Below are 134,924 nucleotides of genomic sequence, written 5' to 3' on the forward strand. Positions count from 1 at the left end.
TTATTCTGCTGGGGGACTTCAACGCCCACGTGGGGAATGACAGTGACACCTGGAGAGGCGTGATCGGGAGGAATGGCCTCCCCGATCTGAATCCGAGTGGTGTTTTGTTATTGGACTTCTGTGCTAGTCACGGATTGTCCATAACGAACACCATGTTCAAACATAAGGGTGTCCATCAGTGCACTTGGCACCAGGACACCCTAGGCAGGAGGTCGATGATCGACTTTGTTGTCGTATCATCAGACCTTCGGCCGTATGTTTTGGACACTCGGGTGAAGAGAGGGGCTGAGCTGTCCACTGATCACCACCTGGTGGTGAGTTGGATCCGCTGGAGGAGGAGAAAGCTGGACAGACTCGGCAGGCCCAAGCGCATAGTGAGGGTCTGCTGGGAACGCCTGGCGGAGCCCTCGGCCAGGGATGTATTCAACTCCCACCTCCGGGAGAGCTTCGACCAGATCCCGGGGGATGTTGGAGACATAGAGTCCGAGTGGACCATGTTCTCTGCATCTATTGTCGATGCTGCTGCCCATAGCTGCGGCCGTAAGGTCTGCGGTGCCTGTCGTGGCGGCAATCCCAGAACCCGGTGGTGGACACCGGCAGTAAGGGATGCTGTTAAGCTGAAGAAGGAGTCCTATCGGCTGTGGTTGGCTTGTGGGACTCCTGAGGCGGCTGACGGGTACCGTGAGGCCAAGCGTGCTGCGGCCCAGGCTGTGGCAGAGGCAAAAACTTGGGCCTGGGAAGAGTTCGGTGAGGCCATGGAGAAGGACTACCAGTTGGCCTCGAAGCGATTCTGGCAAACCGTCCGGCGCCTCAGGAGGGGGAAGCAGTGCTTTGCCAACACTGTTTATAGTGGGGGCGGGAGACTGCTGACCTCGACTGAGGACATTATCGGGCGGTGGAAGGAGTACTTCGAGGATCTCCTCAATCCTGCCATCACGCATTCCGTGGTGGAAACAGAGGCTGGGGACTCGGGGTTGGACTCTTTCATCTCCCAGGCTGAAGTCACCGAGGTGGTTAAAAAGCTCCGCGGTGGCAAGGCTTCGGGGGTGGATGAGATCCGCCCTGAGTACCTCAAGTGTCTGGATGTTGTAGGGCTGTCATGGTTGACACGCCTCTTCAACATTGCGTGGCGGTCGGGGACAGTGCCTCTGGACTGGCAGACTGGGGTGGTGGTCCCCCTTTATAAGAAGGGGGACCGGAGGGTGTGTTCCAACTACAGGGGGATCACACTCCTCAGCCTCCCTGGTAAGGCCTACGCCAGGGTATTGGAGAGGAGAGTCCGACCGATAGTCGAACCTCGGCTTCAGGAGGAACAGTGTGGTTTTCGTCCCAGCCGTGGAACACTGGACCAGCTCTATACCCTCTACAGGGTGCTCGAGGGTTCATGGGAGTTTGCCCAACCGGTTCACATGTGTTTTGTGGACCTGGAGAAGGCATTCGACTGTGTCCCTCGTGATGCCCTGTGGGGGGTGCTCCAGGAGTATGGAATCGGGGGCCCTTTATTAGGGGCCATCCGGTCCCTGTACGAGCGGAGCAGGAGTTTGGTCCGCATTGCCGGCACTAAGTCGGACCTGTTCCCAGTGCATGTTGGACTCCGGCAGGGCTGCCCTTTGTCGCCGGTCCTGTTCATAACTTTTATGGATAGGATTTCTAGACGCAGCCAAGGGCCGGAGGGGGTCTGGTTTGGGGACCAGTGGATTTCGTCTCTTCTTTTTGCGGATGACGTGGTCCTGCTGGCCCCCTCTAGCCAAGACCTACAGCATGCGCTGTGGCGGTTCGCAGCCGAGTGTGAAGCGGCTGGGATGAGGATCAGCTCCTCCAAGTCCGAGGCCATGGTACTCGACCGGAAAAGGGTGGCTTGTCCTCTTCAGGTTGGAGGGGAGTTCCTGCCTCAAGTGGAGGAGTTTAAGTATCTCGGGGTCTTGTTCACGAGTGAGGGAAGAATGGAGCGGGAGATCGACAGATGGATCGGTGCAGCTGCCACAGTAATGGGGGCACTGTGCCGGTCCATTGTGGTGAAGAGAGAGCTGAGCCGAAAAGCAAAGCTCTCAATTTACCGGTTGGTCTACGTTCCTACCCTCACCTATGGCCATGAACTTTGGGTCATGACCGAAAGAATGAGATCACGGATACAAGCGGCTGAAATGAGCTTCCTCCGTAGGGTGGCCGGGCACTCCCTTAGAGATAGGGTGAGGAGCTCGGCCATCCGGGAGGAGCTCGGAGTAGAGCCGCTGCTCCTCCACATTGAGAGGAGCCAGTTGAGGTGGCTCGGGCATCTATACCGGATGCCTCCTGGACGCCTTCCTCGGGAGGTGTTCCAGGCACGTCCCACCGGGAGGAGGCCCAGGGGACGGCCCAGGACACGCTGGAGGGACTATGTCTCTCGGCTGGCCTGGGAACGCCTTGGGCTCCCCCTGGAGGAGCTGGAGCAGGTGTCTGGAGAGAGGGACGTCTGGGCGTCTCTGCTGAGTCTGCTGCCCCCGCGACCCGGTCCTGGATAAGCGGAAGACGACGAACGAACGAACGAACACAGAATCGAAATTATATAGATATGCTTAAACATATTATACACCCCCTATAATATTTAGGTCTACACTTATTGTTACCTATCAAGCTGTTCAGGAAGGAGACAGATTATTGGGCCTAAACATAAACAAGTTGGTTCTAAATGTGCATATCAGCCCTAGAACAAAAGCACAAGACCTTGTGCAGATGGTGGCTAGGCTTGTGAGGAAGTCACAGTGAAATGAATCCTGTACTGACATGGGCTGAATGGCCACTCCAAGATATTACTTAAAATGCAAGATAAAAGGCCAGATTAGGGATAAAGAAGCAACATTTTTTGGAGACAAGTACCATGGAGGACTGATCTGGCCAAAATTAAGAATAAATACAGAATTAAATAAATGAGTCGATAAAATAATTTCAAATTAATTTACTTGAAATCGTTTCTTAGGAAACCATTTCTCAAGACCTGAGATGGTCCTCACACATAGACAATGTTCAGAAGAAGGCCCAGCAGAGACTGTACTTCCTGAGGCAACTCAAGAAGTACAACCTTCCTCAGAACCTGTTGGTCATCTTCTACACTGCCATCATTCAGTCTGTCCTGTCTTCGTCCATCTCAGTGTGGTTTGGTTCATCTACAAAACAGGACAGGTCCAGACAGCAACGAACAATCAGGTCTGCAGAGAGAATCATCAGGGCTGACCCTCCCTCTCTCCAGGACTTATACAGGTCTTGTTGGGGTGCGACATGTTTGACGTTGCTTGTGGTTTTGTGTTTGGTCACTTTTCGTCTAAATGTTTATATTTTGGGTTTTGTAGTCATGTTGGTTTATTTCCTTTTGCCCCCTGTTAGTTTTGTTCTCTCTACCGCCTCCTAGTGTTTGTTGCTTTCTCTCCTCTCATTCTTATTTTCTTAGTGGTTGTTTACTTATTACTTTGTATACTTTTCTTCTTATTATTGTTATTATTATTATAGTTCTTTGTCTTCCTTGGATTCTTTAGTTTAGTTTCTCATTCAGTATCTCTGTGTTTATTTATTTTAGGTATTTGTTCTCTCTCCTAGTTTACTTCCTCGGTTTAGTTTCTATAGTTCCAGCCTCACTTCTAGCTTAGCTTTAGTTATTGTTTACTTTTGGTTTGCACATATTCTAGTTGTCACATTCTCTGCTTCCTTTCCAGTTGCTTCAGTCAGTGTTTGTTTAGGTTGTGTTTATTTAACGGTCAAGGTTTTCTTTATGGGTTCTTTGTTAATTATTAGGTTGTGGTGTTTCTTCTATTTCCTCTAGTTCTCAGTTTACTTTAGTTAATGATTATTCTAGGTTCTTATGGTTCTTTTGGTTATTTATCTTTGTCCACAGTTTTCACTTAGATCTGTTTCCCTGAGTTTTGTTATTCAGTCCCTTACTCATAGTTTTGTTTTTGTAGTCAGTTTCCCTTTGGTTATGTTATAGTCTAGCTCTTATGTTCCCTTCGTCCTTCAGTCTGGTCACCATAGCAACTATTCATATTCCCTCAGTTCTCTGCAGCCTGGTTCACACCTGATTCATGTCTCCTCTGATTTCCTGTCTCATTGGTCCATACTCCACGTCCCTCTGTTTATAAGCTCTCTGGTTTTCATTGTTCTTCGCTGGTTCCGCCCGTTCACTACCCTTGATTAAGTTCTGATTTTACCATGTTCCTGCAGAGTCACCTTTTGCAAGTTTTTTTGGATTTCGACTTATGTTTGTACCTGCAGTGTTTTTGCTTCGTCTCTTTGGAAAACGTTTGGAATAAAAGCTGAAGACTTTCTACAACAGGCTGCTGCCCAGCTCTTGTCTGCGCTTTGGTCAACTAAAACCCCGGATTGTGACAGATCTAGGTTCAGGAAATGGGCAGTTAAAATCTCTGCAGACCCCACACACCCTGCACACAAACTGTTTAGGGTTTTACCTTCAGGTTGGCGCTACAGAGCACTGTCTGCTAAAACCAGCTACCACAGACAGTTTCTCCCCCCAGGCTGTTTCACTGCTGAACATTTGATAGTCAAAGTTCCAGAACAACACCATGCATAATTGGACTAATCTCACATTATCTTCTATTTTATTTGTGTATATATGTACATTTAAAGGGATTTTAAGCCATTCTTCTTGCAGGATAGTGGCCAGGTCACTACGTGATACTAGTGAAGGAAAATGTTTCCTCTAAAACACCCCAAAGTAGCTCAATAATATTTAGATCTGGTGACTGTGCAGGCCATGGGAGATGTTCAACTTCACTTTCATGTTCATCAAACCGATCTTTTACCAGTCTTGCTGTGTGTATTGGTGCATTGTCATCCTGATACACGGCACCGCCTTCAGGATACAATGTTTGAATCATTGGTTGCACATGGTCCTCAAGAATGGTTCGGTAGTCCTTAGCAGTGACGCCTAGCACAAGTATTGGGCCAAGGGAATGCCATGATATGGCAGCCCAAACCATCACTGATCCACCCCCATGCTTCACTCTGGGCATGCAACAGTCTGGGTGGTACGCTTCTTTGGGGCTTCTCCACACCGTAACTCTCTCGGATGTGGGGAAAACAGTAAAGGTGGACTCATCAGAGAACAATACATGTTTCACATTGTCCACAGCCCAAGATTTGCGTTCCTTGCACCATTGAAACCGACGTTTGGCATTGGTATGAGTGACCAAAGGTTTGGCTATAGCAGCCCGGCCGTGTATTTTGACCCCGTGGAGCTCCCGACGGACAGTTCTGGTGGAAACAGGAGAGTTGAGGTGCACATTTAATTCTGCTGTGATTTGGGCAGCCGTGGTTTTATGTTTTTTGGATACAATCCAGGTTAGCACCCGAACATCCCTTTCAGACAGCTTCCTCTTGCGTCCACAGTTAGTCCTGTTGGATGTGGTTTATCCTTCTTGGTGGTATGCTGACATTACCCTGGATACCGTGGCTCTTGATACATCACAAAGATTTGCTGTCTTGGTCACAGATGCGCCAGCAAGACATGCACCAACAATTTGTCCTCTTTTGAACTCTGGTATGTCACCCATAATGTTGTGTGCATTTCAATATTTTGAGCAAAACTGTGCTCTTACCCTGCTAATTGAACCTTCACACTCTGCTCTTACTGGTGCAATGTGCAATCAATGAAGACTGGCTACCAGGCTGGTCTAATTTAGCCATGAAACCTCCCACACTAAAATGACAGGTGTTTCAGTTTCATTGTCCAACCCCTGTATGTTATATTTCATTGTGGATTGTATTATGGTGAGCTGGGCAGGTCCTGCTGCAGGGAAAGCATTCGCAAACCATGACCCTTCCACCCCTATGCGCACATTTAGTTTGAGGGTTTTTTTTTCTTCAAATGCTGTATTCTTTTTATGCCAAACATATTTTTTGATCTTGTGTTCAAACTATTAAATTTTTGACTCATCTGTTCAAAAAACATTATTCCAGAGATCCTGGTCTTTTTCTGGAAAATTCTTAGTTTGGCCTTTGTGTTTTTAGAGCAAACGTTTCCTTCTTGCAGACCTTTCATGAAACGCACACTTCTGTTGTCTCTTTTTGATTGTACAGGCCTATCCACAGCCTTCTGACATCATTATGACATTTTAGGAGTTTTGAAGACCTATTTTGGCCTCTTGCATTCTACCTTTATGGTGAACTTGGTTGGAGGGTCAGACATTGGAATGTTTGTTTTTAAGGTCCTAATCTTCTAGACTACTTTTCATTAAATGGAATGATTGATGTCATATTCTTTTGAGGACTTTTTAAATACCTTACCTAGTTAATAACCTGCTACAATCTTCTTTTTTTTATTTTATTTTTTTTGTGTCCTGTCCGACAGAGTATCGCTCAGAATTGTTGTCTGAGTGCCAAGAAATTGCCCAACAGATTTACTTTCACAAGCGGAGCATCACAGCTAATGCTTTAAAGCTCTGCTCGATATTTATAGAAGAAACTTTATTATAAACTTCTTTGGGAATATTTCAAATGTTACGGACACAGAGACTGAAATGAAAAGGAAAAATGAAGCTCAAAAAAGAGAGAGATGGGGAAAAAGGGGAGAAAAGGAGGAAAGAGTGGAGGAGAGAAAGAAGGATAAAGAGAATACAAGATTACACCCTGCTTGCTTATACACCTAGATCTGTTTTTTTTTTTTTTAACAAAATATTACACAGTAATTCTGAATGTAAAATGTACTTAGTGAGAGGTGCAGCCCAAAATAGAACATCTGTGTATCTGTCAACACTTGAAGCTTAACACCTGTGAGTTTAAGTGTGGACACGCTTTTGTATACAAGGTTTCTCCACAAAAATATGCAATAGCGAGTGTGAAGACCCACAGGCCTGCCCCATGGTCCCTGGACGGACACTGAGGAGATCTGAGTCACAGACATCTAAAGGCCCCCCAAAGCACAAGAACCCCAGGAGAACCACCGCCGGGACTACCACAACCCCCCCAGAGAAGAGCAGTGGACAGTCCCAGGGGAACCACCCAGCAGCGACAGTGCAGAAGCCCCAGGGAGCCGCAGCAACGAGTCCACAGGCCCCGCCGGCAGCTGTCCACGCCCGAGCAGATCCAGCCATGGACCCAAAGGCCCAAGACCCCGGGACACACCTCCCCCCAAGCAGAGGCCCAACAAAGCTCAGGGGGCCAGGCCCCGGCAAGCAGCCACCGGGAGTGAGCCAGCCCACACCAAAGCACCCGGCCGCGGACACCAAGAACCACAAGTACACCAGTGGGCAGAGACTCCAACCACCAGCAGGCGGTGTGGCGGGGAGGAAGCTGATCCAGGAGAGGGAGCAGTTCAAGACCCAACCTGTTGCAAAAAACAAAAAAAACAGGCACACACAGTCACAATCACCCACTCCCACCCTCAGGCATACACATAAAATCACTCACACCCAACATAAGGATAACAACAATGGATGTCATACACTCACTCACACTCCCCATGCATACTCTATACTCCCAGGTCCAGGCGCCTGTACCCGCTCAGGGCAACCAGCCGCCGGACCCAGGAGGTAGTCCCCTTCCCTCCTGGGGCAGAGGAAGGCAGACAGCGCCGGTACTGCCCGGACCCGGGTGACCCCGGCCCAGCTACCGCCCTCCTGCCCCGAACCCAGTCCCCAACAACCCCCATCCACCTCCAGAGAGGGGGCTATGTACAAAAGAGGGGTCCAAATGGCCCAAAGCAACCCGCCAACCGAAGCCGCCCCAGGACGGAGCAGTCCCGACCCCCCAACGAGCCCTGATCTCAACCCCATGAGTCTCCCATCACCAGTGAACCCCAACAAGAACAAGAATCTCCCCACAGGGCCACCCCCAACAGTCAGTCATTTCAACAGTCAGGAGCACATCGAGCTATGTCAGATGGTTAAACAGAGCAGATCTCCCACTAAACCATGAGAAAAGCTCTTCTCAAAGTGCACATGATGTAATACATCTGTGTATGATTTTAGCCATTGGAAGTAATAGTTGGGGTTGTCATAATTTATTTCTTACCAGAAATTAAATTGTTTTGTACATTTTAGATAATATTTGAAATCTTATTTTAAAGTTGTTTAATACAAATTGTTTATTTGTGTTACTTGGATTTTATTTTACATTTTCAAAATTGACATTAAATATGCAAATCTGTAATTAGAAAAACACTCAGGCTTTCATAGGGTGTCCTCATTTTTTCTTACACTACTATCTAATTTTCTAAACTACATTAGACAATACATCTGAAGCACATCCTTTTTACAAAATCAATGAATCACTCAATCAATCAATCAATCAATCAATCAATCAATCAATCAATCAATCAATCAATCAATCAAAACAATGAATGAATGAATCAATCAATCAATCAATTTTTATTTGTCAACTCACCATTTATGCGGGCATACAGATAAATAGAAATACAAAAACGGCACCATGTAATGTGGTCCTACCAAACAAGAACTTGCCCAAGTAAGTCAGTCTGAATTTGATTTATTATTCATATCAGTATGCCCACATTTCTAAAATAATGCCACCATGTCTGGTTGAAAATGTAATTGCAGTCAAAGAAACAAAACAAAACAACAAAAAAACACCAACTGTATTTCCACTCTGTGTTTTTGTGCACATATTTTAGGTGTATATTTGCATGTTTGTGTGATTTCTGTGAAACAGTAAGAAAATAAAATTTACCCTTTTGGTTGGTAGCTAAGTGATAAACAGATCCATAAATAAAGAACGATGAAGCACCAAGTCACATCAGCTTTCACCAACCAACAAAAATCAAATTGTCAATAACACTTACTCACTCTTTCACACACAGTCAGGTACACACAAACACACATACACACAATACCAAAGCAATGTGCCTAAATCCTGAAACTAGCTTTTCTTAATCACAGGAGAAAATGCTCCCACACTGTAAATATCAAGTAATCGCCCTCAGACAATGTAGGCTTTTGTATAATGTAAAAGCATGTCAATATACACTGTGAACACTGTGAAGTAAATACAGTGATGACGCATACCATCACATGCCTCATAAACCCTAATGTCACCACTCCAGTATCTCCTTAGGTTTCAGGCCAAGCAGAGACAGGAGGGAAGGGGGAAGAGCGCGTGATGATGAATTGATTGATGAATGCAAATGAAGATGAATGCATGTGGCAAATACAGATAACAAGAGGAATATGAAAAGCACAGCAGCTGGTTTCACCGTTTCACTGTGGCAGAAAATATGAATAGCTGATGTGTATCTGGCCCATTAATACCACTGCAGTAACAGCAAACACATCACTAAACCAGATACGGCTCCCTTATCATAAATCATTTGACACGGGAACAGCGTGCTGCCAGTCTCTCTGTACCACCTGGAACTTACTCACTGGGCTGGGGCCGGCGGATCGGCACCAACACTGTAGATCCTACCTTTTGTTGCCATATGGACTGAGTCCTAAAAATGACCATAGATCAGTGCACAAGCAGAGTAACGAGCAGTCGTTTATGTTTGTTCCTGAGGCACCATCACTCCACAAAACATTCAGATTGGTAATAACCAGGTGGAAAAACAGTGTTTGTGTGTGTGTATGGGTGTGTGTACGTGTGACTGTTTAGGAACAAGACGCTTGTAATTAATCATAAGGATTTTATAAATAAAATATTCCAACTGTTTTTCTTTTTAATCAATCTTTTATGTTCCATTCTGCACGACCACCCTAATTAATAATCTGTTTTAGAATAAGGATAAGACAAAATAAACATTTAATATAATAAGTAATTTAATGTTATTGTGAAAAACCTTCTCATTCCACACCTGTGCAATGCACACACACTCACACACAAACACACACACACACACACACACACACATACACACACACACACACACACACACACACACACACACACACACACACACAAATGTGACCTTTCACCTACAAGAGATCTCTTTTTTCAGATTACTTTGAATGGTTTCATTAGACATCAAATTTAACCAAAGTCCCATTATCGACGTTAGAGAGAGATGTTTCTTTGCTTGTTCTTCCTCTCTGTTCTTGATTTTGGTTTTATTGTGCCATGCTGAGATCATTAGTGGTCCCCATATGGCCACCCCTTGGTGCCTCAGGTGGTTCTGGTGCTGAATTATGACAGATTAGGGGGGTTCCAGTTCTTGGTTTTACTTCCCTTTTTACTGTGCCCTCTAAGACTGAAGGAGGTATTAGAAGAGAGACTAATTCTTAACTGCCATAGTAAATATGTGTATTTTTTGTCTTCGATTTTAAGTTGATTATTCATTTATGTGAACATTGACTTTGGGGATTACTTTTGGTTTATTTTACAATTTTAATTAAAGTGTCAAAACATATTTGCATTGATTAAAATCATGAGAAATATACTGACACACCCCCAATCCATCTGCTCATCTCCGTTTTCATCCTACCATCACACATGAACAAGAGATGAAGATATGAAAAGTCCTCCACTTGAGGCAGAGACTGACCCCCAACCCAGAGGGGGTAGTTCACCTTTTTCTGGTGGAACTAAGAGGAGCTGACTCTCATCCTGGCTGCTTCACACTCAGTAGTGAACCGCTCCAGTGCACGCTGGATGGCATGGCCTGAAGAAGCCAACAGAACCACATCATCAGCGAAAACGAGATCCTGAGATTCCACTCTGTCCACTGTTCTTTCTCAATTTGAAGGCTGGAGTGCTCGGACAACTTAGATATCCAAAAGCCCACAATTATCTCCTTGTTCTTGGCTGCATTTGAGTCCTGGTTGTTGTTGTCACACCATCGTCTCAGATGTTGGACCTCCTCCTTGTAGGCTGATTCGTTATCTTTAATCAGTCCTACAATGGAGGTGTCATTAGCAGATTATATGATGCTGTTGCTGGTGTGAATAGGAGAGCAGTCATGAGTGAAAAGGAAGTAGAGGAGGGTGCTGAGGACAGGTAAGGCACTGCTGTGCATTAGCAAATCCGGATGCCATGACTAATATGTGGAATAAATCCTGAAACGATGGTAGGGAAGTAGTGGAAAATTGCCACCCACTGGCCAGTTGCTGATTACCATGGAAACTGAATGCAAGCTAATGTACAGACTTTGTTGACTGGGAAATCATACGTTTTTCTTAAACAGGTTGCCCTGCTGTTGAGCATCGGGTGATGTGACAGCTGCTGTTCCATCTCCTACATATGAAGACTGTACTGATTTCTTCTAGAGAAAATAAATTCAATTGTGATTTTGTTCTTTTATAAATATAGTATATATATATATATATATATATATATATATATATATATATATATATATATATATATATATATATATATATATATATATATATATATATATATATATATATATATATATGGCTGCACGGTGGCGCAGTTGGTAGCACTGTTGCCTTGCAGCAAGAAGGTCCTGGGTTTGATTCCCGACCGGGGGTCTTTCTGCATGGAGTTTGCATGTTCTCCCCGTGCATGTGTGGGTTCTCCCCGGGTACTCTGCGTTCCTCCCACAGTCCAAAGACATGCCTGTTAGGTTAATTGGTAACTCTAAATTGCCCTTAGGTGTATGAATGAGTGTGTGCATGGTTGTTTGTGTGTTGCCCTGCGATGGACTGGCGACTTGTCCAAGGTGTACCCTGCCTCTCGCCCATAGACTGCTGGAGATAGGCACCAGCTCCCCCGTGACCCACTATGGAATAAGTGGTAGAAAATTACTGACTGACCTGACCTTGATATATATATATATATATATATATATATATATATTCATTCATTCATCTTCTATACCGCTTATACTGCACTGCGATGGACTGGCGATCTGTCCAGGGTGTACCCTGCCTCTCACCTGCAGACTGCTGGAGATAGTCACCAGCTTCCCCGTGACCCACTATGGAATAAGTGAGATATTGATATTTTTCACTAGGAAAATTATTTTTAAAAGACCAAGAGCCAAAGCATATTTTCTTCTATTTTTTGCTGTAATTTGTTTCTGTTTCCTGCAAACACATTCCAGCTGTGTGAAACGGTTTTGCATGAAACTTTATCTATTTGCTTAGATATTAGGTTTTTGCCTCTTGAGGCAGTACACTTTAGGTAAATTTTGCTCTGAGGCTACAGATGGGCTTTTTCTTCTTCTGACAGGTACTGCCACTGCCACACAGTAAAACACTGCACCACAACTTGACTGTTAAATGTGCTAAATCTTGCTGACAGTTTTTTACAGTTAAATTGGGGTTTGGATTTGCATTTAAAACAATCCTCCTGGCAGTTTATTTATTTTTTGTTCTTGTAAACTGCAGTATCAGCTACCCTGGCAAGCTGTGCAATGCATCTTTCTGCTTGTTGGTCATTATCTAATTAGCAGAATGCTAAGCATTATATTAGAGAAGCCCATGGCTGCTGAATGTTGGCACAGTTTTAGTTTTTATAGCTTTAAAATTTGATTCACTGTATCTTTCCTAATAATTCTAAACAACCAATAGTCTTAAGTTAATAAAGGCCTGATCTTAATGGGTAGCCAAACTTTCTAAATACTTTTTCTTTCCCTTTTTATCTAACTTCAAAACTAGAGAATGCAAAAAAATACCCTGATTGTGCTTGAAATGTTGCCTTATCAGCTCATCTTTAAAAGCTGGTGCTAATTGTCTTGGAATATTTACACAGCAATCAGATAAATCATGAAATTCCCTGGGTACCTGAATTTTGAGCCATTAATATTCAGCTGGTTACAAGAAACCACAGATTTTACATGCACTCTAAAATTGCTGGGTGAAAAACTACCCAATTTGTTAACTTAGTCCTGGGTGAAATATTAAGGCTATGAAAAACTTGACTGGAAAGTATAACCCGTAACCTGGATTTGTAAACAAGCATGAATGATCCTTCTGTTAAATCTATGCATGTGAGCCTTGCTGGGATGCAGGTTTGCATGTACTGTGGGAGACAATAAAAGTACCCACAGATAACCTAAATATACACAAAGAGATCATGCAAACTCTACACAGAGACCCAGCTAGGATTTGAACCAAGCACCTTTTTGATGTGGGGCAACAGTGCTAACAACTGCCTCACTTTGCCTGTCTATAATAACTTTAAACAAAGTGTGAATGCTAAAAGTAGATCGCACTAGTTTGCACTAATTACTTAGCATGTATAAGGCTAATGTGATATTTATTAAATAAACTTGTTCTCTATTGTGAGTGTGAGGGATTAACACAACCCAATGGCATAACATTACTATACTGTAGCATTTTACCATCTTAGTCATTCTTAATTGTGTATTTATTGTGTTACATACATATTACAAAACAAAGTATTCAAAACTTAAATGACATTATACAAAAAAACAATGATCAACCCCTCCCAATTACCTCTCAGTGACTGGTAGTATTCTTGCACATTGTGCCAGTTTCTTTAATCATCTGACAAACCCTATTTAACTAGTGGCACCGACTTTGCAAGATGTGAGCCATTCTAAGGAGACAAAAACTCTCCGCCAGCATGTTGTCCAGCTGAAGGCCAAAGGGATGACCCTATCAACCATAGCAAGGCAACTGGTTGTTTCAAATCATTGATTTATTGAATGCTTTTTCTTTGTAACATCACATCACATAACTCATTCAAGGATCTCCAAAATGTTGAATGTCCATAGAAAACAAATTCAAAGCAGGACAGGGTAATGTTGGGCATCTAATTAAGTCAACACTGTAGATGGAATTGTTGACCAGTTCAGCATTGAACAGGGTAATGATCCCTCTCCTCACACAGTGTCTTGGCATTTAAGAGCATATAGACTTAAAGTTCCCACTGCAGTGTCCAACCCTCACATTATCAAAAAGAATTAAAAGGCAAGACTAACCTATGCTGAGGAACATGTTGATTGGACAGCGAACTGCTCCAAAGTTCATGTCAGTGAGGAGAGCCAGTTTGATTTATTTTATCAAGGAGAGGGAGCTGCCCAAGACCCAATCTGACAAAAAAACAGACGCACGCAGTCACAATCACACATTCCCACCCTCATGCGTATACCTAAAAACACACAACCACACATCCAACATAAAGACACACAACAATAGAGGTTGTACACTCACTCACACTCCCCATACATACTGTATACTCCCAGGTCCAGGTACCGATACCCCAGAGAGGGCAACCAGCCCCCAAATCAAGGAGGTGGTCCCCATTATTCTGGTGGAGACAGGCAGACTGCCCTAGCACCAGTCAAGAGTAGTGCCGGCATCACTCGAACCAGAACAACCCTAGCCCAGACCCCAACCCCCCGACTCCAACCCCAACTACCCCCATCCCGATCTGGAGTGGGGGCCACGAACAAAAGAGGGGTCCACCTGCCCCAAAATAGCCTGTCAACCAAAACCGTCCCAGGATGAAACAGTCCCAAACTCCCAACAAATTCAGATCTCAACCCCATGAGCCCCCCACCCCCCATGAACCCCAACATGAATTTCACCACAGGGCCACCCACATCCAAGACACAGATATCGAACACATGCCCCTGAACCCAAACGCCATGAATCCCCTCCCCACAGGGGCACACCCCCACAGATGAGCTCTACCCTGAAAAGCCGATGAGGACACATCCACACAGCACAAGCTCCTCACACAGCCCCACTGCAAACACCTCCGCCGCACACTGCCTTCTATCACACAGTGCGGCACAACGGCAAGACAAGGGCCCTGCGCAACACCACCCCAGCCTCTGGCCACAAGCGCAACAGAACATACACCACTGAGCACCATACTCACAACGGACCCCCCGACCTCACACCAAGACAAAACAAACTCACCTGGCAAGTAGTCCCCAGCTGGTGGCACGCACACGGGGCTGACAGCCCCACCATGCCACAGCAACCACACACACACCTCAAACAATGAAAGGTAATATTCTGTTCCTATGTTCCTGCACAGTGTTGTCCTTACGAGCTTCAATTGTTAAAATACTTAATGCAATGGAAAGGGCAGAAAAGAGCTATTTCACTTATTTGAGTAGCAAATTGGATGGAATCAGATGCTCACTTCAGGTTCTTGTTTGCACTTTAAACAATTGTGAACTTTTTTTTATGAAATCTTTTTAATTTATGAGGTGGATGGTTGTTAAACAGTATTTCCTCTGTCATAGGAGCCAATTTTGAATACTTGCCAGGTTGAAAACAACATGTAAGAAATGATGTCTAAAACCTCAAAAATGTGTATTTACACCAGATTAGACTTGTTGTTCAGTTTATAGCATCTAGGTGCCATAAGAACCAAGACTTTATATTGTTTTTAGGTTAAATATTAATTCATGTGGGCTTTTTAATGTGAACAAAGCCAGTGTCTACAGTTTGTATTAATTTCTGTCATCTGATCTTTTTTATTGGTTGAGCAGATGTTTCTGGTTGATATTTGAGCTTTTATCTTTGGTCATGAGCTTCAATGAGGTTGGAAGGCCCCCTTGCCATCACCCTAATCTTTAGCTCAATGGACAGATTATATATTAGATTAGAGACAGACCTCTAACTGGAACACTCCAAAAATTATTCTTCTAGTCCAACGTAATATGTTGGTAACGATAATTGTAAATTATTATTGTAAATCTAAATCTGCCAGGGGTATGAATACATTTGGGCTTAACTGTACCTTGCAACTGTACCTTAATGCAAAAATGTGCTCTGAGAACCATTGATGCAAATGAATAAAAGTTACCACATCCCAGACCAAACACTCTCTCTTGCACTTCTCCCTCTGGCAGAGACTCTTGGATGAAAAGAAGCAAAAATACACCCCAAGCAATGCATCTCCTGTTGCATTTCTCTAACAGACGAGAAAAGTTATGTCAAATTTATTTTACACTCTGCACCCGAAACACCGACATTAAGAATCTGAACTGCAGCACTAAAACACCGCATGTTTCCTGCACTGACTGCAAACTGCGCCTGCATGGCACGCATACATGCTCCTTCAGTCATCCATCCACATGCACACACGCACACAAGGAAGGCTATGAAGCTGCGGCTGTCCATGCTAAGACGCACCAGGCAGCTGCCTGGGTGACACTCACATGTGGATCCACAGCCGCTCGTGTGGCGCCTCCGTTTTGCTTGGAGAAGCAGAAAGAGGCGATAGGAGGCAGCAGTAAAAAAAGAGGGGGGTAAAAAAGCAGGACGTCGAGGGACGGAGGGAGGGAGCTGGTGATGGGTGGATGGATGGATAGATAGATAGATGATGGAGGGAGGGAACGAGGGGGAAATGCGGAGCGACGCAAAGGGAAGGGGGCATGAGAGGGCTGAGTGGTTCTAGTAAATATTTATATTGTATTATAATACGTGGAAGGAGACTGAGAAATGAGGGGAGATAGAGAGAGCGTCCCATTCCTTTATTAATTTTATTCCGGACCGCTAAGTTTAGCATTCAACACGTGTCGCCTGAGATGGAGAGAGGCAGGGAGGGTGGAAGGGGGAGGAGGAGAGAGATGCAGGGGGAGAGAGGGAGGTTGACGGTTGCTAGGTGACGGGGCGCATATACTGAATTTTAACAAAAGAAGAGGGAAAGAGGGAGAGCTGGAGAGAGTGCGTGTGAGAGAGGAGAGAGGGAGCGAGAGAGGTGAAGAGAGAGATCGGGAGAAATTGAATACATGTAGAACATATATATTTATACAGATATATATTTTCACAACGTGCGTGTCTGTGTGCGTGTGCGCGCGTGTGTGGCGGCGGCGGCAGTGGAGGTGGTGGTGGTGGTGGAGAGGGACACCCGCAAAACGGATACCTCAAAAAGCAAGGATGTGAAAAAGGATGGAGGGACGCAGGAAGAGAGGGGGGAAAGGCTGGTAAAATTCAGTAAGTACATGTTTGTTTGATATGGTTCATATTTGCTGTGCGCATTTTTTGCTCCAAACACGCACACAGACTCTCTGCTGCTGTTACTGCTGCTGCTTTAGATTAATTGCGGCTCGGGCAGTGAGAGGATGCTGCGCGTCTTTGAGAAATGGAATAGATGAGCAGTCGGATGTCGGCATCCGTATGTAGGGACGCTTGTGATGGAGAGATGGAGGTTGGAAGCGGCCGGCGCGCCGGGCTTTGACCCCTCTGTCATTGCTGCGCCCGAAAAACTCACAGACGCAGATGGGATAGACGCTCACGCACACAGTTTACCGGCAGTTCAATTAATCATGCACACCAAAGAACATTGAGGCTGCACCGATCCAGTCTTTCTGGAAATGTTTGGTGATAAAGACAGAGTTTCAGTTAAGGAGAAAAACTGGCAACAGTTTTCATGTTTCACTTTGCTGCGGATGTTTTAATTGATGCTCATTTTCTCCACATGCCAGCTTAGTGTTTGGTGCGTGAATGTATGCTTCATTTTAAAAAGCCACTGCAAGATTGCCAATCAGTTTTCCCCCCTCTTGATCTATTTATATCCCGATACGCTGAATATTTGGGCGTATGGCGGCCCACGGTAATCCCCTCTGTTGCCACCGAAGAATCTTCAGACAGCTGGAACCGACGCTTTGTTATTTATTTTATTTTTTTCCAAAGGAGTGTGTGTGTATGTGTGTGTTTGAGAGACATTTTTACTCAATTTGGTTGTCCAGAGTAAGTTTTTCTTGCCAATAAGGCGTGATTCTGTTTAATTTTCTAATATAAAAAAAGGAGGAGGTGGGGTCTTGGACTGTAAAGACCACCAAGGGAGAACATAATGATGTTGACCTGTAAAATGGAGAGGCACAGTGTTTGCTACTCTCACGGATTTACTGCAGTGCTTGAGAGTGACAATGTCAAATTTATAGGCCTGCACTAGGAAGCTATTGGATGCACAATTGAAACTAATGTTTTTATTTCCTTCGTTTCCCTCCCAGATGATCTGTTCAGTTCATCATTTTCCCTCACAGGCCCCCCTTTTTGAAATTGTACACACATGCAGGCATACTGCAGCAGTGTACTGCATGCACTGCTGCCCCTGAAGTGTTGCCTTCAGTGTCCCCTTCTCTGCTGAACAGTCGCCCAGAGATCTGTACTGTACCAGCTGTTGTAATGGGGGGAGGGGGGGTTAAAGAATCAGTCAGAAGGTGTGACAAGAACGAGGACGTGGATAGAAGGCATGAGGAGGGGGGTCAAAGTAAAGCTGAATGGAATTGGGTCTCAAAGTGGGTGGAAGTTGTTGGAGAGATGTGAGGAACAGAGTCAACATTTGTGAGCTTGTTTTGTCCAACTCCACGCTCCTCATCAATTTCATCCCATTGATTCTTTGACTTGAGCTCAGAAAAGCCTGGAGCTTATGGCTCAATCCTCCCCCCACTCACTCTCCTTCCCCTCATTTGCTTGTTTTTCTTCTGCCAATACCCCAGCTTCTTCTTTTCCATTCTCTTTCACCCCTGCAACCTATGACTTCCTTTGCACTGGTTTGGTCTACTGCCTCCCCCTCCTTTCATAGTGGGTGCGATGTGGGTTGTTTCCTCGATCCTGCAGCCCACCTAAACCCCCACATTTGTTTTCTCACCCTCTCTACACGTGCCACCCAGTGTTCTTTTAATACCACTAATTAAGGTAAAGCTCGTTAACATAGAACATCAATTAGCCTTTAACGAGATCAGAGGCGGCTGTTTTGGAGCGATTACTGTACTTTCTTCTCCCAGGGTGCATCTCTGGACTCCTCTGCAGACTATTGGAACTATGGAGTTCGTAGTGAGGAGTTGTGTGACAAGAATGTATTTCAGCAATTATTTCCCTGCAGTTTGCTTGGAAGACACAGCAACAGATGTCAAACTCTTTAACTACAAATCTTCTATTTCCTCTGATACCATCTCTCACTTGAACTCATTAAATAAATCCGCATCATTTTGGAAAAGACTCCCCTCCTTTGAAAGCAGCTGGGGACACAGATTGGCAGACTGTTATCCACGACCAAAGTCTTAATTGCAGATAGCATTTTAAGGTTTTATTGCCCAAACTCGCTCTAAGTGTCCAGTTTAGCCATAAAATGATGCATCCAACAGTCAATGCAACTTTTTTCCATATGTAAAAATTAAAAGTTGAAGAGCTGGCAGTTAAAAGACCAAGGCAGAAAGCCTTCTGAGGAAGAACCGTGTGTGCAGTCGTGCAGTTAAAGCTGAGATAATTAGTTTGCCAGATAGCCACAGTTCTGCAGCATCTTTCATGTCAGGTCTTTCCTGGTTCATCATTTCTACAGCACCACAAACTGAATGTCTGGTTATTAAAAACAAATCAAATTCAGTCACCATTATTTATCTGTTGTAAAAACCAGTGGCAGAAACGATTAAAATGATTAAATTGTTCAAATGATAGAAGCAAAGAATGGCACAACAGAGTAAAAACGAACTCACAAATCTTAATAAAAATCTCAACAATATTAAAGGAAATGAGTAAATACAATGAACATTTGTCAGGCTTTTATATTACCAATAGACTTCATAACGGTGAGCTATCAAATTCAGAACTAGAAGCAATAGAATGAAGGTGTTTTTACGCATTTTAATATTTGTATTAATAGAAGAGTAATCATTCAAACAAAGACATTTGCAAGATGTCATGCTTGACTCTGTGAAGTTGTGATGACATTTTTCTGACTACACTGAACATTTTGCAGTTAAAGTTATTTATCATCTCTACATTGAACAGAATTTGACAAGCTTGTTGCAGCATTATAGTACAAAGGAATAATCTCCCATTTTGCCTCTAGAACTAGGAGGTTTCTTACAAACTATGTCTTAAGGTGTCCTTACACGGCAGAGGGAATTGTTGGTTTGGGTGTCCGAGGGTTTATTTCCCACAAATGCCACAAGACATCTTAGATTGATATCTTGGGAGTTCAGAAGCTAAGTGTGCTTCTCATCCTCTGTGTTTTGTTTTCGAGTCACTGCTGAGAGGCATGAGGTGGTATGAAATTCTCACATGATAGTGAATACTATGATTTCATAGCATTTACTGAACACTTTTTAATGAAATTTTATAACATGATATATTGATTTTATCTAAAGCAGAAAAATAATAAATTCTCCTACTGCAGTTAGATATTTGTCATTATAAGAACATTATCTATAACCAAGACAACAGCTGCTTTACAACAGCTGCTTTTGAGGGCAAAGGTTTGAAGTCACGAATATATTGGTCTATATCATGGTTATTTAATATGACAACTTGTTTGGGTTTGGACATTGTATTTTTTGCACTTAAAGAGCAATGTAACAGTATACTTTTATTTTTTAATATTCTTTTTTTTTTTTGTTGCATTGTTTTGAGATAATTTGGAGCCAAATTGTAAATTCAAATTCAAACTTGATAATTCTAAAGCCCTAAATGACACCGGGACTTTTAATGTAACAAGATGAAGTGTTACTAACCTATTAGTGATCATAATATTGTGATGATTATTATTTATATAGTGAATGTAGATCCTTACGCTAAAAGGATACCATTTTCAAATCCAGCATGTTCCATGACGGACAGAGGTGGAAATCCCAAAATAATGAAGACAGTAACTTTCCTTTTCTATGTTCAGTCTTCCTATTATCTGCTGAAGGTCTTGCTCTCTTGCAGCTTAAATTTGTTGTCTAAAATAGTTTCCTTTGAAATATCTCAAACAACTCACTGATCCTAAAAACAGGCAATTTTTGAGTATTATTTCTTCACTATAAAAAATTCACACTTAAGGTTGTTATCGATCAGTGTGACCTGTCAGAGCTTAAATATGGTGTTTATTGATGGGAAAAAAAAATCTGATTTCTGACTTTCAAATGAGACAGTTACCAGTAAGGGCTAATCCAGATGAAAATAATCCTATTCTGATCTAATGGCAAGTCTCAGTGCATCTCTGATTATCAAGTATTTTATGATGACGAGCAATAGAAAAAACCCTTTAAGGACCAAGTAGGTAGGTTACCTGCACTAATTTACTGAAACAGTTTCAAGTTTCATGTCACTTTTCCTGCAGAATGTGTGAAACAATACCACAATTATTAGATATTAAAGTTTATGGCAATTAGAGCATTGGCTAAAACAAAGAAATCCAAACACAAACTAATATAAAATACAGGATGTCTCTTAACAAACGGGTGGAGATAGGCATAGATACTTAATTGGACACTCCGATAGACTGGATAGGTAGAATGATAAACAAAATCACACACAAAGGTACAATCAAACACAACACCAAGGGACCGTTTAGCAAGCAGTTCTTACCCACACTCACAATCAAACAGGTGCGCGCACACACACACACACACACACACACACGCACACACATGCTCACGCACAAACCTGAGCCATAGCCCTGCGGCGTGTTTTGGGAATAAGCAGCTAGAAGGCACACAGCTTCACATGGCTGCATGCAACAGACAGTCACACAACTCATAGAAAGTATATTCAAGGGAGAGCCCCATGGGTATTTATACAGGCACAAGCACTAACACAACAAGAGCAAGATATGCACAAACAATGACTGCTTCACAGAAACAAACACAAGTCACCATTTTGGATGAGAGAGGACCTTGGGACTGTCCCCATGGGACGCACACTCACACACTGTATGTACTGTTTACATTCACACTGCAATGACACTGACACATGCACGCACAAAGGGGAAACAGAATTAAGATAAATAATGGAAGAGGATGAAAAGATGTACAAGAATGTTTTGTGGAGCATGGCGTTTTGCATGGCATTTGTGGTCACTCATGATGATGGATGGGACAGGAAATGACACCATAAGTAGTTTTTAAAAAGAGGAATTGGGGGCAGTTTTAAGAACTGTGTTAGGTAGTGCCTGCAGCCCATGTCACATGTCAAAAAGAGCTGGGGTGTCATGAATCCTGTGCATCTGTGGGACTTGCCTGTGCTGCATGCTGGGCCATCTTTGTTAACCCTACATCAGTCTTAAAGAACTTCAAGGCTGGTTTTGATCTGCAGTGAATGTGCTGGAATCACATTGCCTTCCAAAATTATTTATACCTCTTAAACTATTTTACATTTTGTCACATCACACGAAAAACTTCTATGAATTTTTGCTGGATTTTATATGATACACCATACATTGTAAAGCAGAAGTAAAATGATACATGACTTTAAACTTTTTTTTTTACAAATAAAACTGGATTTTACTCAAATTCTTCTACATGAAGTCAGGTGCAACCAATTGTCTTCAGAACTCACCTAACTAGTAAACACTGTCCATCTCTTTGCAAACTAATGTCAATATAAATCAAACTGTTCTTTGAAGGCCTCAGTAGTTTGTTAAAGAACATTGGTAAACACACATCATTATGAATATCAAGAAACAGCAGACAGGTAAGGGATAAGAAATGTAAGGCAAGGTTACAGGATTGTAACATCTCACAGAGCACTGTTCAGTTCATAATCCGAAAATGGAAAGAGTTTGGCAAGACAATGCTATTAACAGGCCACACAAGGAGCCCATTAGGAGAGAAAACCAGCCAAGAGGCCCGTGGTGACTCTGCAGGAGCCGCAAAGAACCACAACTCAGGTATAAAAATCTGTTGACACAAATCTGGCCTTTATAGAAGAGCGACCCTGAAACCACGATAGCAATTTTAACCTGAATGCAAAATGCTATGTGTAACAGAAGATCCTGAACACACCAGACCCTCTGTGGAATGTGGTAGAGGCAGCATTATGCTGTGGGGATACTTTTCTTAGCAGAGACAAGGAAGTTGGTCAGTATACATTAAAAGATGGGTGGACCTAAATAGAGGGTATCACTGTAAAAAACAAATAACCCTGCTAAGCTACCAAAGACCTAAGGCTGGGGTGCAGAATTACCTTTCAGTAGGACAATAACCCTAAACATATAGTCAGTAGTACAATGGAATAATTTAGATTAAAACAAATTCAATATTTAGCATGTCTAATGCAAATCTAATGTTGTAACACTTAAAAATTTCTGTCTACAGACATTGACTGTGCTTAAGTTCTTTTGCAAAGAAGAATTGGCAAAAAAATACTATTTCTTCATGTGTAAAGCAAAAGATTTGGAGCTATAGTTGCAGCAAAAGGTGGTTCTGCAAAGTTTTGACTCAGGAGGCCTAATACAAATACACAGCATACGTTTTCAGTATTGTATCTGTAAGCGTATTATTTTCCTTCCACTTATTTGCGTTGGTTTGTTTCATAAAATCCCCTATAAAATAAACTAATGTTTTTATTGTAATGTGATCAAATGTAAAAGGCATGAATACTTTTGTATGGCCCTGTATAACGTTCAGGTACCAGGTGCAAAATTACACACAAAAATAAAAATTTTTGTTTGTGCTCCATCTCTGTGTGTAAATCACCTTCTAAAACTAGCCCTGTGAGTACTGACAACCTTTATGACACAGACAATAACAATAGGCTGATATGCTGATTGTAATTTATTTCTTCAAGATTTGTTTGAGCGACTTCTTTTTCACATTGAAACATTTTTCTTGTTACTATTGTAAGTATTGGCAAGAAAGCTCACTTTAAAATTTTGTCATTACAGTTCCATAGTGATGTCTTCAAATGAGCCGAGAAATAATCTTGACCTTAATCCGGGGCTAATCATACTCATCAGGCTGATTGTGATGTAATCTACTCAGAGTTAGCCGTCACATACTTTTTGTTATAGGAGGAAGCTCTTGGTACTTACTTTGGGAAACAGAGGCACTCATTCACACATTTTGCACTGAGCAATGATGGGAAATAGCACGGAAAACAGCTGTTGGCACAGGATGTTCTGTCTCATCTTTATTCAAATATTAACTTCGCAGTTTACAGCTCTGTCAATTTACAGTGCTTTAGAAAAGTATTCATAACCTTTAAGATTTTCCAAATTTTGTTATGTCACAACCACAAACGTAAAATTTGTTTTTTATTTTTTTTCTATTTAACAGACCATCACAAAGTAGCACATAGTTGTTAAGTAAAATGAAAAGGACAAATGTTTTACAAACAAATATCAGTCTTTATAGTATGTCTCTTTCAGCTTTACATATCCAGAGACTGAAAGTTCTGCCATTTTCCATTTGGAAAACAGATCAAGCATTTTCAGATTGGATGGATAGCGTCTGTAAATATAAATTTTCACCTCTTGCAAAGGATTTTCAATTGTATTTAGATCTAGATTTTGACCGGGCCATTCTAAACACATGGATATGCTTTGAATTAAACCATCCATTTTAGTTCTGGGTGGAAGCTTAGGCTCAATGTCCTGGTGAATCTCCACCCCAGTCACCAACAGGTTTTAACAGGGTTTTGTCGAGCATAGCCCTGTATTTAGCTGCATACTACTTTCTATCAAATCTGACCAACTTCCCTGTGTTAGTTCTAAAGAACCAACCTCATTGCATGAGGCAGCCACCACCATGTTTTATTTTGGGATTGGTGTATTCAGGCCTATGTGCACTGTTGGTTTACCACCACATACAGCACTTGGCCTGTAGGCCAAATCATGTACGTTTGACCATCATCTGACCATAACATCTTCCTCCACCTGTTTTCTGTGTCCCCTACATGGCTTATGGTTTGGGACTTTTAATGACTTCCCATTGATTGGCATGGTTCTGCTAATCCAGTAAAAACTAATAGCAGAACAATTTTTTTGTTTAACGGATTAGCAATTTTGCTTACTTTGGAAACCGTTAGTGGACCATAAAGCTTCAGCTAAATTATGTTTCACCAACTTCAAGTCCGCTAACAAAATTCACAAGTTTGAAAAAGTTTATTTCTGTTGTGAGCAGGTGTCCAAGAGGCTGTCAGGCACGCTATTCGCTTACTATGTGTATGCCTGACAAGACATCATTGTGGGACGTGGCAGCAACTAGCTGAAAGCAGTTTTCAATTGCAGTTACAAAGAGTCTAGTTATTCTTGAAGTTATAGAAGGAGACTTAGTGACAGTAGTCTTAGTGGGTAGCAGTTAGCTTCCGCTACTTTATTTATCTGTTTAGCGGTTTAGCATTAGCAAAGCTAATATTTTAGTTAGTGGAATATGGGCTAGCAAAGCTAACTTTTTGGTTAGCTGTGTCCACCAGTGACTTTCTTTCAAAAATGGCTTTTTTTGCCACTCTTGCATAAAAAACAGATTTGTGAAGTGCACAACATATAATCCACCTGAGCTGTTTATATCTGCAGCTCCTCCAGAGTTGCCATGGGCCTCTTTACTGCTTCTCTGATTAATGCTCTCCTTACCAAGCATGTCTTGAAAAGTGTCCAGCTGCGCCAGACTGGATTGATTATCACTACATACTGTAAACATCCCCGCACCTTTGTCAAAGTCTTCATGTTACATTTTGTTTCTAATGTTCTCTAGCAAACCACTGAGGTCTTACATAATTTTAATTAAGATTAAATTACACACGGGAAGTGCTAGCAGTTGTTCACACTGGATTTCATTTAGTCGTATCATGCATGCAACACTTTTTATATATTACTATAAGGTGTGTTGTGAAACATGTTCCAATTTCCTTCCACTGAATGCACTTCCTTGCATTGGTCTGTGGCACAAAATTCAAATAAGGTACAGTGACTTTTGTGGTTTTAATGGGGCAAAATTGAAAAGTTTGAGGACTATGAATGCCTTTTAAAGGATTATTAAGTTTCTATTTGTCAGAGCATACTGTGTATGAGCAGTCATGTTTCATCCTCAAGAGTGATGTTGGCCTTTGTTTAATTTCAGCAGCTTTTTAATGTTGAGTCATCATTCATGCCTTGGTTAACCACTAATGCTGTCCAGATGAATTGCATTAGACCTAATCATTTATCATTTATTGATTTAGTAAACATACAAATTAGATGCCGACAAACAGTGAATGGTTTGCTTTTAATAACCTGAATCAGTTGTTTGCATGGATTATTAATTTGATGTAACTGTCAACAGCGGTGCTGCTATTTGTGCTGTTGTTTTCTCTAAAAAAGCAAAATCATAGCTGTTAAAAATATCTCATATTTCTTTCCCTGCTTTCCATGATTTAAGTTCTGCATGGTATCAGCGTAAAAAGTTGTGGCTGTCACTTGCTGCCCAGCGGCTGTCTGATGAGACGCTGCAGCTCAATGTGTCAAGTCTATAAAAAGTAGAGGAAGAAAAAGGCAGATATTTAATATTCATTGCTTTGAAACAAACATCACAAGATTAACGAGCTAATTGATTTGGTGATGTGAGGATGATTCAGAGAGGATCTGACATCCCTCCCTTTACCTACCCCTCACCAGCTCATATGCTAGACAATTATCTGAGGCTTCGAAAAAAATCTTCACTGGTCTGAGTCCTCAGCATCTTCTCCCCCTGTTGGGATCCTGTCAGTTTGGAAGTAGACTGTGCCAAAGTTATCCGCCAGTGTTTATAGGACAGGCTGACAGAAGTGTCACTAACACCTTTGGTTATCATTCAGGGCTGAGCCAGATGTGCTGCGAATGCAGCGCAGAAATCCCCTTATTATTGTTACTCATCATAGTTAGAACTGAGCTTTTCTGCTAAAATGTGTCAATTCCTACTAAAAAAGTGAGCTAATTTTATTGGTATAAATAAAGTTTTTTTATTCAAGCAAAGTCTTCACTATCCTTGAATGCCAACTTGTTTGTGAATGCACCTGGATGCACAAAAATACAATAGTTATCAGCTGAGGTTTAATCTGTTTATCCCCTGAATAAGACTGCAAATCATTACTATGCAGAGCTTGCTGGGAGAGTCTTAAGCAGCTTCGTTTTGAGTTGTTACGAAATGTTTCACCTTATAGGTCCTGAAGGGCTGCACCGTCGGCTGCTTTTCATCTCGCTCTTTTAATTAGTGACTGATTTAGATCTGGCTAGGTGATCCCAGTGTCTAGCCAATCAATGAGGGAATGAATGGAAGCTGTGGTGCAAACAGAGCATAGAAGCAACAGCAACTTTGCTGCTACAGGTTCAGCATAGAAAGGGGGGAACTGAGTATTTTTTTCAGTACTTTAATATGATTCCAATAAATTCTTATTACTCCGAGATGTACTTCCTCTGGCTCATCAGATCTGCTGAGAAATTTCATCTAATTTGTTTTTGCTTTCAATCTCAGGGCTTGTTAAATCAGCCAAGCATTTGATTCATGGCTGCACTGTATGTTATGTAAATGGAAATTGTGGTTCATTCCTATATAAGCTTCATTGATAGTGATTCGATACAGAGGCTGTTTTCCTTGTACCAAAATCCACAACAGTTTCTGGATGTCTGTAAAAGGTTGAGCAGGAATTTATAATAATTCATCTTAAAAAATAAACCCAATAGCATAATCCCTCAGGCTGTGCATTGTGAGAAAACTTCGACAGAGCATTGGGGAAAACAAACTACTGAAAATAATTTACATTGAGTAGACAATTTGTTGCAATTTTCAGTCTGGAAGCATAGGAGACGGTCTGTGAGAGGTGCTGCAGACTCCACTGTACAACATGTCGGGTGTCAAAGTGAGAAAATTAAATATTCTTGCTCCTTGGCCACCTTCATAGCAGCATTTATTCTAGAATTGGCAGTGTGCATGCAAACTGTATAGCCTCCTTACAGAGCTCTTTTCATTTACTCACGTCAAATTAGTACAGGCCGACTGAAATAAACCCATATACTTGTTATATCAATCCCACCTGCATGATTCCCAGACTGACCTTTCCACATGAAAGCTTGACCTTACTGATATTTATGTGAGAACATTCATGAAGGTAGTAAACCATTTGTAGTAGACGTCGACTGAATAGATGTGTTTACGTGTCTGTGGGTGTGAGAGAGGGGAGAGAAGATAAAGTAGAAGCAACAGGGAAATATTTCTGTGCATCATTCATATACAAATTTATTTTATTCATGCAGTCTGTGTGCGTGCACGCTACCAATGTCCTGGGGATTAAATGTGTGATAGAGGCTTGGAGGACAATGCATGCACACAGCTGTATGTATTTGTAAAATGGTTCAAGAGGTCTGAGCTGTAGATCAAGGAAGAGGGAAACAACTGACAGGGCTTTATTTCTAATGGGTAATTTTTCTAAACACATCAGACAAGTTCATTCTTGAGCGTTACTGCAATTACTGGACAGTGCAGAGTTATAATGGTGCAAAATTAAACTTTCTCATCTCCACTTGTGTAATTATAGTCCGTGTTGGATGCCTTGAGTTAGAAAGACAAGTTATGGATAATGTCAAATACTTAAGTAATAATCATCAGTAAAGGGTATCTCAATGCATTTTGTGTCTTGCATGCTAGAAAGCTTCCGAGTGACATCATGATTTATTTTTGAGAAAAAAAAGCTATTTTAGTCTTATATTGTGTGCAAGGCTAAGTGTTTCGCTTCAATTAATTTCAATCAATCCAAAGAAAAGAGAGAGAAATGTGAGTACTCATCTTAATGTGTATAAGTGAAGCCCAATTAATTGGCATTGTCTCTTGCCTTAATACTGTAATCCAGAATAAATAAAAAAAAAGATACTCTGAACATTCAAAGATTGGGACCATTTTGAATGACCAGAGGGAAGTAAAAGGGGCTTGAAATGTCAGTATAAAATGCTGGTTTGCTGTGAAGAAACACCAAAGTGAGATGTCACAGTGACTGTTTCATTTTGTTCCGGCAGATGGTTTGCAAAACTGGAGACTACCTCCTGAAAACAAGTTTCTGCTTTTGGCTTTTTCAAGTTACAGTGCATATTCAAACAATCATGTCAAGTGTGCCTTGCAGGCTTGTAAGAAAAGCGCTTTTAAAACAATGTTACTTTACTAGGTTTAATCAAAAAGAAGACAAGTGGAAGTGTTCTCAGAGTAAGGGTGCTGTCTCAGTAGACAAAAATCACTACCAACTTAGGAATTCGCAATCCTAGAACCCTGAAATTAGAAATAAATAAAATGGACATTGGTAAGAATAAGTTAGGATGTTGCAATGAATTGATGCTGTTGTTAAAGTAAATTTGAACAACACAGATTTGACTACATTTGAAAGGATACATGTGATTAGCACTTTAGGACAGATGTAATACAGGGATATCCTAAATGACATGAGGAACAAGGAAGATACATTAAGATGTCATAAAGAAGCATTAGATGGATTGGTTGGAATATTAAGGTTCTTAAATAGTAATAAAGAAAGAAAGGTGCAGTCAAAACAAAGAATGAGGACATGGGTGAGATGAGGAAGGGCTGTAAAAAATAGTATAACTGGATAAAAATGATCATAAAGACCGATGGGAGAGAAAAGTGGGATGACAAAGGGTTTTAAAGAAGGATGAGGAGAGTGAGTGGGATAATTGTCATTTCTATGGTCTGGGAGAAGGCATCAGAAGAAATAGAGGTATGGGGAGAGGTCGTAAAGAGACATGAAGGACATAGGTGGGATAAAGAGACATAAAGAAGGCTGAGAAGAAAGAGAGGAATGTAGAAGGCTTGCAAAGAGAGATCAGGAAAGGAGTTGGATGAAAAGGTGAAGAAAGGGGGCAGGAAAATGGGAAAAAGAGGGTCCTTTAGAAGGATAAAAAGAAGGAAATGTGGGATGAAGAGGTGTAGTAAAGAGGGATTAGAAGGGTGAAAAAAAGAGATTATAAACATGGACGAGGGGGAAGAGAGGAATGAAGAGGGTCCTTAAGGAGGTATGAGGAGATAGAATGGGATGACAATGGGTTGGAAAGAGAGATGAGGAGGAAGAATGGAAAGTAGACAGGTCATATTGATGAAGAATATGAACAGGATGATGAGGGGCCATAAAAAAGATGATGGGGGTGAATGGGATGAAGAGTGATTGTAAAGAAGGATATAGAGAATGTATGAAATGAAATTAGGATGAGAAAATGAGACAAGGTGCTTGAGTCAGATCACAAAACAGTTAATTGGTCACAAAAGAAGAAGTAATCTCTATCTGGTCATTCATAAATCACTAATTGAACCAGGAGTACCACACACACATGAGCTTTCAAATATCAAGATGACATTATGAAACCAAGGAAAGCATGGGGTGGAAATGAGTGTGTATGTGTGATGCCTTTCTGGTTCTGGCCTATTTTCAAGTGTCATCACTACTTAAAAAACTACTGTTGGCTGAAGTCCTATTACGTCTCAGTGCACTTCAATGCAATCCTTCCACGATATGTTTATGGTCAGAAATAATGTACCTCCAAAGCGCACTTCACATCTAGGTGCGTATTGGACGCAAATCCATTTATGTGTTTTCACCTGAAATCCCTTGCTGTTTTTACAAAACCCATGGAGATGGTGAAAAGGCATCAAACACTTTGTTAACAAAGTACCCTTAAAATGTGAGGCAGTTTGTCTTTAACAAACTCTATGAAAAAAAGTTTATATTGCAAAACCATAAGACTCTAATCTGATTATCAGCCTGTGGCATGTGTAATTTGAAAATATTGTGCATTTTCTTTCCCCCCCTGGTCTGAGTGCCACTTGCTTTGATAGATGGTTTCATCATTTGTCATTTAAATGGCTTATGATGGCCACAGCCATCAAGTCCAGGGGATGTGGTGGCGGCTGCGGCGGCAAGCTTTACTACTGGTATTTACAGCCATGCAGCAGAAGCACACAGAGCCAAGAACTGCCTGTCGCACGCTGTGCTGCTTGCCGATCACTTTGCACAATGGGAACAAGAGCCGCTCGCCTGCCTGGTGGCTCTTCTACTCAACAGGGATCAAAGAGGGAGAAGGAGCACGATAGGGAGGGAGAAATGAAAGAGGGAATGTAAGTTGGGGAGGGAATGAAGGATGGGAGGAAGTCAGGAGTGAAAGAGGCACAGGACAAAGACTTGTGTGGAAGGAGTAAATGAAGAGGGCAAGAAGGAAAACACGGGAGGAGATGTGAGGCTGAGATGCTGCAGGACGACGTGATACAGTGACTGATTGAATGAATGAATGAATGAATGAACGATGGGAAAAATACACAAATCGAACTCAAACGAGTGAGGGAGCGTGCCCACCAGTGTGTTCATGTGTGTGTGTGTGTGTGTGCAGGAAGGAAGAGTGGATGAACAAGTGTAGCATGACAGAGAGGGAGAAAGAGGATCTGTTCCGTCAGAGAGGACACACTCCAGTGGTTGTGATTGAAGTATGCGCCAATTAACACGAGGAGCATTGAGCTCCAGCTGCACTCTTCTGTTCATTCCTCACTCCCATACACTGCCATCTTACTTCGCATGTCACACACTAACGGCTATTCACTTGCTCATCTGTGCACAACAAGCACCACACAGTGCTGGCACTTCCTCTTACCTTTTAGTGTGTTGAAGGTGTCTTTTTTTACATTTTGTAGCACTAGTGGCCTTTATTTTGTAAGTTGCCTGACAGGAAATGGGGAGGTGAGAGGGGAAGAGATGCAGCAAAGGTCAACAGACCAGGATTCGAAACCGTGTTAAGGACTGTAGCCACCGTACGTGGATTGCAAGTTTTACCCCTGCGCCACAGCCACACCCGTGTTGAATGTGTTAATAGCAGTTTTATCAAACTTGCTGTAGTCATAAACATGGACAAATAAAGAGAAAAGTCCACTCTATGATGTTATGGTGCTGTAATTTCTTCTAATGGTTTAAAGTAAACCACATTTTAAAATGCGTGATTTTTCAGTGGTTTTGTGTTGTGTAAAGCTGCCCGGACTGATTCAGTGCTGCTTGTGCCACAGGCAGCAGGGAACAGGTCCATTACTCTGCACGACAGCATGGGATGAATCAGCAGAGCCTAGACAGGGGCTAAACACAATGCTGAACACTGCACCTATGCAACACCACATCCTTCAAACAGCACAAACCCCTTTCCCCAGTCACGTTTCCTCAGCAGACTCTGTTGCTCTGCCTCCATTGGAGCTCAGTGTAAAGGGTGCTCAGACAACCATGCAACTGATTTCTACCCAAGCGGTCTTCTTGTTCAGCCTTTTGGGATTTGCTCCATCTCAGTCGCCGTAGGTCCTCATTGTGCTCAAGCATGTACAGCAAAGCAGGTACAGGTGATGTGATTGTTTTTCCTAACATCACACTGCCAGCAAGAATCAATTTCATTTTGTCCTTAGTGGCTATACTTTGGTTTGGGGTCTCCTTGGTGGTTCCTATAATAACATTGGCCTTAGTGTTTCAGAGCTTGAAGCGAGGACAGTTTTGTTTTTCAGGAATTAAGAGAAAGGAGTTGAAGAACATTCACATTAACCAACAACAAAAAACAGAACATGTTTATTGATGTGTCATTTGCATGACTCATTCCTGATGATGATTGAACATAATTGGATGTCTGCAAACAAAGCACAATTGAAAGGCAGCGGCGTAGGTTTTGTTTGAAAATCTGAGTGACACATAAAGTGTGGGACTACAGCTCCTCCCCAAACAGTCTTTAAATGCCAAACATTTTTTCACAGCGATCAGATGATCTTTAGGGGGAGCTGAATTTTGCAGTTTCATGTGAAAAAAAGTTAATTTTCCAGAAGCAATAGCTTCTGGAAATGTTTTTATTGAATGTTTTTATTTTCATATAGAGTGCTTTGAAAAAGTTTTGGCCCTGTCAGATTTATTTTGTTTTTGCATTTTCCCCATAAATATTTCCGATCACATGAAACCTGAGTAAATACAAAAAGAGGTTTTACATATTATGATTTTATTTATTAGGAGAAACTAACCGGCCTTATGTAAAAAAGTAATTGATCCTTCAACATTACAGCGGCTGCTGTTGAGTGTTGACAACACATCTTTTACATCGCTGCAGAGGATCTTGGCTCTGCAGTGTGAGCCAAGACTTTAATTTAGCATTTTCATCCCAAAGCAGCCTGTGTAAAGGCTGGACACGACAGCTCAATCCTTTGACCAGGCCAATCCAAAGCCTTCATTTTTCTTATCCATTTACAGTTGGGTTTGCTGGTGTTCTTTGAATCGTGGTTTGGCTAAATAACTCAAGCAGGCATGGGCTTAAGGTCAAAAACTGATAGCTGGACTTTCTCCGTCAGGAATTTCTGATAGAGACCAGAATTTATGGCTACATTAATTGCAGCAAGTCGTGCAGGGTCTGAAGTGGCAAAGAAGTCCCAGACCGTCAAACAACCTCCACCATATTTGACTGATGGTATGAAGATCTTTTTTATAAAATGCTGTACTTACACCAGATGCATTTGGATACACACCTTCAAAAAAGCTACATTGTTTTTCGTCAGTCCACAGAAGATTTTCCAAAAGTCTTTGGGAACATCAAGATATTTTTGGCAAATGTGAGATGGTGCTTTGTTTTTGTTTTGGCCAGCAGTGGTTTTCAACATTGAACTCTACCATGGGTACCATTTTTGTCCTGTCTTTTTCTTATTGTTCAATCATAAACACTGACCTTAAATTAGGCAAGTGAGGCATGCAGTGCTTTATATGTCATTTTGGGTTCTTTTGTGACCTCCTGGGTAATTTATCAATCACTTCTTGGAACTATTATGTTAGGCTGGTTCCATGTTTTCTCCATTTGTGTAAATTGGCTCTAAATGTGGATCCCTGGAATCCCAAAGCTTTGCAAACCTTTGTAAACTGATAGATGTCAATACCGTTGATCTGTTTTTTAATGTCTTAAGATGGGGCCTGATGTTTTGCTATATGAGATCTATTAGCTTACCCAGTGTCTGAGTATTGCTAGAGAAAAAGAAAAAGGGGGCTTGGTTTAGATAGACTGTTTCCCCTGAAATCAGTATTTTAAAACTGTATTTTTCATATTTACTCAAATTATCTTTGATATTAATATTTGTTTGATGATCTAAAATGTTTAGGTATGAACAAAGATAAAGATAAAAAAACTGAAGAAATTTGTTGGAGGCAAATATTGTTTTACTGCCCTCAGCTATTCTCATGTAATTTAATTGTTTTTCAGTTAATATACAATACAAAATACACAAGTTTATTGTCCTGGGAAAGCAAGTAATTCAGTTTTTCAATTCCACTTTATCTCACTTTTCTCTTTTACTTTTCATGTATTTCATAAATTGTAGAGCAAATTACTTTTGCATAAGAAACAAGGATATTATCAGTCAAAACTACTAGACTGATTAAATAACAAAAAACTAATGATAAAATATTATTAATAATATAACTAGAATAGAATGTCATAAAATAAAGAACTGAGGAAATACAGTCACAGCTGCGAGCGTGGATACACCAGAAATAGATATAAATACATCTGGGATTTTAAAACACTGAAAAAACTGAATTAACCATGACAGAAATAAGTAAAGATAAAACATAAAAAAGTGCTAAAAACTACGTAAAAATACATTCATAATATTAGGGGCATTAGAATCAAATACAAATGCAATAGAACAAAACTAAATTTGGTTTTTATTTGATAAACAGATAATGTAAATAAAATAAGAATAAATGAAATATAATAAGTATTAAAATATATAGAAAGAAATCAAACTGAATAACAAAACATTGACACCAGGCCGCTGAAAGGCTGTTCCAAATGCCAGGGCCACAGTAATTGAATAACACGTCATTTATTTTTTAATTGTAGCCACCAAAAACTTTATTGTGGCCATTTTTAATGCCAATAAAAAACACATCCAGTTAACTTCATTCTAAACATCTTGGACATGTCCATCCAAACACTGTCATTAAAGGGATTTCAGTTTTTTAGCTAAGTAATAAAAAATTGCTTTAACATTGTTAAGCAGTGTCTCATGTCTTACAACTGACATGAAAAAACCCTTCCAAAGTCTGAACAGTGTCAAATTAAAGGAAGGGAAGCTTTGCTGCTACTTTCTGAGGGTTCCGTTTTCCATCTGCTGTTGATGTTAAGATGAAAAGATTTAAGTGTTTTATTTTTTTAAAGCAGCATTCTCACATTAACACATTAACTTGGAAATCTCCAAAGTTGTACAGTTGATCTCTGTCTGTAATTTTTTTTTAAAGGAAATAAACTTATAGGTATAAATCAATATGCTTTGGCAATCCCCCCCACCACAGGATTAAGATCACTCTGTAGTCTGCAGGTCTACTTTTACTCCTCTCTCCATAGCTCTAAATAAAATGCCAGGATTTCTCTGAGCTGCAGACCGATAAACATCACAACTTTCTACGTTCACTCAGCAACACTCCTGTTGGGTATGTGCGATTTGGAGGAGTGTGTAGTTCTATCCACAGGTAGGATACACTCTCTGTGAATATGGTATAAGCATAGCACTTGTTGATGTGAAAATGTAGATTGTTTGTCTCTGTTGATTAGTTAAATCCTTGTAGTAGCAGCCAGAGCAGAAGCAGGACAGAATGCAAATAAAAGCAATGTTGGCAAAAGCCTTATAATAAATTCCTTAAAGCACTGCCAGCCCGGTGTGGATGTGATGAGGTTGTAGCCTTGGCGCGAGGCCAGTCATGCTTCAAATTGTCTGATGAGCAATATATGACGCTGTGTGCAGGCCACATATCATGTATGAGCTGACACTGCTGCCGCCAGGCTCCACCATGCTGCACCCAGGACCAAAATACTGCATGATGCTACTACAACAACGAACCAACACAATGTTCTTGATGCACACCAGATGCACACCAGCTCTTGGACAAGAATTGTTGTTTATCCAACATGTCATGAATCCACTGCTGCCAGGTTGTGTAGCAACAAGCATTTCCTTTGAAACATGTGGCCAAACATTGTTCCTCTCATTGTTCTCATATGGCAAAAACAATGTTTAATCAAAAGTAGACTTACAACAAAATAATCTAACTCAAATCAAACAAGTTCTGCTCCTTTATCAGGAAACAGTGCAGCAGCTCCTCAGTAAGTTCATGAAAGGGAAAAGTCTACACATCACAGCACTGCATGTTTGTGTGTGCTAGACAGCAATAATTAATTACCAAGAAAGATTGTGTTGTTGAATGATAAGATATTAAAGAAACCGATGAAACATTAAACACAAGAACATTAAACGGATGTTTGCAAATCCCACTTTTAGTTTTATGGTTGAAACAAATGTAATATTTAAACAGCTTATAATCAGATGGAAATCTGTCTTTTTTAGGCCAAAGGCTTTAACATGTTTGGCATTGTTTGGTAAATGCAAAGCTTTGTAACACCTGTTTGTACCAGTAGGTAAGGTGTGCACAAAATTAGTGTTCAGATCAACTTCCAGACATTGTGGAATATTAAGAGCTAGCTGTTATTGACTTAAACTAATGAAATTCCAGTGAGAGTACCATGTTTGTTTTGTTTCTCTGCATCAGTCTCACAGCTGGCTAAGCACTATGTTGCTGTAACTTTACTTTTATAGTACCTAAATATATTATCTTACTAACAAGACAGTCCAAGGTTGTATATGGTATCATGTCATGAGTGGAATAAGCAAGAAATGCAAGAAATAAGGCATTGCTCAAGCAATCAAGATTACTTTATTTAAATTGAATTAAGAAGTATTACCAAAACATGGTAAATGGCCTGAACTTGTACAGCGCTTTATCAGTCCCCAGAGACCCCAAAGCGCTTTACACTACAGTACAATCAGTCGTCCACTCATTCATTCACCCATTCACACACTGACAATGGTAAGCTAGCATTATAGCCACAGCTGCTCTAAGGCTGACTGATAGAAGCGAGCTGCCATACAATCGGCGCCACCGGGCCTTTTGTCCACCAGCTGCAGGCAATGTGGTTGAAGTGTCTTGCCCAAGGACACAGTGACTGAGACAGACGGGGGGGGCTAACTGCACCCTCCCTGCACAACAATGGCTCCATATGGGAGTTTAACCCTCCTTATGCCTCCCATATGTTATGGTTTGGGAAAGGATGATCGGGGTGACATGCAAATAAATTGGACTCTATGCTCTTGCAGAACAAACGACAAACATACCCATCTGACACATGAAGTATTTTGTACCTTCATGGCTGAGGTGTCCTTCATAATCAATGTTAGACCCTTAGTTTCCATCTCAACAGACCCTTCATCATCATTTCTGCTTTGTCCCACAATGCTCCTGACCCAAAATCAACACGTGCCTCTTCCACCAGAAGACTTCACTGCTACAAATCTTGTAAAGAACCAGTGGAAGCAGGTGCAGGCACTTGCAAACGAATTCTGGTGCCACTGGAGAAATGAATATCTCAACACCCTTTAGTCAAGGCGCAAGTGGCACAAAACACACCGCAACCTTCAACTAGGCGACATCGTGCTGCTGAAACAAAGTCAGGTACCTAGGAATAAATGGACAATGGCCATGTCTACCTTTCCAAGTAGTGATGGGAAAGTCAGGAAAGTCGAAGTGAGGACATCATGTCAAGGTGTCTCAAAGACTTATCTGCGTCCATTCTCGGATATTATTGTTCTCTTAGAAAATGATCAAAAGGGGTCTGATTAGAAATTGGTAGTGGCATCATTAGTAATGGCAGGCGGGCAGTGCTCTGTCCTCAGTAACATATATTTGATAAAAAGATTCATAATAATTTTGTGATAAATACTTCATAATCCATTGGTTGCAATTCATGTTAAAAGAATGAGTTAAAAGCAATTATTCAGCCAGTATTGGTTTATCTGAATTTTTTTGTAAGGCATAGTTGATGGTTTTAATGTATTGTGGGTAGCAGAAGCTCCACCTCTAGAGAATGTTTTGTCAGTAAGCCTGTCTACTCAAGTTGTCCTTTTGTCTTACATCCCACCCAAACCTTCATACATCTTCTGCAAAACATTCACACAAACATATTGTGGCCTTCTGCAAAACATCGCCCAACAGTATTCTATGGCCATATTTGATAATGACTAACTTTAAGTTATGTCCAGGCTGTACATAAATCACAGCGGAATATAGCAAATAAGGTTTGCTCAGTAGTATCTTAAGCTTTTGTACAAAAATAAATAAATCAATGTATGCATAGATATTTTCTGGCCATTTTCGCCAGCCTTGGATAATTCACTTATTGTATTTCCCACCACTCAAGAGGATTGGTATCACTGTCCACCTCAGGGATCATTAGGTAGCTCTTTAGCTCATTTAGCCATGACAGTGGCTAGTGACTCTCCTTTTATTTATGTCATGTTTTTTGAAGTAACATATCAAATAATTGTTTTGGCCTTTTTGGTTGGCTCCCTGGTGTCCTCAACCCTTGCTGCATCCTCTGCTGTGGTGCCCTGAGCTGTTGAGGTTGTGGGGCCTGAGGAAACATCGTCTTCCTCTGTTGCCATGGCTAGCAGCTCAATGGTTGTTTAATGAAACTGCTTCAACCTGGTCATCATCATTGTAATGGTTTTTGAAGCAGAGGTCAAGTGTAGATGCCAAACTTAAGAGGTCACTGTCATCTCTGTATTTTGTGTTCAGGTAGCCCATAATGGTTTCTTTGATTGTTTTTGTCAGGTCTTTGTCCTCAGTTAACTGCCAGGACCTCAGGGTTGGACAATGACAGGACAGGTTTGAGGTAGGACACTATGACAACTTTCTCACCTGAAAGTGCATAGGTAATCTCTAACAGAGGACCAGGGGCTTTTCACTGATTCTAGCACCTCAAGATCCTGCCAGGTTGGAGATGACAGCGCTTTCTGTCAGCACCCAGCAAATGACGGATGGCCTTCTCGTGTTCAACAAATCGCTCAATCATGTGCTGTCTGGAGCCCCATCTTGTAGGTGATTCAGTGATTAGTTTGTGGCCAGGAAGCTCCAGTTGTTCTTGAGCATCACTCAGGGTTTTTTTGTATTTTCCAGCTGTTGGAGAAAGCTGCTACCAGCTTCTTACAAACTCCAATGGCACGGTCCACTCTTGGATCACGCATGTTCCTCTCTGAAAAACAAAATGCATATAAAAACACACTGCATAATAATAAGCTACTCCTACTACTACCACTACTGCTGCTGTTCCTACAACTAGCCTACTACTAGCACTAATAATAATGGTGATGATAATGTTAATAATAATGATGATAAACAATATGTAAAAAGCAAGCCTCTTATTTTACATACACACATTATACATATATATATATATATATACACCGTAATTTCCGGACTACGGAGTGCACCTGATTAAAAGCTGAATGCTCTAATTTTAGAAAGAATATCAATTTTGTACTTGTACAGGCCGCAACGGATGTTAAGCCGCGGGTGTCCCACGCTGTAATATGATTTACACAAAAAGATTTTACACGTGAGGAATTTTTTACTTTTAACTTAATCCGTATGGTAATATAGACAAATGCATATTGCAAATGCCTTTTTTCGAACAGTGGCTAACACGGCTAACTATAAATATACGTACGTTATCAGTAACACACAAATTATGTTGCTTATGCTTTTTTACTGAACAGTGCCCGAACAACATTCTAATATCTCCTAACTGATATATACTGCAGCCTACCAGGTCAAAAGTCACCGATCGCCTTCTTCATCTTCTTCCTGCGCACTGAAACCATCAAAGTCCTCTTCTTCAGGGACCGAATTGAACAGCCTCAGGATCTCTTCACTCACTTCAGCCTCTTCGTTGACGCTCTCACTTGAGCGTCCCCTTAATCATGCAGCAGTCCAGCCTTTCGAAACCTGTTGGTGATTTTCCATGTTGATGAGGGTGAATATAAATGTCTGATTTACAATACCGGTAATTGAATTGTGAAAGTGCTCTTGATTTATCGCACAAGTTCATTGGACCTCTTTGAACTACTCATCAACTTGATTGGTCTACTGTTACCAGGCAAAATGTTTTTGGTGGCATGAAAAAAAACATGGATTAGCCGCACCGTTGTATAGGCCACAGTGTTCAAAGTGTGGGAAAAAAGTAGCGGTTTATAATCCGGAATTTACAGTATATATAGATCTTAAGTGTGTGTGTTGTGCAAAACAGCTATGAAGGTAACTTAGCGATTGCAATATGAAGCCGGTGCCCAAAGCATGGCAGCCTGGTCCAGCTGTTGATCCGGAGTGCAACGATAACGTTTGCACCACACCTCACCAGGCAGGTATTCATTAAACAATAACTGACAGAGACTGTTATTAATTCCTGATAATCAGGCGGTGCCCTGACATGTCAAATAACTATACATTAGCATTTGATTTAACATAAATATATTTCAGGTTTTCTTTGAGCGAGAACTATAAAAGTCCCAATAACAATTAACAATTATAACAAAATCAATCTTCTAATTCTCTGAGCTATATGTTAGAGACTGAAAGAGAAATATTGAGACACATCAGCATCCTGCTACTGGTATCTACAGGCAGTTTTAGCTCTGAACAATTAACAATGGTGGCTCTGGTTCTAAAGTGGAACCTCTGGATACAAATTAATGTTGTTCCAACAAGCAGTTTTTATGTTAAATATTTGTATTTAGAGACATACACTATATTGCCAAAAGTATTGGGTCATCAACCAGATCAATGGACATTGGGATGAATTAGAGCAGAGCTTGCAATTCTGGTTTTCTCATCTAGCTATGAACAAACCTTGTGGAAGATGTTTACAGAATAGTTAAAGTTGCTATTGCTGGCAACGGTGGGTCCTCATTGATTAATGAATAGGATGTCATCATAGTTTATGTACATGTAAAAGTAGACAGACTAATACTTTTGGCAATATAATGTATTTCCCTATTAAAAATAATGGAAATTAAAATAATTTGTTCCAACACCTACAAAAGAATGCTCAGGTCTCTAAATCATAGTCGGTTTTGACATAATAGAGTAATTAATTATTATTAGAACATTACCAGAAGCATGGTGTGATGAAAATAATGATGAAACATAAATAACAAGGACAAATAACAATTTCTCTTGGAGATCCACCTCTATGACATGATGTTTTTTATTAGTCATATTTCCTGTTTTTGTACAGAACTTCTAATATAATTTAAGGAAAGTCATTGCCTTACCTTCTCCATCCTTGAGTATTTTGGACTTTGCCCAAAACCCAATGCAACAATGAGAAATGTAGTATGACATTTGGAATCTAATGCCTTATACTATATCTGGCACTTAATGCCACAGAGGCTGGATATACTTTGGACAGATCGCTAGTTCAACAGGGCCAACACAGACAGGACAGAAAGCCATGCATACATACAGTGGAGGTCTTTAGATCCTTCAGTTAATGCATGTTTTTTGGATTGTTGGAGAAAAAGAGCCTAGAGTAAATACAGTTTGCCTGAGGAGAACAACTGATAAAAACAACTGATAAAACTTGCTGCCCATGTTTCGCTCTAATTACAGACTCTTAAAAAATACTTTGTGAGAAACAATTATTGCATATTCATTGTTACATGTCCAAACACTTCTTTATTTGGGAATGTATTCTGATCGGTGAAGAGTGAAGATATTGACCCATTGCCACGTGATGCTTCATTGATTTGCGCTTTTTTTAAAAGATTTGTTTTGTGGCACTATTGGCCTTTATCTAGTCATTTTTTCTTTGAAAGTAGGCAGACAGAAAATGTGGCGAAAAGTAGGGGAGACAGACAGCACAGGTCACCGTGGCCGGGACTCGATCCAGGTGAGAGCCGTAAAGGCAAAAGCTACACATGGGCTGCCTGCTCTACCACTGCGCCAGCACTGCACCCTGTTTTGTGCTTTTTTAAGCAAAGGCTGTGCTCTCAATATCTTCTCAGAGTCAATAGTGCAGAGTGTATGGATATTAGATGATGACTAAGCTCCATCACTAAACCTTCACTTGTGTTCCACTCAGATTCTAGTTTAACATGTTGACAAGTGACTTTTACGTTTACATGAGGGAAACATTACCTTCTCTCACTATTAGATTAGTATTACTGTAAATACTGCAGGAACATTGTGTTATGTAACACATTCCAAGGATAAAGATCTGGAGAAGTTTACCATAAAACATAGATTTGGCAGCATCATGCTGTGGGGAAGCTGTTCTTCAGCAACACCAGAGGAGCTGGTCAGACTTAATTGGTAGATTAATGAGACTAAATACTGGGCAACCCTGGAAGGAACATACCCCAAACTACTTGCAACTGTAATTGCACCAAAAGTTGAATATAAAAAGTAATGACTTAAAGGGAACCGAGTACAAATGCAAACCAAACAAAAAATAAAAATAAAAATAGAAAACAATGTATCATTTTTGTTCCAATTCACAATTATGTATTACTTTATGTTGTTCCGTCCAGTACAATCCCAAAATATAGTTTGAGATTGTTACATGACAAAATGTAAAAAATAAATAATACTTTTGCAAAGCAAGTATTCCAAATATCCAAAGAGCTGATGACTAAAAGTTTAATTTGAAATAATTTTAAATGTATCATGATTCACATTTGATTGTAATAGAATAAATTTTAATTGTTCTTTAAAAATCAAACAAAAGTCAAAAGTGCACTCTAAACATTACTCTAACAGCAACATATAAAGTAATTTATCTTATTTATCAGCGCTGTTTTATTTTCCACCAAAAGCTTCACTGCCACAAATGGTGCTGTCTATTTCAGGTTGATCCATCCTGCTAAAAAAACCATTTACTATGCATGTGAGATTTGTAAACAACTTTATTTTTGACATTTAACTCCTAAAACCACATCTGTTTATATTTCACTTAATTAGACATTTATGACATGGGCACAATCATTTGAGCATTAATTTGGACAAAATGTTACTTCAATAGTATTCAGTGTTCCTGAACTTTAATCTTGCATGGCTGGATCTCTTTATCCTCTCATTCCCACCTGCTGCTCGCCAAGTTGAACAGCTTTTGTTCATGCAACAGGCAGAAGTTACAGTAGGAAAGAAAAACGATTGGTTACATAGTTTGTGGATGAAAGAAGGTTCTAACACACAGATCTGACAGATTCAAGCTGCTTAGAGCTGGAGAAATTTCTTTTTTGGAAAGATTTTGTCTGCTGTTATATGATGAGCTACCACAACCATTATCTACAATAACCTTCTCCTTGCTGTGCTTCACTGTGCTTTCCGCTTTGTGTTTGTTTTATCGCCAAGTACATGGGGCTTGTTGTGGAATTTTCTTATCAAAGTGTGAGAGAAGTTGACTCATAACAAGAGAAAATCCGGACTTTGTCTTATAAGTTTTATTCAAAGGCATTCAGCGTTTGAAGACCCTGACACTGAGGTTAGTCAGTGAAACAGAGCCCCGATCAACATTTACACACAGTATTTATACCAGAACATGACAGTGTTATCTCAACTTCAAAGAGTCTGTGTTTTACGACCCCAGACCCTTCCCGGGTTCAGAGGTGACTAGGTTACCTAGGAACAACCATCTACTCTCCCCGAGGCATCACCCTAACAAATGCCCTTAACCATTAAACTTCTGATAATGGCTTTTACAGCTTCCTCCTCTAACACAGATGTTCACTGGAGTGAGGTAAACCAAAGGTCATACACTGTGGAATGCTTACTGCAAGAATTTCCATCACACTCCTTTCTTCTGATTACAAGATAATCACAACTAAAGGAAAATTCTTCAAAACCAACACCCCTCTCAGCTAACAGATAATCCAAAGCCATTCTAGTTTGCAAACTCATCGTTCTAATAGCTTAGGCTGATTGAAGTATAAGTTGTGACCGTATGTAGTAAGTGAGCTAGATAACATACTCCAGACCAAGTAGCAGGCAGATACAGATATGATCTATTTCCACACATCCAAACCATGTTCTTAGGACACGAGAACCCATCTCTACTAGGAAAAGTAACAAGAACCCTGGTTAATTTACCTGCCATGCCATACAATTGACTTCCATTCGGTAAGGCTGTAAGATTAAGAGTTAACACAAAAGGATCTGGAGCCAAAGATTCTGAAATAGTATACGGATCAGTTCTGACAGGACAAGGTCTAGATGTATTACTGTGGATCAAGGCACATGAAACTGGTATAATAGTTTTACAACCCACCGTCTTTCCAAGGAAATAAGGTGTGCTTTCCTCCTGAGCAATACAAATATCTGGATCTTTAATTGGATTTCTATTACCCCGAAATCTATAAAGAGTTCCTGTAGACGCACACGTTAAATTAGTCTCACTAGAAAATTTACTAACATTTCTGCTTGTCTGTACAGCATAATTCCTCACCCAAGGAAAAATGACCTCCACCAACCGGTTATCTGGAAAGAAAGTAGCTAGAGTATAAGCAGTATCAATAGGAACTGGTACCAAAAATGGTTGATCATTAATAGCACGTGGAATCAAACAACAAACATAGCAACTATCATTTCTTATCTTCCTCATGGTTTGATGCATCAGTTGCCACCAGACATTATCAGTATTATCATAGTAGTCAGAAAAGTGATGGATCTCTCTTCAAATCAGCTGATGAGCATTATTAACACAATTCCTCAAATTAGCCTTACATTGTCTTTGCTGCACCTTTTCCCAAATGAACACAAGAGTTATAAAATACTTGAAATACCAATCATTAGCATCAGAACAGACCATCTTCCATTTAACTGCATCGTGACCTTGAAGTGGAATGTCCTTTCTTCTGGTACTGAAAGCAAACAGTTTTTTCTCAAAGAAAACAAATTATAAACAACTTAAAAAAAATTAATAATCCTGCTGCCTCCCCTGAGTGGCTTCTGCGCTTCAAGCTGCCCTGTTACCAGTCTGGTACAGGTGGGCGGTCGTAGGAAGCTCCTCTAGAAATATGTTTAGAAACAGGAACTCTAACCTGCTGGAAGTCAGGCTTCCATAGTCCAACTTATGATTTCTAACTTTCAGGCAATGCGATGGCCTTAAGTAGATTCTGAAATAACGTTGCACTGCCCAAGGGATTATTGTGCCCTTGTAAGAACAGTGTTCTTCAACCACCTGTTCAATCACTCGCCAGTGATCAGCTTACAGTTCTTTATCTTGTGGTGGTCCGCTGTCCTCACACCTTTCAGGCCGTGGATGATCCATTTGGAAGATGACTTGTGTCCTGGAAGCCAGATGAAGCTGGAGGAGCTGGAGCTTTCCTGCAGCTTTCCTGCAGCTTTCCTGGGTGTCTAGTAGGATCTGATATGGGCCATTCCAGCACCTGGACTTCCAGTGTTTTCTCCTAAATTCTCTGACCAGAATCCAGTCGCCAGGAATAAAGGACTGGAGGGTGGAAGTGGCTGTTTCTGGTAATGCAGCCTTCACTGTCTGTGAAACTTGAGAAAACACAGTGGACAGGTTTTGACAGTAAAACAACATCCTATCTTCACACAAAGATGTGGAAGAAAATTATCTTGGCAATATCCCCATGTCCAAATTAGGAGACCTGCCACACAGCACTTCAAAAGGACTGAGATTTGCCTGTGTCCTTTGTCTCAATCTCATATAAGTGAGAACAATAGGCAGAGCCTTCACAACACTTGGCTAATTTTCAATTCAAAGTCCCATTCTCAAACCTAAGTGCTTAACTACATGAACTTCATCAAAACATCCAACAAAATCCAAATAATTGATCTTCTGACTTCACCTGATATACTAGCAGTGACCATCAGCTAAATATTCTGAATATCAAAAATGTGACATGATGTTTGTGGAAGGTCTGATTACAGGTCAACATTTCATAGTTTCAGAATACCCACAAAGAATTTCAAAAATGGTCTAATCTGTGGAGATATAAAATTTCACAAAAAATCAACACCATAATTTCAGAGAGGTTTTCAGAATGTGGTCTTAGGGAGCTATGCACCATTTATATAAACAAAGTACAACGTCTCTCTCGCATTGTCACTAAGTCCTCACTGGTGGTCTGAGCTACCCTTTTTCCCATGAGTGCTAAAACTTTTGGAACCCCATGTTACTTTATTCTGACATTCCCCTCTTCTGGCGCAGGGTCCAACCCATGCGACAATCCAGCAAAAAGTTTGTACAAAAATGTTTTAGTAACCAAGATCACATAACCTAGAACCAAAGAAATGAATTCTGACATAACTATGTGTCACTATGAATTTAACGAAAGCAACATAAAGAAAATCCAGATGTTTTTAACTGCAATTCAGTTCCATTAACAACTAAACACAAACTTTAGTTATTCAGTTCATCAATGTTTCACTTAGAAATTAGTCACACATCATCCTAATTTGTCTTGTACAAAGATGAGTATTAGATTAATGGACATCCAATGTAATTTGGATGAATAAACCCTACAAATTGAATCAAATAAATAATTCCCACCAAGTATAAAGGCATGACTCTGATTCTTTATCAAAAATATATTCCTTACTTTTGCATATCTTGAACTGTCAGCTAGCTTAATGGCACCAGGGAAACTTTCAATCTAATAAATCACCAATGATTCTGCTTGCAAAACTAATTCTTCAAACTAGTTTAAACTATTTCATTAACCTTTTAGTAATAAAACACATAAATCTAAAAGTCATGCTACATCCTTAATTATTATACAAAAAAAAAAAACATGTTATTAAGGCAACAATCACTACAAGCATTTTGATTCTATTGTCTCTTAAACAGTGTTAAAACTCAGGAAGGGAGGTGCTGAGCGTTACCATGACAACAAAGGCATGAACCAACCTAGTAGGTGGGCGGAGTCAGGCAGAACTAACCTCTGATTGACAGCCTATGGGCAGACCCACAGTTTCTTCATCCCATCCCACATTAGTGTAACTTAAACTGCAAAGCTATTAACATGCACCTACCTGAGAAACAAGCTGCTTCTTAACTCTCCTGAAAACTCAAAGTTTTAATCAATCTGGGATTTAGAAACATTATTCTAAACATGGATTATTGTTTCATGCAACATATAAACAAACATTAATTCCAACAAAACAAAGACAAAACATCAAAGACAGACAAATGGCCAAATTTGAAGCTTCAAGAATTCAAAGAAATTTTTAACAATCTCTTTTCAGAATATGTTTTCTCAGCCATATCTTTTAATGCTATAATTGATCAATTTTGTTATGACAATCGTCAGGATCCTTTTTAAAATGAGTGCACATAGTCCAAAGAGATCTCAAAGTATTTAGAAGCACAGCAACAGTTTTCTCTTATATGAATCCAAATTTACTGATGCTGAAACCTTTTGCTAATTCTTTGTACTGTAACTCTATAATAATAACTACAATCCTGAGAGTTATTGTTATAATTCTCTTTTTGTTTGACTCAATTTGATCGCAGCTGTATTGCAGAATTTCAAGTTAAATGCAAAGAAGTATTTTTTATTTAATTCAATTCAAATTCAAAGATACTTTATTGATCCCCGAGGGGAAATTAGAAAAGTCGGCATTGACATTTTTATGGTATACCCAAACTAAACAAAACTGCAGTGTTTGACTTAATCAGAAATTAAGATAAGAAGCTTGTCTCCAAACTGGACTTTTTCCCACATAGTGTTTAAAGAAGAACAACATCATTTTCTTTAATTTGGCTATTTAAATTTTGAGAGTTGGGGAAAACTTATTACTAGAACCCCTCTTTTACAATCCAAATGCTGATAAATGTTTCAATATTTTATCTCTTAGTAATCTGAAATTACCTTGTGTACCTTTGTACTCCTATGTATTCCTTTAATCTTTAAACCCTAAGAAATCAAACAAGGAGACTTGAGTTTGAGCCGACCATCCTCTTACTGTTAAGAGAGCATTTATTTCTTTTCTTTTCCTAAAATAAAGGATTTTACTGATCTTGATTCTGTTATAAAAATCCTAACCTTGGTTCCAAAACTAAACTCTTCAACCCCAATCTGTGTTCCCCAGAGTAGAAATTTTGAGTATTATTGCATTTCAAAGTCACCAAAATGACTGGAACTCATCATTGGCTTAGATCTATTTTAATAAGTAATCAGCCTACCTTTAATTAAGTCTTATAATTTCATGGACCCAAAATCTATGGCTTACAGGCTTCAGGAGTCCAGGAACCACAAGTTGAGTACTACTGCATTGAACAATGGTGTTAACTTTCTGCAGAGATTGAAGGATTGGCTAAATATATTATTTCTGCTTGGACAATAATCAGATTTAAAATTATTAGTTCACAGCTCCTAATTTACCTCAGATCATATTTGCTCCTATCCCAGTTCATAAGAAGCTTCAGACAAACATTATGCTAAAAAACCAAAAACAAAACAAAAACCAGATCTGTTTTAAAACAAAGAAAAAGCATGCTTAAAAACTTGGTACTGTGGTGGAAAATAACTCCACGGTTCTGAAGGCCTTTTCATGCAGAGTCTTTTAGGAAGCAGTTTAATTTTTGTGTGGTACCACTGTCCAATCAGATTCTTTCTAAATAACCCAATTTTTTCATACTCATTTTAAAGGTTTGTTTTTACCAAGGGAAATGTGTTTAACAAAACCAATTACTCTCAAAAGTTTTAAAAGTTTTTAGCTGGTGATATCTTAGAAAACAACAAGTGTTTTAATAGTTCTGTGCAGCACAGAACTGATCAGGTGTCCTTTCTTTCTCCAAAGGGAGAAAAAAGAACCTGCAGAACCAAACCTTTCATAGTTTTTTTTGTCAGGACCTGATATAAGGTACAGTGTAAATCAACACGCTGCATGAATCAGAAGAGGGAAGAAAAACCTAATATAACCTCTTCCCAGCAGCTGCTGTGAAAAACAATGAATTTGTACTTTCCATAAGCGTCAGTTAACACTTGCGGACAAAAACTGCACCAAACTGTAAATACTGTGTCAGAAACTGTATGAAGACCATCTGCAGTAGAACTAAGACTGTTTTAATGAGGTCTCTACCCATTAGATTTATGGGATACAAACTCTGACAACAGAAAATAATATCTGAAGGAGAAACCCATCAGGTTTTACGCATGCGCTTGGTTTTAAAAATGCTCCTTCATGAGATCTGTCCTGAGAATAACATAGAAACACTTGGTTACTGCTGAGTTTTGGAGATGTTGTAACTTCCTCTGCATTTTCATAACTTTTAATAACTATAATAATTGATCCTGAATATTCCACAACGAAAGAGAACTTGTTTCTCTAAAATAAGTAACTGGAAAGTATCAAATGAGTTAAGTTATCACCCTTTTAAAGATACTTTTCTAACCCTAAAATAATATTTTAACCCGCTATATCTGTCCACGTCAAGCAAGCGTCACATGAGCAGCGGTTAATAAGCGTTCTTCATTGCAGAAAATAGGAAAAGATTTATGCAAATGTGTGTGTGTTTGTACGTTACCCCCATCAGTTTCTAAATCGCTCCAGAGTCAGACTATCAGGCACACAGTCCTCTAACAGTCCAAAAAACAACCAGGCCCTTCTCAGGTCTGTTGGTGAGACATTCAATCATTCTTTGTCCACTTTAACTTCTCCAGGAGGGAGAAAGAAGAAACTTTGCTCCGGTTTCTCTTCTGCCCACATAAGATGTGCTTTCAATATAAATCCAGTGTATCGCTCTTCTGGCTCTTGCAAACAGCATGGATCTTTGTCCATCTCAGAGAATCCGGATTTTCTTCTGAGTTTCGTTTTTTTTTCTTGTAGAAAGTCACACTGCGATTTTCAACATGCAGGAAGGCAGATCTCTCTCTTTCAGGCCGTACTGGAGAAGCGTCTCTGGCGGAGTAGCCATGGAGAAGGGCAGGTTTCTAAAATCCAGACTCAAAAACGCAGATGTTGAACTTAAATCCCATATATGTGTGTATATGTGTGTGAGAGAGGCAGAAGAAAAGTTTAGTATAGGTTCAGATTTTGTACAAATACATATTATCAGTCAGTCAGTCAGTTGTCCCCCTGCCTGTCACTTCCTTCCACAACATGAACTATACTCCTTTCTAAAACAACTTTCTTTTCGCCTCTCCAATGTCCTTTTTCAATTTTACCTTCTTTACCGACTGATCGCAATATTTAAGACAAACGAAACTTCCTTCAGGAAAGTTTTAACTCTTTAACCCCTTAATTGATGCACTCTGTGCTTTTTAATCTTTTCTTGTTTTTTTTTTTTATTTTTCCATCAACTGTTTTACTTGAAACTTTTTAAACTATTTAACTTATTTACACTCAAACTTCCACGCTGTGAAAAACCAAATTTATCTTCCAAATTAAAGCACATTTAACACAATCATCCCCACTTTTTCCTTTCATTATTTTATAAATCAGAGTCTGAAGAAGGAGACACCCCTGATGCCTCAAGGTTCCGGAACCATTTTTTATTTACCTGTTCAGCGGCACGTCTGCCCACTGGCTTTTCTCCTTTATGAGGTGTAGAAAATTGCTAAAAACCACCCGCAAAACCCTGTGTTTTGCTTTATCTTATTGTTACCAATAAGAACCTCCCTGCAATTCCTTTTGCAGGGTAACCGGGCCCTCAGCTGATGTCCTCCCTCTCGCAACTCTGGAACCTAATTAATTAGTTAGGAGATGATGGTTAATGTGTAATAAAAATAATAATATACATTATATCATACAGAGCAACTTCTCACCCAGATATATTTGAAGACAAATTGTTCGGATCTAATCAGCCAGACGCCGCAGGCGGACATGAGAACTCCCCTCCGTAAAATGGAAGTGGACTGAGAACAACTCTCAGGCTGGCCAGGCGTCCGTGTCCCATCCTGCGGTCTCCTCTGGCACGTTAGATCCTGTTCGTGACGCCAAAATTGTTGTGGAATTTTCTTATCAAAGTGTGAGAGAAGTTGACTCATAACAAGAGAAAATCCGGACTTTGTCTTATAAGTTTTATTCAAAGGCATTCAGCGTTTGAAGACCCTGACACTGAGGTTAGTCAGTGAAACAGAGCCCCGATCAACATTTACACACAGTATTTATACCAGAACATGACAGTGTTATCTCAACTTCAAAGAGTCTGTGTTTTACGACCCCAGACCCTTCCCGGGTTCAGAGGTGACTAGGTTACCTAGGAACAACCATCTACTCTCCCCGAGGCATCACCCTAACAAATGCCCTTAACCATTAAACTTCTGATAATGGCTTTTACAGCTTCCTCCTCTAACACAGATGTTCACTGGAGTGAGGTAAACCAAAGGTCATACACTGTGGAATGCTTACTGCAAGAATTTCCATCACAGGCTCCACATAAGGGAAATGCACTTTGGTCCAGAAGCACTAAATGGGACTTGATTCATGGCAGAAATGGACCAGAACAGACAAACTGGAGGATGAGCATATGATCATTGTCACACATGAGAAAAGAGAAACAGTCCAGAAGGAACAGAGCTGTAGGGGCTTTTATGTGAAGTGAAATAACAAAAGCTAAATCATGTAAAGATTCCAAAAGATGTACTTGTGGCTAACGTGCTGCTAAATGCAAACACGACCATTAAGGTGTTTATTCTGAAAACAAGCCCTAACGGGTTAGAGCTACCTTGAAGTTTAAAGAGTTGATCTCTGAGGCTCTGTCAGTTTTGATGCCTGATTTTGACAGTGTAATTTGTGCGCTCAAATACCAAACTGGACTATCTCAGGCTTAAATCCAGCCCTTAATTCCATCATTCTGCTAGACAAATTGTATTTTTAATGCACATTTGACACATTATTTCCCTTGGGATTCTAACACTGCTGTCACACAAATTTGGATCTTGATACGCATATGTTGATGTATCTAGAAATGTTTTTTTGCAATGATCTAAACATGAAGAAATAAAGAAAACTTCAAGTCCTATCATGTCTATGAAAGTGTGTCATTTATGATGCAACCTTGTGACATACACGCATTGCTATTCAAGACGCAACATTTACATTGTGAGCTCCCCCAGGACATAGGAACTCGCTCTTTGCAGTGATGTTACCATGTTGTTTTTGTTTTTCGATACCTGATTATCATCTGACCATCTGAAGCTAAAAGCTCAGTGTTTAATACACCTTATATAAATGCTCCGAAGTGGTTAAAATCAATGCTCTAAAAGTAACTGCAATTCTCCTGCCATCTCAGTCACTCCAAGCATAGCACATTAGGGAGGTGAGTGAATCTTTATCAGCGCAGACAGAATATTTGCACTGCGTAGCATAAGATTAACCAGTTTCATTATTGAGTCATTACTATGACTTTTGTGAAGCATTTATGCCACAGAGGTTTTTGATGTTCCCAAATAAAAACCAATGGGAGCCTGTTTTAGTTAGTTTTCCAACTGCCTATGCTATATTATCAGATGAATAGAAAGATGACGCTAGAGCGTGATTTACTTCAAGCCCTGTATCTATATTGGCACACAAACTGTGAGAAAGTATTTGCCCTGTTACAGATTTCTCCTTTTTCCCTTTTTGTCACCCTTACATGTTTCAAAGAATTAATTCAATTTTAAAATCAGACAAAATCAAATACAAACAGTGGGTTTCAAACTATGGTGTGATTTATTAAAGGAAAAAAAAGTATTTATACCAAATGGCTGTATGTATAAAAGCATCTGCCTCTTAAATCTATCCTGGTTGTACAACAGTTGGCTGCAACAACTGCCAAGAAGCAGTTGATGACTGGTAGTAGGTCTTTCACATTGCTGTGGAGAAATTTTGGCCCGGTCTTGTTACAGAATTGGTTAATTATAACACACTGGAGTCCAGAGTTTAACTAGGCCTCTCCAAAAACTTATTTTTTTAGTCATTCAGAGTTGGTTTGTGTTTGGCTGCTGCATAATTCAATTCATTTCAATTCAATTCAATTCAGTTTTATTTATATAGCGCCAATTCACAACACGTTATCTCAAGGCACTTTACAAAGTCAATTTAATCAAATCATACAGATTTCAAGTCAAGTATATGCATTCCAATTAATCATAACAATCAAACAGTGCAGTCAGATTCAGTTTATTATTCAAACTGATCAAAAAGTGTTTCCATTTAAGGAAATCGAGCAGATTGCATCAAGTCAGTGACTTGAAGCATTCACTCCTCCTGGATTAGCATGTAGAGACAGTGGACAGTCACTTACATTGACTTTGCACCAATCCCTCATACTGAGCATGGATGTAGCGAGTGTTGAGAGAAAAACTCCCTTTTAACAGGAAGAAACCTCCAGCAGAACCAGGCTCAGTGAGAGCGACTGGGAGTTTGAGAGAACAGAGCAGAGACAAAAAAGAACACAGAAGCACTGATCCATGAGTACTTTCTATGCATTTGAACTTCAGGTCACAAACTGATAGCTGAACATTCTCCTTCACAATTGTCTACTAGAGAGCAGTAATGGTTCCATTACACTAAGTAATCCAGTTTCTGAAGCTGGATAGAAGCCTCAGATTATCCCATGATTGATAGGTATAATGTTCTTTTTCTGAAATGCTTTGTTAACTTACAACAGATGTAGCTAGATGTACACCCTCCCATAAGTTTTATTTTTGTCTCATCAGTCCATGTAATATTTTTCCAGATTCATTGGAGAAAATCAAGGTGATTTCTGGTGATTGTTAGACAGTGTTTGTATTGTTTTGGTCAGCTGTGGTTATTGCCTTGGAACTCTGATGGATGCGTTTGCCCAATCTCTTTCCTATTGTAAAATCACAGTGACCACAGACCTGCAGCTCTGGCAGTAATAAGACCTGGTTCTGGCAAGTGAAATTGACCACAGCTTTCCAAAAAGTGAGGTCATGTTAATTTTGCTTTTACAATAAAAGAAATCTTCATTTGAGAACTTTGTTTTGTATCTAGTCAGGTTATCATTTTTAATTAATAAAAATAAAATAGAAACTTACTACAGTAACCGAATGCTTCAGTGCCAAGAGAGAAATAAGGACCATGCATACAGATCTTTTTACTAAAATCAAGACACAAATGACCATGTGTACAGGCATACAGTAAACTTTGTCCATTGTTCTTTACAATTACTCCAAATTATACCACAGTGTGAACAACAGAGGGAAGCTGACAGTATAACAGATTTCTAAACTTATCTTCTAGAGAGAGTCTTTTTTCTTTGCCTCTGTATCTACACCAGCCTTCTAATCTTTGCTCCATCTGTGTTTATTTCAGTTGTTGATCTGTAGTTGTGTGCTCACAGTAAACATACATGGACAAAAAGTTATAACCTAAAATGTGATGACCCCCATATTATAGCACAATAATTTATTTCAACACTGATCAAAACGACAGCTATCTGTTCTAGTTTATTTTTTGTTGCGTGGGCATGGTCATGATTTAGACAGTGTACAGTAATATATAGAAATGTGTTTGTATTTGCATGCAATTTATTCTTCTTCTACAACTTTTATGTGTTTCATTTCCAAACATCCCAAGATAAGCGATCTAAAACAGCAATAGAAAACCTTAAAATGTGTTGCTTTAATTGATAGAGTTATTTACATGCAGATGATTTAGCTCATCTTCCCATCACCAAAGCTCCAACATTGTTTTATTATTTCTCAGACCAGTGGTGGAGCTTTTACATAACACACTCTGGCCATTACCTCCTATATGTAATCATTTGTAATCAAAGGCAGCACATTATGCAGAGTAAATTGGGGAGATGATAAGATTCATGATGATTGTCAAGTGCTGGCTGGCAGGTTTGTGAGGGAAAGAGGAGACTGACTTGCCTGTGTGGCTCTTTCTCTCTCATCTTATTGATTAGTCATCTCTCCCAGACTAAGAATATTCCAGCTCTTAAGTACTTAAGTAAATATTGTTGAAGACAATTGTAGCTCACCTGCAACAGTCACAAGCATGTATGCTGGGTTTGAAAGTGGTTTAAATGCCACTTTCTTTCTTTAAAAAGACAAAACTAAATAGGCACAACATTACAAATTATAATTTTGAAGGGTCAAATGTTTGTTACAATAAGTGAGTAATTTAAAAAGCCAACACAATGACATAATAAAGTTCAAGAGCAGATTTATTTAATTAAACTGTAACTCATTATTAAAGCTACCTGTTCAGTGATAAAACTAAAGGTTCACCTTCTCCAACAATATAAAAGAAAGCAATAAAAAAATTTGCATAGGCTTCCAATTTCCAAGAAAAAGATTTATATAAATAATTGATCATTAGGTCAAAAAATATATTTGTCCTTCAAGCGATATATAGGATTCATAACCTGTATATGACTAAGGAACACAAACTAATGCCTAATTGTGAATTAAAAAAGGAAACAGAAATTTGTTTTCCAAAACAGAAAACTGAAACATATGGTGTGCATCTGTATTCAGACCACTCTAGTGCCACTGTCTTAGAAGTAATCAGTCTGCAAATATGTCCACCTGGACCTGGATCACCTGGACACCATCTGCAGGCCTCAGAGGTTTCCCCATAAGCTACGCCACTGTGAAACATGGCAGCATTATATTTAGGTGCACACCTTTCTTAACAGTGCCAGTGAAGCTGGTCAGAATGGAGGAGTGACAACAAATATTCCCTTTGAAAAAGAAGAGCTATGACAAGAAACAAGCAGAAGAGACCAAATCAATTTTTTTTACAGTACATAGAAAATGGCTAGTATGAAGGAAAACTACTCACTCTGAGGACACAATAACCTCTGTGCCACATGGTGGTGGCAGCATCATGCTGGGGGGGAATCATCTTTTCAACAGGGACCAAGAAAATGGTGTTAGAATCTGTTAGAGGCAGCAAAAGACTTGAGACAGAGGGTTATCTTCCAGCACCACAACAACCCTAAACTTAGACTTAAACTTTGACGTTCTCCATTCAATCCGGCTGCATTTTATTTGGAAAGAAAATTGAAAACCCTGCTTCCTACTTTCGGTACTTTTATCACACATAATCCCAATACAATACAGTGAAGTTTTTGGTTGTAAAGTAACAAAACGTGGACAAGTTCAAGAGGTATGTATAATTTTGTACTGATCCTCAGAAAGCACTGTATTTTCCATACCAATCAGTTCTTTACCTGTAATGATCTAATAGGGAAATCCATGCGCCTTTTTGATTGATGGATCTCAAATAAGACTTTTCTTTGCTTTCCCCAAGGCTAGAATTCTCACAATGTATTTTACAGCTCAGAAGAGGCTTTCTGTACTGGAGAAAATAATATTTAAAGTCAGAGGGAGAGAAATACACTAAAATGTGTGAATTTGCATTTAATAAAGAATTCATTTATGGCTGCAACTCAAATAAAACATTAATCTCTTACTCCCACTTTTCTTTTTCCCTCTGTGTGTAAGTTCTCCTATTGCATGCTTTTTATGTTTTGCTTGGCAGAACTTTACAGGCCAGATAACACAGTGAATATTACAGTAAGATATATTTGGATTAGTATTTAATTGTGATCTATTTGCACTTTGTTTCACTGAGATGTGCCTCGGTGAGAGCCTTCTGATAGCAGGTATGGAGCACACTGCAGGAGAAGCAGGCATACTGTTTAAAGTACTGCACTGCTGACACTTCCAGCAGGAACAACGTTTGGGAAATGGCTCCCACTGGTTGAGTAGTGCAATGTAAACACCTCATGAGAAAGAAGCACTGACAGTCCTAACAGCTAATTGCTGAGAGCTTGTTTCAGAAAACAATCTCCACCAAACGAGCTGTATTTCTGCAGCTTCATCTCTGGCTCCCTTGTTTATTTATTTTTTTTAACTGTCTATTGCATTTCTCAATGTAACAGCTTTCTTGCATTAAAATAAGACAAAAAAAGAAAAAAACAACAAAGCTTTCATTTTTTTTCCCTTATTCCGTTTATTATTTTATCCTTCTCTCCCTTCTCGTGTTTTTCTTAGCTGTTATCTATCCACCTTCTCTTATTTAGCCTTTTTTTTTGCCATTCCCCTATTGTCACACACACAAAAACATATGCAAACCCTCCTCCACTGTCCTTGGTCACTGAAAACAGTCGGTTTGATACTGTATTTGTTTAGGCCAAACACGTATACACGTCCCACCAATCAATATTTTCTTTCCTCCTTCTCCCCAGCCATATGTTATATCACCTAAATCTCTATTTTCCCTTCCTCTTGTTTCTCTGCTCAATCAGTCTATCCTAACTCACACAGGCTGTATTTACAGTACTTTTCATTTCTATTTAGTTCACAGCTTCCTATTGTACCCATCTTTCAATCCATCAGTCACTTTTTGCTTCAGCTTCTCCCACCGCCATACCCTCTTGTCTTGCTTTTCTTCCTCCCTTCTTTTCTGTCCAAAAGACTGATCAGGGTCAAAGAATCGACAAAGTGTGAAACAGTGAGAGGGGAGTCAGATGAAGACAGAGCGGAAAACATAGAAAAGAGGAAGGAAATGGGAGAATGCAAGAGAGTTACTTTGTAGGGAATATTATGTCAGCAGGCCTCTGTTAATCAATACATTTGTGTCTGGAGCTGTGAAAATTGGGAAAAGAAACGGGGAATATGGAGAGCCAGAGGGAGCGGGGAGGAAAGTGACAAAAAAATGGGAAAAGAGAGGGAGGCCTGTTGGCACAAGAAATAAATTGAAAATGATGTGCTGTGTGTTGTGTGTGTGTGTCTCACATATTAACCTTGCTCTCTCTCAGGTAGTCATTATCTCTCAGTGTAGTTGTTATAGGGGGTTTGCACATACTGTATTAACCCTCATATCCCTCTGTTGGTTAGCTTCTTTCTAGGCATCGTGCAGCCATGAACTCAACTTGTGAAAGTCTTTGATTATTTAAAGTTTTTAAATGGAAATTTCAGGGTTTTTGAAGGGAGGTTCTGTTAAATGGTTACACTCAGTTAATGTCTCAGCAGCAAGATAAATCTTGGAATCCTCATTTAGTATCCTCCTTGTTTCTATAACCCATGGAAAAGCTAAGACTGTCTAAAAAATCCGGATGCATATCTGTTACTGCACAGCAATAAGGTCAGTTGTATTTTGCTCAAAGGCCAAACTTAACTACTATGCACCTTTTTTAGAATAAGAAGTTGGCAATTAGCCAGTCAGTGTGCTGGTTTTGAAAAAAAAAAAATGTCATGGATATGGAAATAGCCAAACGATTGCATAGGCAGCATAGCAAGAATACAACAAAGAGGTAGTCCTCAGGTAGCTTCCTGAGGAGTTCAGCTGCAGCAATTCAGAACATACCAAGGATTTATATGGAAGCAGGAGTGATGAGGAAATGTTAATATTGTTGTCAGGACACATGAGGGGTGCAGTAGTACAAGTCTGCACCACAACAATGTTAAGATGAGGTGTTTGCTTCCTGAGGTAATAATACGTGCTGGGTACTGTCTGGGTAAGATAGATCACTAATTTAGTAGGTGTTAGGCAGAGAGATTCACAATCGGTGGTGACATTATGATTTTTATGAACATTGTTCCAATTTGAATTGATCAGAATGACGCTATGCATACTTTGACTGACGTCACATTATATTCTATTGTAAAGTCTATTGTGTATGTATGCATCTATATATATATATATATATATATATATATATATATATATATATATATATATATATATATATATATATTTGTACAAGAAATTCTTTATTATTGAGAGCAAAGTTTACCAGAGTTTGTCTGTACAAACTTGGCAAAAAACCTGATTCTGATTTACCCTTACCGATCTATGTTTATATAAATAAACAGCATCGGGTGGCTGTGGCCATCACAGTGGTGCAATATAAATATAATAAAAATAGGCTAAGAATGATGATAATCCTTAGTTGTTTATTAGTTGACAAATAAGACTGAATAAAGTGACTGTAAACAAACAGCTGGATAACATAGCCATTACTCAGCTTAGCTTAGAACTGAGAACCGCTAAAGGACTGATTTGTCATGTTAATGTTGCTCTGTGTCACTTCACCCCTTCATTCCTTTCTGATTAATGTTCACTCTGAAGATAAGTGGGTGGATTGTTTACACCTGCAAGTATACTGTCAGCATGCATATCTGTGTAAGAGATTTGTGGCACATCACTGTGTCAAAACTAGAATTGACACTGAAAGCAGAGGGCTATTGCTTTGGCAGCAGGAGAACAGGAACTGTTTGTTTGGTATGTACTTAAACCCCCCTTTTGTGTTCCCACAAAACCCATCAGCGCAACATTCAACCCCCACCCTCATGAAAACAAGCAAGCAAAAAACATGGTTTTGATGGATGCTAATGAACAAAAAATGAATCACAGCTCCTCCATACTTTGGCTTGTGCTCACAAAGTAGGTTTTTACATTTTGCAACATTATTCCCTGGACATGATAAGAAAGAGCATTTTTATCAAAATGTGATGAGAAATCTATTTTTGACATATATATCTTTGTTCAAACTCATCAAAAACTTTTACATGTGTTAATTCTTTTGCATTTGCATTGCAGTGAAAAAATACAGGTGGGAGAAAACCTTTAAGGAGTTTGAGCACAACGTTGTGTCCTTCAGAGCTGAGGTACAGCCCAGTTAGGGCCTTAATGCCACACGTCACCAGGCTTTGGCTCTGATGTTATTCTCATGACAAGTATTGAAAGCTGGCTTCTCCTGTGTTGCAGGACCAGGGTGATCTTGCAGTCATGCCACTGAAACATTATGAAGCTTCAAAAAAACAATTTAATTTCAATAATTGTATGCCTATTATAAATCTGCTAAGAGCAGTGACATTTTTCTGTGGTAGTTTAAGAAGTGGTCAGTGATGAAAAGATTAAATCTGATCTGCTCTCAGCAGTCCTTAGGAGAAGGACTGTCACACCCAAAACAAAACATAAGGTAAGGATTTTTCCCCTGTCGGCTTTTTGTTGGTAGTTAAAGAAGTAAACATACAGGGATTTTGGTGGCTGCTTCAACTTCAGTTTCTTCAGTCACTGTTGGTTACTGTGGAAACTGAACCACTTCGCAGGAACCCATATGTTTTATTGTGAGTTTATATCTAACAAATTAAGCAATGAACCATTACAGGTGCAGCTGTGAACAGAGAAAAAAAGTGCCAATGCTGTGCAGGGATATGTCTGTAAATCTGTGATTACAGAAAAGCCAAAAAGATGAGATTTAGCTAAACTGAAAACCACTTACATGTAAAAAGCAGCTCAATGCGCTCCATTAGTAATCAAAATAAATCTGCAAATTAGAGAAGAACACATGAAGAACAACATGGAATGAGTATTAAATTTATGAGAACATATCAAACAGCACTGACTGAGAAGAAAATTTGATTTGTTAGAATTTTCCTGCATATGTGTACATATGCAGGAATTTGTGCATATGCATGTGTCAATGTATACTTGAATGTATGGTTGTAAGTCTGAAGTGACGCGATCATCAAGTCAACTTCAGTCTTTTGGAGTTTAAGTTAGAAAGTGATTATGGATGTCAAAGTTATGACTTTTAGGGTGTTTTGTACAGTATTTAAATTTTGTGCTGCTGCAAATCAAAAGCAGTTGCAGCCAAAAGTGACTGCGATACTGGGGATGAAAAAAGTTCACTCCTACATGCATTGAGTTTGTCTTGTAAGATGGAGTGGCAGAAACCTAATTTTCCCTAACTGCCCTGTGAGTAACTGTTACCATAAAGCTCCAGGAACAACTAATCTGGATTTTACTAAATTAAGATGTCATGAGAGTCATCTACTGGTTACATGTTAACTTCTTAAAACATTTTAACGTTTTGACTTAAAAAATCCTGCACTCAGTTGGTAGAGTGGGTGCACGGTGTACTGAGGCTGGTGGTTCTCAGCGCACCTGTCCTGGGTTCAACTCTCCCCTGCCTTTTACATGTCTTCCCTTCTCTCTCTGACACCTCTCCTGTCCATTAAATGTCAAATAAAGGCCGCTAGTGCCACAGCATCTTTAAAATAAAAATGTTGAACTATTACATTAGTTCATATATATATATATATATATATATATATATACGCTACCAGTCAATCGCCTTGCTCATTTAAAGGTTTTCCTAATTTTTATGACTATTTAAATTGTACGTAGATTCTCACTGAACGTATCAAAACTGTGAATGAACACATATGGAATTAGGTAGCAAACAAAAAATTGCAAAAGAACTTTAAATATGTTTTATATTTTAGATTCCTTAAAGTACCCGCCCTGTGCTGTGATGACTGAAATATTAACCTTTGGCCGTCTCTCAATGAACCTCTGGCACGTTCTTTCAAGACTCTTTGGAAAACCATTTCAGGTGACCGCCTCATGAAGCTCAGGGAGAGAATGCCAAGAGAGCAAAGCAACAATAAAGCAAAGGGTGACTATTTTGAAGAATCTAAATTATAAAAAGATGCTTAGATTTATTTCACACTGCATAATTCCATGTGTTCATTCATAGTTTTGATGCCTGTGGTGAGAATCTATGAAGATAGTCAGAAAATGAGATCCAAGTGATAAAGTTTATCTAAAACTTTTGACCAGTAGTGTGTGTGTGTGTGTGTGCTTGTGTGTGTGTGTGTGTGTATATGTATATATATCTTAATATATATAAATATAAAACTGTGTGTGTGCATACATCTGTGTTGTGCGAGGATGAGTCTGTTAAGTAATCTTAATTATTGTTATCATTTATGCAGCACAATAACTACTTCCGCCCCCATCTTTGTCTCTGTCTGCTATTAAATCCCTCTCCCTCGTTTACTCTAACAGCCTGTTTCTATTTTTCCTCATATTGTAGCTTCTCAGCCTGCAGCCTAAATACCACCCATTTCATCTTCTCCGTGACTTGCTTTCTTCCAGTCCCTCCATTATTTTTCCCTTCTGCCTCCCATTTTCCTTGTCATTTTGTTTTGTTCCAGCCAATAGCTAACCATTTTTTTAATCCCATGATTAAGTTAGGAATTTCTTACACAGTTTGGCAAGCATGCAATCTGGTTTTTCCCTGCCAACTCTGTGAAGGTTACTGAACCTTTCTTCTTCCTTTTAGACATCTTTATAATCTCTGATGTAATGTCCTCTGTAATGTACATAATATAAAAAAAGACTTTGATTTTTCTCCTGTTTACCTTATTCCTCTCTTCTCCTTGGTGTTCCTCTATTTTCAGGCACCCTCTCTAAGTGCGATATATATCTACCTCCCCCCCCCGGTAGGTTGCAATGGTCGCCATACCTACTCTCTCTCTCCTATTGGTCCTGGCAGAGTGGGCAGGTCTGGTGGACACATCTCCCCACCTCCTGCTCCGGCCGAGCCCGCGGGAGCGTGATGCAGGGGCCATGATGAACGTCAACATTGCCGTGATCCATGCTGGTGCAACGGTGCAGGCGGAGGCGGCAGTGGCGGGACCTGGGGGAAAGGTGCTCTACCCCGACTTAGGACGGGTATACGGCTCCCTGGGGGAGAGCGTGGTCACCCAGTGGGGCTATGCTAACGTCATCTGGCTTCAGGTTAGAGAATGTGTCCTCTGCTCGCTCAACCTTACTTGAAGGTGGAGAATAACAATCCATTATTCATACTTATTGAGCTGAATGAGCAGCACATTGCTGTTGTATAAGCCTCGCTGAATGAGCAGGTGTCAGCCTCCACTCCAACTGTATCTTGTATTGTTAGTAAAACATGTCATACATACTAGAGACCTTCAATGTAAATAACACACTGTCAACACTCCCTGTCCAGGATGCCCAACTCTACTTGTCTCCTGTTTTCTCCCCTTTCTTCATTCCTCCCTTCATCTCCCAGGTGAATGACAGCAGCCCTAAGACGGTGCTGTCCCAGCTGTGTAAGCTTTTAGCAGCAAGGCCCCTGCAGGGTCTGGTTTACGAAGAGGAGAGGCCCCCTCGGACGGCTTGGGGTCCCTTAGCCCCCACGCTGGAGTTTGTCTCTGCACAAACAGGACTGCCTATAGTGGCTGTAGGCGGGGGAGCAGGGCTGGGGAGGATGCCACAGGTAGGAGGAGGGAGGTTGGGAAAGGGTTGGTTGGGAAAGTCCAGAGGCAATGTTCCGAATTTAGTATTTTCATCTACGTCCTTCAAATAGTAGGATTAGGTGTATAACATATTCTGAAATGCTTGGTCTGATCCACAAAATTTGAGCTGTATTTTCTCATATTTTCTGCCATTACAACCAAAAATCTAAATGTATTTTATTGGGATTTTATGAGATGGACCAACACAAAGTAGCTCAAAATAGTGAACTGGTAGAAATATGATACCTTGTTTTTAAAATTGTTTACTAAAAAAAGTAAAACATTTGTCTTATGTGTACTCAACCCCCTTTAATCTGATGCCTTAAATAAAAAGTTCCTTCAGAAATAATTAATTCATACGTTTATTATTAAAAGTGACTGCAAGCTATTCTATGATTGCCTTAGATGTTTGTTAGAGAACATTAGTGAAAAAACAGCATCATGAAGGACAAGGAACAAAACAGACAGATACGGGAGAAAGCCATAAGGAATTTAAACCAGGGTTAGGTTATAAAATGATATTCCAAGCTTTAAACAACCCACAGAGGTCTGTTCAGTCCCTCATCAAATGATGGAAGAACATGACACAGTTGCAGCCCAGTAAAGCATAGCTTCACTTAAACTAACAGGCAGGGCAAAAGCCTTTTGTCAGAGAAGCAGTCAAGAGAGCCATTGTAACTCTGGAGGAGCTGCAGAGAACCTTTTTTCATATTTTGTTTTTGAAAAAAAATCATTTTGCTTCCAAATTTTGCACTACTTTTATTTGGCCTATCAAATTAACTCCCAACAAAAGGCAGTAAGATTTGTAGCTGTGAAGCAAAACTTTGGTAAGGCACCATTAGGTAGATTTTCTACTCATCTTTTGCTCTCACAATCTGCTCTGTCTCACCCGTCATTCACCAAGCAAACACAACTCATCACATGCTGCTGCTTAGATCTGGGAATATTTTTCATGCTATGTGCTTGAACGGTCAAACAGCAGCAGTGCATGTCGTTCTTATGAGCTTGGCAACAAAGTTTGAGAGTTATAATGAGTTAGAAGGATGAACTAACTGGTTTGCGTATGTTTTATTGGGTGCAAAGCAGTTTAATATTTTAGTAAATCAGGGGCAGTGTGTATTACCAACAAAATGAAATGAGTTTAAAGAAAGAACTGCTTATGTTGCAACAGCTGATATTTTGCACACCCTGTGTGAAGAACGAGTGCCAATAGGATGGAGGGGACGCTGAAGGTCAGTGTCACTGATCTGCAAAAACTCTCTGCTGTTTGATCTGTAAATGTCACCAAATGGGGCTGTCACACTGCCTCTGATGTTCCTGGTAGGGAGGCAATGGACAGACATGAAGGTGTATTTGAGTGGACAAGGATGCTGTGTACGCTCTGTACATTTTTGTGGATTTGTTTGTGTACATCAGAGAAAACGTGTACTATATTGCATCACCAAGCACGACAGAAAGGGGAACAAAAAGCCTCATATTTGTGCTTTTAGAATAGCCATTTACTCTTGAGGAATTAAGTTGTAGCACTTTGATAAACTTCCTTTGAAGATGTACTCGTTCTCATCCCCTCCCACCCCTGAGCAGACTTTTTAGAAACACTCCCTTCAGAACGTCAGAGGAGATTTTACTCAACGGGCCGGGCTTTTTCAGCCCTACGGCTGCACAAATGCTGCTGCGGCATTAAAACTTTAAGCCTCATGATGCCCGTGATTAATTGTGCATAAAGACAGAGCAGCTCAGGGCATTGTACTTCCTTGTAGTTAAAGTGTTTTTAATTTCTCAGTTCTGACACAGAGGATCAATTTTGCATCAACACATTTAACCACATCTGCTGCTCTCATTCCCAAATCAGGAATCAGGTTCCATCTTTCTCCAGTTCAGCTCCTCCACCGCACTCCAGTTAGAGGTAATCTTCGAGGTGCTGGAGGAGTACGACTGGACTGCCTTTTCTGTGGTGTCCACACGTCACCATGGCTACCAGGACTTCCTGTCCGTGGTGGAGGGTCTGACGGACGGCTCGTTCATCGGCTGGGAGAAAAAGAGCGTTGTGATCCTGAACGTGACCGACGACCCTGGGGGGGCACGCACACGCAGGCTGCTGAAGGAGAACGAGGCGCAGGTGAGACAGGGGGGAGGGAGGAGGACTAGAGGGAGGAAAGGGGAGGAAGTGCTGCGACAATCATTGGGGGCCCCCTTTCGGACAGGTGGCTTCCCAGCTTTTTCCTTCCTTCTTCGTCACTCCCTCTGCCTCTCCATCTCTCTCTCTCCCCTCTCTCCTCTATCCCTCTGTTCTTCTCTTTCCATCTGCTATGGCCCTAAGGGCTCGACAGAACAACCAAAACCACCAGTCAGTCTCATTTCCCCAGGTTCCCCTGGTTTTCCCATTAAGGAAGCTTAAAACATTCGTATACCAGTATTTCACAAGCTGGTCATTTTTGATTTGAGGAAGATTCAAAAAAGGAAAGATGAAAGAAGTGTTATTAATAAAGGAAACTGTCAATGACATGACCAAAATCTTGCACATTCATCTAAGATATTGTTTCTCTACTTTTTTTGGAGGAGACTTGATGCGCATTGAGGACATAAACAGCAAATCATCACATAACATCTGACCTGATGTGATTCACTGCCTCACTGTGAACTAGTTCTTGTTTACTTGTCGGCTTTTTTTTAATAAAATAAGGTTTAACTAATTAAAAGTCATGATGTCATGTTTCAGTTAGCTTACCAATCATGCCCTTTGAAACCAGGCCTTTCCAGTCTATGTACTTCAGTGTATCTTCTGTTCTCTTTTCTCACATGACTATTTTAATTGGTCAGAATTTTCAATAAAGCTGTTCTTATTTACATATTTTCCATATTTAATTGCACTCCCTTTTAAAGCAAAGTGTTCCCGCTTTGATAAAGATCTTGATTCTGTTTAAGCACGTCAGCTTGCAAAATTGCCAATAATTTAAATTAAAGACAACATCAGCACACATATGTCACCTAAACTTCCCTGTATGATGGATAAAGAGAAAAGTCAGAAGTGAAAGAACGCAATGGCTGCAGGTATTTTGCTCTGCTCCTCACTGCTGTACCTGCATGCCCAGCCCAGCTGCTCTCCTTCCCTGCCAACTGCAGGGTGACATGCAGTAACAACTGAACAAGAATTTTAAAAACAGCAAAATCAGTTTTGATGGTTAGGGCACGAACCTGAAGTTTACATTGTCATGTATAAAGTATGAATTGTCGTTGACAACTTTAAACAGAGATATATGTTTTCAAAAGAGACTTATCCATTCTGTATGCCTGCACATACAGCAGTCACTAAGCTCTTACCTTTGAGGTAAAATGTCACACCTCTTCTATAAAGGAAATGGAATTTGCCGCAAAACACTGCTGAGGTTACATCTTTCAGTCACTACTAATAAGGCACTGAGTTTAAATTCAGCATTATAAAGTTTAAGGTTCTCTAAGAACAGTAACAACATTCATGAACATACTTGTGCACAACACTGATACCAGGCTAATAGAGTGCATAAACAACTTAAATAGCTTTGTATTTAAGATCTACTCATCTATTTCATGAATCGGGTAAAAAATATATCTCAGTTTGTTGCAAATACTTGAAATTTTAATTCTCATTCAAATATAATTTAACATTTTTTTGTTTTTTAAGTTAATGCACTTTGGTAAATTGAATCCAAATTGAGCCATATAAGTAAATGATTGATTCAGTTTGGGTAGAATGAACTGGGGTTTTGGTTTCTACTTCTAAACTCTTTAACTCCTTTGAACTATGCTTGTGTGTTATCTCCTTCCCTACTTCTTTGATACTTTTATTGCTTCTTCCTTTGCTCCTAATGTTGTTGTTTTTTTTTACCTACAACCTGCTATTTTCTTCCAAATTCCTTGCTTTATCAGTATTTTGACCACACATCAGCTTCCACTCTCATTCCCCTTGATCCTGCTGTTACATTGTCTGTTCCTGTACCTTCCTTCTCAGAACTCCCACCCACCCCTCTCACCTTGCCTCACTGGCTCCCCCATCCTACGTTTCTTTGCCTAGAGACAAGCCTCAGTAACCTCAGATGCTGTGCCTTGCACCTTTTTCTCTGCATGGCTATCTTTCATGCCTCCAGTTCACTCGTCCACTTCACACACTCTTCCCTGCATGTCTTCCCTGCCACAGGCTCTGCTCTCTGTTGGCTCGGTTTAGTCTGGGTCTCAATGTCATCACTAATGTCCCAGCATGGCCATTGCAGCTCTGCCTATCATTGTGTTTGTAAGTGTGCGCACGTGTATTGGATTTCTTAGGCTCCACTCTGCCAGATTGTTGTTTAAACGGTATAATGCCTGCCATGATTTGACCATACAAAGACCTAACTATAAGACCTACTTGCTTGTCACAGCTACCCTCCTCCTCCAGGGCTTACAACTGCTTGTGATGGAGTAGTGATGCTGTGTATATTTGTATCTCATACTCTTGCTGTCTGTGCTACATGTTTTGTAATGTCTTCTACAATGTAGATGACCTGATGTAGGTCTGCAGCTCATTTTCTACTTCACGTCTCCACTGTCTATGCTTCATTTCTCTTCCAGTGTCTACCTTGTGTGTATTTTTTCTGTTTTTCTCTGTGTCCCCATCTTTCTCCATTTCCCATCTTTCGGTAGTGCAAGTGTCTGTTTATAAGTCTGATTCCCTCCTTCATTCCTTCATGCAGTCTCTCATCCTCTTTTTCCCTCATCTCTCCTCCCACTCTGTCACTCTTGGCCCATGCCTAATTCACTGGAGGTTTATTGGCACACAGGCAGAATTGTTTTGCCAAACCATTACAGTTCAAAATTCAATGAAGGGACCATTCTCAGAAAGTGCTTTCCATCTTTATCCCTGACTGTCTACCTTCCAGTGCTTCTTGTCCTTTGGTCCTCTTTTGTCTTTTTCTGTCACTCCATATTTTTGCATACTTCCTCTCTTCGTCCTTTTGGGAATTTCATTAGAACTTAAGTCTCAGGCTCAAGGGAAATGCACATGGGAGGCACAAAAAAGTATGTCATATCTTATAATAAAGAACCCACACTGGTTGTGTCTGGTCATGGCTGATGTTCCAAGGAGCAGCACCCAGCGGCCATTTTCAAACCTGTTCTCTTCATCTGCATTGATGTTTGATGTTTTTCTTTCAAAACTATCCATGAATGAAGTCTAGTAATCTTCTTAGTTTTGGTGCATTTTAGCAAGATGTTTCCAAATTGTATTAAAAGGCTCCAGCTGATGCATATCAAATGGTGTTCCGGATGTGGTTTCCTCTTTAAGCTCAAATAGGACCTAAGCCTCAAAAACAAAAACTTGAGACTTGACTTGCACTTTAAAGACTTAAGACTCGACAAAATGGTCTAGGACTCAACTCTGATGAAGCCTCAGATTGTAGCTCTGGCAGGTGATGCGCATATATGCATCTGAAGGGCTGTATTTGATTGCCATGGGCTATTAATTGCCTATAATAATCTGTTGCATTTAGCTGTAGCTTCACAACCATGACTACACATATCTATCCCAAAATAAAATAAAATAAAATAAATGTAATCTTTGACATCATATTCTATCATTGTTAGGCTAGTATCATTACAAAGACGGCTTTTCAAAATGAAAGCACTTCCTGTTCCTAATCTTTTTGAAAATCGGCATTCACACAGGACACTGCACCCTGCTCTTTATGTTGTAGTTTATAGTGTCTCTAGGAACATATTTTCCGTTTAGATTTGACAACTAACATTTAACATACATATTTTAGATCAGGCAAATTCTCAGATTCAGAGAGGAGAAGGAAAGCCTCTAGACCCTGACCTATGCATTGTATAATGAAGGAATGGACAGTGTGAACACAGGGTTACACAGGTGTTGTCTATGACAACTCAAAGACTAAATAGTTCTTCAAGAAAGCATTTCAATAATTTATTCAATACCACGTGCTAAAGAATTAATGTGTATTTATAGTTCTTATGTGAGCATTATGACTTGTTAATTTTTGAAGTAATTTACAGCAGCTCAAAGTATCTATCTATCCAACCATTCATCTATTGTCTATACCTGCTTATCCTTACAGCCTCGCCAATGGTGGGGGCTCTGTCTCCAGCGATAATTGGGCAAAAGGCAGGTTACACCTTGGACATAAGAGAAAGTCCATGTAGGCCAACACAGAGGCATACAAAGGATAGACAACCATGCACGCACAGACTCATACATAAGGACAATTTAGAGAGTCCAATTAACCCAACAGTCATGCTTTTGGACAGTGGGAATAAGCCAAAGTACCCAGCAAGAACCTACACATGCACAGGACGAACAGTTCATACCAGTTTCTGCTTTTCAAGTTAAATGTTTAGAAGAAATATAATTTTTAAACATTCAAGTGTTACACTAGGATACATACTTTGATTTCATAATATACAGCAGTGCAGTTTTATAGGCAGACTAGATGGCATGCATTAGGTAAAATAATATTTATTATCAATTGAGAACTGGCTTAGGACTGCCGTTCAGTGACTACAGACATAAATGTGACTTGTTCCTCAAAGACTAAAGACCTAACTTGGACTTGGCCCATGGAGTTTTGATACATGACTTGAGATGCCCATAAAGACAATAAATTTGACTCGGACTTGCACCTTAAAAACTTGCAACTTGACTCCGACTTGGAAAACATGACTTGTGGAAGACTATGCACTTAGCCTTGCTTTGGTTTCCCATCTCTCTCCACAACTCAATATTTCTCTGTTTCCTTTAACCTCTTAACACTGTCTATATCTCCCTATCCCTCCAGCAGAGTTCACCCAGTATCACTGTTTTTTTTCTATCGGCTTTTTTTTCTCTCTTTACCTCCAGACCCCAATCATTCTCCCTTCTATGTTACAAATATTTTCTATCTCTCCAAGCGCTGATTCCACAAAAATATGCATTTTTTTGCCTTTCTCCACTACCCCCACCTCCCTTTCCTGATTTCTAAGGAGTGGTATTCCCATATTTGACTTCTTCCCTCAATCTGCTCATTTTGCTCCTCTTGCCTCTGTTGTCCTCAGGTCTCTCCTCCAATGTGCTTTTAAAAACATATTTTAAGGTTTAACCTCTCCCCCCCCCCTTCATCTTTCCCTCCCATGTGCTTAGTCTTTTCACTGAGTCTGTCCTCTCTTTTTTGTTAATATTTCTTTGTTCCCCCGCTCGTTTCATTTTCCCTTTCTTGTTTTGATCCCGTTTTCCTTATTCATTACAGTAACTTGTTTCATCAAGTCTAAGCTCATTAAGCACTGACCTCCATTGCCTCTCATACCTTCAGGTTAGCAAACGCAGCCACATAGTCAGACTTACTTGTGTGTGTGCTTTTCATTTAAAGTCATACACTCGACATAAACCTTATCTCATTGCCTTACCGCTATCTCTCCTTACACCTCCTGCAGCATTCTTGTTATTGGTTGATATGGCTTTTTCTACCGATCTTCATCCTCTCCCACTGAGATGCACCTCCTCTCCATTTTTTTATTTGTCTCCTTGCTTCTTCCACCCTCTGTCTTACTCCATGTCTCCCCTTTCCCCTCCTAATCTCACTGGAGTGTATGTGTGTGTGTGTCTTCCCCCATTCCCCTTTCCTTCCCTGCCTCCCTTCTCTCCTCCAGGTGCGTCTGCTGTACTGCTCTCAGGAGGAGGCCGAGCTGGTCTTCCGTGCTGCCTGGGCCGCCGGTCAGGCTGGGGCCTCGCACATGTGGTTCGCAGTGGGCCCTGCTCTCTCAGGTCTTGGCATGGAGAGCCTGCCTCGGGCATTATTCGCCGTACGGCCCCAGGGGTGGAGGGACGAGCCTCGCCGAAGGATCGCTCGGGGTGTGTCTGTGCTCACTCATGGGGCGGTGGCGATGCGCAATGAATATGGAAGCACGGGCGCCCCAAACTTTGTCACCACATGCATGACAGATGCCAATCAGACCCAGAGACTGCGAAGCAGGATGAGGTAAGAAAGGATGTTTTCAATAAATAAAAAAAATACAGTCATCTCACAAAATGTTCTACTTCTTGATCATTTCCATATTTTATCATGTTACAATTACAAGTTGGAGACTAGTTGAGTTGTATTAGAAAACTGGGGCATGCATTTGCATTTTGCCTCCTAAATGAAATCCAATGCAACCAACTGCCTTCAAAAGTTCAAAACTAGTAAGTAGAGCCCACCTGTGTGTAATTTAATTTCAATATGAATACAGCTATTCTGTAAAGGTCTCAGAGGTTTGTTTTAAAGCATTACTGAACAAAAAGCATCATGAAGACCAAGGAAGCACAGCAGGCAGATCAGACATGAAGTTGTGGAGAAGTTTAAAGCAGGCTTTTTTTTTCCAAGTTTTAAATATTTTAAGCAGCACTTTTTCAATCCATCAAAGGTAACCTGAAGAAAGTATGGCACAATTGCAAACCTACTGCAGACAGGTCGACGTAAACAGGTCAGACAAGGAGAGCATTAATCAGCTAAACACACAGAATGCCAATGGTAATTCTGGAGGAGCTAAAGAGATCCACGTCACAGGTGGGAGAATCGATCAACTGGACCAGGCTTGTGGAGGGCACAAACCTAGCCTTTATGGAAGAGTGGCTAAAAGAAATCCATTATCGAGAGTAATAATTAAGAACCTCTGTTTGTAGCTTGACAAAAGCCATGTATGGCACACAGCAAACATGTTGAAGGTGTTTTAGAGAGATGAGTTAAAAACGTAAAGTTTTTTCCCATTCGTAAAGCACTATATGTGGTGAAAAATCATCACTTTATATAACCCTGATAATACAATCACTACTATAAAACAAGGTGGTAGCAGTATCATGCTGCGGGGATCATTTCCTTCAGCAGGGACAGAGGACCTGGTCAGAGTTGATGGGAAGATGGATGGAAATGGATATAGGGCGATTCTTGAAGAAATCTGGTTAAAGGCTGCAAGATACTTTAAACTGTGGTGGAAGTTCATCTTCCAGCAGGACAACATGCAACTAGAGCTACAGTGGAATGGTTTAGTTAAAGATATATTAACATGGCGCTGGTGGTGTAGAGGTTTAAGCGTACGACCCATGTACAGAGGCCCTAGACCTTCATTTGCAGGCTGTTGCGGGAACGAATCCCTGCGAGATGCTGAAGAGATAATTCACCTAAATGATTCAGGTGTGTAAAACCAGGGAACACAACTAAATTTTGTTAGACCCTGGACTTTAATGTCCAGAATATGAGTCCCCTGCCTTAATCCAAATCTTTGGCAAAACTTGGAAATTGGGCCTGTTCTTCAAAAGGTTTGCGTGTACAAAACCACACATAAACCTGTTTACGTCCACACAACTGAACTATAAACGAGGTGCTAATCGGATTGCGTGTGTAAAATCAGCAGAACAGCGGGTGCAAACCTTTCAGCGTATTTGCCTTGATGAATATGCAAAACATATAATAATGACCCAAATGCACAAATTTATGGGAGGGGGATATGCAAATGTAATTCCCTACCACCAGCAATGCAATTTATCAAGCCTGAAACGGATTGCAGGTGCTGTTTTTGCGTCTAGAATTAGCACATTTGAAATGCAGGTGCTAACAAGGGACATAAAAATGTCTGCTGTCACTTTGGCCAGAAGGAGGCATAAATAGAATGACAGATGATGGAGAGAGAGAATCTGTACATCAGTTAACCAATTTGGGTTGTCAAAAATGAAAATAATAAAACAGATAAGAATAGAGGAGGTTTGATTTGGAGCCAATCACAAACAAAAGCCATGACATTTCTCTTATAAACCTCCTTGCACCACTTTTTTCTTGCGTCTAAATCATTCCAGCGCACCATTGCTGTCTGTGAGATCTGCTGCTGAATGCGCACAAACCTGATCATGGCGAAGTGCGCACATAACTGATCATCTGCCAGAGAAGAGCACACAGCCTGTTAACTGTAATTACACATCATGCAAATGACCCACTGTGCTTTGATGTTGCTAATATAATTAATATGAAAGAAATAAAGACATTATAAGGCAGATTAAATCCTTCATTTGCAAACTGGATGCTAAAGGTTCTTCTTAGCAAGTGAAAAATCACCATTTTAAGGTGGTGACAGTGCTTTAACCTTGTCACTAAACAAAACACATTGCCTTATTGGCAGTAACATTGTTGCAGAGCAATCGTAGCTGTCAGTTTGATTATGTTGTTTAAATGTGAACATATGCCAGGGGAGGGTTTATAGAGTGAAAAATTATTTTATGTCATCAAAAAACTATTTGAACATCAAACACATTGTATATCATTAAAATATTGACCAAACAAACAAAATGATTTAAATCCTTATCAGAACAGTGATGTGATGTTTTAAAATTAGCAAAGCTATAATACACAGATAGCCAACTTCTACAACAAACTATTTTTATGTTGCTGATATTATGTTCAGACTTGAATATGGTGGCTGTTTTTGATAAACTCCGAACTAAACACACACTCTCAAAACAAACAAAAAAAACATGGTGAGTCTGCAAAAATAATTAAAAGATTAAAAGGAGGTAAACCTTTAAGAAATTAATAGACAGAGATATTTATCTTTTTTACTGTTAATATTTATTGGCCGATTTGTTGCGAGTTACGTCCAGCAACACAGTTTACAAGCTGTGCGCGCTCCTGTTGTGTTTTCAGCCTAAAAACAACACTGAACAGCTGCCCCTGTGTGCGCACCAATGGCGGAGGGCGCGCACCACTCTGGACACAGCTCTGACTCCCACACAATACCCTGTAGTACAATATTTTTATTAAAGGATAAGCTGAATGTAGTCTTTGCCTCACTGGGTCCATCCGAACCACAAACATCAAGCATCTGCTTGCAGAACAACTTCTAACTCAGCCTTCTGCACGTGCAGTAACGCACTCAGAAGCGCCCTGCCAAATGAACACAGAGGGGACATAATTTCATCAGGGCAGAGGCTGCAATGACAAACCTGCTGCTGTAAATAGTGACAGCAAAAGTTAACAAACTGTAACAGTCCAGATAGGCAGGGAAAGCAGGAAAAAATCAACAACTGGATCATTTATAATGATGCAGCGCAGCAACATCTGCATGTTTCAAGCAACACAGCTTTTGCTCACTTTGCCCGTAGTTCCGCTCAGGGCAGTAGCAGCCAGCCAGTAGCACACGCAATATCCTCACTTAAATAGGACGGTTTTCACCTCTTTTGCACCTGTTATCCATTTCATGGATAGCAATCTTTAAAATCCCACGCAACACGGCCACTCATAACACGTGCAATTTTTTTTTTTTGTACAAGCAATTTAGCGCCCCCAATTTGAGGTCTTTGAAGATCAGGGCCTCTGTTTTTAACCAGAATGAATGAGTTTGAATAATTTTACAAAAAAGGATGGCCAAGATTTCAATCTCCATATGTGCAAAGCTGGTAGAGACATGCTTATAAAGACTTGCAGGTTTACAGTGCCTTGCGAAAGTATTCGGCCCCCTTGAACTGGTCAACCTCTTGCCACATTTCAGGCTTCAAACATAAAGATATAAAATTCAAATTGTTTGTGAAGAATTAACAATAAGTGGGACACAATCGTGAAGTGGAATGAAATTTATTGGATGTGTCAAACTTGTTTAACAAATAAAAAACTGAAAAGTGGGGTGTGCAATATTATTCGGCCCCCTTGCATTAATACTTTGTAGCGCCACCCTTTGCTGCAATTACAGCTGCAAGTCGCTTGGGGTATGTCTCTATCAGTTTTGCACATCGAGAGACTGAAATTCTTGCCCATTTTCCTTGCAAAACAACTCGAGCTCAGTGAGGTTGGATGGAGAGCGTTCATGAACAGCAGTCTTCAACTCTTTCCACAGATTCTCGATTGGATTCAGGTCTGGACTTTGACTTGGCCATTCCAACACCTGGATACGTTTATTTGTGAACCATTCCATTGTAGATTTGGCTTTATGTTTTGGATCATTGTCTTGTTGGAAGATAAATCTCAGTCTCAGGCCTCTTGCAGACTCCAACAGGTTTTCTTCCAGAATGGTCCTGTATTTGGCCCCATCCATCTTCTCATCAATTTTGACCATCTTCCCTGTCCCTGCTGACGAAAAGCAGGCCCAAACCATGATGCTGCCACCACCATGTTTGACATTGGGGATGGTGTGTTCAGGGTGATGAGCTGTGTTGCTTTTACACCAAACATATCGTTTGCATTGTGGCCAAACAGTTGGATTTTGGTTTCATCTGACCAGAGCACCTTCTTCCACATGTTTGGTGTGTCTCCCAGGCAGCTTGTGGCAAGCTTTAAACAAGACTTTTTATGGATATCTTTGAGAAATGGCTATCTTCTTGCCACTCTTCCATAAAGCCAGATTTGTTCAGTGTACGACTGATTGTTGTCCTATGGACAGACTCTCCCACCTCAGCTGTAGATCTCTGCAGTTCATCCAGAGTGATCATGGGCCTCTTGGCTGCATCTCTGATCAGTCTTCTCCTTGTTCCAGATGAAAGTTTAGAGAGACGGCCGGGTCTTGGTAGATTTGCAGTGGTCCATCCATTTCAATATGATTGCTTGCACAGTGCTCCTTGGGATGTTTAAAGCTTGGAAAATCTTGTTGTATCCAAATTCGTCTTTAAACTTCTCCACAACAGTATCTCGGACCTGCCTGGTGTGTTCCTTGGTCTTCATGATGCTCTCTGCGCTTTGAACAGAACCCTGAGACTATCACAGAGCAGCTGCATTTATACGGAGACTTGATTACACACAGGTGGATTCTATTTATCATCATCAGTCATTTGGGACAACATTGGATCATTCAGAGATCCTCACTGAACTTCTGGAGTGAGTTTGCTGCGCTGAAAGTAAAGGGGCCAAATAATATTGCACACCCCACTTTTCAGTTTTTTATTTGTTAAAAAGGTTTGACACATCCAATACATTTTATTCCACTTCACGATTGTGTCCCACTTGTTGTTGATTCTTCACAAAAAATTTGAATTTTATATCTTTATGTTTGAAGCCTGAAATGTGGCAAAAGGTTGAAAAGTTCAAGGGGGCCGAATACTTTCGCAAGGCACTGTAACTACACTGAAATGTATGGACTCTAATGACCTGCTGTATTGCTTGGTTTCCTTAAGCTGTTTGTTCACTAATCTATAGCAAACACGTGGCTCCTTCACAGAACAGCTGTATATATGCTCAGATTAAATTATGTATAGATGAACTCTGTTTACTAATTAGTGGCAGATGGCAAATGATTACACTGGATTTTATGCAGGGGTAAATATATTAAAAATATTAAATATTGATTTTAAAAAGGTTTTGAAAACCATAAACCACTTTCCTTTTACTTTAAAATTATGCACTTTGTGCTGCTCTACATACATACAATCCTAACAGAATACATTGAGGTTTGTGGTTGTAATGTGACAAAATGTGAAACAGTTCAAGATGTCTGAATCCTTTTGGAATTTGCTGTATAAGATAGTTCAACGGCAGACAAAATATGTTAAAAAGCAGGAAACCAAAACAGAGATGGCATAAGGTGAAATTTTCAGATATGAAATTTGGTTCATGGGCAGAATTTGCTGAGAGATATATGGGGGGAATTAGGAGAGTCAGTGTCAGGGAGCAGGAACACTGGGGATATCTGAATTTGGGGCTGGCTATCATCCATGCAATATAGATGATGGTGTGTGTAGTTGTGAGCTGGAAAAATTACCGTAGCATCTGTAGCAAGTGGACCATGTCTCATGTATATTAATGAGCTGCTTTTAATATATTCCCTATTGGCTTTACAAAGACACAGCAACAGACTCCAACAGGTTGCACAAGTGGTTCTTGTAATCATCCTGGATAAATTTTAGCATTGTTTATTCTTACAACAGGTATGCACTATATGTGTATCATACATGAAATTAGGGAACCTGGTTGCTCAAATTGGCTCAGACAAGTAATTAATTTTTATATTTGTAGTCATTTTTGTAAATGAAGCAGAGCACTAACAGTGAGGCAATTATGTTGAAATGATTAATGGATTCTTCTGTTTGTTTATAAACTATGTCCAGGAACAGAACAGAAAGCTGTTTTCATTTCCATCTTTTTACACTGCTGCCTACTGTTCACTGTCTGCAACTACAAGCTGAAGATTTATGTCATGCAACTAAAAAAAGCTTTCAGTATTCTTATTTTTCCTATTTATTTATTTTTATTTATTTTGAAGCCAATGACATGACAAAAGAAGAACATTTGAAGTTCTGTCCTGTTATTATCACTCACACTATAGAGGTTGAAGCCTATGCAGAGAGCAGCAATTGTTTGATTTCAAAGATCCTGAGAGTTTAGTGTGTCCGATCATTTGTCTGTAGTTTTAAGTAACAGACAAGCCAGGTTGTCATCATGGAGCTCCTGTGATTTAGTGTCAAACAAATAAAGGTGGCAGGCATTCTGTTGTGTAAAATGCAACATTGAGATTTTTGTTTCTTCCCTCCACTTAGAAAAAAACAGTTGGCTACAATGGTATTTGTGTTGATTTTCGTCTACTAAATTTACCAATGACTTTTCAAAAACTGCAGTTCCTATTATACCTTTTTTTTATTACACTCACAGATATTTGGCCCTAACTGGAGTTCTTCACTATCACTGTGTTAACTAAATTAGGAAAGTTATTATGTCCTTCCAGTGTGCCACCTGAGAAAGCTTTGTCAATTGTTTCTAAATATATCTGACTTTAACACCTACAGCTACAATCTTCAAAAACTGTTTGCTAAAGTGCTAGGCTAAAGTTAACTTTTTCTACTCTGTTTTAAAATGACTTGATGATAATTCAACTGTCAATACATATTAGTGTCATTCCAGTTAATTGTTAAGACAAAACTAACACAAAAAGTTGTTCACCTGTTTCATAAACTAAGTACTTTGCTTTGAACACAATAACATTTATTGGTCAGTGTTTCAGCTGCTCTCTGCACATCACCTGCTGCAGCTGTTTGTCTGCACCAAAATTATCACCATTTAAAAGACAATTTGCTAACTTTTTGGGTTTTTAAAAATGAAGAGTTAATCGTTCTGATTTTGGTTTACATAAATATATATAAACATGGATGGGTTTTACCCAAAATACATGCAATATTTAACTGTTTGAAAACTGCGCCAGTACAGAGAAAAGCTGATTGCTTGGGAGAACTACTTTTGGTGAAGATCTCTGTTTCCTTTTGTTTTAAAATTTACAGCAAGTGTAAACTCATGTTTAGCTAACATTCAACACTACAAGCTAACAGCTAATAGCTTTGTGTTTCAACCCTAGTTTTGCAAGCAATGGACGCCTAGCATGGTCGCACAACTCACTGCATGGTACAAATGGCAAAATATTGCATAGTACTACAACAACAGATGTCAGCAGCTGAATTTCCTCAAGTAATCATGTAAAAACCTTGTTTAGGACATCTAATGAATTGTAAAGCATTTTAACACCTCACTGTCTCTTCCACCTCTATCTGACAAACATGCAGGTATTTCAGCAATATAACGCTTGGTGGTCGAGACTATTCCTTCAATGGCAACGGTTACCTGGCCAGCCCCTTCTTGGACGTCATCTCTTGGACACCTGGAAGAGGATGGGAAGATGTAAGGACATTAAATCAGTTCTTTAAATATGACCATGTGTTTGGAGATTGAAAGCAATGATCTTCAACAAATAAGGAAGGGGTTGTAGAATACTGTGCAGCACGTAGTATTTATGCTTCACAAAGAGTTTTTAAAATATATTTAATCATGTGTTGAATTCATACATTTGCTCACTTGGATGCTATGTCAATAGTCTTTCCTTTCATATTATTTGAACCTACCATTAAATAAATATTGTATTATTTCGTTTCAAAGTAACCAAAACAACACATTATTTTCCCAACTGTAATTTTGTTTGGTTTGAAAGTAAATTTTTCCTGTTCCTGTTTAAGGAACATTTAAGTCTTACGGAGCCCGCGAGGGGACATGGGGGAATTTATTTATTTTGCGTCCCCACGCAATACTTTTGCGTTCGCTCGCAATACTTTTTGCGTTCTCACGCAATAGTCTTTGCGTTATCTCGCAATACTTTGTGGGAGACCAGTTTTTGAGATTTATTGAGTTTTATTTTGAATTCGGCCTTAAATAAAAGGATCTTCAATCAGACTTAAAGACAGTTATTATCCACATGCTGTCAAAGTACTGAACTCTGGACAATATTACTGCACGAAACCACATCTGTGACACTTTATTTGCTTATTATTGCTGCATGATGTGTACTTTTTTTGCACGCCACTTTTGTTTTTATAGTGAGTTGAACGGTTCTTCTTATCCTAAGCATTTAATCGCATTGTTGACTCCGTGTTAACCTGCATATGACAAATAAACCATATCAATGCCATATCAGTGCTGTTTGTTTTGTGAGCAGTTTGTCATCTGTGCTGCTGTTCCAAAATGCACAACTTTCCTAAGGTGATTAACAACTTTTGCGAGCGAACGCAAAAGTATTGCGTGGAGACGCAAAAGAAAAAAAATTCCCTCATGTCCCCTCGGGGCTCTGTAAAGTCTTGATTGCTCTGTGTAAGCTTGCAGAAAAGGTATATTCTGCATTGACATCTAAAGAAAAAGAGCTTGAAGCGAGCAGGTAGGAAGGGCAGGTTCCAAGGTTTAATGTTCATGTAAAGTTCACTCAGCATGTCAGGGTCCTGAGGCTGATCATTTCTGCTGACCATTTAACTGTACTTTTAATGGCTTGGTGCTCTTGTTATGTTACGGCTGGTACTCTATGTCTGTTTGCCTATTTTCCTTTTGCAACACTTTCACTTGAAGATGTAATGATCAGGCTTTTAGTGGCCAATGCTGACTAATGGTTTTCTTTGATGTTTCACATGCCAATTACAATTTTGGCTGATTCACAAGAACAAAACACCATAACGTGTTAGAAAGGAGAAAACTGTGCTGCAGGTTGTTTAATGGAGGTAGTAGGTTTGAATCCAAGAAAAAATTAGGAAATGGCTATTTTATTCTAATTTCCCCTCGGGGATCAATAAAGTATCTTTGAATTGAATTGAATTGAATTGAATTGAATTCCCATTCTCTAACCTTTATCTGATTTGTACTAATTTGTACATGCAACTACAAAAGCTACAAATTTCAACATAATTGTCATTAATCCTTGCTAAAAGCAAAGGATGGTAAAATAGTATTGAAACAATTAATAACAAACACGATAAACACAATTTATTTGGGACATCCTCCTGATAGACACAATGGAGACAACATACAGGAGGGGATGTTAGAAGAGGGTTTTTTTTTTAAACAGAAACACTTATTTTGTATTATCACTGAATATTTTATGAAGGGAAGATATTATTGGGTGCTCTCAATCATTAGGCATATTACACACAGCCCATGAGCCAAAACAAAATCCACAGCAGCACGCACCTACCTCTTGCAGAACGGTTCTCGTGTAAATATCTCCAGACTTGCAATTAAAAAGAAACCCATCTATGGACAGCTCTTTTTTGCCCATGTTTCAAAATGTCAGTGAAATTGCGTATAAAATTGTTATTGTACAACACTATGCTGGGTGAGACAACAGCTTTGTTTGGTTGACGCTGTGCACAAAGGCTTTACACTTTTTCCCACAATGTACACACCTCTATGATGACTCTGGAAGAAAACACCTCTCTACCACTGTTGCTTCTTTGGGGTTGTCACAGTCGGCACAAGAGAAGCAGCACACATTGTGTAACAACAGGTGGAGCAAACGATGCTGTGAAAAAGTGTTTGCATCTCTAAAAGATTTATTCTGTTTTTGCTTTTTTGTCAAACTTAAATGTTTCATATCTTGATATAAATATTAATCAATATCAGACACAGATAACCAAGAAAGACATTATTCAGTTTTTAAAGGGTAATTTCATTTATTAGGTTAAAAAGACTACCCAAACTATCCTGGTGAAAAGTAATACCCCCCTTGTTAAACCCTGTGATTAACTTCAAGTTTTTTAGATTAATTTCACCTGCTACAGCAGACCTGATTACTGCCAGACATGTAAAATAAAGAAATCCTTCAAATAGAGAAAGTCTGACAACATAAAGTAGGCTGGGAAATGGCAAAAAGCTACACATCATGGCAAATTAAAGAAGTTTAAGTTTATAACAGGCAAAGTCATCGAGAAGTTATCCACATATCGAGAAAACATACTACAGTGGTGAACCTTCCCAGGAGTGGCAAGCCTACCAAAATAATGTAAGAGTGCAATAATGTAATGACAACTCAGGAGGTCACAACACAACCAGAACATCTAAAGCACTGAGTGTTTCTGATTTAACAGTAAGAAAGAGACTGGACAAAAATGGCCTCCATGGGAGAAAATCACTGCTGACCTACAAGACAACATCATAATGATCCCTAAGATATTTGTAAAAATATTGTTTGTATTGACGAGACAAAATTGGATATTTTTGGAAAGTGTGCCTCCTGTTCCATCTGATGTAAAAATAACAGAGAATCATATCAATAGTCAAACACGGTAGTGGGTGAGTGGCTATAATTGATGAACCCATAAACTGCACTCTCTGCCAGATAATCCTGAAAGAGAATGCCAGTTCATGACCTTAAACTCAGGCAAACATTAATTATGCTCTGGGACAATTATCTAAATGACACCAGCAAGTTCACCTCTGAAAAAACATTTAAATAAAAGTTTAGACATGACTCCAATTAAGATGCTGTGGACTAACCTTAAGCAGTCCATTCGAAAACCATCCAATGTGGCTTAATTAAAACTTAATTTTATAAGAAACTCGTTGGCACTTATTGCTAATGCTTGATGGCAGTTCATGCCACCAAGGGTGGTAAAGCCAGATATTAGTTTTAGGGACAAATTACTTTGTTCATATAGAGCTCGGTTGGTCTGGATAGCTGTTTTAGTATTTGAAAACTGTTTTTGTATTTATTTTTGTCTGATAATAACATTTGTTTGATATTCTGAAATATTTAAGCCAACAAAAAAGCAAAATGCAATCAGTAAAGCGGGCAAACACTTTTTCACAGACAGTGCCAGAGTTTGTGAAGGAAATTTGTTTGGGACATTCATGAGTTGTTTTATTTAGAAGTTCTGTACATGCTGCTTGTTGATGCCTTCATATATCAGAAAATGAGGGTGTTCTTAGTTTTGAGGCATTTAATAAACCAGATTAGAAAAAATGTATTTTAAATCTCAGCTCTGAAGAAGTTATTCCATCATGTTTGTTTACCAGGCTATTTTACAAACCTTCTCAACTTCAGTTTGGTGATGCTTGGTTTACAAACTCTGCAAACTCCAGAATATGTAGGTTTTACTCCTTCTGGACTCTGAAGTTTATCATTGCTATCAAATGCAGAAGACAAAACCTAACTTTTATACTTTTCTGTGGGCGTGGTGGTTTTCTCGCTTCTTAGTTGTCAGAACACTCCATTTATGTAATGAACAGAAGATTTGAGTCACACAATCAATTGGGTACATTTTCTTAGTATGAAACTACTCCTTGGACTGTTTTTGTTGGCTAAGATGATTTAGAGAAGGACAGCAACAGAAAGAGGGGGTTTGAACAAGTGCAGCAAATGATCACTTGAATTTGAACCCTTAGATTAAATTTTGTTTTAACTGTAGCTTAATTTTGGACTGCGTTGTGGCAGAGAGAACAGATATGATACACTAGAGGTGTACTGGGATGTAGTCATCTAATTATCAAAATAACTTTGTTTATGAAGCACAATGCATGCAAAGAGCATCAATATCTGTTTAATCAAAAAACACTAAAAGTGTAAATGCAAAGACTCAAAATTTGTTCTTTACATACTTAAAACAAGGTCATACAAATTCCCTTTTCAAAAACATAATTAGAAACAAATATAAATTTTGATATCAGCATATATTTAAAAGCTAACCACAATCCTAAGAGAAAAGAAAAAGCTAGCAAACTTATTTATGGGTCTGATAGAGTATGCTCACATTTTTACCCTGTAATTATATTTTTTCATTAGCCATTAGACAGCAACATTCTGTTGTTTATTTTGATGAGAAGTTGCTGATTTTCCTGCGTCTTTGCTGCATGGCTTTGCTTGGAAAGAAACATATATGAGAGATTAAGATTTCTGGATGTCTATACTTTCTGCTAGTAGACACATATACAAAACCTTATGCATACCTCTCAAGCATCACCAATCTTTATCTGTCAAGCATATTCTGTAAAACTGTTTTTTTTCCCCTTCAAATTCATGCCAGGAGGTCTTGTCACCTGTTCGAGTTGCTTTCCCATTTCATACAGAGGGATTTCAACCCCAGTCAGTGTCAGAGGAGTGTGAGCGGTGCTCATTTTCTAAGTTTCGCACTAGCTCCTTAACGCCACCCTGCACATGCACATTGGCGCACAACCTACTTAGATCATATGTTCCTGCAATGGCATAAATAAGGACATGCGAGCCCGCAAACACACACCGGTGGCTCTCAGCTTCCTGCTGGTTTTAACAGCCCACGAGCATCCAGTCTAAGCATGTCGTAATATGCTGACTTCTGCAGTATCCTTCAAATCCTTTTCAATTAGAGACCCCTGTGCTGGTCCTTCGACTCGGTGCAAACCCAGGGTGCGAAACCCGCCCACGCAGACACACATACGATAGAGCTTCCACATAGACATCCACAAGTGTGTACAAAAAGGAGAGAGCCTACTGTATTCACTCAAACCTCTTCTTGCATAAACCCAATGCCTCTATCTGCATATTATGCACATCCATGCTGTTGAATATTTAATGTTCTTTTTACAATGACTGCACCATTACTTAGAGCCTGGGAGCCCCCAGCTTAGCTCACTGAAACACTGCAGACAAGTGCTGAAGGTTGTCCAGTATTAAGCAGGGCGTCTTTCGGCTGTGGAGACAGCACAAAGTGGGTGGTTTCGGGATATTTAAAGAATTTAATAAACATTTATTAAAGCTACTCTAAGCTCCTGAGGAGTAAAACTTTAGTTTAAAGTGGATCCCAGTCCTCAAACTTTTACTCTGAAGCAAAATACTTTCTCTGCCACACGATACTCTAGCAGTTTTTAGACTTTGCAGTGCTATTTTCTTCTTCTTTTCCTGACATGTGTGTGTGCTCCTTTCTGGGTATTTGTCTCATAGAGTGCAACGCTCTTCTCAGTAAGCTTTGTCTGTTTCCTGTCTGTGTTCCCTCACAGTGTTTTGATTGAATGTCTGTTGCCGAGCTGCGGTCGAAGTGCAGTCGAGACACTGTCATTGTTACCACCTCCTCCTCCTCTCTGCCAACGCTTACATTACATTGACAGGCGGACTGCACAAAAGCTGCCAAACTTGTTCTGCCCTGCTCGAGCAATCATATTCTTATTTTGGTCTTTCTTTTAAATATATATACAGTATGTATGTCTGTGTGTGTTTGTGTTCATTAGTGTTTATGCTTATGAATGCCTATGCAGCTTGCACGAGAATTTTCCATCATGTTTAGGCTCTGTTAAGCGACTCTGATCATTCAATGCACTGTGAAAATGGGATCTTTTAGGAGGTACACCAAGCTGTCGAAAGTTTATTGTCCCAGGAATCCAACAGATTTAAACTCCATAAAACGGATAAAGACACATTTTCTCCTGAAAACATATGTGTGGTAATTGCTTCCATTCAACATAGTTATTATTTACTGCCAAGTGTTTGAAAAACAAGATAGAAGATGTTGAAAAAAACCTGCGAAGCACAATCAAATGTAACTATATGTTGTGGGTAATGTTCTGGCTTTATGAAGCCTGTACCTTTTCAGTTTTATTGATACTATCAGAGATGTTTGTTATGCTTGTTTGTGTCTGTAGTCTGTGGCAATACAGGCCTTCAGATTTGTGTGTTTTATGTTTCTCTTTTTGCATACTAAAAAGGTTGACAAAATTACTCAATTTTATTCATGCATAACAGAAAAGGATACATTTAAGGAATTTCTCACTGACATTCCACCTACTATAATGAACTCCAAGGCTCTCTATGGTTGTCTTTGCTTTTCTTTTAACCTTTTTTTCTTGACCCTGTGGGAGGATGAACCACAGAACTAGCTGAAAGTTTACCTTGTCAACATAGATATACAATAACTTGTTTTTAGTGAAGTTACAGGCATCCATGGGCCTTTTATTCATATCGAGATATGTGTCTTAAAAATGCATAATTTCAAAACTGTTAAAATTTTCTGTAATATCGTTCCGATGATTTTAAGAGGTGCCAGGGAACGCGCCAGAGCGATCGGAGTTTATTCTGCCTGGACGAAGGCTAATGCAGGCCTGACCTACCTTTCTTGTTGTGCACTGCTGGTCAGATGGCTGAAAGATGGCTGTCCACATTTCCCTTTTTCACATGAAAAGACAAATGTGTCTTTTCATGTGAGGGGGCTTTTCATGTAGGGGGGCTGTGTAAATCGAAATATAGTGGAACTCCATCTGTCCCTCCGTCCATCCGTCCGTCCGTCCGTCCATCCACTATGGTAGCCCAACTAATTAAGCAGCTAATGTCAATTTGTGCCAATTTTTGCAATAAGTCAGCCTGCAACCCATTCCCCCAAATAACCAAGCAAACACCGAATCCCCCGCTGAACACCATTATAAAAACTTTTTATTATGTAACCTGTCCAAAAACTTAAGATAAAAAAAATACTGATGTGTTGAAAACTAGTTACCAAATATTGATGAATCAACTTTAGCTGTGAGGTTTTATCCTTTTAAATTAGAAATGATTTAATATTTGCCAGATTCTCTGAAAAAAACACTGTGAAGTAGCCCTTAAAACTAGTAGTCACTTGGCAGTGAGTCATTAGTCAGCCACAATAAACAATACTGGGGGCAGCTTCCCATTGCCTGGACATGCAGTGAAACAAAATAAATCTTATTTGGAGTTCAACAGACAACATTTTTTTAGTAACAATGGCACCTCCTGGCCATGCCATCCTGGGCAGAAAGCCATATTTCCCATGTCAAAAACCACCACTAAACGTATATATCATGTGGATCCAAATGCAGACATGAAGCAGAAAGAATCATGGTGAAACCTCATTTAGTGAAGATTATTCACAAAAATCTACAAAACATAGAGAGTTATTAAATGGTGGTGGAATATGGCATGCAGGAAACTAGGTAAGTTAACATGAGACTGAAAGACAGATTGACAACAACAGAGGATCTGACAGAGGACTGGCTGGACTGAGAAGTAGATATACTGTTTAGGTTGTTACTGCAATGCCACACGGGAGAGACAATAACCAGCTAAAGAGGAAAGGGTAGCTGAGGCACTGAGCAAAAACACAGATTATAGCAGATCAGAAAAGTATCACAATATGGGTTATCGCTAAAATATGCAGACATGCTAAACAGGATTATTTGTTATGATTTGGGGTTGTTTGGTTTTTGGTTTCGGGTTTTTTCCTTATATGTTTTTCACTGCTCAAGTTTTTAATCATGCTTCTGTTTATTATTTTTCTGGTCATGTTTTAGTCTTGTTCATGTTTTGTCAAGTTTGGTTTTGTTTGTATATTAGAGTCTCTGTTTTTGCCGCCGCCACGTTTTGTTCTGTCAAGTTTATTCGGTTCACCTGCTCAAAGTTAATCTGTCTCCTTGCTCCACCTGGTTTTCACTCCATATATACACACCTGTTCAGTTAGTTATCGCGGAAACATTTCTCAAACCAAGTCTTGTGGTTTTTTGATCATGCCATGCCTGTCTCGCCTGCCCGTTAGTTGTTTTGTTCCTGCCTCCTGTTGAGAGTGAGTTTTTGTTATTAAACCTTTTGCACTTACCATCACGCTGCCTGCTCGTCTGCATTCTGGGGTCCTACATCTCGCAAACCATAACAGAATGAATAAACTTGACAGAACAAAACGTGGTGGCGGCAAAAACAGAGACTCTAATATACAAACAAAACCAAACTTGACAAAACATGAACAAGACTAAAACATGACCAGAAAAATAATAAACAGAAGCATGATTCAAAACTTGAGCAGTGAAAAACATATAAGGAAAAAACCCAAAACCAAAAACCAAAAAACCCCAAATCATAACATTATTCACTAAAACACTAAACACAATAAACAGTGATATAACCAAACTTAACTAAACAAGAAAATGCTGGCTAGTTTCAGGTCAGATCCAAGTGGGGGTGATACAAAGGAGTGTTCAGTATTTCACAACAACAGAATAATTAACTCTGGGTATAAGAACTAAACTATACGTCAAGAAATTACCAATTCACCTCACAACTCTGTATGGTCCTACTTCACTCATTTGCTTTTGCACAGTCACTCATTAAGTGACTGTGCAAAAGCACAGTCACTAAATGATTCAAGTCAATTGATTCTTAACCCGCAGGAGATTTAAACCATCTGATCACAAGGACCTCCACTCCAAAGGAACAGCTAATGTTACCAGGCATTCGTTGCAAAAGGATTGATGACCTTATTCCTCACATGGTTACACTTCCAAAGCCACTTAATCTCAATGTTCCCCTTTGTTTTACCACAACTCCCTGAAAAAAGAGGCTAGCATGAGCAAGGGGCAGATTGTTTCTGTGCTTCTGCACCCTAAATGAGAGGAAAGTACTCAGATTGTTTCATTTCAATGAATGCTTCAGTTGTTTACCAGTAAAGTGATACAAATGGCTTAAATACATCCTAGTAAGTTCAAAAGCACTTTTACAGAACAGAGGAGAGACAAAGAATGTCACTAATGAGTAGCATGCACTATTTAGCCATGAATTGTAAAAGCTGCATGACCACTCAAAGCGTATGATGACAGAAGACTGAATTATGGCTTGCAATGTCATGACAAATATTTAAGAGCTGTTGTGTTTTTTTTGCCCAGGGATAGAAAGCTGGAGATCTTTTCTGGCTTTAAATAATTCGATAAATAAATCATTTCAACAGATATTTTACCTTAATAAACATAAATGATTCAGAACATTGTGCTCTGCACATCTCTACACAAAACCTGAGTAAATATCAATACCTGGTCTCTCAAGATGTAGCAAAATAGACAATTTGTTTGAATTGTTCAGTCAGACCATCAGTGCATGAGAATAAAGAAAGTTATGTTGGAGTCTGATTTAAAGCTTGCTATGATTTTGAATAAGAGTGGTACTTAAATTTTTTTTTAAATCAGTACTAATCTTGATCTTCTGTAGTTAAAACTCTAAATTACTTAGACTACTCAGATCTGATCTGGGATTTTCTAAAATCCTCATTCTATTTATGAAATCAAAAAGAGGTGATTTTATGTGCTTTTTTGGCATCAAGACAACCTTAGATTAGGACAAGCATATGCAAATACAGTGTAGATGGTGCAGAAGATGCTCTTCACAAGAAGAGCCACTGAAAAAAGGAGAGACATATCCCTATGGGCACGTCTTTAAATGGGGACATAATGCCCTCGATAAATGCTCTAAATCCACTGTTGCCATTTATTTGTTTGGTCTTTCAATATTTATATTTTAAGAAGACATATTCATGGTTTCTGTGACAAATGATGAAAGAAAATCCAAAAATATCTAAGAAACAAAAATATTGCAATGATAAGAATGTTATCTGTAAGTGTGATTACTGTGATTACAAATGTTTTTCTAAATCTGGAAAGCAAACGAACCAAAAAATTGTAGCACGAGCTAATTCTGTCAATCTTTGACATAAACAATCCTTTGTTTTAATAACCTCATCTCTAAGCGAGAAACGTTGAGCACCTTTTCCTTTTTCAGTGCCTGTCTTTAAGATGCAGACAGAAAGTCAACAAAGTCAGCAGGGTTTGATTGTTTTTGATGCTTTCTGTTTATCGCTGTTAAAAAAGGATACGATGATTGTTCTGTATAAAAAAGGAAGTGCAAAGTGCGCTCTCCTCTGATGTTTCTCTCTTCTGTTCCCCTAGGTAGGCTGGTGGGAGAACGGTGTGCTGAAGCTTCGGTACCCATCTTGGTCCCGCTACGGGCCCTTCCTGAAGCCACCTGACGATGCCCAACACCTGCGTGTAGTAACACTGGAGGAAAGGCCATTTGTCATTGTGGAATTTGCAGACCCTGCTTCAGGAACCTGCATCCGGGACTCTGTTCCCTGCAGACGACCCGCCAATGACAGGTTTATCATGTTACCATGTGTGGATCTAAAGTTTAGCAATTTTTACTCGTATAAAAAAAGTAAAATGCAACTGAAAGAGCAGAATCGTGAGTAGACTCTGCATATTCCCATTATACCATTGAGCTGAGGTAACAATAACCTATCAAAGCTGTTGATGTTTCACTCCATGACCATAATCAATACGAGACTGCTCACCAGAGGATCAGCAGAATGACTCAGAATATGGAATCAGATATGACCACAGAGGAGCTTTATGGTTCATCAACTTCAGGTGGAATGGCAGTCCCTATCCTGTACTAAGCCAGAAACCTATCATGAAAGTCCTTGCCGCAATATTTATTTTTTTAACCTTCATTTATTTTCTGTTTCTTTTCCTGTACCTTTTCTTTCCCAGTACTATTGAGGAGGGTAAGGTTCCTCTAAAGAAGTGTTGCAAGGGTTTCTGCATTGACATCCTCAAGCGACTTGCCAAGATTGTCGGCTTCACCTATGACCTCTACTTGGTGACCAATGGGAAGCATGGGAAGAAGATAGACGGCGTTTGGAACGGCATGATTGGAGAGGCAAGTCTTTGATTGTGTGTATACGTGGATGCCTGCATTTCTGTCTGCCTGCCTTCATGAGCAATGTGTCATTAATGTTAGGCAGGTAATACTGTTTAAAGTAGGGGTGGGCTACTGACATAGTCGTTTTTAGTTTTAATTTTAGAGCAATATTTTTGTTCGTAAAGGTCTGATTGCATGTAGTTTCATATAAAAAGATTGACGTATTTTTGTTTTTTATTTAAACTTTGACCCATTAAAAATGGCTTTGTAACGCTTTCCAGGCTGATAGATGTCACTGACTTTGTTCCTCATCTGTTCTTGCATTTCTTTACATTGAGGCATGATGTGTTGCTTTTTGAGATCCTCAGCCTATTCCATGTTGTCAGACAGGTTTAGCTTAGGGGTTTCCTTATTCTACAGGTTATACAGTAATCAGACCTGAGTGTGACTAGTAGAATTGCATTCAGCTTTACAGACAAATTAATTAATCACAGGTCATGGGATGTTATTATTTCTTCCACTGGACCAGGTTGGTTAGCACCGTTCCCTTAATAAAAAAAAATAAAAAAATCATGAGCTGAAAACTACTGTTTGTGTCGTTTCAGGTTATCTTTGACATTAAAATTAGTTTGATCAACAGAAGAAATCTGTCGGTGGTTAAACACATTTTTACCGCACTGTCTTTACACACCGTGTTGTTATGATTTGGGGTTGTTTGGTTTCTGGTTTTTTCTTATGTTTTTCACAGTTAAGGTTTTGACTCGTTCTTTTGTTTATTATTATTCTTCTTCTTTGATTTTGAATCATGCTTCTGTTATTTTCCTGGTCATGCTTTAGTTTTGTCATCTTGTTCGTGTTTTGTCAAGTTTGGTTTTCGGATGTTTTTTCTAGTTTCTGTTAGTTTGTGTTCAAGAGTCTCTGTTTTTGCCGCAGCCACGTTTTGTTCTGTCTGTCAATTAAGTTTATTCAGTTCACCAGCCCAAACTAATCTGTCTCCTAGCTCCACCTGGTTTTCACTCCATATATATACACACACCTGTTCTATCATTCATTGCGGAAACATTTTTCATGCTCAAGTCTTGTTTTCAGATCATGCCATGCCCGTCTCGCCTGCCCGTTTGTTGTTTTGTTCCTGCCTCCTGCTGTGAGTGAGTTTTTGTTTTTTGTCATTAAAACCTTTTTACTTACCGACATGCTGCCTTCTAGTCTGCATTCTGGGGTCCTATATCTCGCAAGCCGTAACACGTGTATTTCTGCAGAGATGCATTCAGCATATATTAGCACACCCATAAAACACAAGATACCACCAACTATTAATGGTTAGTCCTTATTGGCCATATAGGTGAAGAATTCCCATTAAAGAAAAATACAGACATGCTGGTAGAAAAAAAGGGGGTGAAAGTCACAGAGGCAGAGGCATGCACATGTATATTGGCACTTATACTGAAATCAATACAGTGGCTGTGTCTTCATTGAAGCTCCCTGCTGTTTCTAACCTTCTCCCAGAAATAACGTGCTTTACACCATTAGTCATGCGCTTCTAAAACAGTTCCTTGGTACTCTCGCGCTCTTATCGTTTATAACATGACCACAGGTCAGAGCTGGCTGTGAGATCTATTTTTGCAAGTAAAAAAAAAGGAAAGCCACGCATATTTTGTTTTCTCCAGCTAATTTCTGTCATTTTGATCAGCTGCTCCAAAGCCTGCCATTCTTTGATCAGGTAATCCAGAGACTTGGCAAACTTGAATGGAGGGGGCTTTGCGTTCCGCTTCGCTTTAGTTTTCTACTGATTTGCTCTGAAGAGTGGATGTGCCATGTCTAATGTAGATTAACATTTCGCTTGTACAATCAGCAGACACAGCGGTTTTCAGGTTTTGCTTGATGGTGGCAGAGAGGAGACGGGCCCTGGCTCATTCTGTATGCTAAAGAGATGCGCAGGAGACACGTGTTCATTGTACTGCGCTGAAACACTGGCTCCCCTCATACCTGGCTGTACAAAGGGTCAAGGTGTAGAAATGTCAGAATCTCACCTGGAAAGAAAATGTGCAGTGGACTGTATAAGATTGGCTTTGTCTGTTGAGAACAGCGACATGAGTTTGCCATAATTAGATTTCTTTCTTATCACTGCTGTTGTCCCCTTCAGGTGGTGTACAAACGGGCGGACATGGCCATCGGCTCACTGACTATCAATGAGGAGAGGTCAGAGGTCGTGGATTTCTCTGTCCCCTTCGTGGAGACTGGGATCAGTGTCATGGTCTCCCGTAGCAATGGAACCGTTTCACCATCAGCTTTCTTAGGTGAGACCTTTAGCTTACGGCAGGGCAGCTGCTGATGAACAGAATCTAATCTAATTGTAAAGTATTGAGTTTGCATAAAATGCCTTGATCTTTGGTTGCTGGCCTTAACATCTAGATTCTTTTCTTTTTTTTAGCTCCTCATGTCTTCTTAATGTCTTCTTTCACTCCGTCAGCACACTTGAGGCCCCAGTGGGAGATCAGTGTTACTGACTTACAGACTGAATTGAGCAGATCTTGGAAACAGGAAACAGTGTTTATCTACTGAAGGCTGTGATTGCTCCAGTGCTTTTGTTTAGGGAGATTACTGCATATGCAGGTTTTATAACACTTTCAAGTGTCCTCTATTGAATAAATGAATTTGTTTCTCTTCACAGAGCCTTACAGTCCAGCGGTGTGGGTGATGATGTTCGTCATGTGCCTCACTGTTGTGGCTGTGACCGTCTTTATTTTTGAATTCTTCAGCCCTGTGGGCTACAACCGCAGTCTGCAGACAGGAAAGAGTGAGTGATGCCTTTTATATATATATATATATATCTTCTTCTTGTTGGATTTTGCACATTATACATAAAGCATGTTGAACTGCATCCAAGTGTTCCCACTATTAAAGCAGCCGTTTATTATTCAGCAGCATAGTTTGTACTCCTGTGATATTCAGTGTGCCTGATGCCTTGGTTCAATACCCCGCTGGAGTAGCCTCCTTTACTGCATGATTGCAGTGCTCTACCTAATATTACCTCTCTGTCATCCACTCTACCCCCCCCCCCCTCCATCTATCAGTTTCATCTCTTCTTGTCCTTTCTCTCCAATAGTGATTTACAGTAAAAGCTGACTATCTCTTACAACGGACATTTGTTTGCTAATTTATTTGTTTTATTGTACTTAGCTGTTTTTCAGGATAGTGACTGACAGAGTTCCTATACAGTGTGGAAAAGTCTGGAATTTGATATTAATAGTTTCCAGGTTTGGATAAGCATTATTCAATAAGAATAATGCCTATTGTTCAAAGTTGTGCCCTTCCCTTAGCCTTGCCTTCCTTCCTCGTATAGTTCCTTCTGTTCTTCCTTACCTTCTTTTGCGCTACCTCCTTCCCTTCCTTTTGTCCTTCCTTCCTTCTTTGGCAAAAGGTAGGTAGACTGTTTGTTGGCACACCTTACAATTCCTAAAAAAGAAATGTAACTGAAGTATTTCTTAATTAAACTTGACATTTTGAGATAAGTGTTGAGAACATTTTATTTAGACTTTCTTTTTCTCTGGGAGATTAACTTGATCCAGAGAACAATTTCTGTTAGCCACTGTTCAAAATGGGAAAGAGAGGAGAACACATCATTCAAATGAGGCAGTTGTGTGTTCATCTTCAAAAGTCAAACAATGTCCCATCCAGTCTGACCTAAATCTACAGTTTTAAATGAATGTAATCATGACAGACAAGGTAAAAGAAATCTCCAAAGCTTGTTAGACAGCTGCTGCAAATATTTCAGCATGAGATTAAGCTACTGGAGTAAAAACAATCATGCATTTGTGGACCTTTTTCACTCTTTTAACCAGTAGTCATAGTAAATATAGGGGGCTGTGTAAGTACTAGTACAGACATTGTGTCAAGTTCTTACAGTTGCTTCGAGCTACTCGCTTTACCCAAGCATCCCTACTTCTAATCTTTCTAATCATATTTTATTTATTTTTTCCATTATCATTCTGATTAGAGGCTGGAGGGTCGACATTCACCATTGGAAAATCAGTCTGGCTTTTATGGGCCATTGTTTTCAACAACTCTGTGCCGGTGGAGAACCCAAGAGGAACCACAAGCAAGATAATGGTGCTGATCTGGGCCTTCTTCGCTGTCATCTTTCTGGCTTCTTACACTGCTAACCTGGCTGCCTTCATGATCCAGGAGGAGTACATTGACACAGTTTCAGGCCTCTCGGACAAGAAGGTACTTCGCCACTTGAATACTGATTAAGCAGGAAAAGCATAAGGAGAATTAATGCCTTCAAGTGAGCCAAATCCCATGCATTTAATGTTAAATTGATTAAAGCATGGGAATTAAGAAATGAATAGAACTTCATGTCACATAACTCAATTACCGCTTTTCCTGGACACACAAAAGACGGTCTTAAATGTTACTTTAAGTCCATAGACTGCTCTCTTTTCATTTTAAGTGGGCAAGGAGTGTTGTAAGTCTGGAGAGTGGACAGAAATAGGTCAGACAGATTGGTGCACAGCCTGGTGTGTCTCATGCCCCTTCTTTTTCCTCCCTCATCCTCTTCTCCTCTGATAGTTTCAGCATCCAGAGGAGCAGTATCCACCTCTGAAGTTTGGCACAGTGCCCAATGGGAGCACAGAAAAAAACATTCGCTCCAACTATCCAGACATGCACCAGTACATGGGCAAATACAACCAGAAGGGAGTGGAGGATGCCATCCTGAACCTGAAGACTGGGTCTGTTTGTCACAGCAAATCTAATCTTCTCTTTACATGCCCACCTTTAATTTTCCCCCCATTGACTTTCAATTTATGCATGCTGTGCTGCTCTTCATTTGTCAATTGTTTGATGTTTGTAAAGATATTTAACACAAGCATATCACTTTAGACATAGAAATTAGTGACATCAGTGGTATTGAAAGACTGAGGGGCTAAGACCCCAGGACTGAAGGAACTCATGAACATCTGCATTGCACATCAAAACATTTTCAGAAATAAATAAGCGTCGTTGATTTTTTTTTTTTAGTATTAGTTGTGGAACTTTTATTATCTGATCCACTTTCATTTCCCCTCTGTTGTATCTGGAAGATTTTGGTTTTATCTGGCTTTGCTCTTCTAAATCTTTAAAATGTGAACTGTCAAAATAACTTCATGAACTGGTTTTATTAAGAAATGTATACAGTGGGTCTGTGTTCTTGAACAAAATAATACTAGGAAATACAATCATAATAAAAAAGCAAAGTACAAGTTTTTTCATTTCAATTTTTTTTCTCCATAGTAAAAATCGATTTACTCTTGCATTTTTTTCAAGTGATTTAAATATAAACTCAAGTGAACAAAAACACGCAACGCTTCATTATCCAACAAAGACAAAGCCAAAATAAAAAACTTAATTTCCTTGATTGCATTCACCCTTTTTTTTCCAGCAGTAAAGTTGTGTTTGTACATTATGTGCATGTGAAAAGAAGTCAATAAACCCTTCCTGTTTCCGCATAGATAAAATTTAATGAAGCAGTCAGATGCTGCTGATCAAAAGTGCCTGGTTAGCTGATCATCCACTGTGTGAGCACCTCTGTTAAAGCAGCAGTTTCTGCACTTTACTGCTGTTGCAGGTGGCCATTCCAACCAATCCCAGTGGCCTAGTCTAAGTCCAGACCCTAACCTGACTGAAATGCTCTGGTGGGACCTTAACAGAGCTGTGCAAAAAATAATCAACTGAATGAAGATTGGCAATAAGAGTGAGCCAGCATTCCACCACAATGTTGTGAGAGTGATAAATTCATACAGAAAACAACTACTGAGAGGTATTTAGGTTAAAGGTGCTTTTAAAAGGTGTTGAATCATAGAGTGTACTTAGTTTTTCAGCCAGATCTTTTCCTTACTGGGTTCATTTTTCAGTAATAAATAATGTCAGTATAGAATCTGTTGTGTGTTTTTGTACATTTAAGGTTATATTTAAATAACCGTAGAAACTGCCAGACACCAAATTGTTATTATTATTATGAACTGATAAAAATATACATTTGTTACCACTGATGTGTTACTCTTCCTTCAAACATAGATTTTGTTTATATGTTTATGTAGAAAATATTCATTTAGGTTACATAGAATTAAACCTTTGTCTCTGTGATTTTTAGGCTACAGCCAGTACATCCAGAAAGTTAAACCGGCCAGAATTAAACATGAAATATTTTTATTAAGGCTGTGCTTTGGGGCCAAGACTCTATAGAACCACATCCTAACCTGTAGAGCTCTGATGGTCTCAGTCACATAGCCTCCCTTAACATCAGGTGCTTTGTCAGCCGCTAGCCATTCCCTCAGTCTTAAAAACCTAATTTTACATCCACCGGATGAATGTGTTGAAGGATATATTGGAACAGTTGTATTAATAGGGACACTGTGTCACTTAGTCTACTGACAGGTGACATTTCTTACCACAACACTGTGATATTGGATCAAAACAGTAGAGAGGTGGCAAAGAACGGAGACTTAGAAGTTAGCAGTTTAAAAATACCCAACAATAGTGTTGTCTTAACAAAATATGTATATGTACAGTTTAGCAATTAATTATCAGGATTATTTACAATTTCACTTTGTGGATCATTCAGTACAAAGTCTTCCTCCTGATCAGTTGATCTGCTGAGTAGAGAAAAGGAAGATGAAGCCTCCCTAAAATAGATCTAACAACATACTTTTGATCTTCTGACACACCAAACATTATCACATAGATAATAAACCACAAACACACAAGTAAAGAAATCTACGTTTGATAATGAAGATGCCTTTAGAACTTAAAAAAAAGTAGTTGTAAAGGGAAATAGGTTCCTGTGTTACCATTTAAACAAAACACAATAATTGTATTCAGCTGAAACAAAACTAGAAGAGTATTGTTAAAACCAGTGGAATCGAATTGTGATAAGAATTATCATGTCAACAGACATATTGCGACCTTGCAAATTTGTATAGAAACCTGACATTATATAAATACAAAGGAGTTAATGGGTTACGCAAGAAAAGTCTGATCATAGGAAAATACAACCTGGTGTGAGAGGAGAAACTCAAACAAAACAAACAAATTCACAGCAGGTCTAATGTTGATGAGTCAGGTATTTTGTGATGGTTTCTGAAATTGATTCTTAGCATGAGCTCTGCCCCTCAGTCTTAACGTCTGATTTTGAATCCATCCATAGCAAATTCATGCAAGGTTCACAAGGCTGTTTAGATGCCATGAGAGATCATTCTCATGAAAGAAGGGGTTCTATGATACCCTAGAGTTTAAGATCATCAATAGAGATAGTGTCAAATAATAACTGTAACTTCTGACAGCTTGTCTGTTGTCTGAGTCTCAGATGTATAAAGTCCATTGTAGCGGATATGGGAATGAAAACTTTTGTCTGATTGCTGAACATGCTCACAGCACTTACTGAGGGTTTTAATAAAATCCCTGGTACATAAAATAATTCATGTATTAAAAAATATTTAACCTTACCAGTGTAGTGCACAAGCGTGGACAATGGAAATTAAACATAAAAATACAAAGGGCATATAGGCCACTAAAAATATGCCTTGTGATACATCAAAAGTAGTGTACAGAGGCTGTACCAAACACTGGGCAAATTACACCATAATTTGCTGTGGCCCCAACTAGGCATTGAAGCTAACATGCCATGCATATCAGCCTTTTGTCTCAAGGACTTTGGATAACATGATGCCATAAAAATAAAGGACAACGCACATCAGAGGTAGCAGACGTACATCAGAATATAGTCCTCTTTTATTTTATATTAAACATCCCACACTGTCACAGGCTGGGGGTTTGTAGGACCAACGTGCAGACAAGAGTGTGGGAACCACATGGTGGGTAGAATATTTAATAAATAATTTACAGGTAACGGTAAGTCATGGAACATAGGCAGGTAAAGGACATGGTGTAGAAATTTAACACTCATGGACAGCCTAGGCATGACAATCAGGAGGATCCAGTGGTGAGCAATGAAAACCAGAAAGCATAAATACAAAGGCATGGTGGAGAAATGACCAGTGAACAAGAAGAGCAATAATGTGGAGCAGCTGGTGGCATGGAGAATGCAAAACAACTGAAGGAGGGAGGGTAATTAGCACTGATGAGTGAGAACTCAAAACTCAAACAAAGGTGAATCATGACACACACAAGCTACATGTAGTCGATAGAAGAGGATGGAGTCCGGTGTTCGCGGTAATGCAATTAATTTTGTTTTGGCTTAATAGCCACTTTTTAAACTCAGAAGTGCCACAACATCAACATCTCTTACCATTTACATGTGAATATTGGTTATAGAAATATGTGTGAAATGTCAACAGTTTGCATTCATTTAACTTACATTTATAACTTCACATCTAAATTATATATTAAAGCAACACTTTTTTTAACACCTAAAAGAAAGCTGTACTGAGGAATACAATCTATTCACACCCTGAATTTAAACTAAATAGTAATTGTACTCAAATAATATTTTTAAGCACTCTGAATTAAGCGTCTGTATAATATAGTTTTTCAATGATATACCTTCTTTATGCCCCTCCTTGAACCGCCACCTTAAGGCTTTGAGTGCTCGAATGATCCTAGAGGCTATGTTGTCTGGGGCTTAAATGTCCCTGGTAAGGTCTCCCATGGCAAACAGGCTCTAGGTGAGACAAAGAGCGGTTCAAGAACACCTCATGACGACTACTAAATCGAGGCATGTGACGTCGCCCGGTACAGCGGAGCCGTGGTCTCACCCTGGAGCCAGGCCTGGGGTCGGGACTCGTCGGAGAGCGCCTGGTGGCTGGGTTGCTCCTCGCGGGACCCGGCCGGGCCAAGCCCGAACGAGATACGCGAGACCATCCCCCAGTGGGCCCAATACCTGCAGGGGGAACCGTGAGGGACCGGTGCAAAGAGGATTGGGTGGCGGACGAAGGTGGAGACCTCAGCGGCCCAATCCCCAGATGCTTAGGCTGGCTTTAGGGATGTGGAGTGTCACCTTGCTGGGAGATATCGACTAGAAATAGTCAGGCTCGCCTCCACGCACAGCGTGGGCTCTGGAACCCATCTCCTCGAGAGGGGTTGGACTCTCTTCTACTCTGGAGTGGCCCACGGGGAGAGGCGGCGGGCTGGGGTGGGTTTGCTTGTTGCCCCACAGCTCAGCCGTCTCGTGTTGGGGTTTACCCCAGTGGAGAAGAGGGTCGCATCCCTGCGCCTTCGGGTTGGTGACAGGTCTCTGACTGTCATTTCGGCCTACGGGCCAAGTGGTAGTGCGGAGTACCCGGCCTTGGCATCCTTGTCGGGGGTGCTGGATAGTGCCCCTCCCGGAGACTCCATTATTCTACTGGGGGACTTCAACGCCCACGTGGGAAACGACATTGACACCTGGAGTGGCGTGATCAGGATAAATGGCCTCCCGATCTGAATCTGAGTGGTGTTTTGTTATTGGACCTCTGTGCTAGCCACGGATTGTCCATAATGAACACCATGTTCAAACATAAGGGTGTCCATCAGTGCACTTGACACCAGGACACCCTAGACAGGAGGTCAATGATCGACTTTGTTGTCGTATCATCAGACCTTCGGCCGCATGTTCCTGCCTCAAGTGGAGGAGTTTAAGTATCTCAGGGTCTTGTTCACGAGTGAGGGAAAAATGGAGCAGGAGATCAACAGACGGATCGGTGCGGCTGCCGCAGTAATGGGGGTGCTGTGCTGGTCTGTTGTGGTGAAGATAGAGCTGAGCCGAAAAGCGAAGCTCTCGATTTACCGGTCGGTGTGTGTTCCTACCCCCATATGGAAGCAAATCGTTACCATATTTCAAATGAAAAAGCATTTTCAGAAATGCTTTTTCATTTTAAGAATGTGGCTGCATTGTTTGACTCATAAATAAAATTAGTTATCAATAATCCTATTTGCATTTTAATTTTCTTCTTCAAGACTGCTCATTCTTTCACTTAATTAAAATGAAAAAGAAAAATACTTTTGAGATTTATTTTTCAAAATATGCCCCAGCAAATAGATACCAAAATTCAATTTGAAATGTAAAATTTGAAAATGAAAAAGCATTTCCAGAAATGCTTTTCATTTTAAAAATGTGGCTGCGTTATTTGACCCATAAATAAAATTAGTAATCAATCATCCTATTTGCATTTGCCTTTTCTTCTTCACGACTGCACATTTTATGCCATAATCAAAAAGAAAACAAAGCAGACATTGCTTTTTCGTTTTCATGGTCTGCCCGCAAAGTACTGCCCAGAACTCGAAAACGAAAAAGCATTCCGAGCTGCGGGCGCAGAAGAGTGACATCAGCAGCCGCCCTTCCTCAGCTCCCTGCTGACCGAGCTACCCATCTTGTTCGGTGGGAGGCGCTGTGCACGTCTGCAGTGCATTACATTGCAAACGTGCCGAGAAATTCGTTGAATTGCATCAGGGAGGAGCTCAATTTGTGGCAGTGGCAGGCAGAACTGGTAGTTCCGGTGGCAGCCTTATGGCCTGGGACATCCAGCGTGTTTTTAAGCATTTATTTATCATTTTCTGTGAGTGACGATTCAGAATAGCCGCTCATGCTCTATAATAAACCGGCTGTTTGTGCAATAAATCTTCGTCATCCTTTCAACACGTTACACATACACATAGTGCTATTTATTTTCTATGTCAAGTAAATACAATCACCTTATGTTATGGGTCTAAAGCTGTTTATTAAATAATAATCAATAATGAAATCATTATTTAAAGGTAACAGGCTATAACAATAATGACAACCCATTTGCCGATAATCAGCATCAGCTTCCACAAAAACAGCGGCAAACGCATTGGCAAGCTTTTACGGCCGGTCTGGCACCTTCTGGCATCCTCGTGGAATCCCCTGCCACCCTGCAGCAGGCTGTGGCAGTTCCGCCACAGCCTGCCACCGGCACTACCAGTTCTGCCTGTCACTGCCACAAATTGAGCTCGGCCCTGCTGCAATTCAATCAATTTCTCGGCACGTTTGCAATGTAATGCACTGCAGACGTGCACAGCGCCTCCCACCGAACAAGATGGGTAGCTCGGTCAGCAGGGAGCTGAGGAAGAGCGGCTGCTGACGTCACTCTGCTGCGCCCGCAGCTCTGAATGCTTTTTCGTTTTCGAGTTCTGGGCAGTACTTTGCGGGCAGACCACGAAAACGAAAAAGCAATGTCTGCTTTGTTTTCTTTTTGATTATGGTATAAAATGTGCAGTCATGAAGAAGAAAATGCAAATGCAAATAGGATGATTGATTACTAATTTTATTTATGGGTCAAATAACGCAGCCACATTCTTAAAATGAAAAGCATTTCTGGAAATGCTTTTACATTTTCAAATTTTACATTTCAAATTGAATTTTGGTATCTATTTGTTGGGGTACATTTTGAAAAATAAATCTCAAATGTCTTTCTTTTTCATTTTAATTAAGTGAAAGAATGAGCAGTCTTGAAGAAGAAAAGTAAAATGCAAATAGGATTATTGATAACTAATTTCATTTATGAGTCAAACAATGCAGCCACATTCTTAAAATGAAAAAGCATTTCTGAAAATGCTTTTTCATTTGAAATATGGTAACGATTTGCTTCCATACCCCCACCTATGGCCATGAACTTTGGGTCATGACCAAAAGAACGAGATCCCGGATACAAGCGGCTGAAATGAGCTTCCTCCGTAGGGTGGCCGGGCACTCCCTTAAAGATAGGATGAGGAGCTCAGCCATCTGGGAGGGGCTTGGAGTTGAGCCGCTGCTCCTCCACATCGAGAGGACCCAGTTGAGGTGGCTCGGGCATCTATACCGGATGCCTTCTGGACGCCTTCCTCGGGAGGTGTTCCAGGCACGTCCCACCAGGAGGAGGCCCAGGGGACGGCCTAGGACACGCTGGAGGGACTATGTCTCTCGGTTGGCCTGGGAACACCTTGGGCTCCCCACGGAAGAGCTGGAGGAGGTGTCTGGGGAGAGGGATGTCTGGGCATCTCTGCTGAGTCTGCTGCCCCCGCGACCCGGTCCCGGATAAAGCGGAAGATGACAAGTACAAGTACCTCATTTATGCATTCATGGACCTTCATCAGTGATTACTGCTTAATGCAATTTTGCCCTAAAGTTTAAGTAACAAATCTATGATTTTTACTATAATCTATTCATTTAAATCGATTGTTTTCAGTATCACTGAATTGTTTAATCTTTATTTGATTTTATGGTACAGAGTGTCAGTGATCACAGCAACCACATTCAGCAGATATAGCCTGCATATTTTTTTTTTTCCTTTTTGTCATCTTTTATGTTCTCCCATTCACACAAGCAGACTTTAATCCAGAAAGGCATTCTTTTCAACTTCTACTAACATTTAGCATCTTTTGTCACACATCATGCTTTGCTGCACAAATTCTCCCACCTTTGTTCTTTCCCTCTCCACCTTCACAGCTATTTATCCACACATACAGTGTGAGCAGCTTTTCCCTTTTTCAGTTTTCTCACAGAATCTCCATCACTCGTCATGTGTTGGTTAATCCCAATTTACTGAATCCTAAGCCTCTGTCGTGATCCACACCGCTTTGACACCGCAATTATAACTCAACGTTAACATGCACTGAATGTATGAAACTCGTGCTTTACTCCTGGAGAGTTTTTTTCTCCTGCCTAATGCTTATATTTCCATTTTTACTCTTTAGCTGCCCTTTTTTGTTAAAGTTCCTTTCTGTGTCTCTTATTTTGATCCATTCTTTTCCCTCCTAGTGTACTTTCTCTGTGTCTGTATTTAAACTTTATAATCCTCATCACTCTCTGCCTCTATCCCATGTCCTTTCTATCCTGAAGTGTGTAAATCTCTCCCTCTTTTCTCTGTCGCTCCCTGTCACTGCACCCTTCGTTCCGTAAATCCCTTCAGCCCCCACCATCTTTCTCTTACTCACAGATCCTCACCTGATTTCTCCCTTATTTTATTCTCCCTGTTTCCACTTTCACTGCCAAACCTGCTTTACCATTCCACCCTTTCTGCATCTCCATGTCGTTATTTAACGTTTTATGCCCCCTCCATCATTCCCCTTTACATGTATGCTGTATATATTTGCACCACAGCTGTCTTCCGAAGTACATTGCAGAGATTTACCTTTATACATCCTCCCCTGCCTCTGTCAGTCTCTCCATCCTAGTTCTGTCTCTCTTCCATTAAATGATGAATGACTTGTGCCTTTACTCCTTTACAGGAAGCTGGATGCTTTTATTTATGATGCTGCAGTGTTAAACTATATGGCCAGGAAGGACGAAGGATGTAAGGTGAGGATTGAAGCAGAGACACATCCACATGTTTTTTTTTTTTGCCTGGCATTAAGTTTTTTTCAGTATCAGCATGTTGTCCTTTCTCCAAGGTGATGACCATAGGCTCGGGGAAGGTTTTTGCCACCACAGGCTACGGTATCGCCCTGCACAAAAACTCACGTTGGAAACGTCCTCTTGACCTGGCCCTGCTGCAGCTAGTGGGAGATGGTAAGACCGATGGGAAAAGGGCAGGGTTTTAATGAAAATAATGAGCCCCTATGACCGGAAAGAATGGGAAGGCTATGGGTGAGAAAAAGAAGTGACAGCATAGTGTGAGGGTAGATGGTGGATAGAGGACACAGGACACAGGGGGTAGATGAATGAGAAGATGTCGAGGGGAAAATATGGGGCATGTGACAGCTGAAAGGTGTTGTGATTGTGACAGAAGGTATAATGATGTGTAGGGAAGGGCTGATGGGACTTTTAAAAAGGTTTCTGAGTCTCGTTATTGGGTAGAAGACAGGATGATAAATAAAAGTGGGAGAGGAATATAATTTGTTTGGTGGTGAGTGCTCTTCTCATCTATCCATTCTTATGTAGTTATCTAGCTCTGTTGTGTTTTCTCTTTTCCTCTTTTTGCAATTGTAAAAGAAAAACATTTACTTGAGTGAGTCACAGTTTTGAAAAGTCACTTCTTGTTTGTTGACATATTTATTGAAATACAGACTATTTCAGACAAGAAAGATGGAGTAAAAAAGAAAGAAACACCTGAAAATACTCTGATTTTATGTAGGAACAGAGGACTAAGGCAGATGGATATATACATGCATTAGGTAAATAAATAATTGATAGCTGCAACACCTTGCAAAAGTTTTCATACCCCTTGACTATATTTGGGTTTTATGCGACAATCCAACACAAAGCAGCTTTTCACACCTAATGACTGATTAATCCTCATTTCTTTTTGCCCAATGGCTTAAGCTCAGCCAGATTGAATAGAGAGCATCTTTGAACATTATTTTTAAGTCTTGCCAGTTTCTCAGTTGAATTTAGGTCTGGGCCTTCCTATGTGATCTAACATCCGAACAGAGCAACGTCTTTCACATGTTTTCTGTGATTTATACATGCCTTGTGACTAACTGCAAGAAGGACTAGTTGTGGCTTTTGGAGCAATGGTTTTGTACTTGAGATCCTTTCATAAAGCCTAGATTTGTGACAACAGATTCTCCCACCTGAGCTGTGGATCTCTGATTTTCTCCAGAGTTACCATGAGCCTCTTGGCTAGCTTTGCAGTTGTGCCGTACTCTTTCCATTTTCAGGTAATGGATTGAATGGTACTCTGTGAAATGTTAAAAGCTTTGGGATATTGCTTTTGAAAACCTTTCAATGTTTTCTCCCCTGATCTGTCTTCTGTGTTCTTTGGTTTCCATGATGCTGTTCATTTGCTAACGTTCTCTTACAAACCTCTTAGGCCTACATAGAACAGCTGGATTTATACTGCGATTAAATCCCACACTGGTTGAACCTGTTTACTAATTAGGTGACTTTGCAGTCATGCACTACTTTGTGTTGGTCTAAAACACATAACTGTAATAAAATCCATTGACGTTTGTAGCTGTAAATGTGGTAAAATGTGACAAAGTTCAAGGGGAGTAAATACTTTTGCAAGCCACTGTATTAGAACATCACAGTATGCTGTTTGGTTAATTATATCTATGAGGGGACGACTCGTGTTTGACAGAGGGAATCTGTTTTTAGCAACGGTTGTCAGTACACTAATGCTCGATTATCATATAACACAGTCTGCCACACGCATTCATTGTCTTCATTGGATGGAGCTTGTTTGGCTTCTCCTCATGCTTTAAATCAGCTTTGCTTATGGTGTGGCGGACAAAGCCCTTTAGCTGTTTCTGGCATGCCGACACTTTAGCTGCTCACCCACTGATAATGCCAATTTGGTGCCAAGATCTATTAAATAAGACTGGCATCTGGAGCTGAATTGCTCGACCTGGAAATGTGTGCTTGTGTGTGTGCAAGGAAAGGAGAAACAGAGAGCAGTAACCCCAACATGCTGTTTGTTGCTTCTTCTCATTCCTTTGGTACTAAGTTGCAAAAGTCCTGACCATCAGCTTTGTTTATGGATGGATCTAGTTAGAGTTTGGCATTATTGGAGTTGATAACTAAAAAATAGGATTAGTTTGTTTGGGAAAAGAATGATAAAGGGGCTCTCACTTATCATACCCTTGAAGGCTGCATCTTTTTAACGACATCTGAAGATCTCAGGCGTCGCACCTTTCACTGGGCCAAGTTGTGTCACAGAGTTACATCATTATTGTTCCATGCCTTGTGGAGTTTTATCATTTTACAACTAAATTAAAGGATATCAGAAGACTTATAAATCCTGTGAATCTATTGTTCTTCTTGCTGCTGCCTCTGGTGATTCACACAACAGCTTTAAGAGATGGTGCATTGATCTTACTGTTTCTTTGCTTTTTTTCCTGCTAAAAAAGCAAAAGAGCTGAGTAGTAAGATTCACTTCCCTCCCATCATATCAGAACCATTTTTTTGCATCGTATCATGACTTTGATTCCTTAAATATATTATTCAGTGAGTAGATATTAAAATGCGAGAAACTGGGGTTTCAGCTCTAGGCCAACAGCATTTTTTCTTTCAAAAATCTTGTGATGAATGCAGAGAGGTTTATCATGGTGAGATAAAAGCACGGCATTGTACAGGTCATGGTTTACTGCTCAGCAACTGCAAGGCTCGGTGTCTCTGGATGTGTGTGGCATCCAGCCACATCTGGCATACTGCAAAATGCAAACATGCTCGCTGGTGCTTGCACATTTAAATATGCAAGTGTACCACACACACAGTGATACAGTGTCCTTTATTGAATATCTGTGTGGTAACTGGCAGGCTTTGCATTTCCAGTGTTGCCAGCTGGTCTGCCAGACACAAAATAGGTGGAGAGAGGACGTGACACACCTGCCAGATTCGTCAGGCTTGAGTTGGCTATGACTTAGAGGCAGAACCAACTGCCATCTCAAAGGTTGAGGTGCGTGGTGGGGGTTGGAGATAACACAGTATGAAGCAGTGGTGGTTCTTGCATGAATAAGGGCACGATAAAATACTGTGCAGTCCTGTACAAAGCCTGTCACACTATTTGCAGCAGGAAGCCGGGGTAATTTACTCATCACATGGCAGCACTAACTCCTTTGACAGCAAATGCATAAAAGCAATGGGAAAACTTGTTCAGGCCAAAACTAACAGTCATTTAAAAAATATATTTTTTACCAGGTGCTCATGCGGCCCCTTTCTAATGCTGCCCTGGGCAACTTCCCATAAGGCCCAAATAAAAAACTCTGCTAGTGAGTAAAGGTTGAATTTAAAAGATGAACAACCAGGACTGAAACAGCAGCTGATGACCCCTGTTGTATTCACAGCACCGATCCACATCTGAAGGCCAGGGAATTCAAGTTTTATTGCGGCAGCAAAATCTCACACTGATGAATGCATTAAAAACATATTTGGTTTGAAAAGGGTACATGCTTGAAAAAATTCTGAGGTCACAAGAGTTTCTACTTCCTGTTTCCCTGTGATTGAAATACGACTGGACAAAGGGTCGATTCCTTTTAACCACTGGAAGCTAGTCAGAGAAGGACTCATTTGTCCTGACACCACGCACAGTAAGCAAGGATGTAAGGGAGGTAAAAAAAAATCTCACTATTATTGAACTGCAACAAAAGCAGTATTTTGGCATAACAATACCAACTATATGATGCTATCAATACATGATTGTTGGGGGGTGATGCGTACCATTCAAAGCATAAACACATGGAGTTTGCTCGGACTTTAACTGCAGTTGTGTGCTTCGCTTAGATTAAACAAAGGATGAATGTGTGGAAAAGTATTCGATGCTTACTGTTTGGTCCAATGGAAGATCAGTAATGCTGTGAGCCTGTTTCTCCTCCAAAGTGCATTAAATCACAAACTTTGCCTGTTGCCAGCAGGAGGTTTTATAAAGATTTAACTGAAGGGGTATAAATAATTGAGTCAGCAGTGACTTTTTGAAAAACAGTGATGTCTTAAAGTGTATTTTCCCCACTGATTAAATGCCCTCAAAATAATGGTTAGATTTTTGTGGTTTTTCTCCAGTGCAGGATCATTTTTCTGCAAAAACAGATGAATTTATTTAAAGGTTTTTCACACATCTTTACCAGGGTGCTAATAAATGTGGTTGGCATTGTATGTTTGTTTGGTTGAACCAGAAATAGGAAGCTGTTACCTTAATATACCAGTGGGTTGCAGTAGCACTATATCCATCTGTTGCTGTAACTGGAGGCCACGGCCGATTGGCTAATGATGTTCTACAGGAGACATATTAGCCAGATCACACAGATGACTGAATCTGCTTTAGCGAAGCCTTACAAGGAGAGCTAATGATGGCTGAAATATAAAGGCAAGACCTTTTTTATGGTGCAATGTAGTGTTGCGAGTAAATCTATGACCTGTCAGCTTTTAAAGCTCGCTATGGCCAGTAAAACGTGTTATAGTTCGGAAAAAGCATCATGCAGTAAAAGCAACCTTCAGACCTCATTTTTGCAGTGCAGCTCATGCTACCATAGTTGATAGTGTACCATAAAGCTCTCATTACCAGTTATTTGAAGAATGTGCCTCCTATGCTGTCTGTCACTATGGTTACACCAGCAACCTGTACAGCCAATCCCAGTTCTAACAGGGAAGCCCAGGTTTGCTTTGCCAGTAGGATCAGAAATGAAAAAGCAATGTTGTGGTTAAAAAGGCTGGACTTTGTTCCTTGTAGCTCAAAAGATGAGAATCTTGTTTTCTCTCATAAGTGACCACCTTGATGGAGAGTCTGACCATCCTTCCAGGACAATTAAATGATTGTGATCTTCTCTTCTTTGCCTTTTCCTTTCCTTCATCAGTTGGTTCGCTCTCTTGTTCCCATTTTTCCCTTTCCTTTTCTCTCCTCTCATATTTTTAAACCCGAGGAGTGCTCCATTCTTTGTCACGATGACACAAATTCAGCCTCTCATCCTCCATCTAAGTTCCGCTTCTTTCAGCAACGTCTAACCCTCTCTGTGTTTCTCATTTCCTCTGACGCCTCTGTGGACGGTAAAGAATGCAGTTCGTTCTCTGTCTTTATAAGGCATTCTTCCCAACTCTCTCATTACCCCTCACCTTCTTGTCCATGCTTGTTCCGCCTATCCAAACATCACTGTGGCTCCCGGTCTCTCTTTCTGCTCTTCTCCTCATTTACTCTTCGTTACAATGTTGAGATTAGGTTGTCGATGCCATTTTAGTTCTTGCTTCTATTTCATTGTTTTAGACTCTCCATCCCTCTTTTTCTAAGTCGTCTTTCTCTTTGTTAGGCCAAACACACTGCTTTATTTTACTGACCTATGACCAGAGTCACCTTGAATAAACAACATAAAACAAAAGGGCCCCATTTTGCATTGTATTTTATTTTTCTTCAGTTTGTAATTTTTATTTTTTTCCCCCTATTTTTTGTTTTTCAGAACTCCACTTCTTAGAATATATACACATTTTTTCGCCTAAATGTGTCTAGTCATAGAGTGAGGAAAAAGAATCAACAATTTTTAAGGGAGATTTCAGCAAATATAAAGTTATTGATCGTGCTCAAATAAACAGTATTTTAAAATAGTCAAATGCCCAACACAGCAGCTCAGAAAATAAAACTTTAAACTAGACTAGGTTTTAATGGCCCCTTTCTGCCCTCTTAGTACCATCAAACCAGTGCAGACAGGATTTGGCATACGTTTGTTTGTTTGTTTGTTTGTTTGTTTTTGACCTTTAAACTATATTTTCACACATTAACACTGAATACCTATTGACACTGAAAGCTGAATTTAACATAAACAAAGTTGTAGAAACACTCAAAATAACCACATTTTTCATAATGCAACAGGACTCAAATAAAACTTAATTCAGATGGCCTATATGTAGTTTCGATTATAAGGGAGTGAAAACACCACAATGTTCCTCGTTAGTAAAATCTTAATTTTGTTTAAGCATGTTAGATGACAAAATATTAAATTATGTAAATAAAAGACATCTGTGTTGCACTTTTGGCCACTTACCAGCTGGATGGTCTGAGAGAAACATTAGAAGCTGCAGCATTGGGGCAGCGGAACCTTGCTCACATATAAGCTAAAACTTACAGATACTCTGCAAAATATATTTAAGAACCTTAATATGTAGGGAGAACTTAAAATTGAACTTTTTTATACATTTTTGATTGTAATTTGTGAGGGCTGAAGGACACATACTAAAAAAAAAGTAAGCGAGCCACCACTGTGCTCTGTCTGTCTGTCTGTCTGTCTGTCTGTCTGTCTGTCTGTCTGTCTGTCTGTCTGTCTGTCTGTCTGTCTGTCTGTCTGTCTGTCTGTCTGTCTGTCTATCTATCTATCTATCTATCTATCTATCTATCTATCTATCTATCTATCTATCTATCTATCTATCTATCCATCCATCCATCCACTATTGCACTGCTTGGATTCAATACTTTGTAGACCATAAAATGTCAGATACCATGTATTAAACTTAGCTTTGCAAAATTATTTTGGACACTAACATAAAGTTTTACTGTCTGCATTTGAGAAATTATAGGTCTCTGAACAAGCAGGACTGTATAGCTGAACTTTACAATTTATTTATGTTCTATCAAAACAACTTTTTTATCCTAACATGATCCTTTCCCACATCATCTAACCAGTTTTTTTTTTGTTTTTTTTTTTTTGCTTTTGCCTATCTTTTATTGAATGCTTTCTTCCACTGTTTTCTTATTTTCTCTATTTTTTGTCCTTGTCTCTCTCTTCCATCATTTTAACCTTTTGTCCTTATCCATTTTCTTCCCCAGATGAGATTGAGATGCTGGAGCGGCTCTGGCTGTCAGGTATCTGCCATAATGACAAAATTGAGGTGATGAGCAGTAAACTGGACATTGACAACATGGCTGGGGTCTTCTACATGCTGCTGGTGGCTATGGGCCTCAGTCTGCTGGTGTTTGCGTGGGAACATTTAGTCTACTGGAAACTGCGGCACTGCATGGCCACTAGTTCTGGCAAGTTGGACTTTCTCTTGGCAATCAGCAGGGTAAGTTGTTTTTCCAAAAACTCTTTTAGGAACATGTTTTTGTTTTTTTCCCTCAATAAATGAATCATTTAAAAACTGTTTTTTTATATACAGTACAGGCCATAAGTTTGGACACACCTTCTCATTCAAAGAGTTTTCTTTATTTTCATAACTATGAATATTGTAGCTTCACACTGAAGGCATCAAAACTATGAATTAACACATGTGGAATTATATACTGAACAAAAAAGTGTGAAACAACTGAAAATATGTCTTATATTCTAGGTTCTTCAAAGTAGCCACCTACTGCTCCGCACACTCTTGGCATTCTGTTAATGAGCTTCAAGAGGTAGTCACCTGAAATGGTTTTCACTTCCCAGGTGTGCCCTGTCAGGTTTAATAAGTGGGATTTCAAGCCTTATAAATGGGGTTGGGACCATCAGTTGTGTTGTGCAGGAGGTGGATACAGTACACAGCTGATAGTCCTACTGAATAGACTGTTAGAATTTGTATTATGGCAAGAAAAAAGCAGCTAGGTAAAGAAAAACGAGTGGCCATCATTACTTTAAGAAATGAAGGTCAGTCAGTCCGAACAATTGGGAAAACTTTGAAAGTGTCCCCAAGTGCAGTCGCAAAAACCATCAAGCGCTACAAAGAAACTGGCTCACATGAGGACCGCCCCAGGAAAGGAAGACCAAGAGTTACCTCTGCTGTGGATGATAAGTTCATCCGAGTCACCAGCCTCAGAAATCGCAAGTTAACAGCAGCTCAGATTAGAGAACAGGTCAATGCCACACAGAGTTCTAGCAGCAGACACATCTCTAGAACAACTGTTAAGAGGAGACTGTGTGAATCAGGACTTCGTAGTAAAATAGCTGCTAGGAAACCACTGCTGAGGACAGGCAACAAGCAGAAGAGACTTGTTTGGGCTAAAGAACACAAGGAATGGACATTAGACCAGTGGAAATCTGTGCTTTGGTCTGATGAGTCCAAGTTTGAGATCTTTGGTTTCAACCACCGTGTCTTTGTGCGGCGCAGAAGAGGTGAACGGATGGACTCTACATGCCTGGTTCCCACCGTGAAGCACGGAGGAGGAGGTGTGATGGTGTGGGGGTGCTTTGCTGGTGACACTGTTGGGGATTTATTCAAAATTGAAGGCATACTGAACCAGCATGGCTACCACAGCATCTTGCAACGGCATGCTATTCCATCCGGTTTGCGTTTAGTTGGACCATCATTTATTTTTCAACAGGACAATGACCCCAAACACACCTCCAGGCTGTGTAAGGGCTATTTGACCAAGAAGGAGAGTGATGGGGTGCTGCGCCAGATGACCTGGCCTCCACAGTCACCGGACCTGAACCCAATCGAGATGGTTTGGGGTGAGCTGGACCGCAGAGTGAAGGCAAAAGGGCCAATAAGTGCTAAGCATCTCTGGGAACTCCTTCAAGACTGTTGGAAAACCATCTCAGGTGACTACCTCTTGAAGCTCATCAACAGAATGCCAAGAGAGTGTGGAGCAGTAATTAAAGCAAAAGGTGGCTACTTTGAAGAACCTAGAATAGAATATAAGACATATTTTCAGTTGTTTCACATTTTTTGTTCAGTATATAATTCCACATGTGTTAATTCATAGTTTTGATGCCTTCAGTGTGAAGCTACAATATTCATAGTCATGTAAATAAAGACAACTCTTTGAATGAGAAGGTGTGTCCAAACTTTTGGTCTGTACAGTAGATCAATAAAAAGTTGTGAGGTAGAAAGAAATGATTACTTAGTTTTCAAAATGTTTGCAAATAAAACCTAGAAATGTATGGTTTGCATTTTAATTTGATGCCGCTGTCAATCTTTCATAGAACAACTTTTCAGAGCAATAAATTGTCATTAACAGCTTTGCAGATGTAAAGATCTCCATTCTCTATCTAAAAATGCTTAAACTTTGCCAGATTGGATATAGAGCATCTGTAAACTTTATTTTTCAATTCTTTACACAGATTTATATATAAGATTTAAGACCAGATTTATGTCTGGTCTTTGACTGAGCCATTTTAAATGTTTTATCCATTCCATTTGATTGTAGCTACTGCTGTATATATTTGGTGTTAACTTTGTTTTTAAATACAGGCCAAATATTTTAATTCTGTTTTCACTAAACCAAAGCATTTTCTCCCACATGTTTGTTGTGTATGCCACATGGTTTTGACTTTCTTTCGACGCTGGCTTTCTAATGACCAATTACCCATAGAGGCCAGATTTGTGGAGTGCACACCTAATAGTTTCATCAACAAATTCTCTTGCCCAAGCCGATCTCTGCAGCAGAATTACAATGTCTCAAGGCCCTTCTTAAATTAACGCTCTTCTTGCCCAGTCTATCAGTCAATGAGCTGATGGGCTTGCAGTAGTGCCATATTCTTTCCATTTTCAGATAAGGGATTGAACAGTGCTCTGTGAGATGTCTAAAGCTTGGGATATTGTTTTATAGCCTAACACTGCTTTGCACCTCTCCACAACTTTATCTTTAACCTTTATCCTCTTTTATTTAGGGATGTCAGATTAAAGACTTATGAATACAAATGTATGCAAATCCCATGATTTTTATTTGCAAAAGGTTTTGAAAACAATGTATCCCTCTCTATACATTGTACAGTTATACACTACTTTATGTTGGTTTATCACACAAAATCCCAATGAAATACATAAATGTTTGTAGTTAAATCATGACAAAATCTGGTTCAGGCCAAAGGAAGTTCAAAGAAATCAATTAATACCTTAGAAGGCAATAAACTGTTGTCATTGTTTTTTGTATTGTCATCTGTTAAAAAAAGGTTAGTAGTGAAAATGTAACACAATTCAGTTTAGTTTGATCAGTTTCTCATGAAAACTAGAAGTTGTTTTGAATTTATTGTTATTTTATTTCTGTTCTTACCAGTTCAACTCCTTCAGCTCCATCAAGCAATTTCTTAGGCAGCAGGGTTTGTTTTTCTGTACCATTGTAGGTTAATCTGTGGAGCATTTGTTTTTTGAAGAAGTAAATCTGTCTTTTTCGGGGGGTGGGTTTATCTCCTAGGGCATGTACAGCTGCTGCAGCTTTGAGGATGAAACAGCACCAGGTGGCTCAAAATCTTTGCCTTCACACCACCACACAGCAATGGTTACTGTTCCATCACAGCCACTTGTAGTCTCAACCACTATGACCAACCCAGCCATTGCAATGGCGCAACAGCAGCAACAACCACAACAGCAGCAACCGCCACCTGTGTACAAAACACCTCTACCAGGCTCTCCTCCCACTGTGGTGCATTCTGGGTCAGCACTGGGTTCTTCTAACCCCCCCATTGCTGGTGCCCCCCTCCCTTGCTCCACTTTCCTGCCCAGGCCAGACCGCAGGTTGGCAGTAGTGGATCGGTGGAGGTTGCCTAAAACTGCTACAGCCACTAACCCCATGGCTGTAAGAGGGGGCATCACTGACATGGGGCAGTTTGCTCAGAAAGTTCCACAAAACTGGGCTACAGCTGCTGGAGGGAGTGGGGGACTCGATGGCTATAAGAGATATTATGGTCCCATTGACCCTGAGGGACTGGGATCCTGCATGGATCAGCAAGCAGGGTCCCAGACCCCCAAGACTATGCCAAGGGGCCACCCCCAACCCCCTCCAGCGACTGTGGCCTTCTATTCAGAGAAGAGCATGGACCACGGGGTGGGGAAGAGGGTGGTGGGAGTTGGCGGTGGAAGTCAGGGGAAAGGGCCTGTTAAACCTCTGGGCACCCCAAGGCTGCCTCCCAAGAGTCAGGCCCCTCTACCTCCTACACCTCCACTGCCACATCCCTCTCCCCCTCTCCCTTCATCCTTTTGGAGAAAGCGGAGGCCTAAGAAGCCCAAAGAGCCTGGTGGGCCACTGTATGAGAACATTCTGCCTCTGGGGCGAAGGGGAGGAGCAAGAGATGGAATGAGGGAAGGAGAAGGGAGGAGGGCCCGACCACTTTCTCCTCCACTTTCACTTCCTATACCAGTTCCACTGAGCCCCTCCTATACCCCTCCTTCTCCTTCTGCATCTTTGCACTATACGTCCTCGTCTTCTACATCAACCACCTCGTCAACGTCAACGTCTTCATCAGCCTCATCTTCGCGCTCCACCTCTCCCACTTACTCTTACAGCTCCTCCAGGAGCACACGAGACAGGACTGGAGGAATAGATGGAGAGGATGATGATGATGATGAAGATCTGACAGAAGAGTCAAGCCTCCTCCTTGGTAGGGGAAGAGAGAGGGAGCGCTCAATCATTCGACCTCGTTCCTTCAGCCATGGGCGCTTGCCACCACCAGTTCCCCCCAGGAAACCACGCACATCTTGGGTTGACAGAGAAAGAGAACGGGAAAGGGAAAGAGGGGGGAGCCAACTGTCTCAGCTCCAAGAGTGGTGGGCAAGTTGGAGTGAAAGGGAGAGGAGTGGAGCAGGTGGAGATACTGAGAGGCAGAAAAGGGAAAAGAAGAGGAGGAAAGAAAAGGAGAAAGAGAAGAAGAAAAAGAAAAAGAACAAAAAGAGGAAAAAGAGGGAGGAGAGGGAAAGAGAGCGGGAGAGAGAAAGGAAGCGAAGGAAGGTGAAAAAGAAGAAGAAGAAGGCATTAAAAACAAAGAAAAGGAAAAAATCTACTGGGGGAAAGCGGTCTGATCCTGAAGAAGGAGATGCAGAACAAGAGAGGGAAGGAGAAGCTGAGAGAGAAAGAGATGAAGGAATACAAGACTACTCTTCTTTTTCTGCCCAGTATGGGAGCACGTTTGGAGAGAAGGGAAGAGATTCATGGGAAGGAGACAGAGAAAGAGGCAGAGGGGAAGATGGCAATGGCAGGGAGGAGGAGGACAGTGGAAGAAGCAGGGAAAGGCGTCCCAAATCCTTACACTTTCATTCTAGACGCCGAACCCCTAATAAGCGCTACTCCAACTCTAATAAGTTCCCTGCTTCTGTAAAATTTTGGATGAATGGAAGAGGAGATAACACCAATGCCACGCCAGTATCCCTCCACCCACTTCTTCCATCATCCAAGCGGCGAAAAAGTGGCGGGATTGACAGAGAAGATAGTGGTAGAGTTGGAGAGAGGCGTCCTTTGTTAATGCATTATGAAAAAGAGAAAGCACAGACAAGGGAAGGGTTGTCTTTACATGAATGGGACTCAGATGAAGATGATGATGATGATGATGATGTGGAAGAGGAAGCAAGAGACAGAGCAAGGGAGCGGGAAGAGGACAGGGGAAGGAGGGTAGGAAGGGGGGCCATCTCTGAGTCTGAGAGGGAAAGGGGAAGGGTGGAGGACAGCTACTCAGATGAAGGATCTTCAGGAGAATTTGGTCATTTTGAAAGATACTGGGAAGAAAATGCAGGAGGCACAGGCACTGGAATTGGAGGCATAGGTGGAGGAGGCTGGTTCTTTGGTACCTATCCCTCCAGAGAAAAAGGGGGAAGCATCAATAGTCGAGATGACTCCTTACTAGGAACCCGGGCAGAGGGATGGATTGGTGCTGATTTCTGGGGATCTGGACCAGGCATTGGTTGGGCATCTGGTGGAGGAAGTGGAGGGCTGGGCTCACAGTGGCCACCACCCCCGACAGCCTTCCCTCCTCCTAGACGATACTGGTCGATGGACAAAATTCCTGTTAAGGGAGAAAAAAAGTGGAAGAGTGGAGGCGGAAAGAGAAAAGGACGAAGCAGGGAAAGACTGGACGAGACAGGAAGGGCAACTCAGTGTTCCTGTAGCCTTTACCCCCAGCCGCATCCTTATCCACATCCCCATGGCCGGTCACACACTTCCAACTCCAAGAGAAGAGCATCAGCACTTTCCCATAGCCAAGAAGAGCTTCTTCCCCACTGCCACAGCTTCAGCGGGGGCTCTCGTCCCAAACCTTTGCCTCCAAAACCAGATTCCAGTCAAGCCAAATCAGGCAGCCAGTCTAACCTCAGCCTCAACACTCAGCCTACAGACCATCAACCACAGCCCTTACCGTCACCACCACAGCAGCCATCCCTGTCACCCACCTCCCTCCCCATGCCCATCGCACCTCCACTCTCCTCAGCCTCTGTCTCACCACCACCAGCAGGGGTAGGGATGGCAGGTCAGGCTCAGGCTTCAGCCAGTGCCAAACTCCAGTATCAGAGACTGCGCTCTGTGCCTCAGCCACGGAGGTTCTACTCTCCCCACCTACCACTCAAAGCCAAGAGCCTGTGCTCACGTCGAGGGTCAGCCCACTTTTCCAGCCTGGAGAGTGAGGTATGACAGGGGGAGACGAGAGAGGGAGACGTGGGAGCGAGCACCAGTGCTACTGAAAACCATGGTGCCATGGCAGCTGGAGTCAGGGATGACACAAGAGATATGGCTGCCTTGGTGACCTTAGGTAATCGGTTAGCAAGCATCACTACAGGTACAAACATGAACAGAGGCTCTATTGCCAACAATACTCTCGGTGAGAGCGACACTACTGCCACCCGCTCCATTGTACGCGTTCTTATGAGGGCGACAGTGAGGTGCCACACCAGGGTGAACTTCATCCATCTGGATGGTTCCTACGACGAAGAGAGTGAAGGTGAGGCTGCATCACCTGGGACTTTGACCCCAGAACTTCTCTTATGCTCAGAACTGAGCTTTGTGATGTCATCTTCGGTCCTTCTCCCATCCCCAAATCACAACTGTGGATAACAGTAGTCTCCAACTTGTGAGTAATGATGTCATGTTTGCACACACACACACACACACACACACACACACACACACACACACACACACACACACACACACACACACACACACACATTAACACACGCAAACACACACACACACAAATACACATACATACAAACACTCACACACACAAAATGCTCAAAACGTCTCCCTCCCTCTGGCTTTGAGTGAGATGAGGAGAGACCCACTTTCTCTCAAAAGATGCCAGTGTTTGGTCATCATCTGGCTTCATGTCCTCATTGACTGATGGCTTTTGACCTGGACTGGTGGACTGCTTCTCGGTGTCAAAGAGACTATTCCCTCTTCTTCCCTTTTTTAAGAAAAGCAATGCAGTCACTTTTCTCGTTCACTATCTGCCTGCTCACCTTTCATTGGACAGTGAGCACAGTGCTACTTATTTGCCCTTTGGCCTCATGACACCATCAGACCCATCTAGCTCTACCCCAGGACCATCTATATGATGTCACGTTTTACTAGAAACCCTTTTAACTGGTCAGACTGAACAGGAACTTCTTTTTCTCTGCCCTGTTGGAGCTTGTCATGACACCTCTGGTCCAACTGGAAAATATTACCAAGTATCAAAGAATTTGAACAACAAACTTATCATCAAAAGAGGAATAACAACATGAAGAAAAAAGACATGTAGCAGAAATCTTTTTATGTCTGTCTAATTTTATTTTTTATGCAGACCCCTCTCCCCATTTTTTTTATTCTATCAATATATTTCTCTGACTGTGTTAGTGTTTTAATAAGTAGGAGGCTGGATGTGGCTAGTGTTGGAAGTGGGAATGATTCCAAAGCAGTGCCAAAATTTCACCCAAGTTTTAGAAGTTTGATAAAAAATGTTCTCTTCACATGTGAACAACTCATAACTCAGCCTAGTCTAAGTGGATTCTGGAAATGATTAGTGTAATATCTGTAATTGGCACTAGATGGCTGCATAATATTTAAATTTGGTCTTTGAAACATTGGTGCAGGAGGCTTAAGATCAGTGACATATTTGTAGATGCATTACAGATAACAGTGTGTGTGCAGCTTTGAACATAATGCTTTTATGAAAATGTCTCAGTCAGGGTTTATTCACTGTCCAGCACATTTTTAAAGCCCTCTTTAGATTTGATTATATGTTGCCACCATACTATGTCCTGGCTGAGCTGGTGGATGATGGATTATCTGAAGCACAATTCCTCATTGTATTTTTTAAGATGTGTTGCCACAATTGTAAATGCACAATATCAAGGTAACATGCTGATGTAGCTTTTCACATATAATTATAACAAATGTTGCTGGTGTGAACAATACATTTTATTGCCACCAAGATTCACAGAGTAAAATACCAACACACTTGCACTGTTGTCATCATATGCTTTGTCTTATTCCTTTTTTTTTGGCAAATAAGACAGAATAACTTACTGTGAATGTTTCTAGGTGCACATTCAGTAGCTGAGCCTTCATAATGCAGTTGGCGATAACTCGCATTGTCAGGATTATCAGATGGCTGTTTGACTTTGAGCAATATTCCCACCTTGAATATGACAGGGATGAAGTGGCACATCATTCTAGATGTTTTTGTGTGATTTACACAAAATCAGCTGTTTGACCCAGGGTTTGATGATCCATATCCGTTGTATTAAACTAGTTTAGACCCTCTCCACACTATCCTGAGAATTTTGAAAAATGGAGATTTTTTTCTGCTTCTGTACTTCTTGTCTAAAAATTTGTGATTCTCTACAGATTGATGCAACAGTGGCTCTTTTTGCACCTGCCCACTTTGGCTGTTTATGCTAAAAAACTACAAAAACAGTGGAGCATTTTTTAGCATATATCTGTCTTGTTTTGTCCTGACTCTGCTTCCATTAAACTTCAAATGCAAGTTGAAGAAGTTAACAACAGAGAGGTTAGGTGTAAACTGTTTAATAGAAAACATAGATTCTTTAGGCTAGCCCTTCTTTAGCCATGCTCAGGATGCTCTTCTTTTGAATTTTAATGTAGTTAACCTTGACTATATTGCCCTCTGCTGGCATAGTTACTACAGCGTTTTTGATTAGATTTCTGCCAATGCAGATTTTGTTTTAACGGAGGAAAAATATCTGTTAAAAAATATCTGAAGTAGGGTACCTAGGGCCAAAATTAATAGCACTTGACTTTAGGTGACAAATTCAAATAAGAAATGCTACATGTTAAAGACAGGGTAGTGATATGTAGCATGGTACCTTCTGTGCCAAAAGCCATCTACTTTTTAGCTGTGCCAACTCTATTTTTTTTTTACTTTAGCATATCTACTTCATGTCTCACACTAAGACCAGCCACAGCCCAGCCATTTGTCTATTGTAGTTGAATGTAGCGTTGAACTGATGTAGCAAAAGAAAACCTACTTACTTTGTAGCTTTTTTTGGATGCTGTTTATAAAGGCTCAAAGGACGGGACAGTGGGGAGGGAAATGCCCTGCAAGGGGCTGTGCATCGTGTTTGTGCTTGTCGTCACAGATCGGAGGTTTAGTCGACCTTTTCACTTTTCCTTTTTTCCACTCCTTTGCCCTTCTAGAGGCCAGACTATACCTTTTATCTGCACACGGATTGCTTTTCTTTTGTACCTGTATGTGGGGCAGTTTTTAAAACAATGTGTTTTTAGAGAAATGCTTTTGATGTTTCCCATCGTTTGGAAAACGTCCCATTGCATGTTTTGCTGAATGAAATTGCCAAGATTTGTGGTTTGAGGGTTGGTATAGGTTGAGTTGTAGGTTATACTAGGAAAAACCAGGACAGCCACCTTTTGTTGAGATAGTAAGCTCGCTCTGCTCTGCACCCCAGCATCGGAAACCACGGTAACAGTCTGACTGTTTCCCGTGTCATCGAACACAATTATTTTCAACCAATTAACAGGGCTTCAACCTGGTGTGTCATTGAGCATTATTGATTTCTATTGAGGCACATTAAGTCTGTGACTGCATGAACACAAATGACTATTAAAAACCCTTTGGCTTATTTTTATTTATTTAATTTTATGCTGAGAAAAAAAGAATATATTGAAATATACTATGTTTTTGAGAATGTACCATGTTATACTGTGATTTAACTGAGATATTTTATTGTATTCAATCATTTGAATTATATCATTTATCTATAAAGAAATATATATGTACCAATAAATATATACATATATATATATACATACAGGTATATATATATATTAGTTAAGTTTGGTATATTTGGAGGAAGTGTTAGATGAAATAGTTTTAAATGTTTTAGCTTTGTAGCAATTCTAGACACTAAAATCATTTTTGAATTTTTATTCCTCCTATATGACTGTGAAGACATTAGTGCCTGTGACAAAAAAGACGAGTAAAAGTCAAAAACTCTCTATTCATCTGTATCTACTATGGCTATCAGTCCGTCACACCTCTAGTACTACCTAACATTACATTTCCCTTCTGTTTCACACATCAGAATGTGTCTCTTTCACTTTCGGCTTTTCTTTCTTCTCTTCGGTTGTTTCATTAACATCCTATGGACCATCCACTTCTCTTTTTAATTTCAAACACATGGTGTTCACATCTCTTTGTCAATTCATTCACCCATCGACGTTAGCCTTTCTTTTGTTTTTGATCATGTTCTTTTTGAATCAGGTCATCGCTCTGTCTGTCTCTCACTTAGCAAAAAACAGAGACCAGTAGATACTGTGTTCTTGCTCCTTTTTGACTGATTGTTGATGATGGCGATGATGATGATCAATTCACTGATTGATAAAACAATACATGAACAATGTTACTAGTACTGATATGACTGAAGTGTGTATTTGATGACCACACCACTGTAGCAAGTCTGGGCTGTACCACACCACCAGCAAGCAAGTGGGGCCTCCGTTATAGGTCATATAGCATAAAGTCCTCCACTATATCCAAAGTAATGGTCAAATATGTCTGAACAGTGCTGAGATTGATAAATTGGAGGCCATCAAAATTCAAAATATGGAGTACTACGGGGAAGTGTACAAAAGGGCATGGCAAAAATATCCTTACCCCTTGAATATTTTCACATTTTGTCGCTTTACAACCACAAACATCTATGCATTTTATTGGGTTTGTATATGATCGACCAACAATAAGCAGTGGATAGCTGTGAAGTGCAAAGAAAATGATAAATTATTTTTAAAATGTTTTTACTAATAAATATTGTGTAAAGTGTACCATGCATTTTTCCTAAGCACTATTTAAGCTGAAACCCTGAAATGTAAACCCAATGTACTACAATCACAGAGTCAAGTCTTTTTTTGGGTATGTCTACCCATTCCTCTTTGCCAAATAGCTCATCGTCAGCCAGATCGGATGGATAGCATCTGTGAACAATAATTTCAAGTCAATTGGATTTAGGTTTGGACTTTGACTGGGCCATTCAAACACATGAATATACTTTGATCTAAAACCTTTCATTGTGGTTCTGGCTGTATGTTTAGTGTCATTGTCCTCCACTTCACACTGATATATTTTCCAGCCTTCAACAACTTTTCTTCCTACCCATCAACTCTGGACTGTTCCATCCCTGTTGAAGAAAAGCATCCCCACAGCATGATTCTGCCACTACCATGTGTCAAAGGAGGATGGAGTGTGAAGTTTTAGTTTGTTCTTTGTGTTTGTGATTCGGTTTGTTCATTAATATTCTCTGACAAACCTCTGAGGCCTGAGGTAATTGATTGCACTGAATTTTATTTAGGGCTATCAGAGTAAAGAGAGCTGAAAACAAATGCAGGCCACAAATTTCTTTTAATCACTTGTCAACTATACACTACCTTTTGTTGGTTAATTGCATAAAATCCAGATATTTTGAAGTTTGCTGTTGTAGCATGACAAAATGTTTTTCAAGAACTACGAATACTTTTGCAAAGCAGTGTAGCAGCCTTGTTTCTGCTGTAAACAAAAATCTAGACTGGACTGGTTTTACATGGAATGTGTTAAGACTGTTGGCATCCTGTTGAATCATGTTGAATTCATTACTAAATGCTGCCTTGCATGTTATTTAAATTTTTTTTTTTATCACAGATGAACTAAAACAAGTTCAAACAAATGAGATGTTGTTTTTTAAATGGCTTCTAACTTCAACCTCAAATGTTTCACGTTCAGCAAAGTCATGATTTATTGCATGAGCATAAATCCATGGGCGACTGCAACTTGACTTTGCAATGCTTTCCTTTGCTTGCCTTTCATCTTTCGCAGTCTCTAAAAAATGCATACAAACACATTTGCAGTGCATGCATGTCACCACATAATGAGGTGTCTCTTAATATTTAGCTGCAATTGATTTCAGTGTCTCATGTAGTCTGATCATCCCATGTGAGCTTTATCTGTGATTCATGTTTTTGTTGTAACCTGCTTTAAATTATTAGATTATCTCTTTGGTCAAAAGCGATGCTTTGAGCTGTCCAGTCCAGTCTAGAACAGTGTACTCCAGGCCAGTGTAAGAGTTTCTAAAAGATCCTAATGCAGCCTTAAGCTCATCCCCCCTATCTCTAACAACCCATGACCTAGTAAACAATATGTGTGGTGCTTCAAAACTCAAACAGGGTCCTCATTGGCTAAACCAGCCATGAACTATATCAAGGAAACATAGGGGCATCACATGTAGTGCCTATCAGGTCTAGGGTGTGGATGCTGCACTGCCCAAAGCTTACTCTGTTGCAGTTGCTGTGACCGAGGCACATATATATACCCACAGAAAGCAGCTTGTCCTCTCCCCATCGTACAAGGCCCAGTTTTGCTCTAGTAACCTTGCCAACACCATAGGCCTTCTTACAGGTTGCTACGGCAGGTTGCTAGAAGGGTGTTGTTGCTCCTAGCCCAGACTGGTCTGGTCTTTGCCCTAAATCAAATGTGTTAGTTTATTTGACATTGTCTGTCTGGGGTGGGGCTGGAGGGTCAGTGCTGCACTTACTTCCTGAGAATTGCTTCATAAAACATGATTCTCTCTAATGATTGGCAGTGGTGCTGTGTCTCATTCCATTTCTTTTGTCACATGTAATTATGAGTAAGAGGCTTTGTGAATGTGTTTCGGCAGTGTGTGGCTGAATGTGCCTGATAGCCTTGAGAAGGTATTTTTTGTACAAGCTCTTAGTCGTTCAGACAAAAAAAAAAAAGAAAAAAGAATGTTGGTGAAATCAAAGAGGTGTTTCTGTGCCTGTTTCTCGATGTGAATGTGTGCATGCTTGTAGCAACATTTTTCAGATGTTTCCAAGTTCTTGACAGACTTTTTTCTTTGATCTTGCAAGAGTGGACCAAATGTAATCTATTTCTTTTTTTTCCTCCAAGAGACCAAAGCTCTCACAGCCTGGGCAGTGAGTGACCAAGTCGGAATGACCTCAACATCTTTTTGGGTGCAACAGCACGCAGGTTTTGCTAATGAGATCAACAAATATTTAGTTTTTACTTTATTGAGCAAATTTTAAAAAAATGTTTTAGACTAATCTATACGTTTTTACTCTAAATATAAGAATCTGTCTACAAAAGCAGCTCAGTCAAGTGCAAAAACACATCTAATATATACCTGGCACTTGATAATCAGCCAGAGTGCTGAGGGGATCTTAAATGTTTTGTTCTGCTCCCTTTGCGTCTGCGATCCACTAATTAGCCATGCTTTGTTAGTGTGATGGGTGAATGGCTAATTGCATTGTGAGGCCTCCGTGTGTACATGCAGTAATGACTTAACGCTCTAATAAGATTGAGTTACAGGCAGCTGGATCACAGTCTCCCCAAAATACTGATCTGAGGTCAGCACTATGTTTTTTCTCTAATGATGATCATAGGAGAGTGTGGAAGATAAGCCGATCCCTGATCTTCTATGAGAGATTTTCATTAAGATCCATCAGGAATCTTAGAAGTAAGCATATGTGGTGTCACTTTTTTAAGTGTGATTACAGTGCCCTCAACCCCTAGTAAAGAGTTGCAAGACGTCTTAAAATAAATGTATCTTTAACAGCAGAAGCATAAACGTATAATGAAAAATTTAGAAAAATAAAACTTTTGATTCATTTTTTTTGTGTGCTGTTAGTACTCCGTACACCTTTCAGTCATGCTGGCGCAGGACTTCACTGTGATCACCTTCAGCTTTGCCAGGTCTTTTCCTTTTGTTCTTGGGATTATACGCACATTTCGCCCTAAAAACATTCATCTTTGGGACCTAGAACCATCTCCTTCCTGAACTGGCTGGACATTCCCATGGTGTTTATACTAATGTATAATTGTCTGAACAGATGAACATTCAGCCTTCATGGATCTGGAAATATAGCCAAGGAATCAGACTTGTGGTGGCCCACAATTCTCCTTCTAATCTCTTGACTGATTTCCTTTGATGTTTCCATGATGTCACACGAGGAAGCAGTGGGTTTGAGGTGCTGCCTTAACACACATCAACAGATTGCCTGCCATTTAACCCAAATAAGTAGATTAAAAAAGCCATGACATCATCATTTGGTCTTTCCCAAATTGTTTAAAGGAATAAAAAGTAAAACCAAAACCTCAAATACCTTGCTTCTTATATTAGTATTAAGCAATTATAAATAACTTTGGTAATCCTAACTGGCCTAAAAAAGGAAAAGTTTGCATGAATTTATTTTTAGGCAGTGAGAAAAATAGGTTGTGTCTTTTTACACAGTGTAAATACTGTATCTCTTAATGCTAATTAAACCACAGGGAAACAGGAGATTGTGGATTACTTGTTAAAACATGAAAGAAACTCCAATCAACTTTTAAAAGTAAAGCATAAATAACAAATTACCTGCAGTTACATTTATTTTTCTGCACTGGTTAGGGGTACCAATGTGAGGCACCAGAGATTTTGCTGAAAATGTTTATTGGGATTTTTTCCTCCAATTAAATAACTAAAAGGGTTTGGTCTTTCCAAAAGTGTTAGTGTGAGATTATGTTACTGCACTTAATTTATTTTAAGGCTTTTTTTACACATCTGAACTAAAGGTGACATATTCAAGATTTCCATCTGATTATTTTCTCTCCACCTCTGTCATTTTACTTTCATCTCTCTCTCTCTTTCTTTCTCTCTCACTCACTCACTCACTCACTCACCCACACACACACACACACACACCCACACAAACACACACACACACACACACACACACACACACAATACGCATTAAAGCACATCCAGTGCAGAGTCACACACTCCCATGACCAGTGTATGCTGCATTCCTGCTGAGGTGTAGCAGATTGATTCTGTAGTGATCTGCTGCTGGTTCCCTGGGGATTTGTAACGCATGCCTGCAGCACGGGGCTTAACACTCTCACTCTCTTTCCATCTTTGTCTCTCTAATTTTATCTCGATGGATTGTCTCTTGCTATCCTTGCTATGCAGTGTTGTGGCTTCATGCTCCTGCATCTCTGCACCTTCCATCTGTTTCAGAAATCTGCCAATATGCTCACCCTTCATCTATCAAGTTATAGTTGTGTCATTCTTTATTATTTTTTACCTTTCTTTTTGGCTATAGCTGGTTCCTTACAGTCCCAGCCTTATCAGAGGCTAATGTTTTTCACTGCATTGTTGATTCTTTTCCTACTGTTTCTTCCATTGATTCCCTTTGGCAAACTGCACATGATGAATGTAGAAATTTCTCCATATACAGTATTAAAAATGTTTATCTTCCTGAAACATTTCTAAATTCTATATCAATGTCAGTAAATATTGACTCATACTTCACTTTTATGCACTCGACACACGTGAAAAGGATGTTCTGTTTCATTTTCATCATGTGTGCAGGGCCGCAGGCATCTACAGCTCATCAGCTTGATCTCTGGAGTTGAAGAAAACATCCAAGCATCCTTTCATCTCATTGTTTTATAAGCTACATATCCAATCTTTTCTTTCCTCTATTTTCACATGAGCCTCACTGGGCCCCAGCCAGAGATAAATGACCAAACAGAGCCACAGCGGATGCTACCAAATTTACTTGTGTGTGAGAAATATGTATTTGTTATTGATAGTGCATGTGTATGAAATGATATTGTATGACTATATATGTCAGTTCAGTTTTATTCAGTTCATTCAATTCAGGTAATTTATATAGCCCCAGAAAATGTTATCTCAACACTTTACTAGAGAAATGCGTCCGATTCATACCTTGGTACATAGAATCCAAGTTCAGTACAATTACATGGAGTACAATTTACATGGAGGTTTGAGGGGAAAGGAAGGGGTCACTGAAAGACAACACATAAGTAGTGATCCCGGGTTACTTTCTACCACAAATAACGAGACCTAAGCCCAGAAGTACTGAGCCAGGAGCATTTTCTTTGGGAACTAAAAACAAAAAGAATCCATATAGTAAATGGTAGCATTAGCTCACTAAGTCGCTCCACCCAGGTAAGAGACATAGCTAAACATAGAGCATTGGGCAGGTGTGCTTTCTTTAGATTAGATAAACAGAGTCACAACAGGTCTGTCAATTGCTCCTTTCAGAAAATAGAAGCGGGTAAACATAGAAGTATTGGGCCAGGACTCTTTTCCATGGAAATGAAAAACAAAGAGGGTACACCTAGTGGATGATAGTAATAGCTCCATCTATGACTATGTCCACACTAAGCAGTATCAGTAGACACAAAAAAATGGAAAATTATTTCTAACGGTGTTGGGGTAGGCTTATACAAATATGCATTTTGTAATTCAACCGTTGTATTGACAGTGACTGGGGTCCCAGAAATCTGACACATAATGTCTCATTTAAAGTTCATGGCGCTGCAGTGGCTGTTGTTGATGTCTCCAAATATTATATATACAGATTTTACATTTTGTTAAGAGTCCCTAAACCCTTGATTCTTTCATGTTGCTGTTGACGCCTGCTTCTCCGATTAGATTCACCCAGTTAGCTTAACCCTGAAACTAGACACCTGCTCAGCAAAGACACCAGAGTAACTGCAAATCCGTGCATTTGGTTTTCTAAACTAAAATAACACTTTTGAAAAACCTCTATTTTTATGTCCCTCCCATGACAGAATTCACATTCTTTAATAGCTGTGACAACTTCATGTTTGCTTAAAAGATTGAATAAAATTAAAATAAATAAAATAAAATAATGTCCATTTTATTTTGGTATATATATACATTCTAAACGATAACTTTGTTTTTAAAGCCCATTTGACAGAAATAAAAGTACTTTTGAGTTTCCTTCTTTACTACCACATTTAGGACACTAATTATTCATATTACTCCCTTGTTTGTCTTGTGGTGTGTGTGTGTGTGTGTGTGTGTGTGTGTGTGTGTGTGTGTGTGTGTGTGTGTGTGTGTGTGTGTGTACCACCTGCCTTACGGGAATTCATCCTAGAAAACTGGGATGAAGATTAAGATATCCACAGACTTTACCTTGTTCTCCTCTCGCCTCATTATCCAATCACCCCCGTTATCCTGAATCCCCCTGCCCTCTCTCTGTCATCCTTTCCCTCGGGCGCAGTTTGTATACAATCTCCTCTTCCTTCCTGCAGCAGGAGCTTTAGCAGCCCACAGTTGATGCATTAAGATTTCTTTTAGCGCTCACAATGAATGGTAATATGTTTCAATGTGCTTGGATTGGCCATAAACTCAAACTCAACATTTATGCAGTGACTGGATCTTGCCAACACAAATTTATTATTTAGAGAGAGATATTTCCAAACATTAGTTAGAAAAAACGTCAAAAATTGTGTTGATAAAGGCCAACATTAATGTCTTATACAAATAATTGATTCAGTGCCCTTAGGGTTAGGCGTCATGTGAATGTCTGATAATTTCTACCTTCCACCTGAGTGGCGTGAATTACATAGATAATGCCCTGAACGAGCCCCTCTTTCCCCTGCTTACACACAAACAAAAACACATTCCCACTTCCCTGAGAAAGACACTATGCAACAAAAACCTTTTTATTTTGCAACCTAATAGACAGACAAACACTGTTTAAAATCATCTGTAGCACCAGAAGAATTCATATTTAATGGACAGTTGAGCACAAAAATTTGTATCTGCATGTTCAATAAATCATTAAACAACAAAACACTGACTTTGGTTTCCATTTTATTTTATTTAATCATTTGTTTTCTTTTTAGCAAGTTAAATCAGCTCTACTTCAACATCCAAGACACTCAGGTTTGTCAAATTGGGACTCATTGAAACTTACACAAAAAACTTCTTTAAATGTTTAGAACCTTTATTCTGTTAACTTAGTAATTTATACAGCACCTAAACCAGAAACGACATACATGAACTGATAAACTGATTTACGAAGGTCTAGATGTAAAATAAGCAGTGAAATTACTCTTTTAAAAAAGTTTATCCGTTTATTCTCTGTTATGCTGAAACAAAGTTTTTTTTTAATATAAATTTTGTTATGCCTTTTGGCAAAAATCGCACGACCAAAATCTAGTTGGAAAAATTAGATGTGGCTGGTTTATAAATGTTTAAACCAAAAATTAAAACAATAAAAAAAATTCATAAAGCCCTGTAAAACAATGTTTCTGAGATGTCACAATTTAGAAATAATAGATCTAGATTACATCTAAATCCTTGTAAAAAAGCTTTTACTCTGTAGAAACTAAGATGTTTTTTTATGTTGTAGATAACAGAATAATGAATAAGGTCTGTAAACTCAAACATTTTTCCTTATTCTGTTTTCTTTTTTTCATACTACTTCAGACCCAATGATGAAAGCAAATTGTTTTCAACACTTTTCAAGACATTAGATCTTTTCCAGATCTAATATGGTCCTAACACTAAAAGAAATCAAGTTGAGGACCATCATATACTGTATATAGTTTTTCTATATAACAATAAATAATAATAAGTAATCTTTTAGAATCTCCAAAAAAAGAGCCGGTGAAATTAAATTGATAAATAACAAGTCAGAACAAAAGGATAAAACTTTGATTTTTTTTTTTAAACTAGAAATATGGATAATATAACAGATTTCTTATCAGTTGTGAAACATGCATAACTGGTCAGATGCACCAGTTAAGATGAACCCTCATCAATGCAACTTGGGTTTAGAACAAAAAAGAAGTTGCTTTGTTGTTGTTATCGTTTTTATAATATAGCTGCGTGTGATGCTTTAGTTCTTTGGGCCCTGGGTCATTTCACCCTTTATCCAGTTTATACTTCTAATTTCAAAATGGAAACACTTTTCCATTTTGCCCTGCAATGGACTGATGACCTGTCCAGGGTATACCCTGCCTCCCGCCCATAGACTACTGGAGGTAGGCACCAGCTTCCCGCGACCCACTATGGAAGAAGCGGTAGAAAATGACTGACTGACTGACTTTTCCATTCTGTAAACTTAAACAAGCCATTTTGTATCCATTTATGAATGTATATCAGGTTATTTTTTTTTTGTAGTATTTTCCCAAATTATAAAGGTAAATAATCATAAAAATGCTCAAACCACTATTTTTTAATATAATATTTTCTGAAAACTTACACCCAGTTTCTATCTGTTTGGGCTCAGATCTCTGCTTTCAGCAGTTAAATCCTACAAAACATGACAGTTTATGACCCCTGACTCTAACAAAATAACTCTGAGTAGCTTTCTGTTGGTAAACTTTATTTACTAGAATCACAAAACTGCATTAACAGTAGACTACGAGTAGCTTATAGAAAATTTTATTAAATTGTCAACTGTCAAAGCAGGTACAAAATGTAAATTGGTGTACAAACTAATTTATTTTCAATAATAAATGCCTCACGGTAGAAGACTCAATATCATATCAGGTAAATTTTAGTAGGAAACAATCAATAATAACCAAAATGACCAGCAAGTAATTTTTTGGTAATATTGCAACTGTCTGTTATGTTTTTATTTTGGTGTTTGATTTTCCTTTTTCTAACCATAGCTTCTCCTTATTCTCAGTTCCACTTGTTCTGGTTTTCTGCTGAATATTCTCAATCAGCTCACCTGTTTCTTTTCACCAGTCGTCCTCTGTGTTACTCACTCTATGTTGCCTGGCACTGCTTTGATTTTGCCTTTGGACCTCCTGTACCTCAGATTAATTATTAAAGTTTTGTGTTTTTGGTACCACCACCTGCCTGTCTGCACCCACCTGGATGCCAGCATTTGGATATTTTCAAGCTCATTCAAAAAAGACATCACTTCAACTAAGACTGATTTTCTTGTTTTAGTTTCTTAGGTTTTTACATTAAATAGATCATTTGGATTCTTTCAGGTGTGGCTCTGTTTAGTTATCATCATTAGAAGGTTAGTTAGCAACCAATAATTTATTAATGGCAGAGTATGTGATACCCGCCAATAATTCTGTCCATTTTAAATGTTCGCCAATAATGTATTAACTTGCTGACAATTTATTAAAGTTTCTGAGCTAATCATAAATTAATATTTCAACAGCAATGTAATAATGTTATTATGTTATTGGCTGGTTATTATGTAACTAGAATGGCATTCAAAAAATTCTAATTCTATGTATTATGTTGTAATACATAAAGACACCTGCATTTCTGGGAAATAAAATTATTTTTTGGCCATTTTTATGAATTTTGCTCATCAAGAACAGGTATAGTGGATGGCATAGTCCTCATAATATTCATATTCATTTGTGAAGTACCAAGCAGCAATCTCTCGCCTTAATTATTATATCAACAGCCAATTATTAATTGAAATTTTTATTTTGAATATAGTTTATCTGTTTAGATATGTAAATTTATAAATTCTTCTATGGATAAATAATTTTTAGTTAGTGTGAAGTGCATATGGTAGTTAGGTGACTCAGTGTAATGTGGTAAGATTCAGGAGTGGTCATGTGACCTGCATGTGTTACACCGTATCTACATTTTCAAAGGATTTTTTTTGATAAACCCATAACCCATTAAACCACTGGCTAAATGTTAGTGTATTACTTGGTCAATACCTTTATTACATTTTTGGCCATTTGTTCATGATAGAAGTTATAGCAAAGTGAGCTTTTAAAAAGAGGAAAAAAATCTTACTAATGCAGTGAGGCTAACCCCTAGTCTTCCTACTGAAAATTATTATACCAGGACAATGCAATAATCTTCGTCCCTTTGCATGATGCCATTGTTTAGCTTGTTGCTGTTTTCTTAATCAAACAACATCCACATTATCACATGAAATGACATGTGCTTTGGCTGCAAGTGCCCTTCCGCCTGATCAGCTGAGACTGTGATTGCAGTAGTGTTTTTCTACAACAACTACGAGACAATAAAAACAAGCAATTACTACAGTAATGAAGAGTCGGATTTTCTGAGGAAATAAGAGGATATCTTTATGAGCCAGAATATACAAAGCAAGAACCGTTACTTAGAGGAAGGTACAGCGAGACAATAGAGATAAAGACATTATTGTGTCGAAACTTTGAACGGAACAAAGTCTATCTGTATTTTATCACATTCCAAGTGCTTTTGTTGCCACGCTGGGGTTTCCGTTTATAGGTTTTGTGCCATTAGTGTTTTTTGAATCTCTCTCGATGTAGTTTGTTGACATCTAAACCCTGTACAGTGAGCCTATACCTACTTCCGAGGTATTTAGCATGAAGAAGTGATGGTTAAGCAAGTCAAGTCAAGTCAAGTTTATTTATATAGTGCTTTTCAGCAACAAGGCACTCAAGGCACTGTACATAAGGAAAAACATTACAATAAGGTAATTAAAAACAATAAAGAGAATAGAATGATGAATAAGAAAACGAAAGGGAAATTGGACAGAAAACTTAACTAATAATGTTTAGATAACACAATCAAAAGCCACTCTAAACAAATGTTTTTAATCTTGATTTAAAGCAACTTAGGGTTTCGGCGCTTTTACAGTTTTCTGGGAGTTTATTCCAGATTAGTGGAGCATAAGAACTAAAAACTGCTTCTCCATGTTTGGTTCTGGTTCTGTGTATGCAGAGTAGATTTGAGCCAGAAGACCTGAGAGGTCTGGCTGGTTGATACACTGACAACAAGTCTGTAATGTATTTTGATGCTAAGCCATTCAGTGATTTATAGACTGACAGAAGTATTTTAAAGTCTATTATCTGAGCTACAGAGAGCCAGTGTAGGGACTTTAGAACCAGGGTGATGTGCTCCACTTTCTTAGTTCTAGTGAGGATGCGGGCAGCAGCGTTCTGGATCAACTGCAGCTGTCTGATCGACTTTTAGCAAAAAATAGATCTTAACAGAGGAATCTAAATCCATTTATATTCTCATTTTACTACTTTATTGCACTGATTGGAAGCATTTTTGGTACATTCAAACATTTCTTAAAATTCCACATAAATGTCTCATCAATTGTTGTAATATTTTTTTTTAAATAACAGCGAGATATTCATCTTACTAATTCAAAGGCAGTTTTCTTTCTCATATAAAATATTTGCTACAATCTTGAATTTGAACATATTGTCACCTAATCTATTTCATTGTATGTCTGAATTCGGCCATTGATTATATTAAAGTAAGTGACTTAGACACATTTTGTTTAATTATTTAAAGTTTTAACTAAACCTATACATTCGTAAAAAGGCAGCTGTTTGTTTGGGCAACTGATATTTATTTTAATAGTTCTTGATTTAAAAAAATGCAAGTTTTAAGTTTCTAAACACAATGATTGAATCCTGCACATTTATGCACTGGACCTCGGGCCAAATATGTATTTTTCTTGAAAAAGCACCCTCTGAAAATCCGAGACAAAGAGTGCCCTGATCTTTTTTTTTTTTTTGTCCCTGATACTAGTCTAAGTTGTTTAAGAATATACATCTGCCAGTGTTGTGTTCCAGGACAACACTTCATTAAATTTAATCCAATCACTGACATGTATGCTTGAAAAATCATACCCCCCCCATGACATTCTGGAAACTGCAGTCTCCCCTATTTATCATTTTCTTCTTAGTGACAGATAGTTTGTCCCAACAGGAGTTTTAGCAGGTTAGCCTCAACATCCTAAATTGTAATAATCATAACATTATTATTTGTTCCAATTGGCTATATCTGATGTAACACATACAGCTATGGTATTCAGTTAGGTCATCTAGCTCCTGCTGAGCAGTTTGTTAAGGTGCTACGCTAATATTAGCATGCTTATGCTTTGTTTTAATATGACTTGTTGATGAAGTTGCTCATAACATATAACACATGTTCTAATAATCCTGTTTGCACAAAACGTACAGCAAAAGTTGCACTCCTGCCTCATAATTATGGTGCTTTGCTTCCGATGTTGGGTAAGCTAATAGTGAGAGCTGTCTGTAAACCTGACCGCAATAAGCACTGTTGCTAGCCCCTCAGTATGGAAAGTAGATAATGCTTGTTGTCAAAGTTGGTAGATGTCAATAACTGACATCACCCAATTTACTATTGACTGTGTGGCCATGTAACTGTAATGGATTCCTTAGAAGAAAGGCATAGGAAAAAAATTGTAAGATCACCATAGATTTTAGAACTAAATTAACTGTCTTTTATTGATTTGTGTTTGAATGACTGCCTCACTTCCAACAGTCAACAGGCAAAGTCTCCAATAACACTTTATTGTGGCTCTAAGAGACAAAAACATTGTTAGATTTGCTGCTTGTGGCCAAATTTAGGGGCAGAAACCTTAAATCGGGAACAGTGGTAGGTCATGATACAGACAGACAAGGAGCCGGTGCAGCCTCTCTATTATTGTGACTGTCACCACAAAGGGAAAAACAGGCTTGGACTAGTGGAAAAGCTAGATTTTATATTTTTTTTAAATGCACAAACCATGATGCAGTTTTTCATGAAAATATGTAATATTTTTCAAAATTAGCTGTGAAAAATGTGGCAATGCCTCTTGCTGGGGGTACAGGTGACAAAATCACAATAGACCAATGTTTAAAAATGCTTTGATAAGAAACCAGAATCATTACCATGGTTTAGATTAGGCCATCCCTACATTAGAGATAACATGATGCTGAAATAACTGAAAACCAAAAATGGTTACATAGCAACTAACTGCAAATATTTTGACTTCCATATCTTCATAGAGCTGATTTGAATGGCACACTTGTTTCTCATTCTTGCGTCGGGCTTTTAGTTTTGGCCTTATTTGCAGTTGCACTGAGAGGCAGGTCAGCAGTAAAACAAATATGAAGGGCAGGCATATTTGCTTCCACATTGAGTTTGTAGCCCATGTTGACAGACCCTAATCGCCTGCCAAATGTCTGATCTGACTGGCTTTGAGGTTGGTTGCTCTCTTCCAAAAACACAGCAGACCCCACTCTTCATTAACAAAACAAATAGAAGCGCTCCCCATCAGAGAAAAAAAAAAAAAAACACACAACAAACTGGCAAACTGAGCCAGTGTGGTCCTGAGCAGACAAATTTAATAAACAGATATGATTACCACAGACACCACTTCTCCCCTGATTCCAAGAACAACAGTTAGGCAAGTCAATTTACCTTAATTTCTTTGGAGGAGAAAGCCAGCCTGCTGGATGGAAGCCATAGCTCGATGCGAATGAGCGCTCGTTACACGATAATAGATGCATGCAATTGCTAAAGTGCTGATTGCACCCCCACCCCAAAAAAGATTCTATCAGTGCAGAATTTTCTGTTTCATTAAGCCATGGTCAGAACTAATAAGCCATCTGTAGACTGAAACCAAAAAGTAGAAAATGGAGGCTGATGGTGAAGAGTAATTCAGAGACAGTTGATGTTTTATTAATTCATCTATCATTATTTTTGTTAAGGCCCCTGTAACTGCTTTTAATCGTTCAGGCTGAATTAGTGAGTTTTTGCAGAGTGTGTGTTTTTTTTTTTGTTTAATGCATTACTGGCTGGCTGCGCATCAGCCCACCACTTGCTTTTATGATCAAACACTGGAAACCATGCTTCATTGGGCATGTAAAAACACCCTAATACAGAAGCTGCAGAGCTACAAGTGCTGACTCATCTTGCCTGGAAAGAAATGGAAGCGTTTTGAGCTTTGTTCCTAAATACGCTGTTTTATTTCAGTACTTCAGCTTGTACTTTTTGTGACCATGTCTCTCTTTCCCTGTGCCTCACTGTACATCCTGCTTATTTGTTTGTGACAAAAAAGAAAGAACATGACTAATCCAAGATAAGGCTGATGGAGAGCGAGAGGCTTATGAGCCAAAAAATTATGTCAGTAAAGGCAGGTTGTCTGGTGACGGTCTGTGTGCAGGAAAGCCCCCTATCAAACCCAATCAGCTGCTGTTTCTGCATGACTAACGCTGAAATAACATATCATTGTCAGACACGGCATGTTCACACAGCTGTTCCAGTTTTTTTCATGCAAAGGCACTCAACAGTAGCCTTTGATGCATACACACACACACATTTCTGTACGCAAAGTCATCCTTATCTTTCTGGATGACACCATTTTGCTCTCTAACAATCTTGCTAATTATAATTGTTAATTAATTCTCTGCCTGTGTCCTCATCAGGAGACTAATAACCTACATTTCCATTAATTAGACCTTCAACCCCTCGCTCCCTCTCTTAGTCTCTGTGTCCCACACCAATCCACCCTGTCATCCCCTGCTTGCCTTCCTCTCTGCTCCCGTCTCGCAGGATCTTCTAAGGACCACATCCATGCATGGACAGTAATTACTTGTGTGTGTGTTTGTGTTTGTGTGTTTGTATTACTGACATTGAGAGGGCAAACATTTGTTCACTCTGTTGGGACTGAAATATCATTTATGACAAAACAGCTTGAAAGCTTTGAGCTTTTTA

At 39.8% G+C, this 134,924-nt stretch overlaps 1 protein-coding gene across 2 annotated transcripts; it reads left to right on the forward strand.

Annotated features, from left to right (window-relative positions):
* Positions 1–16,521: 16,521 nt before the first annotated feature.
* LOC124865443 (glutamate receptor ionotropic, NMDA 2D) lies at positions 16,522–121,586 on the forward strand. 2 transcript variants are annotated; one of them, XM_047360528.1, is made up of 16 exons: positions 16,522–16,826; positions 61,610–61,949; positions 62,242–62,448; positions 64,320–64,586; positions 70,118–70,446; positions 77,967–78,081; positions 88,399–88,604; positions 88,999–89,167; positions 91,293–91,446; positions 91,821–91,946; positions 93,147–93,376; positions 93,722–93,882; positions 102,353–102,422; positions 102,515–102,632; positions 109,309–109,544; positions 112,591–121,586. In XM_047360528.1, the coding sequence occupies exons 2-16, from the start codon at positions 61,662–61,664 to the stop codon at positions 115,786–115,788; spliced, it is 5,874 nt and encodes a 1,957-aa protein (XP_047216484.1). In that variant the 5' UTR covers positions 16,522–16,826; positions 61,610–61,661; the 3' UTR covers positions 115,789–121,586. The 2 variants fall into 2 exon arrangements, with proteins under 2 accessions (XP_047216484.1, XP_047216485.1); XM_047360529.1 differs by having other exon boundaries at positions 61,705–61,949.
* Positions 121,587–134,924: the final 13,338 nt, after the last annotated feature.

This window comes from Girardinichthys multiradiatus, chromosome 3 (genome assembly GCF_021462225.1).
Source record: "Girardinichthys multiradiatus isolate DD_20200921_A chromosome 3, DD_fGirMul_XY1, whole genome shotgun sequence".
NCBI lineage: Eukaryota > Metazoa > Chordata > Actinopteri > Cyprinodontiformes > Goodeidae > Girardinichthys > Girardinichthys multiradiatus.

Bases quoted from the DNA above. Each gene is read 5' to 3' on its own strand.
- LOC124865443 (XM_047360528.1), top strand. From the start codon at position 61,662: ATGGTCGCCATACCTACTCTCTCTCTCCTATTGGTCCTGGCAGAGTGG. The intron at 64,587-70,117 runs GTGAGACAGGGG...TCTCTCCTCCAG, and splicing joins TGAAGGAGAACGAGGCGCAG to GTGCGTCTGCTGTACTGCTC. The intron at 102,633-109,308 runs GTAAGACCGATG...TTTCTTCCCCAG, and splicing joins GCTGCAGCTAGTGGGAGATG to ATGAGATTGAGATGCTGGAG.